The 121,896-nt window shown below is 37.6% G+C and overlaps 2 protein-coding genes across 3 annotated transcripts in view; both read right to left on the reverse strand.

Annotated features, from left to right (window-relative positions):
- alg9 (ALG9 alpha-1,2-mannosyltransferase) overlaps positions 1–48,386 on the reverse strand; it is a 204,893-nt gene extending 156,507 nt beyond the window's left edge. For both annotated transcript variants that reach the window (XM_051932271.1, XM_028810266.2), the window contains exons 1-8: positions 48,227–48,386; positions 34,829–34,967; positions 14,448–14,582; positions 13,871–13,941; positions 9,726–9,814; positions 8,850–8,985; positions 8,540–8,627; positions 6,216–6,321 (exon numbers count right to left, since the gene is read on the reverse strand). In XM_051932271.1, coding sequence (XP_051788231.1) covers positions 6,216–6,321; positions 8,540–8,627; positions 8,850–8,985; positions 9,726–9,814; positions 13,871–13,941; positions 14,448–14,582; positions 34,829–34,967; positions 48,227–48,357 — 895 coding nt within the window. In that variant the 5' untranslated portion in view covers positions 48,358–48,386. The remainder of the gene's footprint in view (positions 1–6,215; positions 6,322–8,539; positions 8,628–8,849; positions 8,986–9,725; positions 9,815–13,870; positions 13,942–14,447; positions 14,583–34,828; positions 34,968–48,226) is intronic.
- An 18,033-nt stretch (positions 48,387–66,419) lies between these two features.
- fdxacb1 (ferredoxin-fold anticodon binding domain containing 1) lies at positions 66,420–101,413 on the reverse strand. The gene is made up of 8 exons (XM_028810268.2): positions 100,813–101,413; positions 100,645–100,698; positions 87,988–88,173; positions 83,658–83,814; positions 78,678–78,881; positions 76,916–77,074; positions 67,525–72,902; positions 66,420–67,390 (listed from the first exon to the last, which is right to left on the reverse strand). The coding sequence occupies exons 1-7, from the start codon at positions 100,841–100,843 to the stop codon at positions 71,705–71,707; spliced, it is 1,989 nt and encodes a 662-aa protein (XP_028666101.1). The 5' UTR covers positions 100,844–101,413; the 3' UTR covers positions 66,420–67,390; positions 67,525–71,704.
- Between the last annotated feature and the right edge of the window lie 20,483 nt (positions 101,414–121,896).

The following is a 121,896-nucleotide window of genomic DNA, read 5'->3' on the forward strand; positions in this document are numbered from 1 at the left end:
GTTTATTTACACAAAATACAATGTGCACTGTTTGTACTTATGCAAAGCCTTTAAGTGTGTTACTGGTCTGTTTGTGTGTTTCCTTTCTGAACAATTGTTTAGAAAAGACCACATTACAATTCTTTTTACTTGAATGTTTATTTAAAGTTTGTTTTGATATTTTTATGTATGCTGTTTATAAAATATTGCAATACGTATTCAATTAACATTTAACGCAAAAGAACTAAAAGCAAAATAAGTCATAAACCTCCTGCACCCTTTTCTTGATCTGAGCCAGCACATTAGCCAGCCCACAGACAGGGGAGGCACACATTGGATTTAGTGATTACTAAAGGATTAAAAGTTGATGTAAAGCAGATTGTGGATATCAGTTTATCATACCATTTTTTCTTATTTAATGTAAAAATACTGATAGCTACAACTAATGAGAAGCATATTGTTACAAAATGCTATTACGATACATCTGCAGCTTCAAAGTTTGCCAACATTCTAAACAACCAGTCCATTTGTAGTGCTTACTACGACTGCGATAATAATGTAAATAGTAAGGTGGAAAAGTTTAATACTAAAGTTAGAGCTGATGCTGACATAGTTACAAATGAAAAGATAGTTAAAAAAATCCTCCAGCACAATTATACTATGGAAGACCCAATGAGTGTCTAATTTAAAGAAAACATGCCAGAGAGCTGAGAGTAAATGGAGAAAAACTAAATTGATAGTTTACTATAAAATACTGAAGGCTAAAATGACAGAAAACAACAACATAGTCTGTCTGGAGAGGTGGTGCTAATTATCTAAAATCTATATATATAAAATCCCTATGTGCGTCCAGGTGTCTGTGTGTGGGTGTCTTCTGGTGAAGTGCGCATGCGCGGGGCATGGTGCGGCGCGCAATATTGCTGTCAGAGAAAGTTAGAGGCGTTTTACGGAAATACAAACCAGTATTACTGCGAGAGGAAATTAAAGGTACACAATACAGTGACGCATATTACAGCCACATACAAGCCAGTATTACTGTCAGAGGAGATTAAAGGCATATTACCGACGCGCACGCCTGTATTACCGCCAGAGAAAATTAAAGGTATATTACGGACGTACGGACGTATATTACGGATGTACAAGCCAGCGGACGTACAAGACGGTATCCTTCAATAAGGGCGCGCACAGGCATCCTTCAATAAGGGCGCGCACAAAAAGGCGAGCCTCAAAAGGACGACCTCAATTGGGCACAGCGAATAAAGGCACGCGTAAATAAAGATCTGCACCTGTTGCTCTTCACATATTCCAGAGCCATTTGAACTAAATTATCTACCCGCCCTTATTGAATAGAGCCGTACAAGACAGTATTACTGTCACAGAAAATTAAAGACACACAATACACGGCGGCAGCCCACGAAGAACAGTCAGCTCAGCAAGTAAACATCAACAAAAGAAAGGCAGAAAGAAAAAAAAATACGACCAACAAAAAGAATGAGGTCAAAGTCCCTTGCCATTTAATATGGACTGTTCCAACTAATGTTTATGCACTACTGTTCTAGCGCCCGTTATTGTAACGGGCTAAATGACTAGTTATAAATAATAATGCTGGTTATCCAAGCAGTTTTATTCTCTACTATTTGCTAATTCCATGTCACACAATGGAATGCCTCCAAAAAACTTCCAGTGAAACTTTTGCTATATTTTTTAAACACAATACTAATAATATTGGAAATAATATAGTATATAAAGCTGATCCTATTAAATTCTGAGGTTCCATTTTAAGCAAATTAAATTCTTTCACCAGGATAGATTTGCCTGATCTATATATAGTATAATTTCTCAACTGAAACCCTCTACCTACGTCCTTGACCCAATACCAACAAGCTTTTTCAAAAAAGTATCCAATGTGCTAATTGATAGTGTACTTGATATAGTAAATTCATCATTAGATACTGGGGTCTTCCCAGACTGTCTCAAGACTGCTGTTGTTAAACCCCCGCTCAAGAAAAATAATCTCGACTCTTCTATTTTTGACAATTTTAGACATATTTCTATCCTGCCTTTCTTAAGTATAATTCTAGAAAAGGCAGTCATTACATAGCTAAAGGATCACTTCAACAAATATGTTATTCTTCACAAGTTTCAGTCAGGATTTAGTACAAATCACAGTACAGAAACTGCACTGGTTAAAGTAGCAAATGACTTACAGGTTAATGTGGACAGAGGCCATTTATCTGTTCTCATCCTCTTAAATCTAAGTGCAGCATTTGATACCATTGACCACAATATTCTTATAAATCGCCTTACTCTGGCAATGTCTTAAATTGGTTTGAGTCTTACTTAACAGGTAGAAAATTCTTTGTTAGGTGTGGTAATTATACTTCGGAGACACATGATATTCTATTTGGTGTTCCACAAGGATCTATCCTGGGTCCAATGCTCTTTTCAATCTACATGCTTCCATTATGTCAGATTATCTCAACGCATAACATGAGCTACCACAGCTATGCAGATGACACACAACTGTATTTATCAATAGCGCTTGATGACCCCGACTCTCTTGGTTCACTAACTCAATGTCTTACTTGTGTTTCTGACTGGATGAGTAGTAATTTTCTCAAACTACATAAGGAGAAAACAGAAATCTTAGTTGTTGGCAAAAATGGATATAGTAAGAGTATTAGAAATAAACTTTAGGCTTAAAATTCAACACAAAGGTAAAGAATTTAGGGATAATTATTGACTCTAACCTAAATTTTAAAAGGCATATTAATCAGATTATCAGGACAGTGTTTTTTCACCCTGGGAATACAGAAAAAGTTGTATCCCTTATAACTTTGCAAGATGTTGAAAAATTAGTTCACACTTTTGTTTTTTGTTGGCTAGATTACTGTAATGCACTCCTTTCAGGACTACCCAAGAAAGACATCAATTGGTTGCAACTAGTGCAAAATGCAGCTGCCAGAATCTTAATTATGAAAAGAAAATCCGAGCACATCTCTCCAATTTTCAAGTTGTTACATTGGTTATCTGTGCCATTCAGAATTGACTTTCAAATACTACTTATGGTTTACAAAGCCTTAAATAATCTTGCTCGTCATAAATTTTGGAAGGCCTGTCACCTTACACTCCAAATCGTAACCTTCAATTTTCAAATGAGGGTCTGCTTATAATTCCAAGAGCTAAACTTAAAAGAAATGGTGAGGCAGCCTTCTGCTGTTATGCACTTAAAATCAGGAGTAGTTTACCAATAGAAATTCACCAGGCTAAAACAGTGGAGCATTTTAAAAAACTGCTAAAACCCATTATTATAACATGGCTTTCTCATAGCTACATTTTAGTGTACCCCTGATAAACCATATATGCATTGAATCTTCATTTTCTTTATGGCTCTGAAATTCATACTAATCCTTAATTTTATTGGCTGTTTTTTTTTCCAGGTTTTTCTGGGGTGCCGATCTGCGCTATCTCCATCTGGAGTTTTTCCTGTCTTCAAATCCAATGGATCTTACTTTATTTCTTGTTATTGAGTATTGCCTAATCTTATTGATGTTTTTTTATAAATGTTTCTTTCTTTATCTTGTAAAGCACTTTGAGCTGTACCATTTGTATGAAAATTTTCTTTTCCACTATTCTCATTTTTCTTTTATTTCTAACTCTGTTATTGGGTCTTGTAGTATTCCTCTGTCATCTCCACTCTCATCTCAATCTCATTTAACGTTTTCTTGTTCCCTGTCCACTTTGACAAAATCTGCTTCTGTTACTTATGCTTTTCTACATAAGGATGTCTTCAAGTCCTACCCATTCAGTCAGCCTTGGAACATGATTTATCACTGTTTGTTCCTCTTGACTGGATCCTAAATTTTTAAAAACATCACTTTTGACTCTAGAAATCCCAGTCATCAGCACAAACAATTCAAATGTGTGCACTGCCTGTATATTACTTCCCATAAACAATGGGAAAGTATGTCAACTTTCAAACACACATAAAGTGGAGTTAATGGTAGCCAGCAAGCAGTGAACAGAAGTTAGAACTAAAAGCTAACTTTGTCCATGTGTCAGACCCATTCACATTCTTAATTTCTATAAACGCTATGCCTACTGCAGCTTCTATGCAGCAGACCAGTATAGTTAGTAATAGGCAGAGAGAAAAAAAAACCAACTACAATGGTATCAGAGAATCAAGAGACAGACTAGAATCTAAACAGTGTGTGCTTTTGTGTTAGTCAGAATACTGTACCAGTCATTCTCAAATTTAGTCCTCTGCTGCCCTACAGCTATAAAGATTTGTTTCAAGCACAGTACGTAATTTTTACTTTTATTCACTCTTATAGCTTAATTAGTTGCCCTTTCTCTTATTTTGTAAAGAAATTAATTACTATGAGAATTGCATTTATAAGAATTTAAGACGTATCTGCAAGTCTTTTAAGTTCACTTTTTCAATGAAGCTGGCTCTCTTAATTGTATCCAAATACTGACAATCAATCACCAGCAGAACAGACATTTGAGTTTCAGCAAAAATGCAATTCTCTGTATGTAGTTCTGCATTTTAAAGGGTTTTTGTTCATACTTAATTGAATTTATTTTATATTTTGAATTGAAATTAAACAAGTTATTATTTTTACCGTCTTGGTTTTCATTACATCTGCAACGTTTTGGTACTGGTCATGTGACTGAGTTGTTTTGCTTATTATATCACAAACACTATGTATAAATATGCCAGTGACTGTGCTTTTAGCTTATCCCTTGGTTCATACAAAAACCCTTTATTTGTGGTAGTTAATTTCAAAACACATAGGCCCTTACATCAAGTTTTTACCTTCTGGCTTTGAACTCTTTGTTCTTAGACTCAATCTTTGTCTTGCCCCTTTGGTTTTGGTTGCTCAGTTTAATTTAATTTAATTTTAATCCCCCAAACTATGCGACTCTTCAATTCCACCCCGGGGGATAAACGTTAACATTATTCAAAGTTGTTGTCTGTTTTTACCTACATTTTTATTACTCTTTAATATTGTTTTTTTGTATCAGTATGCTGCGGCTGGAGTATGTGAATTTCCCCTTGGGATTAATAAAGTATCTATCTGTCTATCTATCTAATTTTGCTTCATGGTATTTTGACCCTTACCTTCTATTTTTTGACTATAATTTTTGTCTCCCATCATCCATCTCCTCCATAACAAGAGTAGACAACACTGAATGCTCACTTTTGTGCTAACAGCTTAAGTAACCAGAACAAAATACTTGAGAAAACAAAATAATGAATTTGTATGTGTTAATTAATCTATCACTGAGTAAAAATATATTAACATAACCAGTTTATGATTTCTGGTTGGATATAAAAAAAACCTAACCAAAAAGAAACAAAGAGAAAATTAGTAACTTTGCAGGGGCATGAACTTACAGCCACAGTGTGCAATTACAACTGAAAATAAGAATAAGAACCATAGTACTATAATTAAAAGAAAAATCAGTAGAGAATGAGAATTGGGAGATTGGCAGGTTGGATGTGCAAGGATGGTTGGTGTCTGTCGATTGCGGCAGGCTAGTCGGGGGAAAAAAGTCCAGGGCCAGTTTTTGGTACTAATCCAATTCCAATACCAAGCCACATATTTTAGATCATGCTGTGCCCGGTGTTTATGTTTTTTAGCCCAATGAAAATGCACCTTCCTTTTTTGTTAACGGAGAGTTGAAGTCAGTTATGTCACTAGCTGGCACACACCATTCTTCACAGGATTCAGCTCATTTTGCTTTCTGATATATTGTTTTTAACATTACTGTTGTACTCAGCTGTTGGCTTATTGCCTCCAGCTTATCTGTTACTTTGCATACAGTATGTCATCCTCCTTAAGCCCTATTAATAAGAGTCACAGACTACACCTCTCTAGATGCCATTTGCACAATTCCACATTGCTGATATCCTGTAAAACCTCTGTGAATTAAAAGCTATTCAAATCTAGTCTTGCCTATTTTCTACTGATTTGCACAAGCACATGAACTACTAGTGTCCATTTATCTGTTTCAAAAAGCATAGTGGACACACAAGACTAGCTTGGCAAATTGAAAGGCTTAAAGGGAACACACAAATATATCTAATACTAATGTTATTAGATTTTAATGGAGGATTTATTTAAAGATGATCAATGACTAATAAAAAGAAAAACAAAAAAGAAAATTCATTACAGAAGCTAAAGGGGACTAGCACCTTTAATATATCATACCTTAAACAGGCAGCTTACCGTACAGATCAGGTCCATGAGCTGTGAAGACATTGTACAACACAATGTTGAGTGGTGCATTCACTAGTTTTCCATAGTAATAACTATCAATTGCAACAACAGGACCCTAGAGAGAAGAATAGAAAGAGGAATGGGAAAATAATAATAACACAAATAAAAATATTAAAATTTCACTAGACAACAATTTTGATCATTATCATGCCATCATTTCATTGCCTGCTAAACAGATCTAAATACTGTATGTCAGAAACACATTTAAATGAATACTCGTATCTCATTGGGCATCACGATGGCGTAGTGGTAACGCTTCCACCTTGCAGTGAGGAGACCAGGGTTCATATCCTGGACCTTCCTGTGTGGAGTTTGCTTGGTCTCCCTGTATCTGCATGGGTTTACTCCCACATTAGACATTGACTAACTGACTGGCTATCTCATTTCCAAATAATTATCAGTGCTGCGAATGTTTATAGACAACAAACACAAGAATTACAATGCACAAATGGCAATACCCACCAGGTACAGAGTTATACTTTTACAGAAAAAAAATAACACCACACAAACTCATTATCCAAAGAGACATTATCCAACTTTTTTATTCTCATATTCAAGGTACAGTTAGTGCATCAGTCAATCTATTGTCGCACATTTAGAGTCACTAGTCATCCTAACTTGTGTGTCTGGGAAGTGGAAGGAAACCGTGGAACCAGGAGAAAACTCTACACCAGGGGTTTTCAACCTCGGTCCAGGGATCCCAATGTGGCTGCAGGTTTTTGTTCCAACCAGGTTCTGTTTTTAATTGGACTCCTGGGTTAATTAAGTGAACTGTTATTTCCCAGATTCTGTGTTTTGGGAACAATATAAAAATTAGAAAAAAAAAAAAAGTTTGTTAAAAATTTTTTGTTAAAAAGTACTAAGCAATTATATGGGAATAATGTTGTTTTTTTTTTTAACAATATTTTAGCTTTATTTTAATTCTGCTTTCCAGGTGTTCTAATTGTTTAATGACTCCATTATTTACTAATTAGTGAGTCTGATGCTAATGTAGTTAAAGCCCTTCATGATTCCACGTTGCTTGCCTGGGTGTTTGCTCTGCTTGTTTTCAATTGTCATTATTAAGATACAATGAAGAGAGCAAACTGCACAGAGAAAGAGCAAAATATAATGTAATCAACAAAAGCAAGTTAAGCATTTAAATCTATAGCAAAAATAGAAATATTTCTAAATGTCTTATAAATGTAAAAAATATGCTGCTGTGCTTTTCTGAATGTAGAATAAGAGAAGAGAAAAAAAATCAGCTAATTAATTGAGAACAGTGTTACCAGTTGTTGTCATTGATTATGAATCTGGCTGGAACAAAAACCTGCAGCCACAGTGGGTCCCCAGGACCAAGTTTGAAAACTGCATAAATACAGAGCTTTGGTCTGGAGCAATGAAGAAAGAAGGCTGCACCAATAACCAATTTTTCCATCAAAAAGACAGATAGCTGATGGATTAAATGAAATTAATTGCAGAGGTGTAGAAAGAGTGATGACTTTGATACCATATTAGATCAACAAAGAACAGAAATTGATATCCTTCATAACAATTCCAAACTATATTCAGTAATCACATATCTAGCTTACATACAAAGAGGCAAAACAACAAGCCAAGCGTAGTAAATATACTCACTTCAGAAAGCATAAAGAAGGGAATGATGGAAATTCCATATTCTGCCTCACGTGGCAAGTTACAAAACCATTTTAAAATGAATAAACATGTAATCAAATGGCAAAGTGTTTATCACAATACTAAACTCTGTGGCTTCTGAACATTTTGGGAAATGCCACTGATGGAACATAGCAATAGAAACATGCTAATTAATAAAAGAGCTCAAAACTATTACACTGTCGCCGTTTAGAGGTTGTGTACAACTCTGATTATTTAATTATTTGTGAAATCACTACATTAAAAGTTGGAATGATACTTTATACTTTAAACAGAGGGTGTGAAATCTTCTACTGGAAAAAAAATAATTTTATTTAACAATTAGAACAGTTTTATACTTGCAAGAATGAGGAAACTTATTTAGATGACATATGACATTGAATGCATTCTTCAACAGAGAAATGAGGGACCTAGACAACTCTGCCAACATCTGATTTGTGTGTTTACATAAATTTGAAACACATGATTTTGACAAAGAAAAACAATAATTGCAATACCCATAGAAGTAGAGATATTATATGCTGGGGATTCACTGTACAGTATCTACTAAAACTGAGATTTCCAAAAGTGCTAAGAACAGTTAATGAAGAAAATAATTATTCACAAATAATTTTTCTTACCAAAAAAAGGACAAGTGCAACAAGGGTCCAGCAAATAAAAGTCTTCCACTGTTTTTTCATTAACAACAGATCAAAAGCAATTGGCAACCTAGGTTAGAAAAAGAAGCACTTAATTTACTATGCTATCCCAGTTAAGAGTATGTGGGTGATAAAACATCGCATATGTTTGAAAATTATTGTTTCTGGCATTAATGTCTACATAATCTAAACAACCTTATTCAGCTCAAGTAGGAAGCAAGAAACTTTGGAAACTATGTCTATTTAAGAATTAAAATGCAAAATCATTTCCAAAATTTATTCAACAACTTACCCCAAGACGGCACTGAATGGCCATCCAATAATGGCTCCTGCTGCCACACCCAACACCGCTATAGAAGTCTTCTCTGTAAACCAGCCAGTCATGGCCACAACAGTAGCATACATACAGAAACTGCTGGGTAAGTAGGCTGAAGACACAAAAAGAAATATTGTTGGCAACCCACTTTGATGGAGTAAAACTGCCAACTTAAAGCAACCAGACTAAAAAGAATTCAGTAACTGGATTCCATCAAAATGCTTGTAATTATTAAAGATACTATACCTATTAGTTTCAATGTGAAAGCAATTCAATGTAGCCATTGTAATTAAATGACCCATTTTTCAACACTAAAGCTTTAGTAATATCTGTGGATATTGACAACAATTTATCTTAGGAGAAAGCCATGGACAAATCAGTAAAATGGAGTGTAGACAACAATAATTCCAGAGACACTGCAAAGTTTGGAAATGACTACCAGAATATTCAAAATGGTAAAACTCAACATTTTATCATGCAGAAGCAATCCCAACTATACCTTAGATACTTTTTCATAGAGATCTTGTTAAGAAATGACTTGGAACTTTTAGAGTATTATTAAAACATAAGTGGGCTGGAAATTCTGAAATTATGAGCGACATAATAAGTGCATTAAAACAGACGCTTTTCGAAGTCAGTACCAATAACATGGAAAATTGTTAAGTGAAGATCACAAGAAATTTAAATAAATAAATTCAAAGTGTATGAAGTCTTAAAGCAAACAAAACATATTGCCTATGGCGCTGCTAAAGGAGTTGAACGAAGTAATAATGAACAGTAAAAATATAATTTCTCAGTCTGAAAATATGCATATTAAAAACAAAAAAACCTAACTGGAAAAAGATCACTCACCAGCAACAGAGCAGAACATGCCAGTGCTCAAGACCAAAAAGGCCAGCATGAGACGGCCCACATGCAACCCAAATTTTTTACATACAGCTCTGAAAACAAAGGAAAGTTGTGCTTTAAACACAAACTAGTGTGGAATCATTTACAACATTATTATTTGATTTATAAAGAAATGTGGATACCTCAAAATTATATATATACAGTTAGGTCCATAAATATTTGGACAGAGACAACTTTTTTCTAATTTTGGTTCTGTACATTACCACAATGAATTTTAAATGAAACAACTCAGATGCAGTTGAAGTGCACACTTTCAGCTTTAATTCAGTGGGGTGAACAAAACGATTGCATAAAAATGTGAGGCAACTAAAGAATTTTTTAAACACAATCCCTTCATTTCAGGGGCTCAAAAGTAATTGGACAATTGACTCAAAGGCTATTTCATGGGCAGGTGTGGGCAAGTCCGTCATTATGTCATTATCAATTAAGCAGATAAAAGGCCTGGAGTTGATCTGAGGTGTGGTGCTTGCATGTGGAAGATTTTGCTGTGAACAGACAACATGTGGTCAAACTCCATGCAGGTGAAAGAAGCCATCCTTAAGCTGCGAAAACGGAAAAAACCCATCCAAGAAATTGCTACAATATTACGAGTGGCAAAATCTACAGTTTGGTACATCCTAAGAAAGAAAGAAAGCACTGGTGAACTCAGCAACGCAAAAAGACCTGAACGTCCACGGAAGACAACAGTGGTGGATGATCGCAGAATCATTTCCATGGTGAAAAGAAACACCTTCACAACAGCCAACCAAGTGAACAACACTCTCCAGGGGGTAGGCGTATCGCTATCCAAGTCTACCATAAAAAGAAGACTGTATGAAAGTAAATACAGAGGGTGCACTGCAAGGTGCAAGCCACTCATAAGCCTCAAGAATAGAAAGTCTAGATTGGACTTTGCTAAAGAATATCTAAAAAAGCCAGCACAGTTCTGGAAAAACATTCTTTGGACACATGAAACCAAGATCAACCTCTACCAGAATGATGGCAAGAAAAAAGTATGGAGAAGGCATGGTCTAAAGCATACCACATCATCTGTAAAACACAGTGGAGGCAGTATGATGGCTTGGGTGTGCATGGCTGCCAGTGGCACTGGGACACTAGTGTTTAATGATGATGTGACACAGGACAGAAGCAGCCGAATGAATTCTGAGGTGTTCAGAGACATACTGTCTGCTCAAATCCAGCTAAATGCAGTCAAATTGATTGGGCTGCGTTTCATGATACAGATGGACAATGACCCAAAACATACAGCCAAAGCAACCCAGGAGTTTATTAAAGCAAAGAAGTGGAAAATTCTTGAATGGCCAAGTCAGTCACCTGATCTTAACCCAATTGAGCATGCATTTCACTTGTTGAAGACTAAACTTCAGACAGAAAGGCCCACAAACAAACAGCAAATGAAAGCCGCTGCAGTAAAGGCCTGGCAGATCATTAAAAAGGAGGAAACCCAGCATCTGGTGATGTCCATGAGTTCAAGACTTCGGGCTGTCATTGCCAGCAAAGGGTTTTCAACCAAGTATTAGAAATGAACATTTTATTTCCAGTTATTTAATTTGTCCAATTAGTTTTGAGCCCCTGAAATGAAGGGATTGTGTTAAAAAATGCTTTAGTTGCCTCACATTTTTATGCAATCGTTTTGTTCACCCCACTGAATTAAAACTAAAAGTCTGCACTTCAACTGCATCTGAGTTGTTTGATTTAAAATTCATTGTGGTAACGTACAGAACCAAAATTAGAAAAAAGTTGTCTCTGTCCAAATATTTATGGACCTAACTGTATATGCTGCAGTCCTGTTAAAAGGACATCCTCAAAAAAAAATTACAATATACAACATACAGCCCAAAAGATTCTAGATGCTCAGAAGCACTGGCCCAGAGAAATACGTGAAGAACATTGAAAGGCTTCTTTAGGAAGAGGCTGTCAAAATGCAGCAACAATAATGACAATGATACTACTTTGCAGGTGCCTGGGGTACATTTTCACACCAAGTCTGGCTTTTGAAAAGTTCCTTTTTTATTTCTGTGTTTTGAGTTGTTGGTTTTGCTTTTCAGATATGTTTTCAGTTTAGTGAAACCACCTGTATGTGTAACACTGGAACAGACTACTACGACGCAAGCCTAATAAGTATGAATACATATTCCTCACACAGCTTGTGTCAATTCAGACTATAAGTGATGTGATTTTTGGATAAGACCTAAACCTGGCTTATGCCACTAATAAAAAATAACATCACCAAAATAAGGATATTACATTGATTACCGGCACAAGTTATCTTTAAGCTATTCTCAACATTTATTCATTGGATTTGGGAAGTAGTGGCTAGTTGTCTTTTTTAATGCTAATGAAACTGCATATGTTATTACTGAATAAGAGTTTCCTCTCTTCAGTTTACTGTATTATTGATCTACATAACTTCTTTGTTTTGACTTTTCCTTTAATATTTTGTGTAACATCAATAGGTAACAGAGACAATTTCACTGCTATGACTTAAGAATGCTATTTTGATAATGTGCAACAATATTTTATTATGTAAAGTTATAGTGCAATGTTCCTTGGTGGATTTGCTTTCTTACCGTTTATTAAAATTAATTAAAAAACAACATTACCAATCCAAAGAAAAAATGAATGGGAAAAAAGGGTTTACCTATTTTTCATTCATCTAACTTGATTGTTATAGTTGAAAAAATATTATGTAACAGAACAACATGGAGTAGTGAGAAAAATGCATTTCAGAACAGAATATTAATCAGAGTTTCATAAAAGAAGGCATTATTTTAAACCTGAGGCTATATTTATGGGCCACTGGTAAAATGAATAATCTGTATGATCATATATCAAACAATTCTATGTTGGCCAAGTTTATTGGTTATCCAAGACTAAAAAGTAGTACATTTAGGAACATGTTCATTACCAGTGCTGTAAAAGTTTTGAATTGCATTAGGTGATGATTCGTCACCAATTTCCTCAAAAAGATATAATGTACTCTATAAATTTTATAATCTTATTGCCGAGACTCTAGGTATATAATCACATCACAATCACATCATTGCAATGTCTAAATTTTCTTTCATGGTTTATGTTACATTATTATTCTTTAATAATGTCAATCATACATGAGTCTGTTTACTTTAATTGTTCACAGATCTCACCTTTACAATGACAACATATTCAGCCAAATTCATTGGGGCCATTACAAAATATTGTGGCAAACTCTAGAAAAATAATGCCTATTCAATCTTCTGATTAAACATGTATTGCCATGTTCTTAGAAAAAATAAGACTACTATACAGCAGTCTATAGTACTTCATCTACTAGATGACAGGGATAAAAATGTAATTTTCAAAAGTGCTTGCTTTTTTTCCTCAATATTAAATAAATAATATGTAATTGGAGGGATAACCATATGTCTCTTCACCACTTATGCTGCAAGTCTTCCTAATTTAATCTGCTCATTTCTGATAGTTGTCCAGTGGTGAATATAATAATAACTATTAATAAGTATTAGTTAACAGTATCACTTAAATCTGCTCCCATCACTCTTTAAATTGAATAAACAACACGACATTCCAGGATTATGTAGATTGTAATCCATAATTAAACTATGACTAAATATTGTATAAAACATTTTATGTGCTCCCATTAATAAAAGCGTGACTGTTTTTTTTTTTCAAAACGTAAATTAAAAAAAAAAAGTTATTCTTTTAGATTTACTGATATGCACAAATAGAGATGTCCAAATATGACAGCAGTTTGATTCATAGTTTGAATTATGTTGCAGGAAAAGTACAACATAATACTGGAATTAATAGAAAAATAGGATACAGCATTTCCGGTCTATAGATTTACAGTAGCATTCTAACTAAGTCTTGAGTGTAGCTACAAAATATAAGTCAACCAGAAACACAATAAATTACAATGCATAAAATATAAGTGGAATATCCTTTCATTTTAACAGCATGGTGGTCACTCATAATGAGAGTATGAACTGATGCAATAATAAAAAAGTAGTAATGTGGGCTTTGAACCAAGGCTTCAATATTGACCTAAATTGATAACATAACAGTTTGCCATCTTTTGCTTTTCAACTTACTTATAAAAGTAGAGCTCACAGATGCAGCAAACAAAAGCTAAAAGGCATCGTAAAAAGTAAAACACCAGGACCTGCAAAGAATCAAAAAAGGAAACACTGTATTATACCTACATTAGTAACTCCTCTCATAAATAGAACTGAACATCTAGAGACTAAGAGTTTACAAAATGAACACAAAAAAAGTAAGTTATAGCCTTCCATTCAATTTATATCACCATTGAAAGCAGATCATAAAGTCAGGACTCAACAGACAAGCAAAACTAGTCAGTTTGTCTGACTTGTGGGGACAACACAGGGTGTTTATGATCATTATGCGATTATCAGAAGTCAATAACATAATACTGTAGTAGAAAATTTACCTCAAAAATATGTAAAGAGCTATCACTTAGAAGTGATTGCAGTTGACAGTGGAATTAAAAGACTACATTAAAATGATTTATTGAGTGAAGGATAAAAATTAATTCAAGCAAAAAAAAAAAAATTAAATTAAAAGTAAAAAATAAAAATAAACTTTCATCACAGATTCTCAACCTCAAACCAGTGAGTTAAAAGAGTTTGGGCTGCATTCATATCATACCTTGTTGGTCTGCAAAACTTTTGCATGAAACCAGGCAGGAAGTGCATGAAGCCAAAGGTAAGCATATGAGCGGATAGCATATGCTGGCGAGTACTCCCATGTCTGAAACCCTTTTCCGTACAGCAAATAATGGGTCTAGAAGAAATGGAGAAATATTCTTTTATGGTGCATATTTAACAAATCCACATAAGACTCTTCTATCTCAGGATTTAACCAGAAATATGGTTGTACTGCCAGTCACAGACATAAAATTCTAAAGTCTTCTTCTGACAGTTCTCCCATTTTGGATTTCACTATCATTAGACATTTGCAGAGAAAATTACTTTATAATGGGAAATGTTATGATGGGAATCATCTTCTCAAGCCCTTTTTGTACACTAGATTTCACTGTTAAACCAATCATGATGGAAAAGCATAGTCTTTTATAGGTGTCGTAAGTTAACTTGCTCTAAAAATCTACCAACCATTTGCTGAAGCATGTCCCCTCCCAAAAAAAAACCAAAAAAACAAAAGTGAGACACCTCATATCTTGTCATCTACTATCCATTCCACCCTCACTGCTAAAGCCATTCAATATAAAACAGACATACATTCAACAGCAACTTTATTAGGACCCCTTTCTGCCTTCAGACCTGCTGTAATTCCATGTGGCATAGATTCAACAAGGTGCTAGAAACATTCCTCAGGGATTTTGGTCCATATTGACATGATAGCATCACACAATTGCTGCATTTTTGTCGGCTGCATATTCATGATGCGAATCTCCCGTTCCACCACATCGCAAAGGTGCTCTATTAGATTTAGATCTGGTGACTGTGGAGGCCATTTCAGTACAGTGAACTCACTGTCACCTTCAAGAAATCAGTTTGAGATTATTTGAACTTTGTGACATGGTGTATTATTCTGCTGAAAGTAGCCATCAAAAGATGGGTACACTGCGGTTATAAAGGGATGGTCATGGTCAGCAACAATATTCTGGTAGGCTGTGCCATTTAAACGATGCTCAGTTGGTACTAAGGCGCCCAAAGTGTGCCAAGAAAATACCCCCCACCACACAAATCATTACACCACCATCACCACCACCACCCTGAATCTTTGATAAAAGGCAGGATGGATCCAAGCTTTCATGTTCTTGAAGCCAAATTCTGACCCTACCATCCGAATGTCATAGCACAAATTGAGATTCATCAGACTAGGCAACCTTTTTCCTATCGTCCAGTTTTAATAAGCCAGTGCGAATTTAGCCTCACCCGCCTGTTTTTAGTTGACAGGAGTGGCAACCAGTGTGGTCTCCTACTGCTGTCGCCCATCTGCTTCAAGTTTCGACATATTGTTCATTCAGAGATGCTCCTCTGTATACCTCAGTTGTAATAAGTGGTTATGTGAGTTACCATTGCCTCTCTATCAGCTCGAACTAGTCTGGCTCAATAGATATTTTCTCTTTTTAGGACCATTCTCCGGTCTAGAGAAGGTTATGCATGAAAATTCTAGTAGATCATCAGTTTCTGAAATACTCAGACCAGCCCATCTGGCACCAATAACCATGCCACGTTCCAAGTCACTTAAATCACATTTCTTCCCCATTCTAATGCTCAATATGAACTTCTGCAGGTCATCTCGACAATGTGTACATGCCCAAATGCATTGAGTTATCACCATGTGATTAGCTGATTAAATATTTGCGTTAACAAACAGTTGAACAGGTGTACCTTGTAATGTGGCCAGTGAGTATTTCCAAGTTCACTCATCAACAAAAACAATAGTACTCATTTAGCTAATAAGATGAAATTTGTCAGGATGGTACATCTAAGTATGTAGTTATGCACTAAGAAAGGAAATTTTTACATATCATCATTTAGTGGTTAAACCCCCAAACAATAGAATAAAATTAAATATCTTGACGGATTTGACTAAACTTTAGTGATGTTATAGGAAAAAAAAAAATTACCTGACATTTCCCTTTTTTTTCTCGACATTTGTCAGTAATAAAGCATTAATAAGTGGACTACTCTTAGAGAGTATGTCCTTTTCTACTTGAGCTATGATCATGCAGAGAAATGGGGTATGTAGTTCACGGAAATGAATGCTACATGCAGAACCATGCCACTGTACAAACTGACAATGCAATCAAGCAGACAAATGGGACTGGTATTGAGTGAAAAAAATGGTAGCTGCCCATCATAGGAAAAAGGGACAAAGTGTGTACCTAAGAAAGTGGCCAGTGAGTGTATGCTGGTGGTATTTATTTTCACTTGGCAAATATTGAACATCCTGCTTTCATAACTACCTACTTTCACACTGCGAGGTGGTAGAATGCCTTCTCCTGGTTGTTGCTCTTTTGCAACAATAAATTAATTCACAGCTTATTTAAGCTGATGACACTATGCATAATACATATTTGAAAACTGCACTACTATCAGACAACATATACAATCTGTAAAAGAATAACTTTAGAGGAAATCCTTTTTAAGACCCCAAAAGTTAAATAGACAATACTTAACTATATAAACTGATTTACAATATAGACAAATTTAAAAATTAGCAAAAATCCATCATTTTCTAAATTACTTTATTTTTAAGTCTCAATGTTTGTACAGTATTTTAAACAAATGATTTTAAAAAAGCTTTAAAACATTGTTTTCCATTTTACCTCATGAAATTTCACAGTCTATCTCAATCATGTTTTCAAACCTACTGGCCTTGTAAGCAAACTGTGAAAGTAAATAGATTCAGTATTTTTTCTGTGTTATGTGTTCACACAAAGGTAAATAACTTTATGTGTAGAACACATGCTGTACAGCATTCTGATATAAAATAGCTACTTATCTTGCTAGCCAGGCAACCAGGTTTTTTCTGTTTTTCTGGAATGAGTAAATATCAGATTTTTTCAAATCATTTGTAAGCAGGAGTGGCCAACTCTTTTTTGTATAATATTCATTTGTGTGGCTGCAAATATACAGCTGTGGCAAGCAGTCTAATTAACACTAGAATCTCTGTAGCCTACGAAAAATGTTGTAATCCCTGGCCAAGCTTTTTGCCCGAGTTGAGCTCCATCTGTAGGGAGGACGGTACAGCAGTCTGCTTGCTGCTTGTGCCGACTGACACATTTGGAAAACAAAAGACGCTGATGGAGAGGTGCAAAGGAATTTATGGTGGGCCGGGATTATAAGTTTTCTCGTAGGCTTCAGGGATTCTAGTGTTAAAAAATTAGCTAGAAGAAAATAAGTTACAAAGTATCACCGAGACTATTGTTAGGAACACCGGCTTTAGACTGAATATGACCAGAAGAAACTTTAATAGCTACAGAAGAAACGGTTGAATCTGACAGACAGACAATTAATAAATTAAATCTACAACAGAGAGAAGTGGTAAAGACAGAAGGGGTCAGCTGCAGTTTACCTGAGATAGTATCATACTAGCAGCAGATCCAGACCAGGCTACATAGTATGGTATAAAGATGAGGTGATCCTTCAGTCTAAATGCTGACTTAGTGAATTGCAAAACAAGATCCACACTAAATTTAACAACTCCGTAGCTAGTCTTGTTTTCGCTTAGTGTTTCTCCTCGGTTTGCTCAGCTGGCTACCTAATTGCCAATTAACAGTGGTACACTGGCAATTAACACTTTGCCATCTCTCAATTAACAAAGTGCCACTACACATTCGTGTTTATTTTAAAGGACGGAGCATGAGAAAGATGTACATCTTCATGTTACTACTCATATTAAATGATAATCACAATTGTTAAGTTACAATAGATCGGCTATCGTTATTGCAAATGATATTTACTTTGAGCTTATGAAAAAGCCTCAGTAATTTCTATATGGAAAGTAAGGACTATGAGAGGTACAAGTTAGTAGAATAAGATCTGATGCACAATTAATTGTCTCTCTGTAACTCATGGGAAGATCTACCGTAAGTGTGTCCTTGGTGGTGCTTGCCAAGGGGTCTTGACATATGCGAGAAAAAAGTAATGCCAACATTTTTCAGTTTCTATTTTTATCTTCCACTTAACACATATACAGTAATCCCTCCTCCATCGCGGGGGTTGCGTTCCAGAGCCACCCGCGAAATAAGAAAATCCGCGAAGTAGAAACCATATGTTTATATGGTTATTTTTATATTGTCATGCTTGGGTCACAGATTTGCGCAGAAACACAGGAGGTTGTAGAGAGACAGGAACGTTATTCAAACACTGCAAACAAACATTTGTCTCTTTTTCAAAAGTTTAAACTGTGCTCCATGACAAGACAGAGATGACAGTTCCGTCTCACAATTAAAAGAATACAAACATATCTTCCTCTTCAAAGGAGTGCGCGTCAGGAGCAGAGTCTGTCAGAAAGACAGAGGAAAGCAAACAAATCAATAGGGCTGTTTGCTTTTAAGTATGCGAAGCACCGCGGCACAAAGCTGTTGAAGGCGGCAGCTCACACCCCCTCCGTCAGGAGCAGAGAGAGAGAGAGAGAGCAAAGCAAGCAAAAATCAATACGTGCCCTTCGAGCTTTTAAGTATGCGAAGCACCATGCAGCATGTCGCTTCAGGAAGCAGCTGCACAAAAAGGTAGCAACGTGAAGATAATCTTTCAGCATTTTTAGACGAGCGTCAGTATCGTCTAGGTGTGCGAACAGCCCCCCTGCTCAATCCCCCTACGTCAGGATCAGTGAAAGTCAGCGCAAGAGAGAGAGGGAGAAAAGTAACTTGGGTAGCTTCTCAGCCATCTGCCAATAGTGTCCCTTGTATGAAATCAACTGGGCAAACCAACTGAGGAAGCATGTACCAGAAATTAAAAGACCCATTGTCCTCAGAAATCCGCGAACCAGCAAAAAATCCGCGATATATATTTAAATATGCTTACATATAAAATCCGCGATGGAGTGAAGCTGCGAAAGGCGAAGCGCGATATAGCGAGGGATTACTGTACATGGTTACCCATTAAGTATATCACCTCCCCACAACGTAATGTAGAAGTGTCTGCTCTCTTAAATTTAGTAAAGTCAAGGAAAAATACCCCCAGCTCATTTGATTTTTATATATGAAGTTGACAGAGTGTAAATATATGACCCCTGTTTGGGTCTTAATCTGGCCTTACTGTAACTCATTTTCCAATTACATAGATAACACAGAAGAGATGATACTTGTCATTCATTAAGCTTCCATCCTTTTCTAATGACCAAATTAATCCAAAAGTTACCAATGAATATAAAACACCCAGTTAGAGACAGAACAATATTTATAAAGAACACCTTATCACAGCTCAAACTTCCCAGTAGAGTACAAGCGCTATACAATACATATTGTAAAAGCTGTCACACCAGATCTAGAGGATATCCACAAAGATATCTCCCTGACACTTTGAAGGAATACAGTATAGAAGAAATTCCCTAAAACAGTGTAATTGCTTAGACCCTTCTCAAGAAACTGGCAGCATCTTGCAATGCACACTTTCCGAACCAATGGCCAAGCAATTCCTTAATTAGGGACACCAACTCTGCATCTTTTTACTGAAGATTAATGGTTAAATGTATGCTGATCTGTATTTTTCTATTTCTTACATTACTTAACCCTTTAACCGCCAACTCCCTAAATATTCCCCAAGCCAGGCGAAATCTGAACAATTTTTGTTTTTTTACTTTTTTACATTTTTTACATTTATTCAAGCAGTATTGACCACTAAATGTTGTGCAAGTTGCCAGTGTATACACGAAATCTATAAATATAACCTGAATTCTCAGCTAAGCAAAACATCTTGATACCAAACCGTGCCCTTTTCAATGGTAGATACTGTCGAAACTGTAAGCGGCCCTTCCACGACAATAAACTTTCATCAACTGCAACTGACGGTCCTGGCATGTAGGGCAACTGAAATGCTTCAAATAAATGATCAGTCAAAGGACGTAGCTTGAACAAGTGGTCGCGGTTTGGATCTTTCTTATCTGGCTCGTTTCTGTTGTCATTCAAATGAAAGAATTTCAGCAGCAAAGAGAATCGGTTACGTGTCATGACAGCTGCAAAAATAGGTGTTGCATACATAGGATCTGTAGACCAGTACATCTCAATATCTGGTTTTCTGATTATTCCCATCAACATCAAAATCCCAATGAATTTTTTCATTTCGTTTTCATCAGTGTCAAACCAAGCACGAACACGGGAATGTGGATGTAAATTGGGATTTTTCTCAATAAACTGTGCTGCATACAGATTTGTCTGATGAACAAAATGTCTAATCAAATCAGGTGACACAAACAGCTCATAAAACTGCTCAGCAGTGTAATTGTTTACATCAACAATAAAGCCACACGTTCCCTCAAACGAATGCAGAAAAGGTAGTTCACCACGGGCAGCAGCCCAGCTGAGATGCTGGGGATACACCCACTCAGCGCCGTCATCCGATGCGTCTTCATTCACAATATCATGCAGCGCACGTTGCTGCTCATCACTATCACTAAAATCTTCTTCAGAACTGCTACAATCATGATCAGAACTTACCAAAATCGCCTGCAAAGCCTCACTTGAAGTCAGTTTACGTTTCGCCATATTCACAGCTGTTACATGCGAATCACGTCACATGACCGGCCAAAACAACCACAGACTTGTCGAAATACAACGTAGTAATAATACCCACGCCAAACCGTCAGTTATACTACTTGCCAGGCATTCATATAACCACAGGCAAATGTGCCGGATAATTCCGGCAGTATGGCGTTAGCATTAAAACAGCGGTGCCGGATATATCCGGCAGAGGGCGGTGAAGGGGTTAATATAAATATTTCCGTGAGTTGATTGTCTTTTCCTGAATTAAATATGGTATATATTTGTATTCCAAAAAAAAAAAAATCTATAATAATAAAAGGCAAAGCCCTCACTGACTGATTCACTCACTCACTGACTGACTGACTCACTCATCACTAATTCTCCAACTTCCCGTGTAGGTGGAAGGCTGAAATTTGGCAGGCTCATTCCTTACAGCTTACTTACAAAAGATAGGCAGGTTTCATTTCGAAATTCAACGCGTAATGGTCATAACTGGAACCTCTTTTTTCACAATATACTGTAATGGACGGCAGCTCGATGGCTGTGGGAGGAGGAGTTGAGTGTCACGTCATCACGCCTCCCACGTAATCACGTGAAAAGACTGTGAACGCAGTAGGGACAAATGAAGGAGGAGCCGCAAACAGCGAAGAACAAAAAATTCATTAAACAATTGAGAAGGGAGCGAGTGAAGCATACAAGCATGTTCATAAGGAAACAAAGCACGGTGTAAAACGTAAGTTTAAATTAAGTTTATAGAAACGCTCCCGCTGCGGATTGCAATAACATATTCGCGAGATAAAAGTTTAATGAGAAGACACGAGGTATAAACGAACCACACGCCGTAGCGCAACGTTAGGGGCAACAGTTTCAACCATTCTATGATCTGCTTCTCGCAACTGAAAGACGGCACATGGCGGATGTTAGCTCACTTGCTGACCGTAACGTTAGGGGCTTCAACTCTGGCGCTGACGATATTCGATTCTCGAGAGGGGATGCAGTGAGTGTGTATGCCTGATGAGCCCAGAATTAAGGAGAAACACATGTCGCATACTCTTTGCATTATTTGAAAGTAAACTATTAAAACCATTCTATGATCAGCTTCTGGGAGCAGAAAGAGGGCACGTGGCGGATGTAAGGCGACTTCCTGACCAACCACAAGTGTAACCTGGCAGGTAACCATCCATACAGTCAGATTGTGATTCAGAAAACGAATGCCATGAATTTAATTACGACGATCTACATACTGTCAAATAAACGAAACACACGCCGTAGCAGGACAGCTGTGAAAAGTGAGGTTCACAAAAAAACAGATCCTTAACAAATTGTTATTGGTATATTTTCGATCCGTTTAAAAAGGTTTTATTTTCTTCTTAAAAAATTAAAAGCAGTACTTCGCCGCAACGAAGCGCGAGAATTTGGCTATATATATCTGCTTCTCACAATTAAAAGAGGGCACGTGGCGGATTTTAGACGACTTCATGACCAAACATAAGTGTTACCTGCCAGGTAGGGTTACCACTTTTAATACAAAAAAATAAGGGACGCATACTACAGCGGGTGCCACATCCCAGTGCCAACAGTTTGCAGACTCTACTTAAAAGACCCGCCCTCCTCACTGGACAGTTAAAAAGACCAATCAAACTAACGATGACATCAAGTATTACCCAATCAAAAGTAGGAAAGGAGGCATCTTCATAAAATGCATGTGGGATGATTTGCATGAGACGCTGCTTTAAAAAAAATGATAAAAAAAATACGGGACAAATCCCGTCCCGTATTGATTCAAAACGGGACGCGCAATTTCATTCTCAAATACGGGACGATTCCGTTTTTAAAAAAACGGGTGGCAACCCTACAGTGCCAGGTAACCACCCATACAATCAGATTGTGATTCAGACTAGGAATGCAATGAATGTAATTACCCCGATCTACATACAAGGCGAAAGTCTTGCAACATTCAAAGATGATGGGTTGGGATAAGTACACCATAGAACATAAAAGAGCTTATGAAGCCTTGAACTGAAAAAAGCAAGATCTCAGAGATCGTAAAAAAAAAAATAGGAGGTAATGTCGTTTTACTCGCTGTAGATTTTAGTCAAACATTACCAGTTATTTCACGAGGGAGACCAGCAGATGAACTCAACGCGTGTTTAAAATCCATGCTTCTCCCACGCTCGGTTATATGTCGCGTGTTCTCGGGTAGGTGCACCAAAAAATGTATACATTTAAGCATGTAATGGGCAAACAAAAAATGAGGTATACCCGAAGGCACTGCAGTAGTACTTAATGTAACTTTACTTCTTAAATGTTAATGTTTTACTGTTTAATAATTTATACGCTTCTTATATGTTGTTCAAATTCTTTTATCAAAATACCAGTGACAGCGTAAAGCACGATAACGTGGAGTGAATACACCATACGCATCCGCCCACGGCCGCCCTGGTGTGCGCAGATAGGAGTTGATTCTACAATAAAATAAAATAAAGATAAAAACCCAGGATTGTTTCCTGCCTTGTGCCCTGTGTTGGCTGGGATTGGCTCCAGCAGACCCCCGTGACCCTGTGTTCGGATTCAGCGGGTTGGAAAATGGATGGATGGATGGATAAAAAGAGTAATACAATCATCACCCATAAAGCGGATAGTAGACGTGACGTTCTATATGTGTACCAGATTTCAAGTCAATAGGTGAAACAGTTTGCGAGCTACAGGTGATTTAAAATCCTGGACAGACAAACGAATAGCCACGGTAGCAAATTACAGAAGAAGATTTTACTGTTTAATAATTTATATTTATATGAAATGTGCTTCTTATATATTACTTCATATTCTCATATGATAATGATGTTAATGTTGTTTATATTGATTTCTATGTTATTGAAACTGCATGTATGTGTGTATATGTATGTGTATACATACATATATATATATATATATATATATATATATATATATATATATATATATATATATATATATATATATATACTAGCAAAATACCCGCGCTTCGCAGCGGAGAAGTAGTGTGTTAAAGAGGTTATGAAAAAGTAAAGGAAATATTTTAAAAATAACGTAACATGATTGTCAATGTAATTGTGTCATCATTGTTATGAGTGTTGCTGTCATATATATATACATATACACATATATATATATATATATATATATATATATATAATATATGTGTATCTATAATAATAAAAGGCAAAGCCCTCACTGACTGATTCACTCACTCACTGACTGACTGACTCACTCATCACTAATTCTCCAACTTCCCGTGTAGGTGGAAGGCTGAAATTTGGCAGGCTCATTCCTTACAGCTTACTTACAAAAGTTAGGCAGGTTTCATTTCGAAATTCAAAGCGTAACAGTCATAACTGGAACCTCTTTTTTGGCCATATACAGTAATGGACTGCAACTCACTGGCCGTGGGAGGCGGGGTTGCGGGGGTTGCGTATCGCGTCATCACGCCTCCCACGTAATCATGTGAACTGACTGTGAAGGAGAAAGGACGGCCTTATATGGCGTTCGTTTATAAAACAGCGGACAGGCGACGTCAGCGCAAGAGGCGAAGCCACCGTTTAAAAAGGTTTACTTTTCTTCTTAATAAAAATTTTAAAGCAGTACTTCGCCACTGCGAAGCGCGGGTATTTTGATATATATCAAAATATATCGCGTCATCACGCCTCCCACGTAAGCACGTGAACTGACCCGCTGCCGTTTGCAATGCCATATTCGCGAGATACAAGTTTAATGAGAAGACACGAGGTATAAACGACAGTTTGGATCACATTGTAACAGAGTTAATATTGCTGTAGCGAGAAACTTTTAACTGCCGGGTCTTAGCTAACATTAAATAAACCCGTGGACATTGCAACATCACACAAGAGAGCGGCTCACGTGAAGTGACTGAACGCAGCAGGAGTGATCACTTCGATGAATCAAACCTGTTCAAAAAACACATTACACAATTGATAAGGTACGAAAACATAATGAAAAAAAGCATGGTATAAACCGTAACTTTAAATTAAGTTTATAGAAACGCTCCCGCTACCGTTTGCAATACCATATTAGCCTCTGCGAAGCGCGGGGATTTTGCTATATATATTAAACTATTTCAACCATTCTATGATCTGCTTCTCGCAACTGAAAGAGGGCACCGTGGCAGAAGTTAGCCGGCTTGCTGACCAACCACAAGCGTTACCTGGTAGGTAACCACCCATACAATCAGATTGTGAATCAGACTACGAATGCCTGCAATGTAATTACCCCGATCTATATGCTGTCAAATGAACGAACCACACGCCGTGGCACAACGTTAGGGGCTTCGCCTCTACGTCCGAGGTTCAATTCCCGTAAGGAAGTGCAGTGAGTGTGTACGCCTGATGAGCCCACAATTACGGCGAAACACGTGTCGCGTACTATGCATCTTCAAAGCACGGTGTAAAGTTTAAATTGAGTTTATAGAAACGCTCCAGCTGCCGTTTGCAATACCATATTCGCGAGATACAAGTTTAATGAGAAGACACGAGGTATAAACGAGACTTTGTAACAGAGTTCAAATTGCTGGAGCGAGAAACTTTTAACTGCCGGGTCATGTCGCGTGTTCTCGGGTAGGTACACCAAAAAATGTACACATTTATGCATGTAATGGGCAAACAAAAAATGTACTATATCCGAAAGCACTGCAGTAGTACTCAATGTATCTTTACTTCTTAAATGTTAATGTTTTACTGTTTAATAATTTATACGCTTCTTATATGTTGTTCAAATTCTTTTATCAAAATACCAGTAACAGCGCACTGCACGATAACGTGGAGTGAATACACTTCACATGACCATTCATGTTATTTATCCTCTTTCTCTGTACGTTTACCATTCGTTTGCTCAGAGGTTGATGCACTTGCTGCTTAATGAGCAGCTCTTCACCCTAGCATCCCGCTGCTTCTCTTCTTTCGTCGGCATCTTTTCCCGTTAAAACTGATTAAGTTAGTTTTTGTGTTGCGATAACTTAGTATGGTGCGCACAGCTGTGAGTTGATTCTACAATAAAATAAAATAAAGATAAAAAGAGTAATAAAATCATCACCCTGAAAGCAAATAGTACACGTGACGTAGTATATGTGTACCAAATTTCAAGTCAATAGATGAAACGGTTTGTGAGCTACAGGTGATTTAAAATCCTGGACAGACAAACGAATAGCCACGGTAGCGTATTATAGAAGAAAATTTTACTGTTTAATTTATATTTATATGCAATGTGCTTCTTATATATTACTTCATATTCTCATATGATAATGATGTTAATGTTGTTTATATTGATTTCTTTGTTATTGTAAGTTCTCTTTATCTGTGGAAAAATAAATTTGGCAATTAACAAACTTATTTTATACATACATTTTATTTTTTTCTCTTGCACTCAGTGAGCGAAGCCACTGGGTAATCAGCTATATGTGTATATATATATGTATATATATATATATATATATATATATATATATATATAGATAGATAGATAGATAGATAGATAGATAGATAGATAGATAGATAGATAGATAGATAGATAGATAGATAGATAGATAGATAGATAGATAGATAGATAGATAGATAGATAGATAGATAGATAGATAGATAGATAGATAGATAGATAGATAGATAGATAGATAGATAGATAGATAGATAGATAGATAGATAGATAGATAGATAGATAGATAGATAGATAGATAGATACTTTATTAATCCCAATGGGAAATTCACAAAGGCGAGTCTTGGCGTGTAAAACTCCATGCCCACGTTGTAAAAGTAAGTGTGTCCAGGGAACGAATCCACATAAAATAAATTAATATGATAAAGTAATAAAGTAATAGGAGTGATCAATAAATAAAAATAGAAATACAAAAATAAAAGTAAAAAATAAAAGTAGAAAAGTACACATACAGTCATACACGGAGCTATATATATATATATATATATATATATATCTCCATTTTCCAACCCGCTGAATCCGAACACAGGGTCACGGGGGTCTGCTGGAGCCAATCCCAGCCAACACAGGGCACAAGGCAGGAACCAATCCCGGCAGGGTGCCAACCCACCGCAGGACACACACAAACACACCCACACACCAAGCACACACTAGGGCCAATTTAGAATCGCCAATCCACCTAACCTGCATGTCTTTGGACTGTGGGAGGAACCCGGAGCGCCCGGAGGAGCCCCAGATCTCCCAACTGCGAGGCGGCAGCGCTACCCACTGCGCCACCGTGCCGCCCTATATGTGTATATTATATATATATATATATATATATATATATACACTGTATATACAGTATATACAGTACTCGGAATCACTGTCCGAATAGTAATTATGTGGTGGTATAAGAGCATTTCTGCTTCTCTCCGTTCACAGTCCGTCTCGTTTTCACGACGCTGTTGTTTCCTCTCACGATCTCTTCTCAACCTTTCTCCAATCTCGCAGGTTGCTTTGTGGCAATCCAAAAAGTAAGGCAATATACATGGAGAAATGGTTATAAAAGGGGGACACATAGGTATCCAGGCTCTTTAAAGCATAAATAGGGATCACTTCACTGACATGTGAGCAAGTCACGGTACAACTGTGAGACGCGCAGCACTCGCCGGCTACAACGTAACAATAATAATTTCCGGAACGTGCTGTTACATTGTCATTCATTTTACCCACTGTCTTTCTTTCATTCATATGTTACGTAGGCACGTACCTTTTATCTTCAGCAATCTCATTCTGTAACCAGGCCTCAGGAGCTAACCAGCGTAACACTGTCCACCACCCCTTTCGTTATTCCGGCACATTGTTGACATCTGTGAGTAACAACAACGTACTAAACTGGAAGGTGGTCTACGCATGCGTGGAATTCGTGGACAAACAAAGATCAAGATCCAAATGAAGATTATATATAAAGATTAGTTCATTTAAAGCACAATTTGTTTAGTTTGAATGTCTGTGTTTTGAGGTGTGACTGGAGTACTACAGTCTTCAGTAGTATAAGCCTGGAGGAGATTCTTAATGCAATGCCTATGTTTTAGCTGTCTCTCTACTGCCATCTGGTGCTTCTTCTAATTCATTCGCAGACAAACAAAGATCAAGATCCAAATGAAGATTATATATAGAGATATATATATTACAGTTGTGCTTGAAAGTTTGTGAACCCTTTAGAATTTTCTATGTTTCTGCATAAATATGACATAAAACATCATCAGATTTTCACTCAAGTCCTAAAAGTAGATAAAGAGAAACCAGTTAAACAAATGAGACAAAAATATTATACTTGGTCATTTATTTATTAACCCCTTAACCGCCCTCTGCCGGATATATCCGGCATCGTAGCTTTATTGCTGACGCCTTACTGCCGGAATTATCCGGCACATTTGCCTGTGGTTATGTGAATGCCTGGCGCGTAGTATAACTGACAGTTTGGCATGGGTATTATTACTACGTTGTATTTCGACAACTCTGCGCTTGTATTGGCCGATCACGTGATGTGATTCGAAAGTGAAAGCTGTGAATATGGCGAAACGTAAACTGACTTCAAGTGAGGTTTTGCAGGCGATTTTGGACAATAATTCTGATCATGATTGTAGCAGTTCTGAAGAAGATTTTAGCGACAATGATGATCAGCAACGTGCGCTGCATGATACTGATGGCGATGAGTGGGTGTATCCCCAGCATCTCAACTGGACTGCTGCCCGAGGTGAACTACCTTTTCTGCATCCGTTTGAGGCAACGTGTGGCTTTACTGTTGATGTAAACAATTACACTGCTGAGCAGTTTTATGAGATGTTTGTGTCACCTGATTTGATCAGACATTTTGCTCATCAGACAAATCTGTATGCAGCACAGTTTATTGAGAAAAATCCCAATTTACCTCCACATTCCCGTGTTCATGCTTGGGTAGACACTGATGAAAACAAAATGAAAAAATTCATTGGGATTTTGATGTTGATGGGAATAATCAGAAAACCAGATATTGAGATGTACTGGTCTACAGATCCTATGTATGCAACACCTATTTTTGCAGGTATCATGACACGTAACCGATTCTCTTTGCTGCTGAAATTCTTTCATTTGAATGACAACAGAAATGAGCCAGATAAGAAAGATCCAAACCGCGACCGCTTGTTCAAGCTACGTCCTTTGATTGACCATTTATTTGAAGCATTTCAGTTGCCCTACATGCCAGGACCGTCAGTTACAGATGATGAAAGTTTATTGTTGTGGAAGCCTGAGAAAAGGTACATTTTGTGTTTTATTATGTGTTTGCCCATTTCTAGAACTTGCACAACATTTAGTGGTCAATACTGCTTGAATAAATGTAAAAAATGTAAAAAAAAATGTAAAAAAGTAAAAAAAACGAAAATTGTTCAGATTTCGCCTGGCGTGGGGAATATTTAGGGAGTTGGCGGTTAAAGGGTTAAGGAAAATGATCGAATATTACATATTTGTGAGTGGCAAAAGTATGTGCACCTTTGCTTTCAGTATTTGGTGTGCTCCCCTTTGCAGCAATAACTGCAACTAAATGTTTCCGGTAACTGTTGTTCAGTCCTGCACACCGGCTTGGAGGAATTTTCACCCATTCCTCCGTACAGAACAGCTTCAACTCTGGGATTTTGGGTTTCCTCACATTAACTGCTTGCTTCAGGTCCTTCCACAACATTTCGATTGGATTAAGGTCAGGATTTTGACTTGGCCATTCCAAAACATTAACTTTATTCTTCTTTAACCATTCTTTGGTAGAACAACCTTGTGTGCTTAGGGTCGTTGTGTTGCTGCATGACCCACCTTCTCCTGAGATTCAGTTCATGGACATATGTCCTGACATTTTCCTTTAGAATTCTCCGATATAATTCAGAATTCATTGTTCCATCAATGAAGGCAAGCCGTCCTGGCCCAGATGCTGCAAAACAGGCCCAAACCATGATACTACCACCACCATGTTTCACAGATGGGATAAGGTTCTTATGCTGGAATGCAGTGTTTTCCTTTCTCCAAACATAACGCTTTTCATTTAAACCAAAATGTTCTATTTTGGTCTCATCTGTCCACAAAACATTCTTCCAATAGCCTTCTGGTTTGTCCACGTGATCTTTAGCAAACTGCAGATGAGCAGCAATGTTTTTTTTTGGAGAGCAGTGGCTTTCTCCTTGCAACCCTGCCATGCACACCATTGTTGTTCAGTGTTCTCCTGATGGTGGACTCATGAACATGAACATTAGCCAATGTGAGAGAGGCCTTCAGTTACTTAGAAGTTACCCTGCGGTCCTTTGTGACCTCGCTGACTATTACACGCCTTGCTCTTGGAGAGATCTTTGTTGGTCGATCACTCCTGGGGAGGGTAACAATGGTCTTGAATTTCCTCCATTTGTACACAATCTGTCAGACTGTTGATTGGTGGAGTCCAAACTCTTTAGAGATGGTTTTGTAACCTTTTCCAGCCTGATGAGCATCAACAACTGTTTTTGTGAGGTCCTCAGAAATCTCCTTTGTTCGTGCCATGATACACTTCCACAAACATGTGTTGTGAAGAGCAGACTTTGATAGATCCCTGTTCTTTAAGTAACACAGGGTGCCCACTCACACCTGATTGTCATCCCATTGATTGAAAACACCTGACTCGAATTTCACCTTCAAACTAACTGCTAATCCTAGAGGTTCACATACTTTTGCCACTCACAAATATGTAATATTTGATCATTTTCCTCAATAAATAAATGACCAAGTATAATATTTTTGTCTCATTTGTTTAACTGCTTTCTCTTTATCTACTTTTAGGACTTGAGTGAAAATCTGATGATGTTTTAGGTCATATTTATGCAGGTTCACAAACTTTCAAGCACAACTGTATATATATATATATATATATATATATATATATATATATATATATATATATATATATATATATATATATATACATATACAGAATTCATTTTGTAACATTACCCACCGTACTAAGTCTGTTAGTGCTGCTCAGAAAGTGGTCAAAGTTAATACACAAATTTGTTTCCCTTCTTCAACTCCTAGAAATACACAGAAACTGCACTTAGTCTTAGTCTTGGTCCACTGTTAGGTCGCAGCTCTGGGGCACACTGCAACAGCGCTAAACCTAAAAGTTAGTCTTGTTAAAGTAAATACGTACTAAGACCAGATCAGCACAGAATTATCTCCAGTGGACAGCTCATTGCAACTGTCCAATGCAGTAATTTAATCAACTACGTACTGTAAGTCAAACTGTCAAACAAGGATGCTTTCATTGTCATTATTCCATTAAGATTAATTTTCTTTTTAGCAAAGTATGAGCAACATCATTATTTAAAGAATTAAGAAAACATCTAATACTATCTTGGTCTTGATTATGAAATTTTAAATTCTGAATTTATCTAGTAGTTTAGCTCATCTCTTCCACTCTGCTATAAAAGGAAGGCACAAAACTTGACTATTTTCTACACTCATGTACTAATTGCATTTGCCAGCCATAGCAGTTAAATTTAGAACTATATTCTGTTTAAGTAGGACCAAAGCTCTAGGAACAAATTTACCTAAATAACAAGATGTTAGCAGAATGTTCACCTTGTGATGTTAGCAGAAATTTCACCATTCTGGCTACTTTAAATTTACAAATAAGGTGAATGCAGTGGTGAAGAAGAAGAAGAAAGAAATGCATAAGGTAAGTAAAAGCATGAGTCACTGAAATCCAAGCAATATGCTAAAGGTAACCATATTGTAACACTGTAAGTGTTTGAATAAGAAACAAAATTGATTATTACTTTCAAAACTTGTAATTACAATTTCAACCGCAATGACCAAAGCTTGGTGTGTGGGTGTGTTTGTGTGTGTCCTGCGGTGGGTTGGCACCCTGCCCGGAATTGTTTCCTGCCTTGTGCCCTGTGTTGGCTGGGATTGGCTCCAGCAGACCCCCATGACCCTGTGTTCGGATTCAGCGGGTTAGAAAATGGATGGATGGATGGATGGATGACCAAAGCTTTGCCCAGCAGTGACAGTCAGTAACTAAGGGTATGGTTATGAAGCGCTAGATTATCATTATGCCATTTCAGCATATTACATGCAGCTTCAAACAATATAAAACATTTCATATACACTTAATCTGCAAGAGGAGATATTGAAATAGATAGATAGATAGATAGATAGATAGATAGATAGATACTTTATTAATCCCAATGGGAAATTCACATTCTTCAGCAGCAGCATACTGATACAATAAATAATATTAAATTAAAGAATGATAATAATACAGGTGAAAAAAAAAAAAAAAAACAGACAATAACTTTGTATAATGTTAAATGTTAACGTTTACCCCCCCTGGTGGAATTAAAGAGTCGCATAGTTTGGGGGAGGAACGATCTCCTCAGTCTGTCAGTGGAGCAGGACAGTGACAGCAGTCTGTCGCTGAAGCTGCTCTTCTGTCTGGAGATGACATTATTTAGTGGATGCAGTGGATTCTCCATAATTGATAGGAGCCTGCTGAGCGCCCTTCGCTCTGCCACAGATGTTAAACTGTCCAGCTCCATGCCAACAATAGAGCCTGCCTTCCTCACCAGTTTGTCCAGGCGTGAGGCGTCTTTCCTCTTAATGCTGCCTCCCCAGCACACCACTGCGTAGAAGAGGGCGCTCGCCACAACTGTTTGATAGAACATCTGCAGCATCTTATTGCAGATGTTGAAGGAAGCCAGCCTTCTAAGGAAGTATAACCGGCTTTGTGCTTTCTTGCACAGCGCATCAGTATTGGCAGTCCAGTCTAATTTATCATCCAGCTGCACTCCCAGATATTTATAGGTCTGCACCATCTGCACACAGTCACCTTTGATGATCACTGGGTCTATGAGGGGTCTGGGCCTCCTAAAATCCACCACCAGCTCCTTGGTTTTGCTGGTGTTCAGGTGTAGGTGGTTTGAGTCGGACCATTTAACAAAGTCATTGATTAGGTCCCTATACTCCTCCTCCAGCCCATTCCTGATACAGCCCACGATAGCAGTGTCATCAGCGAACTTTTGCACATGGCAGGACTCCGAGTTGTATTGGAAGTCCGATGTATATAGGCTGAACAGGACCGGAGAAAGTACAGTCCCTTGTGGCGCTCCTGTGTTGCTGACCACAATGTCAGACGTGCAGTTCCCAAGACGCACATACTGAGGTCTGTCTTTAAGATAGTCCACGATCCATGCCACTAGGTATGAATCTAATCCCATCTCTGTCAGCTTGTCCCTAAGGAGCAGAGGTTGGATTGTGTTGAAGGCGCTAGAGAAGTCTAGAAACATAATTCTTACAGCACCACTGCCTCTGTCCAAATGGGAGAGGGATCGGTGTAGCATATAGATGATGGCATCTTCCGCTCCCACCTTCTCCTGATATGCAAACTGCAGAGGGTCAAGGGCGTGTTGAACCTGTGGCCTCAGGTGGTGAAGCAGCAGCCTCTCCATGGTCTTCATCACATGTGATGTCAGAGCAACAGGCCGAAAGTCATTCAGCTCACTAGGACGTGATACCTTTGGGACTGGGGTGATACAAGATGTTTTCCAAAGCCTCGGGACTCTCCCCTGTTCCAGGCTCAGGTTGAAGATGCGCTGTAGAGGACCCCCCAGCTCCGATGCACAGACCTTCAGCAGTCGTGGCGATACTCCATCTGGACCCGCTGCTTTGCTGGCACGAAGTCTCCTCAGCTCTCTGCTCACTTGCGCTGTTGTTATTATGGGTGGGGATGTTTTTCCTATGCTGGTATCAGCAGAAGGATGTGTGGAGGGTGCAGTACTCCGAGGTGAGAGTGAGAGTGGGTTAGGGTGGTCAAACCTGTTAAAAAAGTTGTTCATTTGGTTTGCTCTCTTCACGTCTCTCTCAATGGTGGTACCCCGCTTCGAGCTGCAGCCAGTGATGATCTTCATCCCATCCCACACTTCCTTCATGCTGTTATTCTGCAACTTCTGCTCCAGCTTTCTCCTGTACTGCTCCTTCGCCGCCCTGAGTTGGACTCGGAGTTCCTTCTGCACGCGCTTGAGCTCATGCTGATCACCGTCTTTAAAAGCCCTTTTCTTCTGATTCAAAAGGCCCTTGATGTCACTTGTAATCCATGGCTTGTTGTTAGCATAGCAGCGTACTGTTCTTACTGGAACTACAATGTCCATACAGAAGTTGATGTAGTCAGTAGTGCAGTCAACAACTTCCTCAATGTTCTCATTATGAGATCCCTGCAGGATATCCCAGTCTGTAGTTCCAAAAAGTTCTCTCAGAGTATTCTCAGCCTCCGGGGTCCACTTCCTGAATGATCGTGTGGTTGTAGGTAGGACTCTAACTTTTGGTTTATAGTGAGGCTGAAGCTGAACCAGGTTATGATCTCCTTTCCCAAGCGCAGGCAGCGGGGTGGCACTGTATGCGTCTTTAACGTTTGCATACAGTAAATCAATAGTCTTATTTCCCCGGGTGTTACAGTCCACATACTGGGAAAATGCAGGCAATGTTTTGTCCAGCGTCACATGGTTAAAGTCTCCAGCGATTAGCACAAGCGCCTCAGGGTGCTGCGTTTGTAACTTAGCAACAGCGGAATGGATGATGTCACTCGCTGACTCCACGTCTGCCCGAGGAGGAATATACACGATGACAACAATGACATGTCCAAACTCTCTGGGCAAATAGTAGGGACGTAAACTTACGGCCAACAGTTCGATATCCCTTATTCGATATTCTCAGTAGAATTTAAAAATGTGAGTATTATAATACTGAGGTAAAAACTACATAACAGACAAGCTACTTAGAAATACATAATGTAATACCAACATAATAAAACATTCTGTTACAAGCAGGAAATACTCACTGGTTCCCAGTAATTGAAAGTTTCATCACAGTCAGAAATATTGCTGAGCAGCGCTGCACAAAAGCGAGCCGACACAAGACATTTGAAGGCAGTGGATCCTTCTGGTGCCCAGACCTGTCCAGCTTTATTGGAAGAGGACCTATAAAGGAAAATTGAGTCAAATTAAGGAAATAAAATATGAATTATCACTACAGTGCAAATAACTCAATAATTAAGAAGACAGGAGTAGGGCAGAAATAGTATTCCCATTTTGTATGACTAAAGAAAAAAAACAAACAAGCAAGCTCTATCACATTTAATTAGCACTGAAATGAAGACTGCTGAATGTGAATACATTTTGCCCATTACTAGTTACCGTTAATTATTTTTACGTCGTTTTAATTTTTTAATGGTAGCATTACACAGATTGTGTATGTATTTCTGTTATACTATATTGTTAGAAATTAATTTCTAATGTTTTCTTTTCTCTTTTTGCAGACACACTTTGACATAACCCTTCACTAACTCTTATCATGTTGTGTAAAGCAAAAATAACCCCCTGACCACAATAATAATTCTGCAAAAGATTGAAGAATCTCTAATAACAGAACAGACTCCAGAAAAGAGCATACCAATATACTGGTTCAGTTTTAACAAATTTATTAATCAGATACAAGCTCATACATTAATATTTTACCTTTTCTTGTCCTTAGAACCTAGTAGCTCAAGTCATGATCACAATGGGTTTATAAAAGTAGATAGTCATTAAAACACTGGATAATTAAATAAGACACTGTGTCTTATTGAACTTGATGTTCAGCTAGACTTCTTTTTAAAGGTGCATCTCACAGGTGCTAACTACAGCTTCTCAATGAGTTTTTAATTTGGTATTTGTTTTTAATTAAGAATTTTCAAAAGGTCTGCCACTTCGTCACATGCTCAATGTCTGAAAAATATGAACTTCTAATAAACTGATATGACAGCAAGTAAGGAAACCTTGAAAACACACATGAATCTGCTCAGTGCAAACTGTCTATTATTAAAAAAGAAGGATTTGTTACAGAGTAAATGTGTGGCTACATTAATACACAGCCTTACGAAGTTTCCTGTATTTGATAGAATACAGAAAACAAGAAGTTAGATAAACAACAAAGTTCATTTAATGCCAAGAACTGACCAGTTCTTACAAAAAAAAAAAAAAAAGGATGCAGCAATTCCATCAACTGATGTCTGACCTGTTTTCATATTACAGGCACCAAAAAGTCTTATCTGGGAAGAATCATCTGATGGTACTTCTTTTAATAGGATCACATAAAAAAGATTGACTGACTGAAAAAGTGTGCTCTTTTTCTTTATTTCCCACTTCTTGAACCCATTAAGCTAAGCTAGTCCAGGCTCTTCAAACATGCATGACTGAGCCATGCAACAAACTGCACGCAGTGCTTTATGAATTAGAAGCATAAAATGAATGAATGATGCTAGGTCAGGGCAAATGTGTCCTGAGGTTTTTCAGGTAAGGAAGACTGAAATTTTGAGTTAAGTTAGCTGTTTTACATTTCAAGGCAATGTAGTTATACTCACTAATCATGGCACCACAGAGTAGAAACATGTTACATGATGATTATTACATACAAGTAGGAATTATACTGTTTTTTAAACATTTTACAATAATGACCCTATAAACCCATAATATCCTAACCCCTAGTTGGTTCCCACCTTGATTTCAGTGCTGCTAGACTACTAAACCTTAACAATGACTAAAACAGGATCAGATGATGAATGGATAAATGTATTTGGTAAGAGATATCATAGGCTTTCATATTTACTGGACCATTACTGTCACAGTACAGTGAAATTCTTATTTCCATATTCCTGCTTAACCAAAAAATGTGTTATTCTGCAAAATGATTGATTCATTTCAAAAATATGACTGTGTTCCTTTGCAGACATTTTCTTATTATACAAATGCTTGTCTTCTGGCGTCAGATAGTATGACAGCCAGCATGCACACTTTATGCTATCAAAAGAGAGAAACCAACACAATATTTACAGTATATACTGTATTTAGTTTTAATGTTAATTAGTACAGATGAATTCAAACTTTGAGCAGCATCACTGTTAGTATTTCTGCCTATATTGCTTTAAAATTTCATCTTGTTTGATAAGCATTTCTTATTTAGCTTGTTTAATTATCAAACTAAACTGGAATTGCGTTTCGGCAAATGATATACATCCGTTTTAAATAAATGGAATATTTTTAGTATTCCTCTGTAGACATTTATAATGCATACAATGTTTATTTATTGATTTTTTAAGTCCTACGTATTTTAAAACTAGGGTCATATTATGAGGTTTTGTCTGTCCCATCAGTTTTGAAAACAGGACAAGAACCAGACTTGGTCAGGCTGCCTATTCATGGCAGGCCATACACAACCACCTTCATTTAGGACCAATTTAGACTCGACAATCAACCCAGCCTGCCTATCTTTGGGAAGTATGGGGTGATATACTTTTGGAAAACTGATGAGGGGAAGAACATTCTGGTTCAACAGAATTTGTGCAAGAGTGAAAACTGAACCCAGAAGTCTAGAACTGTGTTAACCCCTGCAACCAAATTTTAATGTTCTGTCAGGTAATATCTCTATTCTGGTAGCTATATGAAAAATAACAGTGCTACCTTGAACACATGAAGCAGTGTACATAATGCTCATAAACTATATGTACAGTTTACATTTTTCCTTTAATTTGTTGATGCTGACACGGTCATCCATCCACTTTCCAAAACCAGAAAGTGAATTTTTTACAGGGATTTCTTACTTCCATTGTTTCTTTTACATACTCAGGTCACTTCTTGAAATTTGTTAACAACACAAATGGAGAATACATTATTGTAATATATAGCAAACATATATGACATGCAAGAGTTAAAACATCCCATCCAAATTACATATTTTATTGACATTTAAAGTAAAACAAATGTAAATACAATTTTAACAGCAAACAAAGTAAAACAATGGCCTATTTATGAAAATGTTAATGTACAGATACAATTTACGCAAGGAACTGAAAAAATATGTGCTGCTATAGAAAATTCTCATATCAATCATTCAAACAGCAATATGTTATTAATATTTTCACAATCTTTGGGCTCTGAGTTACCATCACCTTAGTTTTACATTTGTGTTGAAACTATTTCTACAGAAGTTTCTGGAGAGCATGAGTACTTATGAGCTTGACAGTACCGACTGCATGCGTGCAAGGAAATTTTGCTCTAATAAAATGCTGTGGGAAAGTATGTCGAGTCTATGGTGGCAGTATGAGGCAGGAATTAACCCTAGAAGAGTAGCCAGTGTATTACAGGCATAATCAAACATACTCACACACACCAATCAACCCAAGCAAACACACACAGTGGCCTGGCATATCTACTTGTCTCTGACTAAAGAGTTGACTAGAAGAAACGAACACTACAACATCCTGCAAGACCAAGTATGAGAACAAATGTTAATCTCATATCAAGACACAAAATAGCAAAAGTAAAATCTAAATTAAAGGCAAGCAGAAACTTAAGGCCAAATGAAAAATCAGCACACTGTAATGGTGGATACCATTATGATCTCAGCAGTTTAAACCCATAGCTTTGTAAAAACACTTAAAATACATTCAGTTTATGTTGTCCTTTGATAACGTATGAGATGGTAGAGGCTACATATTAAAGCAACAAGCATTTAACATTTAAAAAGTGCATATTTGGCTTCAATTCTGGGAACACTATGCAATGTTAAACCATAATGCACATACCATTACATACAACAAGATTAAAAAAATTGAGGCCACAAAAACCTTAAAAAATGTGTTTTTTTCTTGAAAATCAGCTGCTCTTCAGATAAACTTGTGCCTGGAAATATGCACTGAAGATTATGTTTCAGAACTGATATTGAACGAAATGTACCTATTTCATACATACAGTCATGGCCGAAATTATTGGCACCCCTGGAATTTTCCTTGAAAATGTACCATTTCTCCCAGAAAACTGTTGCAATTACAAATGTTTTGGTATACATGTTTATTTCCTTTATGTGCATTGGAACAACACAAAAAAACAGAGAAAAAAAGCCAAATCTGACATCATTTCACACAAAACTCAAAAACCGGGCTGGACAAAATTATTGGCACCCTCTACTTAATATTTGGTTGCACGCCCTTTGGAAAAAATAACTGAAATCAAGCACTTCCTATAACCATCAACAAGCTTGTTACACCTCTCAACTGAAATTTCCAACCACTCTTCTTTTGCAAACTGCTCAAGGTTTCTCAGATTTGAAGGACGCCTTCTCCCAACAGCAATTTTGAGATCTCTCCATAAGTGTTCAATCAGATTTAGATCCGGACTCATTGCTGGCCACTTCAGCACTCTCCAGCGCTTTGTCTTCAACCATTTCAGAGTGCTTTTAGAGGTATGTTTGGGGTCATTGTCCTGCTGGAACACCCATGACCTCTGACGCAGACCCAGCTTTCTGACACTGGGCCCTACATTGCGCCCCAATATCTTTTGGTAGTCTTCAGATTTCATGATGCCTTGCACACAGTCAAGGCATCCAGTGCCAGAGGCAGCAAAACATCCCCAAAACATCTTAGAACCTCCACCATGTTTGACTGTAGGTACTGTGTTCTTTTCTTCGTAGGCCTCATTCCATTTTCTGTAAACAGTAGAATGATGAGCTTTACCAAAAGGCTCTATCTTGGTCTCATCTGTCCACAAGACGTAAACCCAGAAGGATTTTGGCTTCCTCAAGTACATTTTGGCAAACTCCAGTCTGGCTTTTTTATGTTTCTGTGTCAGCAGTGGGGTCCTCCGGGCTCTCCTGCCATAGCGTTTCATTTCGTTCAGATGTCGACAGATAGTTCGAGCTGACACTGTTACACCCTGAGTATGCAGAACAGCTTGAATATGTTTTGAAGTTGATTGGGGTGGTTTATCTACCATTCGGACTATCCTTCGTTGCAATCTTTTATCAATTTTTTTCTTCCGTCCACGTCCAGGGAGATTAGCTACAGTGCCATGTGTTGTGAACTTCTTGATTATGTTGTGCACAGTGGACAAAGGAACATGAAGATCTCTGGAGATGGACTTGTAGCCTTGAGATTGTTGATATTTTTCCACAATTTTTGTTCTCAAGTCCTCAGACAATTCTCTGCTCTTCTTTCTATTCTCCATGCTTAGTGTGGCACACTCAGACACACAACAGAAAGGTTGAGTCAACTTTTCTCCATTTTAACTGGCTTCAGGTGTGATTGCTATATTGCCAGCACCTGTTTCTTGCCACAGGTGGGTTCAAACGAGCATCATATACTTGAAATAAAACAATTTACCCACAATTTTGAAAGGGTGCCAATAATTTTGTCCGGCCCATTTTTGGAGTTCTGTGTGACATGATGTCAGATTTGGCTTTTTTTTTGTGTTGTTCCAATGCACATAAAGGAAATAAACATGTATATACAAAAACATTTGTAACTGCAATAATTTTCTGGGAGAAATGGTGCATTTTCTGGGAAAATTCCAGGGGTGCTGATAATTTCGGCCATGACTGTACCTTACATACAATTAGTACTGCAATATAGAAATCAACCAATTAAATATACAGTAGTTACTGTTCCTAAATTTTGCGTGGATTTGCTTTCTTTTTTTGGTAAAAACAATAGAATTAGCTTATTTCTGTGCTCCATTGCATATAACAGGCAATGTTATGTCATTTTTCCAGTTGTAATAAGACAGCAACTGTGCCCAGGTGATTTTATATCACTTTCCACTTTCACCTGGAGTTTACTTTGTTTTGTATTACTTTTCTTTGTAAATGTCCATGGAACCAGCAATAAAGTATTATAGATGATTACTTCCTGTTTTGTATATGGAACCTATCAGCCCAGAAGAAATACTTTGACAAGTCTCTGGAAATGTCACGGTCACTTTCTAGTTTTGTTATACAAACAACAAAAATGTAGTCAAAGCATTACTGTTCTAAGTACCATTTTTAAAACCTCTGTGTGCAAGACAGAAAATAGCCCAGCACAGGGTACTAATCTATCACAGGGCTAACTCACAGACACACTCACATAGAGTCAATTTGCAATTGCTGGTTCATTTAACTTTCATATGTTTGAGGATATAGAAGGAAAGCTGGGGTACCTCACAGGGAGAACATGCAAACTTTACAAGGACAACATTCAGGCATGGAATTTGAACCAAGGAGGCCGAATCAATGGAGCATCAGTTCTTCACACTGAATTTTCTCAATGTGAACAGTGTTAAGAAGAAAAAAAAATCAAGTAATACCAACATTAACCCAAAAACCAATGAACATTATAGAGGCTTCCTTAATATTATTTATGAAATTCATGTAAGTAAATGAACAAGAGTGACTTATTTACTGCACAATTAACACATATGTAATGTATAATTAATTCTTCATTGTAACATACACCTGCAGCCCTGCTACTGGCCACATTTTGGTTTTTACACCCTTAGTTCTTTCATTTTATCTAAACCAGGTTTCAGCTAATGAAATGCCATCAGGCAACAATGAAGCAGCTAACTTCATATCACTTACATAAGTGTGATGCATGATGGAGAAGATATTTAGAAAAAATAGGAATAGGAAAGGTATAGGCCTGCATGGTACAAACACACATTCGCTCACAAGAAACTGTGCACTTGGAAAACTAAAATGCCTTAATTATAAAAACTAACTCAGTTCAGTGGCAAGGAGGGTTTTTTTACCCTGTCAGCCCTGGTGCCCACACATACATTAGGCAAAGTTAAGGTCATCAATTAACATATAAGAAAAAATATTCAATGCAGTTATGTGGAGTCCTGCAAGGAAAAACAACAATATATAAATAGGGGAGGAGACCAATAGGTATTAATGAATTGTATATGTTATTACTATAAATAATAGGGGTAGAGTCTATATTATTCAGGTAAGAGGTAAGCAAAATTTATCTATTAAACAGCAACCAATAGCCTTTAAGCAGTTACAGAACAATAAACATCTATCTAGTATAAAAAACTATTGCGTATGACAAACAGTCGCTCTTTCACTAAGTGTCATGTCCGATGCAGACCTTAACAATAAGGACTTCTGCTGGTCTCTTGTTTCTGCCATACTAAAAATCTCATCGGAACTCATGGTTTTCCCAAACAATATGGCAGCATTTCCACTGACAACGTTCCTCTCCCTTCCTCTTGCTCTTTTTTTATTGATTTTACCCAGCAATCCAACACTTTCAATGTCTTCAGCTGTTATGTGTCCCAAATACTTTGTCTGTTCTTCATCTCACTTAATAAATGTCATTTCAATTGTGCCCTTTTTAATACTCCTTCATTTGTTATTTATAAATAGCTAGGAAAATTTTGGTGTTCTTCTACAAAAAACACATCTCACAGCTCTCTAGTCTGCCATCTATTATTTTGCTCACAGTCCATGTTTCATAACCGTACATTAAGACAGAGCAAACATAACACCTTCAAATGTTCAACCTAGTTTACATTGTTACAGTCATATGAAAAAGTTTGGGAACCCCTCTTAAATCTTTGGATTTTTGTTTATCATTGTCTGAGCTTTCAAAGTAGCAACTTCCTTTTAATATACTGTTAGGTCCATAAATATTTGGACAGAGACAACGTTTTTCTAATTTTGGTTCTGTACATTACCACAATGAATTTTAAATGAAACGACTCAGATGCAGCTGAAGTGCAAACTTTCAGCTTTAGTTCAGTGGGGTGAACAAAACGATTGCATAAAAATGTGAGGCAACTAAAGCATTTTTTAACACAATCCCTTCATTTCAGGGGTTCAAAATTAATTGGACAATTGACTCTAAGGCTATTTCATGGGCAGGTGTGAGCAGGTCCGTCGTTATGTCATTATCAATTAAGCAAATAAAAGGCCTGGAGTTGATTTGAGGTGTGGTGCTTGCATGTGAAAGATTTTGCAGTTGCAGACAACATCCGGTCAAAAGAGCTCTAGATGCAGATGAAAGAAGCCATCCTTAAACTGCGAAAACAGAAAAAACCCATCCGAGAAATTACTACAATATTATGAGTGGCAAAATCTACAGTTTAGTACATCCTGAGAAAGAAAGCAAGCACTGGTGAACTCAGCAACGCAAAAAGACCTAGACGTCCACGGAAGACAACAGTGGTGGATGATCGCAGAATCATTTCCATGGTGAAGAGAAACCCTTTCACAACAGCCAACCAAGTGAACAACACTCTCCAGGGGTGGAACCCCTCTCCAGATGAAACCAAGATCAACCTCTACCAGAATGATGGCAAGAAAAACGTATGGAGAAGGCATGGAACAGCTCATTATCCAAAGCATACTACATCATCTGTAAAACACGGTGGATCAGTGTGATGGCTTGGGCGTACATGGCTGCCAGTGGCACTGGGACACTAGTGTTTATTGATGATGTGACACAGGACAGAAGCAGCCGAATTAATTCTGAGGTGTTCAGAGACATACTGTCTGCTCAAATCCAGCTAAATGCAGTCAAATTGATTGGGCGGTGTTTCATGATACAGATGGACAATGACCCAAAACATACAGCCAAAGCAACCCAGGAGTTTATTAAAGCAAAGAAGTGGAAAATTCTTGAATGGCCAAGTCAGTCACCTGATCTTAACCCAATTGAGCATGCATTTCACTTGTTGAAGACTAAATTTCAGACAGAAAGGCCCACAAACAAACAGCAACTGAAAGCCGCTGCAGTAAAGGCCTGGCACAGCATTAAAAAGGAGGAAACCCAGCATCTGGTGATGTCTATGAGTTCAGGACTTCAGGCTGTCATTGCCAGCAAAGGGTTTTCAACCAAGTATTACAAATTAACATTTTATTTCCAGTTATTTAATTTGTCCAATTACTTTTGAGCCCCTGAAATGAAGGGATTGTGTTAAAAAAATGCTTTAGTTGCCTCACATTTTTATGCAATCGTTTTGTTCACCCCACTGAATTAAAGATGAAAGTCTGCACTTGCAACTGCATCTGAGTTGTTTCATTTAAAATTCACTGTGGAAATGTACAGAACCAAAATTAGAAAAAAGTTGTCTCTATCCAAATATTTATGGACCTAACTGTATGACATGCGTTATGGAATCAGTAGTATTTCAGCAGTGACATTAAGTTTATTGGATTAACAGAAAATATGCAATATGCATCATAACAAAATTAGACAGGTGCATACATTTGGGTACCATAACAGAGATATTACATCAATACTTACTTGAGCCTCCTTTTGCAAATATAACAGCCTCTAGATGCCTCCTTTAGCTTTTGACGAGTGTCTGGATTCTGGATGGAGGTATTTTTGACCATTCTTCCATACAAAATCTCTCCAGTTCAGTTACATTTGATGGCTGCCGAGCATGGACAGCCTGCTTCAAATCATCCCATAGATTTTCGATGATATTCAAGTCAGAGGACCGTAATGGCCATTCCAGAACATTGTACTTCTCTCTCTGCATGAATGCCTTTGTAGATTTCAAACTGTTTTGGGTCATTGTCTTGTTGGAATATCCAACCCCTGTGTAACTTCAACTTTGTGACTGATGCTTGAACATTATCCTGAAGAATTTGTTGATATTGGGTTGAATTCATCGGACCCTTGACTTTAACAAGGGCCCCAGTCAATGAAATAGCCACATAGCCCCATAGCATGATGGAATCTCCACCAAATTTGACAAGTAGCAGGTATTTTTCTTGGAATGCGGTGTTCTTCTTCCACCATGCAAAGCGCTTTTTGTTATGACCAAATCACTCAATTTTTGTCTCATCAGTCCAAAGCACTTTGTTCCAAAATGAATCTGAACATACAGATGTTCTTTGTGTAAATTGCACTGAATTGTAGAACGATGTACAGATACACCATCTGCAGCAAGATGTTCTTGCAGGTCTTTGGAGGTTGTCTGTAACCATTCTCATAATCCTGCACATATGCCGCTCCTGTATTTTTCTTGGCCTGCCAGACCTGGGTTTAACAGCAACTGTGCTTGTGGCCTTCCAATTCCTCATTATATTCCTTACAGTTGAAACTGACAGTTTAAACCTCTGAGATAGCCTTTTGTAGCCTTCCCCTAAGCCATGATACTGAACAATCTTTGTTTTCATATCTTTTGAGAGTTGCTTAGAGGTTCCCATGCTGTCACTCTTCAGAGGAGAGTCAAAGGGAAGCACAACTTGCAACTGACCACCTTAAATACCTTTACTCATGATTGAACACACCTGTCTATGAAGTTCAAGGCTTAACGAGCTAATCCAACCAATTTGGTGTTGCAAATAATCAGTATTGAGCAGTTACATGCATTCAAATCTGCAAAATTACAAGGGTACCCAAAATTTTGCATAGCCAGATTTTCACATTTGATTTAATTTCATACAACTAAATACTGCTTCACTAAAAATCTTTGTTCGGAAAACATCCCAGTACTCAGATGTTCCTAGGAAATGAAAGACATACCATGGTTATCTTTTTTGTTGAAAGTAGAGTAAATTATTATAGAGGGCTGAGAGGGGTTCCCAAACTTTTTCATATGACTATATACTGTATGCTGGTTTATAGGTACGCGTTAACTGCATAAAAAATGATTTTTTGTGACAGCATTCCTTCCTTTGATTTCCAAATCAGTCTTTGATCCTGCGTTAACATGACACCCAGGTAATAAAAGTGATACACCTGTTTATTGTTTTCAGCTATTACTTTCAACTTGCATCTTGGCACTACTTTTTCTTTTTTAAAACACTATGCTAATTGTTTTCTTCCAATTCAATGTTAGTCCCTTCTCCTCACAGTCTTAATATTTAAAATTCACTTTAGCTCTTCTTCACTTTCAGCAATCAATACAGTATCATATGCAAATCTCACATAGGTAACATACACCTCCTACTCTGATTTTTTCAGGGCCTCTTAAGAGTCATTTTGGCGTACAATGAGAAAATATCTGAAAAAAGAATGCAGCCTTGTCATATACCTCATCCATTTCCATTCTACAAATTCCTCATTGATTGCTATGACTAATCATGCGTCTTTTCCATCATATGGTAGACTTCTTAAAATGTTTAACATTTCTCCATGCTTCACTTTACCAAATGTCTTTGAGTGGTCAATGAAGTTCATATATATTTTATCATTTCATTCACTTGTTCAATGACATTTCTTATTATAAACATTGCATTTCTTGTACCTTTTCTTCCACAAAAACACACTGCACTTCAGAAACCTCACTTCTAATCTTAACTTTCCATCAGTTGAATATGACCCTTAAAAGTATCTTTAAAACACGAGTTATCAAACTTATTGTACAGTGACTAACATTCTAGAGTCCCAGGTTTTTCGGTAAAGTAATAAACACTTATTTTATTAAGACTTGTAAAGCTGTCCCCTATTGTTATTTTACTACTATCTGCTCTAGGCCTGTTGCCTTTCCCTTCTTCATGTTCTTGACAACATGCTCCACTTTTGATTTTTAAAAAGGTTGACCTACCACTTTTCTCTGCGAGTACTGGGTTTTTGCATTTATCCTCATAAAATAGGTGGTTAAAATGTATTGATGAACTATTACGCACTTCATCTCTTTTTACTACTAATTTTCTTAATGTTTTTGTGCACTGACCCTTAATTCCTGTATGCATCAGCATTAACTTTGCAAACTTCTCATTCAAACAGTTTTCTTTTGCCTTCACACAAACTACAGTGTTTCAACTTGCGGTGCTATATAAATAAAATTTTATATTATTATTAATTTGCTTATTTAACTGGACATATTCAATATTGTCTTTACCCTTAATCAAGCTCCTTTTCTCTCATATCTAATATCTGTTTGCTCATCCATTTGTTTTGCCATCTTTGGTAATATTTGTTCTATAGAGGATACTAACACATTTTAAAGTCACTCCAGTCTGTTTTAGAATCTGTGACTAACTGAAATCATTCAAATTTGTTTTAAACTTTTACTGCATAATCAGTGATAAATACAATTTGAGAAAAAGTATACATTAAAATTACATACATATAGTTATTTCATACAAACACATTGCAATAATGAGTAAAAAAAGTGTAAGTAATACAGTGATGTTAATATGCATAAATATAATTGTTAACAGTGAAACAATGTGAATACTATAAAAAATTTAGAAATAAAAACATATATATGCAAAGCCAGCCAAAAAATGCAAATGAAGAAAATGAGATATTACAAATGGTATAAAAATGTATTTTACAATGAAGTAACCAATAATTAACAAGAATTGACCAGTAGGGAAAAGAAATGTACTGAACCAAAAGAAAAAAAAAACCGAGAAGTGGAATTCTCAATGACTCTACTGTATACCGTCTATAAGTGGATACGATGTCACAGAAAACGTCAAGTGATGTAGAAGATCCGCGATGTCTACAGAATAATTCAGATAAAGTAGTTAATGTATCAGTAAAAAGGGTACTAATTTCAAAGCGATATTATTATGCTTATTCAAAGACAGCCAATACGTTCAGGTGAGAATATCAAAAATTAACATGACCTCCACAAAATATGGAAGAAAATTACAGCACCCAGACGGAAAAACAAATACGCACACAAGTAGAACATACAAACTCCACAAAGGCAATAAGAACGGTGCTGAGAAAAGAAATAAGATCAATAAATTATTAAGAACTAAAAAGCCAATTTCACAGCATATTTTGGTTTCTACTTATGAAACTAGTTGGAAAGAAAATAAGAAATTTACGACTGCTCCCCGAGTTGTGGCTTAACTGGCATGACTTAATAAAACTATCTTGTACTTCTGAGTCACGCCAATGTGTAACTTACATATGGAAAATGACCTGTTTCGCCCTTTTTTACTACATAACTTCAAATGACGAGCGAGATCGGCACTAACTCCGCCCCACGCGACTTCACCTGGAAGTCCCGGAGTCCCTCCCCCGCCCCTTCCAAAAAGCTTCGCGTCTACATTACGCCACGTGACTTTCTACACCCCAACTAAAGAACAGTCGGGGATCCCGTTGCTTTTTGTTTCTTCACAGTAGTGTGTACTTTATGTGAAATATCTGCATTATACCACGTCCTCAGATACCTAAAGAATGTAAGCTATCAAGCAATAAATAAATCGAGCCAAGACTGAAGTGTTAGTGGTTTAAACCTTCACTTATAAGTCACAGACGCCAGTTTAAACGTTTTGCTTGAACATTTCGTTCAGTTCTCGAGGTTAAATTCAAATCCCTGGTATTAACAATTACACTTCTGCAATCCAATTTTGAATTTCATTCATTTATCCGGAAAGATGACTACTACACCCCCTATCATCTCGCGATAGACACTCATACTTAACTTCCTCTATAACAAATAAGCTTCAGCTAAATACTCACTCGCTCTTTGTCTCTGCGGCTTTAATTTCTTCACCACCTTTGCTCTCATCTTTATTAATGGTGTGATTCACGCTGCTAGCATCCTGTTTGCTCCCTCTTTTTAGCCGCTGTCGGAGCCCCCTCGTCGCCATATCTATTAATGGCTTACATCGGCTTCAGTCAAGGATACGTAAGTACAGAAGAACGGGTCTTTGACGGCCATCATTATTGAGGGCACCAGCGGAGCTTGACTCTGGTCAAGAAAATGTGAAAATATGGTAAAAAGTCCTGGATTCGAACAGTAATTTATTAAAAAGAGAAATGAAGTTTTTTTTTTTGTGGACACATATTAAAAAGACAACAATCATCATTTACAGATGGCTGATCAAGGTATCGCAAATAATGTAAGTAGCTGCATAACTTCCAAATTAACAACTGTGCGTTTACAGCACCTACTAACAGCTTGAGTGGGCGTCAGGGCAGCAGGTTGATGCATTTCTTCTTTTTAACTACAGGTACCTGCGTACCTGGTTAATGCCTGTGTGAAACTGTGCCACCCCTAGCCAGAGTGGGGCTCTAAGCAAGAATCTTCTTCTTGACCCCCAAAAACTTCCTATCCCACCGCTCCCAGAATACACTACATTAGTATTTCTTTTAGCAGCTTTAATTTAAACAATAAGTATATAATAAATAAAGAAGTACATATCACAAACTTAAATGATTTTGTAATGTGAAATAAAAATGCTTTTATTTTTAAAAATCAAAACTTGAAAATGAATGTTTAGGGTTTTCTTCAGTCGGTATCACCACAGCACATGTCCACAATTTCTGGAGGTAAAATCATCTATTAGGAAATCATACGATAGCTTATGTGCTGATAATAGCCAAATTGCTTATAAGTTCTTGCACCACTGATGACCTCAAGTATATTGTGATTAGCTTAAGTTCTGAAAACATCACTCTGCAGATGCAACTGCAACTTGGAGGGTTGCTGCAATTCAGTGAGCAATCTATAGATTTACACTTTTTCATATTTAATGGCAATAATATACCAAATGACTTGTTTCCTCTATAAATGAAGATTATAGTAATTATAAGATGATGAAAAATAATGGTTCAGGGTATCAATGTGCTTACTCTTTGTTACTTGATAGAGCCAACAGTATCATATGTGACGTGATATCCCGAGAACAGAAACAACAATTTTAGTATTACTACTACTATTTCTAATATATAATACTACTACTTTAAGGGGATAATAAACTTACTTAATACAATAAATACAGAGTAAAAATGAAGTTGAATATACTTAGATATTTAAAAAACAAACAAGTGAATATATTCCCTGTACTTATGAATTTAGACATGCAGATTAGGTGAATTGGCAACCCTATATTGGCCCTAGTGTGTGTTCACCCTGGTATGAAGTTATTCATTTTGTCCTTCCAGTGACAGCAGATAAGACATTAAATAAATGAGTAATGTTAGCTACCAATAAAATTAACCAACAGTTGAAGTTAATCTGAACTCATTGCTCTTTTTGTAAGTCAAAGTTGCTTGCATGGTGCTTTCCCAGCATTCTAATTAACTAACTTGTAAGCAAAATAGTGTTTTGGTGAAATTTACAAACATGTCTTCAATGCAACAACACCGTTGTTGAACTCAATATGTCGAGTAACATCGTCTGTTTTTATCAACATGTATGGGTCCTGAGGTCTTTATGATGGTAATTAATAAACCACAACCACGTGTCAGCTTGGTACTATAATTTCAGATAATATATTACACATAATGTTAATTAATTATTACTCCAATAATCTGCTAGCTTTAGTGTAGTGGAACTTCATGTAATGTTAGCTAGATTACTGGAAGCTAGACAATTTTAGATTTCTTAATGCACCTGCTCATTAATGGAAAGTTATCAAACAAGTGACAGTCGGCAATGTTAATTTGACAATTCATGAAACACTGGCACCACAAGTGCATAGACTCAAGCTGTGGTCCTTCGATCATAAGCCCTATCCAAAGTGCATGATGTGTGCATAGGAAGGTGTGGCTCTGGTGTGGAGTATGTTTATTCTCAACTATTTACTGATCCAAGTTCTAATCTGTTTTGAGCTAATAGTGACAGTCTACTCCATATGGTATTATGCATCATTACTTACAAAGAACATTTATTTATTTATTTATTTTGCAGCTTATTTGTATTGAAGGATCCTGTGTGATATGTGGTCTGTGGTGCTGTGCAGATTTTAAATAAATAATCAGGTCTAATTGTTGCGCAGGCTACAGTTGGGTGCAGGTGTGTGCGAGTATGTTCCCCTCAGGGAATGGTTGGGGTACTTGGATGATCGCGTGTATACACATATGAATGCAACATCAGTCGGGAGCCTCATTTGTGCCTTGGAGGGAGCGGCTTGTCACACCTGTGCCCTATTAGGTAGGCCGAATATAGGAGCAGCCTGCACATCAAAAGAGGAAAAAGAAACGAGAAAAAAAGAGAAGAGAAAGAATGACAGAGGTTAAAAAGGAAATGATGGACAAACATGGGCAGGACTGCGGAGAAGTCTGTACAAAGAAGAGGAGGCAGGCAACCAGAAGAAGAGCCCCTTGGGGAAGCACAAGGCTGACCCTCAGGGGCTGAAGAGGGCTACTCCGGCTGAGCAGCTTGGAGTTGCTGGAGTGACCCAGAGCTTGCTCCCGCATAAGTCCAAGGAGAGGTGGTGAGAAATGGACAAGAATGAGGCTCGGCTGAGATTGGGAGCCAAGGACAGCAGGCACTTCAGCCTTGAAGAGAAGGTTGGCTGTAACTGTCGGCTGGGATTTCTCCTCTGCTGCAACGTCCCGTAAGCAGAGGAGACATCAGTTTTAGAGGAATGCATCAGGGCTTGTGAGTTTTAAAGAGCAGATTCCTGCCTTAAAATTTTTAACCTCATTTTATTGGATTATTTATTGACTTGTTTTTAACCTCCGCAGTTTTCACTGTTTTTATGGATTATTTATTTATTGAAGAGTATTTTGAAGCACTGCACTATTTATTTGGAGCACAGTTTCATTTTTTCTTTTTGATGTTTTTTAATAAAAGCACATAAACACTCATAAACATCCGGCGCCGCAGTGAGTGGCAGCCTTTTCAGCAGCTCCGTGTATGACTGTATATGTATGTGTACTTTTCTACTTTTATTTTTCTATTTTTATTTATTGATCACTCCTATTACTTTATTTTATGTGGATTCGTTCCCTGGACACACTTACTTTTACAATGTGGGCATGGATTTTTACACGCAGAGACTCGCCTATTCAAGTACTCAACTTCGAGCGCTGAGAACAAATGCCAGTGCCGGTGTGGTTCCATATTTACCTGACGAGGTAAGAAGGCGGTATCGTGGCAGCAGAGCTGGCACTAAGCTAAAAATGAAGCGGCTTGCGAGAAAGTGGCGTTTCAAGCCTTCGGTGCCTTCTGTGATTCTGGGGAATGTAAACTCAATCTCAAATAAGATTGACGAACTGGCTGCGCTGGTGAAAAATGTCAGGACCTACAGAGAATGCAGTTTGTTGTGTTTTTGCGAAACCTGGCTAAATAACACCATCCCAGATGCCAACGTGGAGCTACCCGGGTTTAGCACAGTTAGAGCGGACAGAGATGCAAGTACCTGTGGGAAGCACAAAGGAGGAGGACTCGCTGTCTATGTTAATACACGGTGGTGTAACTCTGGACATGTTAACGTCAAAATCTCCACTTGCTGCAGGGATATCGAACTGTTGGCCGTAAGTTTACGTCCCTACTACTTGCCCAGAGAGTTTGGACATGTCATTGTTGTCATCGTGTACATACCTCCTCGGGCGGACGAGGAGTCAGCGAGTGACATCATCCATTCTGCTGTTGCTAAGTTACAAACGCAGCACCCTGAGGCGCTTGTGCTAATCGCTGGAGACTTTAACCATGTGACGCTGGACAAAACATTACCTGCATTCTCCCAGTATGTGGACTGTAACACCCGGGGAAATAAGACTATTGATTTACTGTATGCAAACGTTAAAGACGCATACAGCGCCACCCCGCTGCCTGCGCTTGGGAAAGCAGATCATAACCTGGTTCTGCTTCAGCCTCACTATGAACCAAAAGTGAGAGTCCTACCTGTAACCACACGATCATTCAGGAAGTGGACCCCAGAGGCTGAGAATACTCTGAGAGAATGTCTTGGAACTACAGACTGGGGTATCCTGCAGGGATCTCATAGTGAGAACATTGAGGAAGTTGTTGACTGCACTACTGACTACATCAACTTCTGTATGGACATTGTAGTTCCAGTAAGAACTGTACGCTGCTATGCTAACAACAAGCCATGGATTACAAGTGAAATCAAGGGCCTTTTGAACCAGAAGAAAAGGGCTTTTAAAGACAGTGATCAGCATGAGCTCAAGCGCGTGCAGAAGGAACTCCGAGTCCAGCTCAGGGTGGCGAAGGAGCAGTACAGGAGAAAGCTGGAGCAGAAATTGCAGAATAACAGCATGAAGGAAGTGTGGGATGGGATGAAGATCATCACTGGCTGCAGCTCGAAGCGGGGTACCACCATCGAGAGAGACGTGAAGAGAGCAAACCAAATGAACAACTTCTTTAACAGGTTTGACCACCCTAACCCACTCTCACACTCACCTCGGAGTATTGCACCCTCCACACATCCTTCTGCTGATACCAGCATAGGAAAGACATCCCCACCCATAATTACAACAGCGCAAGTGAGCAGAGAGCTGAGGAGACTTCGTGTCAGCAAAGCAGCGGGTCCAGATGGAGTATCGCCACGACTGCTGAAGGTCTGTGCATCGGAGCTGGGGGGTCCTCTACAGCGCATCTTCAACCTGAGCCTGGAACAGGGGAGAGTCCCAAGGCTTTGGAAAACATCTTGTATCACCCCAGTCCCAAAGGTATCACGTCCTAGTGAGCTGAATGACTTTCGGCCTGTTGCTCTGACATCACATGTGATGAAGACCATGGAGAGGCTGCTGCTTCACCACCTTAGGCCACAGGTTCAACACGCCCTTGAGCCTCTGCAGTTTGCATATCAGGAGAAGGTGGGAGCAGAGGATGCCATCATCTATATGCTACACTGATCCCTCTCTCACTTGGACAGAGGCAGTGGTGCTATAAGAATTATGTTTCTAGACTTCTCTAGCGCCTTCAACACAATCCAACCTCTGCTCCTTAGGGACAAGCTGACAGAGATGGGATTAGATTCATACCTAGTGGCATGGATCGTGGACTATCTTAAAGACAGACCTCAGTATGTGCGTCTTGGGAACAGCACGTCTGACATTGTGGTCAGCAACACAGGAGCGCCACAGGGGACTGTACTTTCTCCGGTCCTGTTCAGCCTATATACATCGGACTTCCAATACAACTCGGAGTCCTGCCACGTGCAAAAGTTCGCTGATGACACTGCTATCGTGGGCTGCATCAGGAATGGGCTGGAGGAGGAGTATAGGGACCTAATCAATGACTTTGTTAAATGGTGCGACTCAAACCACCTACACCTGAACACCAGCAAAACCAAAGAGCTGGTGGTGGATTTTAGGAGGCCCAGACCCCTCATAAACCCAGTGATCATCAAAGGTGACTGTGTGCAGATGGTGCAGACCTATAAATATCTGGGAGTGCAGCTGGATGATAAATTAGACTGGACTGCCAATACTGATGCGCTGTGCAAGAAAGGACAGAGCCGGTTATACTACCTTAGAAGGCTGGCGTCCTTCAACATCTGCAATAAGATGCTGCAGATGTTCTATCAGACAGTTGTGGCGAGCGCCCTCTTCTACGCAGTGGTGTGCTGGGGAGGCAGCATTAAGAGAAAAGACGCCTCACGTCTGGACAAACTGGTGAGGAAGGCAGGCTCTATTGTTGGCATGGAGCTGGACAGTTTAACATCTGTGGCAGAGCGAAGGGCACTCAGCAGGCTCCTATCAATTATGGAGAATCCACTGCATCCACTTAATAGTATCATCTCCAGACAGAAGAGCAGCTTCAGCGACAGACTGCTGTCAATGTCCTGCTCCACTGACAGATTGAGGAGATCGTTCCTCCCCCAAACTATGCGACTCTTTAATTCCATCCGGAGGGGGTAAACGTTAACATTTAACATTATACATAGTTATTGTGTGTTTTTCACCTGCATTATTATCATTGTTTAATTTAATATTATTTATTGTATCAGTATGCTGCTGCTGAAGAATGTGAATTTGCCATTGGGATTAATAAAGTATCTATCTATCTATCTATCTATCTATCTATCTATCTATCTATCTATCTATCTATCTATCTATCTATCTATCTATCTATCTATCTATCACGTTTTGCACCTACCCCTACTACATGTGTGTTCTCATTTGCCCGGCTCATGTAGTTTATGGCTTTCGATGATAGCCAGTTCCAGAGGTTCCCAAGCAAAAGTGGGATCATGGAGCTAACCTGCACCGTCACATCCTGTATTTTATGTTGTTACTTTAAAATGTATTGTTGTTTACTCGGTAAATTTCTTTCTGATGGCATGCACTGTGATTAGAACTAAAGTGAAGTTTTTACTTGATAATAACTCCTATATCAGAAAGACAGGTTTGTTAGGTTAACTGGAGACATCAATTTTTATTTGGTAAAAGTGTGCTACAATAGAATGGTATTGTGTCCAAGTCTGATTCCTTCTTTTACTTATTTACCAGAGTAGGGAATGGCTTTGTGCCACCAGGCAATGAAATATGCAGATTCAAAAAATAAATGGATGACTGGAATAAATATATATAAAAGTAACCCCCTGCCTTGCCCATTTTAACAACTTTTTTAACCAAATGAATCCGCCTGCAAGTTAAAACACTTGTTTAATTGCACTTCTTATCTTATAATCAAACAGTTTTGCAACATAGTGGGCTAATTATAGTTCCTAATTTCAGGAAGCATTCACAATTTAAGAATATTTTCTTGTAAAGTTAAGAAAAAAGTTCAAAGGTATGACACCCAACAATATTTGAAAACAGGAAAATCTGAGACCTAATTAAGCAAAGTGTTAATTAAAAAATCAGACAGAGTCTCCCTGTAAACAAAGTGGCCTAGGATCTGTGTTTGACAGCTCTTATTGATATGATAACTATGTTTTTAAAAAGGCAGCTTTAATGGTAGACACTATGGCTCCTAGATTACCCAGTAATCCATTTTAATTATGTTTAATGAGGTCACTCTGAAATTTACTAGTGTCCCTTACAGGACTGGTCATGCCTTGCATCCAGTGAATACGCTATGGATTCCCTTGACTCAGAAAGCAGAGTGTGGTTTCCAAATATGAAAAGATACATGCAACAGCTTGGACACCTGTAACCAAAGATTTAAATTGTGTCACTGTGATCTAGGAGTTTTATTCCACCATACATCATTTTACTTAAAATTTATAATTGAGGCCAAGAAAAGATATATAAACCATTTGACAGGGAGAAAGCATTTAAGCCAAGTAAATAAACTGACAGGTAGAATGCAAAACAGAGAAAAGAAGAAACAAATGGAAGCCTCTCCGGCAGGTTATTAAAAGACAGCAGGTATACTGCTTGGTTTGATGGTCAGTTTATGGTCAACATTTATTGTGTGTTACTTAAAATTGAACTGTGCCTGCCAAAGACTGTATCCCCTGTTTGGAATTTGCTTGCTTATCTTGGAACCAAAGACCGTGACAAAACTATAATGCTGTGGCAACTGCACTGAAAATTGAAGCGCACTTACAGATGGATGGAAGACATTGCTTCTGCCCATACCTACAAATGCCTCCACACTCTTGAAGTGGATGAAGCTGGTTGCCGGGACCCCCACCTGCGTTGTGCTTATCAGAGCATCCTTCAAATTTTTATGGGTGTCAGCCAATATTAAAAGAAGCTAAGTGTATCCTTTCTTCAGTGTTATTTTTTCTTTGTTCTTTACCCCATACCATTTGTGAAGAATATAAAATACTTATGGTTTAGTAAAAGTTGCAATGAATGTATTCCCACTGCTGGATTCAACACCCCTGGCCAAATTACATAATTTTGCTGACATTTGAAGTACAAAATACAACTTTGACTGCAAGCAAACTAAAATAATAGCATTTTGATGGAAATGTTAATTATATAGTTAACAATTTATTTGATGAACTAAAATATAAAATGCAAAGGTTTGGTCACCACTTTTACAAAAACCACAGCTTGCAAACATTTTTGTAGCTAGCTTTGAGTCTTTTGAACTCTTGTTTTGGAAATGTTTGTCAAATTCTTCCTTACAGAACATTTCCACCTCTGAGATATTGTTTGGCTGTCTTTAATGCACAGCACATTTAACATTTACCCACATATTTTCAATAACATTAAGTCTGAGGACTGTGAATTTCATTCCAAAACTTTCACCTTGTGTTTTCTTACTTCATAGTAGTTTTCAAAGTGTGTTTTGAATCGTTGTCTTTGTGTAGAAGCCACCCATTTTTCAGCTTCAGTTTCCTTTTCCTGACTGTCTAATAATATTCTCTTTCAGGATTGGTTGATTATTTTGTGGAATTCACTCTTCCCTGTACTCGCATGATGTTTCCAGAGCAACTAGCTTCCACACATCCCCATATTTACCAGTTGGCAAGGTGCTATTTTCATCAAATGCTGCTCCCCCCACCACCATGTAAACCTTTGTGGTTGTGGTCAAAGAGCTCAATTTTAACTTCATCTGTTCACATCACTAGGCCACAAAATGTCTCATGTCTTATGTAGATGTTGTTTTACATGCTTAAGTCATTTGTGATGAGACCACAGTTAAGTTTTCCTCCTGATGACTCTTCCACGAAGGCCATGTCTGTGTAAGTAATGCTACATGGTACCATAGAGTAACACCACTTCTTTTTCAGCTAAACCTGCCTGTACATCCCTTGCAAGTCATATGAGGACTTTTGCCTTGCCTTGCTGCATAGTATACAAGCTGTTCTGTCATTTTTCTTGGTTTTCTAGATTTTGTCTTTACTTCTATAGTTCTCCTTAACTGCCATCTCTTAATGACATTTTGGACTGTGAAAATTGCTATCTGGAAATGATGTGATATCTTTTTATAGCCTTTCCTTGGTTTGTTGGCATCAGTTAGTTTAATTCTCAGATTCTCTGTCAGTTGCTTAGAAGATCCCATGGTTTTTGAGTGTTGCACACTTTTGGAGACTCAAAGAATTTATTAGGCTTTGGCATTGTCATTCACTGACCATTCCTAATGACAATTCTTGACCAGGCTAACATCTAACAAGCTAATCAGACCAGACTATTAGAATAGTTTTGAGACCTGATAACTGAAAGGGTGTCAAAACTTTTACAAATGCCATATTATTATTTTTTTATTTTTTCAGTTAATCAAACAGCAACTATGTATTAATGTTTTCATAAAAATGCAATTTGTTCAGTTTGTTTACTGACAAAGTTTTATTTACTATTTTCACCTCAAATGTCAACAAAATATGTAATTTAACCAGGGGGTCCAAACTTTTCCATGAAACTGCACATGGATTTTCAGTCTGTTCATATTACAGAAACTCAGTAATATCAAAATGTGCCCTTATAGGATGTGGGAAATATTTACAGAGGTGACATATTAGTGGTTAGTGCTGCCTCATAATTCCAGAGGCTTAGGTAAATTCCCCATCTTACTGTCAGAGTGGGCTATGCACATTTTTCCTGCTTATACGTGGGTTTTCTCTGATTTCTTCAGTTTCCTTCAACATCCTAAAAATGTGTTTAGAGTTTTTAAAGTTTATAATTATGAGACGTTGTGTGTTTAGGTAGGACTAAAGATAGATATCTGCCTTACACTTCATTGTGGATTCAGAAATCAATAGTTGGAAATATACTGTATACAGTGCACAGTTCTTATGCTTAGTAGTTGTCCCCTTTAGTTTCTTATTCAGATTTTGGTCATATGTCTTTCTCAATGCTGTACAGTATTTTTTAAAGGAGTGATTACTGTACATCTAATAGCTATTCGCCACTTAAACATAAAATTAATATCTTTGTGAAACTTTCTCATGTCTGCTCGTTATTCACTTAAGCAATTAAGGAAGGGCTATTTACAGTCAATGAATCTATCATGTTTTTGAACCATTCTTTTCTATTACAGGGTTGCAGGGAGCTGAAGTTCATTTTAGCAACATTGATATAGAAACTAAATCTGATCTGGCTGCATCACTGAACCAACATGCCGCCTTCAATCAAACGAAAATCTTTGAAATGTTGGAGGAAACCAGGTTATCAAGAGAAAACCAACACAGACATGTGGAGCGTGTGCAAACACCATGCAGACAGTGATCCTTTCAAAATTTGTACCTAATTGGTTGAACCATGGTGTAGCAGCACCTACTGTGTAGCCAAATATTTTTCAAGTACTGCGTATAAAATGTATATGTTATGTAACATTATCAGAACTCCATAATCCAATTCAGGATTGCATGGGTCAGACCCAGTTCTACCAGTCATAAGCAAAGGCAAGGCAAGACCCAACCCTGGGCAAGGTACCAACCTTTTGTAGGGCTCACTTACACACATACAGATACACATGTGACCAATTTATAATCACCAATTAAACTGGAGGAAAAGCTACATAGACACAAAAACAGCATGCATACCCACACAGCCAACAACTGGGGGCTGGATTCAAACACATGACAATGGATTCGTGAGGCAAGTGCTTACCCCTGTGCTGCATTTTCTACCCACAAATAGATTAGTAAGTGAAAAAATAGACACTAATTTTTTTCATTATGCCAATCCAAATCACGGGGTTCATGATTAAAACAAAGATACAGCTCTTTGAAAAGTAAATCCTGTACCCCTCCACATTTTTGACTCTACAGGCTGAGAAAGCAATGATGTGCCACTGAATATGAGTGCTGACGTTTCATTAAAAAAATCCAAAAAAGAATCAGCTGATGTGGTTTATTCTAACAATAACAATACCATGGCACATCAACATTGTACTAGTGTGGTTAGGCATATTGTAAGTGAAATTAACATGCAAGACCACCTTATGACACGTGACACAAGCAAACATACCTCTCAGCCTAATGGCAAGAAGCCGATAAGCTACCAAGCACTAGGAACTTTAAAAGACACACCCTTTTATAACTCAATCACTTCTACAAGGAAGTGTATCTAAATTCAAATCCATATTTAACTTTTATACATAAGGGGAAATTAACAGAAACTATAGAACCCATTCAATATATATTTCGCCCTGCACCATTACTGCCTCTCTTTACACTAACATGGCACCCACAACCTTTGGGGTACATTTTTAACACAATAAACCTCCACATCTATAAGCACCAATTGCATGCGGAAGTTTACAGAAAGGCAATAAACAAAAGCCACCTGATACCGTATGTACTCAAGCCAGACCTACTTTATCATGTTTACTGCACAGTGGGTGCAACTCAAATGTCAGGCACAAACTGTGTGTATCTGTTGGTAACATGATCCACCAACTGATTAATCTGACTTAGAATTTTCTCTTTTCATGTGGTTGACTTAAATGTGTTTTGTGTTGTTAATTCCCTAGATTTTTTGAATAACATTATTTTACATTGTCCCAGTGGTTTGAAAAAGAAAACTACTAGCACAAAGCATGTGAACATGCTGACATTACAAATAACATGTAATCAGCAAGTTCAGAAAAACTCTAGTCATCTGTTCCGCAACAATCAGTTTCTTCGATTTGATCCTTAGATCTGTCAGAGATAATCTGTGACATGAGCTCAGTTGGAATGAAACGTAGGGTACTGAAGCCAAAGGGTTTTTATTCATAACAAGGCACTTGGCAGAATTTGTGTTACTTCTGGTTTTTACAAAAGTAACAGGCTATTATTATAAAGCATATCAACATTAAAAAATAATGTGACCTTTTTTACAAGTGGTACAAGGACTGATCAAAACATTTTGAGCATTTTTCTTTATATAATGCTTTTTTATATATTACTTAACCAATATCATGTGTAGTGAAGGCTAAAAAATATTTAAATCTCATATTTCTATGCAGAACAGCGATTATACATTTTCTGAGATATTAGATGTCTATGAAGACCAATGCTGGACAACAGCAAACCGTTTCAAAAACACCAATGAAAAAATCTCATGTTACTCATGTTGCATAATTCTCATGTCAAGTCATGCATATTAATTGTAGAGCTGCCTCCCATTGTTACATTTATGTACACAGCAGTGAGCAACAACCACATTGGCTACTGTCTGTGAAACTGCATTGGTGAACTGACCTTACGCTTGTTGAAGCATTTTGGTTATGCATAGATATGAGGCATATTCTCTTCCTGACATTTTCACTCACTTTTCTTCAACTTTTAATCTCTACTTTAATAAGTGTCTTTGTCCACACTTTTTGTTGTATCATATGAAGTGCAATGTTAGCCAATGAATACAACTGAAATGCTGGGGCACATCTGAGTATGTTCCATTTGCTTTTATGACATTTTCTGGAAGCGGTTTATTTAACAATATTTAAGTAATAATGTATTTGGATCATTGTTAGCATAAGATTAGATGATCTGACATGTGGATTGCGTGACACAAATTTGCTGTTGTTCAGTGTTGGTCACTATAGACCCCTATTATATACAGTATGTAAATCTGTTATCTCCATTATGCATGAAAACAAAAGATTAAAAAATTTTCTTGGGCATCACTACAAACAACAAGTGGTAAGAAACATATAAAAAATAGCATTTTTGGGTGGAGTACTACTTTAAGAGAAACACCAGTAAAAGCAAACAAGTTTTAATTTTCAATGTAATGCCAGAAAACATTAATACATTTGTTAGATCATTCATGATTTTTCTGTTTGTCCATTGAATAAAATATTTTTTTTGTTACGAATGGATGGATGGATGAATTAACATAATTTATCTTTGACAGAGTGTATCCAACAGAGGTTTATAGGTTAACCTTAAAGAAAGGGGAAAAAAGATGGCAGCTACACAAAGCCAACTCTGGAAGGTAGGATGCGTATAGCATTTCTTCAAATCCACCGAGCTGTAGGATAGTCTTAGATAGATAGATAGATGGATAGATAGATACTTTATTAATCCCAATGGGAAATTCACATTCTCCAGCAGCAGCACACTGATACAATAAATAATATTAAAGAATGATAATAATGCAGGTGAAAAACAGACAATAACTTTGTATAATGTTAAATGTTAACATAGTCTTTGCAACTCAGCAGTGTGAGCAGGATATTGTGGTGAAGCAGAATGGAGCGACATTTAACAGCTTTTCCATGAATGGCTAACACAAATGATAAAGAAAATCAATGTAAAATTGCCTGTTTATATGGTCATTTTGATGCAAGTAATCAATATGGACTTCTACTAAAAACTTGCATGTGATCTTCCCAGCACTGGCTTGAATCTTTAATGCATGATTTGAGAATCACCATGCTTCCATTGTTTCAGTTGTTGTTTGGATGCATAGTGATGTATCCAGATTTCTCCCAGTCTAAATTCATTAGCTTAAGATTCTCAAAGAAACAGCAAATGCAATATTTTATTTCAGGAGTCATTGTTCTGGGCACCATAACTAATTTCTATGTGTTTGCTGTCTCCGGCATTTTCACTCTTTGATTCTCAATTATGATTAATTCCACTGGAACAACATTTCCTTTTCTTGACATTGTCAAAGGTCAGCCAGATCTTGGGTCATCTTTGAGAGACATCCTGCAGCCCATCTTTTTACTGTGGCATATGAGACGGATTGGTCCTGGTACATGTTAACTAGAGAAGAATGAATCTGCAAAGGTGTATTGTTCCCCAGTGTTAAAAAATATTGTTAAGTTGGTTCTGAAATGAAATATCTTATATAGTCACAAACTCGACTCAGAGACATAGAAATTTTGGGGCAGCCACCCGTGTATCCTGGCTACAAAGTCGCAAAACTGTATACAGCACTGATGTGCACAAAATCAAGTCCAAAACAGAACTGAGAGAATAGGGAAAAGGTGGAGGCTTCTAAAGGGGAAGACAGGAAGTGAGATCAAAGGGGTCGGGCTCCTGAAGGTCTTCTTCCATAGGCTCGGTCCCGGAAGTGACGTCAAGAGGGCCAGGTGGAATCTCCAGTGAATGGTCTGCAGGAAAGGGAGAAAAAGAGTCAGTGCACTCTGCCACATCCTGGTATGACTCAGAACTGCCCTTACTCAAGCCCTTTAGCTGCATCCCATGTGTACATTTGTGACCAATATATATATTTATATATATATATATACAGTATATATATATTTAAAATCCAACGTCTGTCTGTATGTCTGTATGCTTTTCACAGGAGAACTATTTATCGGATTCAGATCAGGTTTTTTTCTGGTTGATTTTGCAACTTCTCTCATCGCACTAAGTATCATAGTTTGCTTGCAAGAGCAATTTATTCGCACTAATCCGAGACAGAGGCTGTGGGCCGAAGGGAGGGGGGAAGCGTGATGTCAGGAGTGGGGAGCCGGGCGGGCTCTCCTCACTCATGCACCAGCCTCTGTTCGAGTTGATCTACCCGTTGCCACGTTTTGGAGCATAACTTGCCTCCGCTTTGCTAGCGATACCCAATTGTTTATTGATTTTTAAAGTTTGTCGTGTTTCACTACTATGCAGACGGGCAGCTAGTACTGGATAAACCACAAATGCTGCAAACTTGTTAATTTATGTCATAAGACATAAGAAAGCCATAAGAAAGATTTGGGGCAGCCACCGGTATACTTTTTCCTGGCTGCAAATGGAAGAATTTTTAGTACAGGTGTGTAAAGGTTCGAGTCCAAACAGAACTAACTGATGAGGTCGAGATGGTGGGCTTTTAAAGTGCGGCAGAGGAAGTGAGGTAATTATGACTGGAACTGGAAGTGACGTCATCGGGCTCCTGATTGAAAGGGGTGTCTTCTGGACCGAAAGTGACATTGTGGGGCTCCTGACCAGAAAGTGGAGGCCAGGCAGAATTTCCCGTAATGGGTCTGCAGTGGAAAAAGAGAAAGGATCAGTGCATCTAACCACCCCCTGGTCTGGTATGGAATTACCTTCCTTCAGGCCCTTTAGCTGCCTCTCATCTGCACGTGTGTGACACCTCATTCAAAGTCAGCACGGTAGAAAGCCTCTTTCAGGTTCATTATCAAAGATTTCAATTAACCAAAGTCAACCTCTTGATGTTGCTGACAAAATTTGCTTGGACAGCCATTCTTAAGTGTGTGAAGACCCTTCTATAATCACTGTGGGACAGCCAATGATATTTGAGATACGTGACCAAACAGTGATTGGTAGAAATACTGTATCTGATGGTGAAGCACACACTGGCAGTGGTTTGATTTCCAGAATTTTGTTTGCTTTAAAAACTTCACTTGATGCGCTCAGGTGTACTTCCAAAAGTATCTTGTTCTCTGACAATTTTCCTTTGAATGTAATCCATTTTTTGGCTTTCTTGTTTTTAGTTTTATTGAATTTTATTTCCAAAATTAGTACTGCATTGTAATTTTGTTTGCTTTGTAAAGTATCTTGCAATGGATATATTTATGGTCAAAAAAGTTCACCAGAAGATATTGAATTGGTTTAGGATGTTTGATTTGTCACAGAAAGTAACAATTCTTTTTTAATCACTGTTTGTTATGGCAATTCCCTCTACTAAAGACAAGCAACAGCTAGTTGGGCTGGTGTGCACCATTTCTAAAATCATTGGTTGTCACATTCCCACTGTGAATTCCCTGCAACTGTGCACACTGGAACTTCAAAGTCATTATGATCTCATCCAGTTTGTTGCCCTCTGCCCATCCTTTTTTCATTCTCCTTTTATCTGTTCAATGTTGTAGGTTAATCAGGACCAAGACCACTTCATAAAACACTCCCTAAAAACTGTGAAATTCATCCATTTACAATCTTGAGTATGTTTAAGAGTGTCTGTGTTAAAATTGGTTGTGTGGGGACTGATGGTTTTAGTTAACCAAATAAAATTCAATGTAGCCAACCCTGACAATTAACGTTCCTCTACTGGAAGACGCAAGTCTTTCACTGGTCAGTCAGCACTTGTATTTGTGTGTACCCGAACCAATCCACGCCCAGCGTTTTTGTGCCTTTCAGATTGCTCCCTTTTTAATTCTCTCTCCAAATTCTCCTCTATTTTTCAAATATGCTCCTACCACCTGTAGTCCATCCCCTCACATCATATACCAGCGTGTTTATGCAAGGACCCACTAGCATGGTTTGGCCACCTTCATCCCTTAAAGTGATATCCTGAAAATACTGAATTCCTTGGACATACAGTTAGGTCCATTAATATTTGGACAGAGACAACTTTTTTCTAATTTTGGTTCTGTACATTACCACAATGGATTTTAAATGAAACAACTCAGATGCAGTTGAAGTGCAGACTTTCAGCTTTAATTCAGTGGGGTGAACAAAATGATTGCATAAAAATGTGAGGCAAATAAAGCATTTTTTTAAACACAATCCCTTCGTTTCAGGGGCTCAAAAGTAATTGGACAAATTAAATAACTGGAAATAAAATGTTCATTTCTAATACTTGGTTGAAAACCCTTTGCTGGCAATGACAGCCTGAAGTCTTGAACTCATGGACATCACCAGATGCTGGGTTTCCTCCTTTTTAATTCTCTGCCAGGCCTTTACTGCAGCGGCTTTCAGTTGTTGTTTGTTTGTGGGCCTTTCTGTTCGAAGTTTAGTCTTCAACAAGTGAAATGCATGCTCAATTGGGTTAAGATCAGATGACTGACTTGGCCATTCAAGAATTTTCCACTTCTTTGCTTTAATAAACTCCTGGGTTGCTTTGGCTGTATGTTTTGGGTCATTGTCCATCTGTGTCATGAAACGCTGCCCAATCAATTTGACTGAATTTAGCTGGATTTGAGCAGACAGTATGTCTCTGAACACCTCAGAATTAATTCGGCTGCTTCTGTCCTGTGTCACATCATCAATAAACACTAGTGTCCCAGTGCCACTGGCAGCCATGCATGCCCAAGCCATCAAACTGCCTCCACCGTGTTTTACAGATGATGTGGTATGCTTTGGATAATGAGCTGTTCCACTCCTTCTCCATATTTTTTTCTTGCCATCATTCTGGTAGAGGTTGATCTTGGTTTCATGTGTCCAAAGAATGTTTTTCCAGAACTGTGCTGGCTTTTTTAGATGTTCTTTAGCAAAGTCCAATTTAGCCTTTCTATTCTTGAGGCTTATGAGTGGCTTGCACCTTGCAGTGCACCTTCTGTATTTACTTTCATGCAGTCTTCTCTTTATGGTAGACTTGGATATCGATATGCCTACCCTCTGGAGAGTGTTGTTCACTTGGTTGGCAGTTGTGAAGGGGTTTCTCTTCACCATGGAAATGATTCTGCGATCATCCACCACTGTTGTCTTCCGTGGACGTCCAGGTCTTTTTGCGTTGCTGAGTTCACCAGTGCTTTCTTTCTCAGGATGTACCAAACTGTAGATTTTGCCACTCGTAATATTGTAGCAATTTCTCGGATGGGTTTTTTCTGTTTTCGCAGCTTAAGGATGGCTTCTTTCACCTGCATGGAGAGCTCCTTTGACCCCATGTTGTCTGTTCACAGCAAAATCTTCCACATGCAAGCACCACACCTCAAATCAACTCCAGACCTTTTATCTGCATAATTGATAATGACATAACAACGGACTTGCCCACACCTGCCCATGAAATAGCCTTTGAGTCAATTGTCCAATTACTTTTGAGCCCCTGAAATGAAGGGATTGTGTTCAAAAAATACTTTAGTTCCCTCACATTTTTATGCAATCGTTTTGTTCACCCTACTGAATTAAAGCTGAAAGTCTGCACTTCAACTGCATCTGACTTGTTTCATTTAAAATTCATTGTGGTAATGTACAGAACCAAAATTAGAAAAAAGTTGTCTCTGTCCAAATATTTATGGACCTAACTGTATATTTCAAAGGAACAAGGCAGTAGAAATAGACAAATTGAATAAAATATGTAGCAACCGTTACATTAAAGCAAATGAGCTGAAACATGTTAACGGATCTATATAGGAAATATTCACTCTGCTAATCTACACAATTAAAAAATTGTTAAAAATAAATTATGGAATGCAACTTAACTCCTTCATAGAAACTCATAGAAAAATTAAATTTCTCAGTGACTAACACCCCACATGACAAATAGTGCTGAAGCAAAAAAAAACAACAAAACCTTTTTATTATAAATAATTAACAAATAACAATGTAATTTTACAGCAAATAATTTACATTTCAGGACAATTTCCTATTTAACTCAACATCCTGTAGCTTCTTAATTTCAAGAGAAGTGCATGGTTACTTTGCCAAGCTTTCTTTGGCTGCCTTCAATAATTCCTTGAAGTTGACTTTCATCAATAATCCTCTTGCACCTTCATATTGTGTGCATAGTGGCTCAGTAGTTGAAAACAAGCAGCCCGTTCTGGCTGAATAACTTGAACTTGTTTGACTTATCTTGACCTGCTCTCTGCTCACATTACAATGTACCCACAACAAACTTTAAAATCTGTCAGTTATAATTGGCTTAGCTTACAGATGGTCCTATTCTCCCAAACTAATAATTATCCACTTTTATCGTGCACCATTTGACAGTGTTTGAAGATTACTGTACATTTTTTTGTCACATGCTAGGAATAATACCTTTCAAGATTTATTATAGCAAGGCCAAAGTTCTTTCACACACTAGTGAGAGCAAAGGGCATACAAATCTTGAATATGGGCATGGCTTTTAGTGAAATGTTTGGTGTACCATTTGAAGGTGTTTATTACTCTAACAGATACACACCATGTTCCTCTCTTGTCCTTTGATAATCATCCCAAGGTAATCACAGTTCAGGCAAGTGGTAATTAATGCCTAATGTTCGTGTTCTGGCACAGAGACAACCTGAAGAGGAAGCCATGTCTATTTAAAGGAGTAACCTTGAGGAGGTGATGAATGCCTACTTTTCACAGCAGAAAACACAGGGAAAGCTTAACACTAAACCGCAAAATTTAAAAACTAGCACACTTAATGGCTTACCCCATGACTCACAATGTAATAACCATTTTATCATTCACTCTTATATTCTATTTTGGTTTTCCTTTCACTTGTTTTCTAACCTTTATGTCAACAGAACAAGCCATAAGAGCACTTTTTCTATGTTAGCTAATGTTGTCTTATTTAAATTTTTTTTTTTGTCTTTTATTTTTCTTTTCTTCATTATGTAAAGCACTTTGAGCTACTTTTTTGTATGAAAATGTGCTGTATAAATAAATGTTGTTGTTGTTAACAAACTCTACTCTCCCCAACCTATAAATTAAATTATAGGATTAATATTTACAGTTACATAGTGGTGAAGTAGAATTGCTGCTTCACAGAGCTCAAGACCCATGCCATGTGTTTGGGTGGGATTATGAAGCAAGCACTTGGTGACATGAGGGGTGGGGCGGATTATACTGTGAAGAAGTCTCGTGTGCTCACAACTCAGTGGCTGCCACCTGCAACTCAAAAGTAGCTGGGAAATACTGGTGTATGTGTTTATATGACTAGCTCTGTGCTCAGGGCTGCCAGGAAAGGCATTGTCCACACCACGAAACTTGGCATTAGAAGAAGTTATGAAAATGTATGTATGTACTTAGTCTATTCCAGACATGAAATGCAAGAAAAAGCAACAACAACAAAATAAAAACTCACTGATACAGGAGAAGATGGGTGAATTGTAGTACAAAAATGCCAACCTATTGTACAAAATGTAAGGATTCTCTGTGCCTAGTTGTAAACTGAAATTGTTTCAAGGACTGGTATGAAAAATAATTTTGAAAGTAAAGGTTGGGATGAGTACATAAGTATATGTACATAGTTACAAATTGCTTACTTGTTGCTTTAAAGTGATAAATATATATTGTGTGTGTGTTTTTATATATATATATTTGCAGTTGGAGATCCACGAAGGGAGAAAAAACGAATCACGTATCATAAAATAGTTTAATTCCTGAGCTTTCAACCCCTATCAGGGGTCTTCATCAGAGGATAATGCTTAGACTTACAAGAATCAAAGGCAATATATAGCAACACATTCAGTGTTGGGGGGGTGTATGGAGGTGACTAAGTCAGTATGATCATGGGGGAGGGGGGGTTGTATAGTTTAATTATTGTGTACATGTCCTTCTTAAGTTGGCATATGCTGGATTTATGTCCAAGTGTCTGTTGATAGCATTTTCATCTGATAGCCAAGACTCGACCAACTCTCTGGCACTTTTAGTACTGGCCTTAAATTTTACTTTTACGTTGTCCCAGTTGATTGTGTGTACTGTCGATTTAGTATGTGCATATATCAAAGATAGTGCGTCCTTTCTTCTGACGGCGTTGCGATGTTCCTGTACACATGTTGAAATTCTTTTTGACGTTTGTCCTATGTATACCGCTGAGCAAGAATTGCATGGAATACTATAAACTGCGTTTCGTGTTTCGGCTGTCGATTTCTTGTTTTTAGCATTAAACAGGACCATGCGCAGATTGTTCGTGGGTTTATGTGCTATTCTGATGCCCCACTTGGTCAGGGTGCGTGCCGTGCCTTCTGACACATTATGGTGTCCAAGGCAGGAAACAAACCCCGGGCAGGGTGCCAGCCCACCGCAGTATATATATATATTTTTTTTTTTCCTAAAAGAATACAGGGCAAGTCAAAATTATGTTAGCATTTGAATGGTGAAAACAATTTATTCACAAAACATACTTCATATGTGCAAGATGATTTACAGAAATGTCTCAACCTGTTCGCCATCATGTTCAACACACAAAAACCAATGAGCAACAGTACCATTTAAAGCAGTCCGTATTCTGTCCTTCAGGTCATTGATATCACAAACTTTCTTGCTATACATGCGTTCCTTCACCATACCCCATAACCAGAAATTACGGGGTGTCAAATCAGGTGGGTGTGGAGGCCATGGCAATGGTCCACCATGACCTATCCATTGACCTGGGAAGGTGTGGTCAAGATAAAAATAATCCATTAGTGTTAACCCTGTATATACATGTAAATGCTACTTCAATACTGTTTCTAGAGATTGTTTAGGTGCAAGGGACTAAATGTTTCCAAAAAGAGTCGCAATGTTTCCAAACGAGGGAAACCTTGTGCCAAACAGTTAACTTTGCAATGCTATGGGTTATGACATGTAAACTGGTGTAGTAGCTGACAGACTGGGGCACAAATGAAAAATGATTCCAGGATTGTGCATCATAACATGTCTTTGTTATATGCTGTAAAATCCAGTTTTTTGGGGAGAAATCCCTAAAGCAAACGATTCTTTATTGATACTGGCCTGAACAAAGGTTTTTAATCATATAAATGCTTTCTTTTAAAAAATGAAGCCTTGTACTCGCTATTCTTCAGCTATTTGCAGCTTCTTTAGGCTCAATAATGCCAAAAACACCCTTAGTGCATAAGAGGTTATCTGATTATTGGCCCTAAACTGAACCATGCTAATGTTTTTTGGAATGTATTGCAGGCCCTTAATGGCATGAATGGATGTAAATTTACAGAAAAAATAAGGATGACCAGACTAAACATTAAACATCTTATCTTTATACTATTTATGATGGATTAAAAGTCACAATGAATTTTGAAATAACTGCTTTCTTTTTTATTTGCATTTTCCATACTAGCCCAACTTTTTCCAAGTTGGAGCTGTACTACATCAAAAACATAGGTATATTTTTATCTATTAAAAATTTTTGTGACAAGGAATCTTATTCAAAAATAACTGATAATAAAATGTAGTTACATGCTTTAGTATAAAATTACATAAAAACATGTTTTTAATAGCACTTTACTAAATTGTAGTTAAAAACTGAGTCCAGATAGGCTTGTGGTGGCGGATATAGCTTTCATTAATATCAGATTCCAACTTAAGCAATGCAGAAATTGTACTGATAAACCGGCTGTTATTAGTTATTAGTCCTGAAAGGGTTGCTGAATTGTAGTTTACATTTCTTGAACATAAAAGTTTTGAAAATACCTCCTGATGGAGAGTTAAAATATACATTGAAGTCCACCCACACACACGAGCATCTGAGGTGACGATGATGGCGAGATCCCCAAACGACTGCGTGACTCTGCTGACATTTCAATAATTTGTGCTGGAGATTTGGCTTTGCCATTAGGAGTGGCATTCAAATGTGTAAAAGAAGAAATATTCAACCTGAAATAACCTCTTTCAAGGTGAATTTGAAAGAATAAATTAATAAATTTGGAAAAAGAAAAAAAAAGTCACTAATTGAGGTTACACAGAATATTTTCATGCTTTAAGAGAAGACAATTCACCAAATTTGAAAACTGCATACATCACACTGTATTGGAGATGTCTCCATGACAACTGAACTTTCCGAACAAATGTCCTTGAAGAATAAATGTTCCAGATGAGGAGCCAGATTGTTTCATGCAGACAAACCGGCAGACTGGCAGACATGATGATAACAACAATAGATGCTGGGTTGTAGGACAGTGCAAATGTTTTGACGGTGAGTCTTTAGTTCAAACCCTGGCCTCGTAACAATCTGTGTAGAGAGGTTAACTGGCAGCACTGAACTGTGTAAATGTTCCCTGTGATGGACTGATGGCTCATATGGGGCTGCTTCCTTTATGTCCCTGATACTGCTTAAACTCTGGCTTCATTATCATGCAATAATGCATATATTTACTCATTACAAAATGTAAATAAATGCATGACAAGTAAACTTTAGAAAAGGTAACTGAAATTTTGTCTTACAAAATTATATATTCACAGATCTTCAACAGGTGTAATATTCAGAAAAGCTGTAACAAACTCAGCGTTTTTAAATCTCACTCACAAAAACAAGAAAGCATGGCAAAATTAACTTCATTACACAATACTTCTCAATCAACCAGGAAGACTTACTAAAATACCTTAATGAAACTTGATTGGCAGAGCATACATTTATTCAGTGCCAAAGCCACAAGGCTGTACAAAAATACTGTTATACGGTATAAACTAGGCATTAAGTTGGAATAAGTGCCACACAATTTTCAAAATTTACAACTCTTGACATATGGTTATGGACTATTTTATACCCCTGTAATTGGATTTAAATGTTTGGTGAGGTTTTAGATTACAAATTCTTGGTGCAATGTTTCTGAAAATACTTTAGGAACACCAAAATACAAATATCTTTCATTGACCATAAATCATAAAGAAGTGACAATTATTTTCTCTTTATACCTCGTGGGCATTACAGAAGTAGGTCTCTTTCCATATACTGCACACAAGCTTTAATCAAAATGGCCCGAATCACCTTAAAAGATTGATAGGACCGTCTATAAACAGCCCTTGACAACAATCTGCCTGATCTGCAGGTAAGTAGATAAAATGTTTCTTGTAACTACCAACAGTGGTAGCAGAAACTTTGAGTGTTTCAGAATCGCCATCAATCAAGAAGAATAAAATGATGTTATCTAAGAGTGACCAGAAGGCGTTGCTGCAGCTCTCTTCGGAGCAACAACTGAAGCTCCAGAGCTTTTCTATAGGAAAGTGCCCTGTCACTAGACTGGTAAATAAGTCGGTAGCATTGACTGGCATGTCCCATGTGGGGGTGCTGAAAACTGTCCACCAGCGTCACTTCCCTTACTGTGCCACAAGAGACCTGTCTGACCAAGGCATGGAATTCCAGCTCATCAAATGTTTCTGTTTCTACCCAAAAGCTGACATCATGACTATATGAAGGAGGATATAGTGAAAATTCTTTGAATAATGTCATATTGTTTCTGCCAAAACTGGAAATAAAACGCTGATCCCAGGTCCACAGCATTCTCCAATCATTCACATTAAAAATCAGCATAGAAAGGAGGTCAAGATTTAAAGAGATGACACAAATCTGAAATTTAGTGTGTGTTGAGTTATGTGGCATAACAACTAGGCTTCCTATCAGCTGCTGCTGTTCACCAGAACCTTTAGTCTTGTAGCCAATGTAAATATGATATCGTGGATCTTCAGAATACTTCTGAAATGACAGTAGTCCTTCTCTTGGAAAAATGATTTTGCTGTCGGGCATGAGACCCGCCATAGTGGAAATGGCACTTTCGAGGGAGACTTGTAGTTTACAAGCAGCCTCTGAATTTTTTGAAGGATCAAAGGCCTGAATCAGGAGAGCTTCATGAGAAGATGGAAGGCTGTTAGGAGAAATGGGACACCTTTTGAAAATTTGTCCACTATGAGCATAGATGGTATCTATCTCTAGGTCCTGTTGCTGCAAGATCTTTTTAATATGGACACGCAAAGAAGGCCGCAGTGCATAACCAATGCCGTTTTTAAGTTCAGGCTCTGAAGTGTCAGATTGTACTCCCTCTGCTTGTTCACACTCCTCCTCTGTGTGGTAAATGGTATGATATTCTGCACAGGCTGCAGGAGTCTTGTCACCTGAATCCATGTTTTCCAGTAAGTTATCCTTTTTGATCTCAATGGGTCTGACCCAATATATGTATGAAGGCAGTATGTCAAAGTCAGAGTAAGAGAATGCTGAAGGAATACTTTTAAACAGCAAAGGATACTTCTTCTCAATCCTCTGCACTGGCCAGGTCAATCCCACCTCCTTTAGAAGTTCTTGTTGCAAGATATTCACAGGATGTTCAGAATGTTTGTCAAGAAAATTTCTAAAAGAAAAAAAAATCTTTTGTTGATTAAAAACAAAACAATTTAAATATATTGAAGCCTCCATTTTGCATGTTTGAAATCCATTTAAAATAAAAAGTGTTAAATGCAGGTTCAGTTGAAAAATTAAAAATGACCTTTTTTAAATACAATGTTTAATGTTTTGCTAACCTCAACCTGTTACTGCTAAAAATGTTCCATAAGATTCCTCACCAAACATCAGAAAACAGGGATGATTTACATGTGATAAAGTTGGGGTTCTTTACAGTATATGATGTACCTTTATTTAATACTAACTTGGGTAGTGCTAATTTGATCAGTATTCTACACTGAGTTGCCAGTTTATTAGGCACACCTATCTACAATAGTAACATTATACCATTTTTGGTCTAAGGAACAACATAAATTTGTCAGTGCACAAATTCTACAAGATGCTGGATATGTTCGTGAATGTTGTATCATGCATAAATTACCGTGTTGCACATTTGCTGCAAATTGGATGGCTAAAAACAGCACTTTCCATCTCATCATAAGACACTTAGCCAGGATGAGATCTAAGGACTATGCAGGACACCGCAGGAATTAAAACCTGCTTTCATATTCCCCGAACTATTCAGTGACAATATGTACCTTGCGAGATTGTACATGATCTTGCTGTCCATAAGAGAGTGGATAAACTGTGGCCATGAAGAGATGAACTTCATGCCATGAAAGGTAAACTTTATCAATGATGTTCAGATTTGTTTCACTGTTCAGAAAGTGCCAGAAAAACAATCCACACACCTTCACACTGCTACCATCAGCCTGAATGGTTTCCACCAATTAGGGTGTTCCACATTCCTTGTGCTAAATTCTGATCCTTCTATTTGTATGATGCACAAGGAACTTTGATTCACCTGCCCAAGCAATCCCATAAACCACTCCTCAACAGTTTTGATGCTTCTCTGTCCAGTGAAGATGTGCTTTCTTTTTATTCTTGCTGATACCTTTAGCACCTGACATGGTCTTTGGCTGTTGTCTAATAAGCTGTGCAAATAAGAAGACATTCTGTGCACCAATGTTAAATTTGGTAGAGGCCCATTTGTTTCCTTGTGTGATTTTTACCATTCTCCTTTGAACTCTCTGTTCCACAAGCCGTTTTTGTTTACAGGATCGCCTATCACTAGTAGTTTTTTGCTTTTCATACAATTCTTAGCAAACCCTTTAAACATTTGTTTATGAAATGATTATTATGAAAAGCTACACCTGGCACACTTAGTATCATCTAACATGCCATATTCTTCAAGTCACTTCGTTTGCCCATTTTAAACTGAACACTAACTCGTAGCGGAAACGCGGGTTTGCCTAATTTATAACACACACTGTTATCACATGACACAACATGTGTTGGAATGCAGAATTTGCATGAAGGTGGTAATGTTCCTAATGAACTGGCAACTCAAAGTGTATGTAACTGCTACCAACCACACATTTGTACTTTCATTGACAGATATAAGCTCAAAACCTTCACTGCCACCACAAACGTTGGCAAAGATTGTGTGTAAGTTGCTGTTCCTGGGGGAAAAAAAAACACATCTTTTTTAAGTGCATTCATGTCAGATTTTTCAAAATGGTAGTGCTCAGTGAGATCATTCATGGTAAACTAGGATGCCTTTCACATTTTCAATAATCTATAATTAAAATTGGGATACTCCACTCAAGTTTTTTTTTTTTTAGGATCAATACTGATAACTGATTTCAAGTTACAAAAATTTTCTGGTAGATTTTTTTTCTCTATCCTTTAATTTTTTATTTTTTTTTTAAACACCAAGTGACTGCATAGCTAACATGCTTAACAAGTTTACAAGTAAAATACACAAATTTGTCTTTTAAGCTAATAAGCCTATATTGTTTATTAAGTAGTTAGGACAAATTTTTTTTAGCCATTTTTCTAAATTGAAAATGTGAGCTAAAAAGGACAAGGAGTGTCCTTTTTAATTAAAGGACAATACCAAAAAGTTCTAAACTCAATAACACAGCTTTTCTTTTAATTACTGTTAGTGGGGCCCCTTTCATTCCTCATTAAAGTTTGGCTGGGCAACTGTTGTTTCTCTCCATGCACAGGACAACTACTAAGATTCCCTTTTCTCAGATTATTACTCCAGTTTCTTTAACATAAAAGCCAATAGTTCTGTCTTCACTCTCTCCTAAATTCTTACTGCCGGTGCTCTGTTTATAGTTCCTTCAGCAAAATGAAACCCACACATCCTAGTGACCATAATACTTTATGTAAGGAAGCATGACAACTTAACTACTAACTTTAAAAAAAAAAAAAAAAATGATACTAAAAAATAAATTTTTGAAATTGGCCAATTTACTGATCACTGAATGAGTCTATTGGAGTGAAAAAATCAGTTGATTTAAATCGGTGGCTGATCAATCAGAGCACCACTAATTAAAATGTATAATCAGATGGGATAAAAATGGCAATCTGATTCATATGTTAAATTTGTATTTTATTTTTTCACACACCAAAAAAGAACAAATTTTTAATTTTTTTTTGTGTGTGGAGAAAATAGCAAATCAACAATGACCTCGCTTTTTTTTTTTCCAAAAGATGGACCAGAAATTCACATGTATGCAATGAAATAGGAAGGTGAGACATCACAAAATGTAACCGTGAACAAATTCACATTGCATTTGAATGTAGTATTCGGTTCACAGCCCCTAAACTACTTGTTAATTGAGTGATATTTATTGTACTTCTGCCTTTCTGGGGAAAAAAGGTTAAAAGAAAAAAATGATCTTAACAAATATAAAAGTCAATCTGTGGCTTAATGTAGCAAAACTGAAGAATCTCTTCAAGTGTGTTTAAGGTAATACAAGAATACAGCAAATGTTACAGATAAGAGGAGATCAGTCTACCACAAAGATCACAGAGGAAGGAACGGTGTTCAACTGCAGCAACAAAATGATGAATGTTAAAAACACTGAACTAACAGTACTAGAACAGGCAATGTAATACATATATGACTGGTGGTAATGTACATTTTCTTCAAATTTTCATAGACGTAATTTTTCAAAATGATGCTGCCTCATAAATCTAACTATAAATTCCTGATAGCCTATTTTAGCACCTTGTGTGTAAATTAAATACCCCATATTATGCTTTTTACTTTTAGTAAATGTAATATAAACATGACTTGTCTTTAAGACAATCACTTTGCAGAACTGTATATTTTTCCCTTTGATGTGGCTTTTTATTGCACCTCAATAGCTCTTGAACAGTTTTTAGGTCTGAAGAGCCGATTCAGATGCAAAAGCAACATACTCTTATCGGAAGAATCTCTTTTATGATCTTTTTCACTTTTTATTCATTATAAATTCACAGCTTTTAAAAACAGATTAATAAATTAATCAAAAATAATCCATGTTTTGAATTACTTGACTGAGTGTGGTGGTAGGAAGACAAAATAGAACTTGAGGTAAAGGCAAAAAGTACCTTATGCCCTAGAGAGTGCTTCCAGTGAAACCACATAATCAATATGCGTAGCCTTACAGGTGCAGGTCAAAGCAACACTCATTCAATTGTCATTTAAATTTACACACACTATACATAAATTGCACGTACTGGAAAATTAACTAAAAATGAATGTTTTTACTCCAGAAATCTGCATTAAATGTGATTTGATGATTTTGAAGCAGAAACACGTAATATTTTTCATTAAGTATGTTAAGTTAAATATGGTATGGTGCTTAGCAATGACCACCAAATTGTGAAGCATAATGCGTATGTCCCTGCCATCACCTGCCAAGTGTGCATCAATTGCAGACACTATTTTTAGGCATGCTGCAAGCTATAATGATCAGCAAGCACTTAACCTACCAGTTTACATTTAAGTATACTGTACTAAGTATTTTTTCATTTGAAAATGATATTAACTTATTATTAACTGAATGAGATTCATGATGTTCAATGGTGAAAGAAGCATTGCTTTCACCTGATCTAGTAAAATCCATATGTTAAATTTCTTACCTGTTCATATATTCACAAAGGTCACCAGGCACCTGAAAGCTCACAAGCTCCTTACCAACCCTCTCTTCAATCACCACTGGCTTTGCTGGTAAAAACTGGAGACTTCTAGTAAAGATATGATTCAGTGCTGCTTCAGTGTGAAATGACTTATCTTGGCTCCTGATTGAAAACAGGCAGAAGTAATTAATTTAAATGAGTATATCATACCTGTCAATTTATCCAAAAATACTCAAATATATGCATCATGTATGATCAGAAGGTACAAGTACTTGGCTTTATTTAAAAATCATTCTTTCAAGCATGTTAGTCTGATTTTTATTAACACTTTTTGGCATTTCTCTTATTGCTAATCAAATAAATGATTGCTCCATCAATCAACCTTGCTGCTGAAGGAGAGAATGATTAGTACAATGTTCTTCTACAATGGGGAGGTACAATAATTTAGCCTTTAGCTGAACAGTTTGAAAGTTTGTATTTCAGCACCACCAACAGCAGGGGATTCAAAAAATTAATATACACATATATGATGCCACCAAAAATAAATAATAGTGAACCCTGAAAATGTAATCTAACAACTTTATTTTGTAAACTTTACAGGAGTTATGATCTTATTCAGCAGCAGTTTAAAGTGAATCATTTTTAAATGTTTCAGGGAATTTTAAAATTCAAGCTGTTTAATTTAAGGGAATATATTTTATGAATGATTAGATTTATAATAAAGAAAAAAAGGAAAACTATAGGACTAAGTGTTGCCTTGGTTAAGAAAATGTGTGTTAGTTGTCAGATATCCAAATAACAGGGAAGCAATATTTTGAATATGTTTTACTTAACATTTTCAGAATGGTACATAATATCTAGCAAATCTGTTACTCCCCGCATTACTGTGGTACAGGGACGTTCCTGAGTGACATTTGTCACATCTTAGGAGCTCCTGGGCTTCTAAAATGTGCACACGTGCTTAGGCATGCTAACCAGACAACTTTATTTTAATCTTGAATGCATAAAATCTATAATATTGTTAAGAAGTCCTGTTGGTAGCAGTGCTTGAAGCAACCTGGAACCAATGATATTAATGATAGGATTTATCCAAGCATATACAGGTTCTATAAGTAAGTGCAACTGGAACAAAATGAAATGTATACAATAGCTCTGGTCCAGTTTGCATGAACACTGTCAGGCAGATCAGTAAAGTTACATAGTAAAATGTTTAGGTTTGCGTGAACATTATGCTATTGAATGCCACTAGAGGCCTGCACATTGGGTTTGCAATAAAAAGATAATAAATAGATAGGGAAAAATCATAGTGACAATGTGAGGCTTACATATCATTAAATGAAAAAGAAGGCAATAGCCAGGCAGTGTCAGACCACAGGAGGCTTTTATTGTCATCACAGCAAAAACAAGAATGCCATAAAGACAAAGATTATGCTGTGGCACAACATATAGCCAATTATATTTCCAACCACAGGGGTTTTACTAACACAAACCTTTTTGGCGACCCTGCTCTGGTTTTGGAATCATTGCATGTTCATATTCATTTTATATAAACTAAACCAATGCTTCAAGGTGCAATTAATCCTTTGATGCAATGTGTATTTAATCTTTTGAAATGAGAATTATTAGGTTTTAAAATAAACCCAGAGTAGATAAACAAGTGTATACATATTCAAATTATTGTTACCCAATTACAGTATTATGTGTTTTCTTATTTTCAGTTTTTTTTTATTTTTCAGAACTGCTAGCTGCACTTGAGACAACTTACCTATAGCCAGTACTTCTATAGCCATCACATTTAGAAGAGTCAAATGGGCATATTTTGCTGAGAATAAAACCTGCCTCAGCAGCCATAGCTACCACCTGCCAGCTGTTATGCCATTCTCTCATTGGCTGGTCTGCAGGAGTGCCGCCTTGTCCATTACATAAAGCAATGTGCACTTCTCCATCTTGAGTAAGTACATCTGCACAACTAAAGACATAAAGACAAGTGTGATGATATAAGTACAATAAGGAACCTATCTTTATTTAACAGTTTATTCCATATTTAGGCTTCTTCTTTGTCCCACACAAAGATGTCTCAGTGATATATAAATGTTGAATAACACAGATCCAGTTTCAACAAATACATTTTCCCTCTACTGCTTTGCAAGTGAAGACAAATAGAAATGTATGTACTTTAATAGGAAAATTCAGTGTTTGACATTTGAGTGTTGGGTCTGCATAAATGCTATTTTATTCCGCTAATAAGCTTAAATTTTACCCATCTCTTCATAAAACCCATTTAGAAAGAAAATTTACATTAGAAATAAACATGTCAGCACCTTCCCATTGCTACAATAGTACTGGTGCTCAAGTATATTTTCTGTCAGATATGCTCTATCTAGTGTTGCTCCCTGTCATACATCCAAAACTACCAAGATAGGCCCTGACGCCCTGTGACTCTAGAATTTGATTAATTTTAACTTTTTTTTTTTTTTACTTTTTTTTTTTTATCTAGAGATGTGCTTATTATTTCTTACAATGAAGGCCAATAGTAAAAGATGCTACTTCTACTAACTTCTTTTGAGAATGAAAGAGAACCACTAAATGAACCCATAGAGGCAAAAACAGTTTATTTATTTCCAATAATTGACAATTAAAAAATGTAGTGTTGACCATCAATACACTGTTTATAGCACAGTATATCAATGAGATTTTCAGTGCATTTTAACCCATTCTGAGCACACACAGTTGGGAGAAAAGTACTAATGATTAACAAGGAAAATAAAAGATACACAAATAATTTGGAAATAGGAATAAGTCCTACTTAAATTGTTATAACGGGCCCATAGAAAAAGTCTCACAAACTGTTACCTTTCAGTTAGTTCATAATCCAGGACACTGCAAAGGGGACAACGTACAGTATATCGCCTTGAGATTATTTACATCCAAAGAAGCTGCACAGAGTTAAAGGCACTTAAGAAGCCTTCTGTTTTCCAGACCATAATGAAAATTTTGCCCAGCATGTAGATAACAGCCGCGCACACATATGTGTGTGATATAAAAAAAAAAACTGAGGAAAGTAAGTGATCTGTAGTGTAACCAGGGTGTTACAGTCTTTAATTTTCGTGTTCAGTCTCCCCAAAGTTTTAATTGTATGCAATGGATGAGTTACTGGCCTGCAGTCATTAAAAGCTTCAGAATGCCTTTTTTAGGTGTTTGAACTATGCAGGATGTTGTCCATAGTTGAACCTCCTCTGTAGGATCAGGGAAAGGGTGATTAGGTACTAAAAGTACCCTACAAGGCTGTCTGGCAAATTCCTTGATTATGCTAATGTCATCAGGCCCAACAGCCTTGCCAGTGGAGAGCTTCTCCAGCTTTCCCCTCACCTGATCACCTAAGTGGACAGACTGAGATGAAGAGAGGGCACAGGCTTCAGAAAATGAATAATTAAAAAACGTGTCAAATTTTTATTATTTGTAGATGCTGCCATATTATAGTGCAATATTCAGAAAACAAAAATATTGATATATTAAAAATTAAAAAAAAGAAAGCCAATCATGTCCTAAAGCTACCTGTACCCATTTCACAAAATTTCATGCAAGTTTCAAAGAATACATTCTACTAGACTCATAAGCCAGACAAAAAGGGAAAAAAGAGACAAGAGTGAGGCCAGCTCATTTAAATTCTACCTAGGGCTTAACAGTACAAGCCCATTAACATATGTTAATTCAAACTCAATTGCTAATAGCCAAGATGTCCCAAAATCTCATTCAGATACTTCTTAACCTCTTAAAGGTTCTCAAGGTTTCTACTTAAAGTACATGACCAAGTAGTCTGTTTTAAATTCCCACAGCTCATTGTATATAGAAGTTCTTTGGTGTTAATTGCACTTCCAGTTAATTTCAACATACATGAATTGCCATTTAGTCGAAAGAATTTAGCTGGATCTACGTAGCTAAACAAATTTAAAGACCTGGATTAGATCCCAAAGCTGTCTCCTCTGTTCGAGACTAAACAAGTTTAATTATCTGGCCCTTTTAGGGTAGGACTTGTCCTTAGGTTCTGGGATGCACTTAATTCTTCACCTCTGCACAGCTTCAAGCGCTGCTATGTCTTTATTGTAGTGTGGTAACCAGAACTGCACGCAATACTCCAGAGGTGGTCTCACTGGTCTATTATATAGTCTGAATGTAACAACCCTCGATTGATATTCAAAAGTTTTAATGATACAATAATATTTTATTTGCCTTTTTAATCACTTCTCCCCTTAATCCTTTTCAGAGGGAACTTCCTATAGGACAGTATCTTGCGTTTATAATTGACAATTGTTCCTCTGGTCCACATGCAGCACTTTGCACTTTAACAAAGTACTTCAATCTATCATAAATTTGATTTATGGCTTATAAAATGTGGACAGCACACATTTTAAAGTCTTGTTTCAGCCGTAAAACATCATTTCGTATTTGATGCTGCCTGCCTTTTTTTCAGCTCCTTTGCCATTTTTGGGAGCTCCAAACTCTTTGTGCATTTTATAAGTGGATACTGTAGTAATCATACAGTAATCCTACAATGCAAACCCAGTCAAGAGATCAAATATCAAATAAAAGAAACGAGTGAGCAGCATTGGTGAATAATAACCCAATTAGAATTTAACATTACATCACTGTAAAACATCCCATCACCACAAAAATATAATTAGTCCCCAAAAGTTCTCATGTAATAAAAAATGTAGATTATGGGAGTGTGAAATTTAGGTAGAGCCTTATCTTTAATGACAGTATTTACAAGTGTTTAAGAACAACAAAACACTGAGAGTACCCTCAGATGTCATGTGCTGTAATTTAAAGCACACGAACAGCAGTGCCTTCAAGACTGTCAAATGAGGAGTTTCTAAAACCATGAGCAAATTTCAGATTAACAACATTTGCAAACTGGAAGAATGAAAAAGACTTTATAGCAGCATAAATAAAAATGCTTTTTATCCATCCATCCATCCATTTTCCAACCCGCTGAATCCGAACAGAGGGTCACGGGGGTCTGCCGGAGCCAATCCCAGCCAACACAGGGCACAAGGCAGGAAACAATCCTGGGCAGGGTGTCAACCCACCGCAGAAAAATGCTTTTTATATCAGTCACAAATAGGTATCTGCCACCCTTGAACTGGACAAAGTAATTAGCTAGTAAAACGGTTTGCCTAGGTTTTATTAACAAGCTTGCTACTTTAACTTTTATACCAAGTGTCCTAGGGGCAGAGTCACAGTATGAAATTCAGCCTTCTCTGTGAAAAACCTTTGAAAGGGTCAGGCTGCAAACCTTTAGCGTCAGACCCTTCTGTGGCTCCTTTAGCCACAAGACCCTGTCACGTTATTCAAAGACCTGTGGCTATAGGTGATAGTGACATAGGAAGGTCCTGTTAAAAATGGAAATGACATTGATGATCAGTGTTCTTAGATGCCTTCCATTTTTTTAATTAGGTTTCTTTGCTGGATCTTTTGTAACACGCATGTACACCACTATATTTTATTATTGTGTCAAAAACATTTTCAGTTGCCGAACTCAACAAGGTAAGTTTCAAAATATACCATCATCAGATGGAAATATTATACTGTAGTAATTGTGTTAAAGTGGGGAAGCATGATGCTGCAATGCCTAGTAACAAGGGGACTGGAGTTTAAGTCTTGGGTAAACCCTGTTGTGAAGTTTGTATGTTTATGTCTTGTCCACATGTGCATGAGTTTCCTCCGGGTGCTTGGATTTCTTTCCACAGTCCATAGACGTACAGCATAGGTGGATTTGTGATGCTAAATTGGCCACAATGTGTGTGTGTGTGTGTTTTCATGCACGTTTGTATGTGCAATCACATGATGGCAGCATGCATGACGCTTGCTGGAATAGGCACCAGCTTCACCACAACACTGGTCTGGATAAGAAGGTTGAGGAAAATCTATGTATGGTTGGATGGATGTGTTAAATTCTGGTACTGTGACATCAGAGAATATGAGAGTATTTTTAGTCTCACAAAAAGAATATAGAATATTTAACCTGAGAGTACTCTTATATTCTGGCTGAGTAAACGCACACAAACTTGGCTGGTTAAACACACATGCAGTGTGACTCAAATTGAGAAGGTTTCCTCTAAATTATTTTAAGTTGTGGCAGGCGGCCGGGGAGCATATATGTTCCGGGGGAGCAAGGATGGGAGACCCAATACCTCCCCCTGGACGCTAGATGGCAGCCTCCTTGGGTTGCAGCAGTGCCTCAGACTCCCGCAGGGCTTCATGGGGTTCGGGGTTTGGTGCAGCCCTCTTGGGTTCTGCAGGCGCTGCTAGGGGGTGCTGCAGTGGGAGCTGCTGGGCCCTTCTGGGCAGTTATTTCACCACACTCGGAAATGCAGCCGGGTGTCACCAATCAAGCACCTGGAGCACTTCCGGGTGCCTGATAAAAGGAGCCAGCGACCACCACTCAGGGGCCAGAATCTCGGCAGGAGGAGGACGAGGTTGCCTGGGAGGAGTGCTGGAGGAAGATGTGGGTGCTTTGCTTTTTGTTTTACTTTGTGTGTTTGTGCTTGGGGCTGTGTACTGCCTAAGGGACACAGGGAAGACGTGTGCCCACAGGCGAAGAAAAATAAGTTTATTTATTTTAAGTGTGCCTCCGTGTCCAGTCTGTGTCGGGTCGGGCACCTATATAATGCCTTTTTACAAAGTTTACAAAATAAAAATTGCAAAATTCAGTTTTGGCTTCATGGTTTTGCATCTTACACACCTCAGAAAGAAGCTGGCCAACAGGATTCGATTTTTCTTCACACCTGCCTTTCTTCCATAGTGAGGGAAGTTAAAAATAATGCAGCTAAACTTCTTGTCTGCCAGGCAAGGGAATTCAGCCAGCTTAGTAGAGTCCACATTGAAGAACACCTCAGCTCCTGAAGTACAAAGCAAGCAAGAGATAGAGACATCAATAACCAAAACAACTCTAGTAATGGAAGGCCAAGGCTCTCTTAATTGAGCAATCTATTTTATCTTGCATTCAGCTCATTACATGTAGCTCATAGCTTAAATATCTTTTGTACACTTAGCACTGAAACTTTAAACTAGAAAGTTGCAGATTTGATACCAGTCTCGGGCACACCGTGTGGCCCTGAGCAAATCACTTAACCCAATTCTAAAAATAAGACTGCATATAAAACACTGTAATACACCTTTGAGATTATCTGGATTGAAGAATACCACGCAGTGTGGGCATTTTATTTATGAAGAAATATCTAGAAATTAAAAATAGTTGTATTAGTTATGTCACATTTACACATACAATAAATTACAAAAGAAGAGTTAACTGCAATTTTTTATTGTTATTAAGAATATTAGGTAAAAATTCTGCCCTAAGGAAACATGGAGGCACATAGGTTAATTGCTGCTTCCACACAGCTCCAGAGAGACTGAATGTGGAGTTGATATGTTCTCTAAATGTCTGTTGTTTTCATTCAGGTGACTCAATTTCCATTTACATCTCTCACAGAAAAAGGTGTGCTTTAGGTTTGGTTCAGTAAGAGTGATTGTGAGTGCTTGTACAGTAACACTTGAAAGTTTGTGAACCCACTGCATTCGTCTGAGATTTTATTGTTTTTTTAAACCACCAAATAAATATTCAATCAGAACTTGTCTCTTTCTAATATGAACTATAATTTATTTACCAGTGAGTTATTTAAAAGAAAACCCATACAGTAAAATAATACTCACTGTATAAAGAAATTGTGTCCTGTGTTGTGTGCATTTCCAGGTATGCAAAAAATAAGTAAACCTTTGGTTCTATGGGAAATACATCAAGGCTAAAAGGGATCAGCCGGGTCAGTGACAGAAGTTAACCAATTAAGAGAGTTACCCAATAAAATTAAACCTCTGAAATGATGTGCTATGGATGAGAAAATATACGTAATTGCAAGAGAGCAATTTACTTACCGGTAATCTCCTTAAGAGCCTAACATCATTCCTCAAACTAAAGAAACATCAGCAGAACTTAAGAAAAAAGTGGTTATGAACTTCAATCTAGATAAGTCATTTCAAGCAGATTTGGACTCCAGAAATCCACCCTTAGACATATTATACCAGTATACCAGTAGATAATGTTTAAAACAAATACCAAGAAGGGAATGTCCTCCTAAAATTTCACTCAGGCCCAGAGAATAATGAAAGTGAAATAACATCCATAGATCTGCAAGCCTCCCTAGCTGCCTCTGGAGTAGCGGTGCAGAGATCAAAAATAAGAACATTAAACAAAAATGACAAGTATGGAAGGGTCACCAGGAAGAAGCCTCTTCTGTTTGGGCACAACAACAGAGACAATTTTTAGTGAACAGCCAGCAAGGTCTACTGTTTTTCTTACTCTGGCCCTCGGTAACCTTACATTTGCTAGGTTTCCATCCAAAAGATTTTATGCAAAAACTGTTTTAATGCTTTGGAATGTTTGTTGCTGCAGGCAAAAAAATGGCAATTGTCAGTAATATTTTACAAATATCAATACAACGTTTTCCGCTGTATCAATAGATATATTGTCAATACCTGAAATGTTTTGAGAAACTGTAGTGGAAAGATTTTTAATAGGAACAAAATGCATTTTAGAATGAATTTTCTTTCAGTAATAGCAGTAGTATAGCTTGTCAAAATAATATCTGCAGTTTTCCATAATGTTCAATGTCACTTTCAGAAAATAAAATAACCGCATTTCCTCTTGGGCAATTGTAAAAACAGGATATACAATTTCATTCAAAAATTAATGAAATTATATAGCTGGATTATTTGCACTTCCAGAAGTTCCAACACAAATTTCAGTACTTGTCATCAACAAAACCTGAGGAATTACGGATCATAAGGATAGCTAATGTAACTGTAGTAACCTTCCGTTGGGGGGAGCATCTGTAAATCTGCTCCATTAAGTATGCCATACACCATTCACACAAGGTGTGCCAAAGACCTACAGTACATAATTTCATTTTCTCACCGAAAGGTTGATAACTTGATGTAGCTGTACACTATTCTCTCTTGAATGGTCGTGCACACCATGGAAGCACAGAAGTGGACTGCGGTCTTTCTGACCCCAAATTGTTCTTTGGCAGCTCTATACTTGGTGAAAATAGCCAAATTGTACAAAGCTACAGCAATGTATTTTAGGGTTAGAACTGGTGGTCAGTTGCTACCAACTGATCCCACAAATGGTGCCATGCAACTACACAGCATTTTCAGTGTTGACTTTGATTAAAAAATGTTGTAGTCACAGGCGTTCATTAAAATGGTTCCCAGCTACAATGTCCCATAACTTTCTGATGTACTAAAGTCTTTGGAAATGGTTGAAACAAACTGCTGAGAGCAAAATTTAGAAAGTAATTTAACACATTTTCATTTTATTGTTGAAAAATTGGACATTCAAGTCAATGGGACCTAAAGTGTTGGTTAGCTGAAACATATAAATTATCAGAAATTAGCCAGTTTTAATCAGTTGCTTGTGTATCGAGTCTGATTAGTTGCCCTAATCCTTATCAGCAGGGTATGGGAAATGACAGGAACATAAAAGTACATAATTTACAAAATACAGTATGTGAAATGAGGGATGGAAAATGTCAAACCACCATTTTTCTGATAAAGAAAAGTTTGTGGGCCATCAGTTTTTTTTCTTTCTTCAGGAAATTACATTATGCACTGTGAATCAATTTTTAAAAAGGTTATTTAACATTTTCATTTTATCGCTTAAAACATGTACAGTAAATTTGTTGATTGAAACATAGCAATTGAAAGAAACATGCATTCTAGGAAAGATATCAAAGAATTCTTGAAGGAATTCAAAAAATCTAGTTGGACACAAAATTGATGTTGTTTCAACAAGACAATTATCCTAAATATTCAAATAAGTCACTGTAAGGAATGGCTTTGGAAGATTTGTATTATGGATTGGCCAAAACAAAGCCCTGATTGAATCGTATTGAAATGATGTAGCAGGAGCACAAGTGAGTTGTTCATGCAATATGTTCTTCAAACCTCACAGATCTTTTCTGTAAATAGGAGTGTAAAAAGTCCCACCTTCAAGAATACATTGATTATAGAAAATGGCTGAGTGAAGTTATGGCTGTTAAAGGAGGAACCATAACTTACTGACAGAAAATGGCTAATTCACTTTTGCACGCAAGAATCCATGATGATTGGTTAAATATCACAGTTTAATAATGTTATGAGTTCAAATCTGTTTTTATGTGTAGGAAGTCTTTAGTTAGTCCATTTTATGTGTCCACTGAAAATAATGAGCACTTTACAGAGGTTCACAAATTTTCAAGAGTGACTGTGTGTGTGTGTCATATGATAGATTGGTGTCTTGGTCGGGTTTGATTACGGTCTTGAGTCCAGTACTGTTGGCACAGGCATCAGTGCCCTATTACCAGGAACTGGATAAGCAGATTTTAAAATGAGTAGGAGAACCAAATGGCACTAAAAACAGATCAATAAGGACACATGGTTTGACAACTGCTTTCTAATATACAGTAATGGCCAACCTGAACCAACATGCAGACGATCAGTTTTTCATATAGCATGCAGTACAAAAAAATGGTTTTGTCTTTGTCTGGACATTTCAAATATGCCAGATCACAATTTTTGTTAAAGAGCTCACATGTAACAATATGCCCAATTTATGCTGCTCTTGCTGCAATCATGCTTATATATATTTAAAAATCACATGTACTTTATATGACGGCCACAATGTGGGGATGGTAAAAGTTTAAAAATAACTGCACTTCACAAGACTGATATTGGATTTGTGATTTTAATATTAGAAAACTTGTATTTGTTGTATTTTTTAGTACATAGCTACCTTTTGGTTTATAGCCCAGTGCTAAACAGAAGAAATCACAAAATGAAAAGTAATCATACTTCTTCATTAATACAACTGTAAAGGGCAACAAGGGCAAAAACGTATATTTGTAAGACTATAGTTTCAATCCATTTCATCCTTTGCTCTTTCACATTACTATATACTATTAAAAATCAGATTCCTTTAAAAGCATCACTTCTCAGTTCTGCACTTACTAAAGCACAGGAATAATAATTCTATATACCTTTCTCCTCCAGACACTGGATACTCTTGCAGGCTCCCTCTTGCTTTTTTGCTTCCTCTTCTGACTCATAGCAAGTGGCTGTGATCTGCGTGTCAGCTTCTGCTGTCTTACACAGGGAGGCAGAGAAGGAAAAGTTTCCCTCTCCCACCAGCAGCACATGTTGAGTAGGCTTCATGGAGTCACCACCTATAACAAAGTATTCTTTAAGGCCATAGCAGTTATTATACCCCTCCGTCTCGCTTTTGCTTATCATGTATTTATGAAATATAATTTTTCCCAGTTCTAGCAAATTTTGTTCTCTTTGTCAACATAATATTTCCACTCCCACCCCCCCGTTCATTCACACCACATCTTAGGAAGGCAGAAATGACACAAGCGGAGAATGAATGTAGGTCAAACCACCAACGGCTTCTTAGGAACTTGCTCAGAACACTTCCAGCAAATAAGGCACATGGCAGAAATGCAGTTTAAGTTCAAAGTCAAAATAACATGGAAAACATTTTGGTTGAAGCAACCATATGGGTCATTTTATAATACTCATTATGCCCTGCCTGGTACTCCTACTACAATATAAGGTCATGTGGAGCTGTTGTATATCTCAACAGCACTAGTTACAAATCAGGATTAACCCTGAGTAAGGCACCAATCTACTCCAGACAACAAGCACACACACATCCATACTCACATATAAAGGACCACTTCAGAGTTGTAAGGAAAATGGATTACCTAAATTAAAAAAAAACATAGACACTGGAGGGAAGATGTAAACTCTGCACAGATAATGACTGGGATGTGATTCAAATTCAGTTTCCAGACCAATGTGTTATTAAGGTGAACTGAGCCTTTCATCCATTCAAAAAAATAACTTCAGAAATCTTCCAGTCATAAAAGCAAGTAATGCAGTGTTAATCATGTTGCTATAACCCAAACAATTCTACTGTAGATTAGTATTGTGAGATGTGTGAAAGACTTTGGTTAAACTTGCCATTTTCTGCAGCTGAGCCACATTAAGTTGGATTGTTTGACTCGGGTATTGTTTTCAGTCCACTTTCACTTTCCATTACTATCAAAGCAAACGAAGAGGAAAAATCAAGCCTCTCACTGTTATGACATTTAGACTGTGATGGAGGCAGTGAGAAGTAGACAAAGAATACATTAAATTGAAAGTCCTCCTGTAAAGCAATAAGGCCATATAGAATTTACATTTCAGTTTTCTCAATGTTGTACACAGAAGAATGACCAGGTACTGTAAGTTAAATGTAGTACAGTTTGGTAAGCACAAGCAACATCAAGATGTATTTGAACTACAGCTCTGTGCATTATGTAATACAGGGAAAATTATCAGGAACATACAACAGACTATTCAATAGTGCTAAAAAGAAATTTTTAGCAGAAACTCCATACATTACACATCATGATTATAATGGAACATATAATTACTGTATTGTCTAATTATGTATTTTTATGTCAAATAAGGTCATATTGACAGTGACACTTTAATCAATTTCCTTAACTTCATGGTCCACAGTCACAGGTGCTGAAGTCAATTCCAACTGCAGTGAGAGCAAGGTGTAAATAAATTCTGGATGTGATGATACTCCAATGCAAAACCCACTCATATACAGACTCACACTCACTTGTCTTGGGCCAATTTAGTGTCATTTCAAAACCTACCATGCACATCTGTGGATAGTGCCTAAAGAATACAAAGGCTGGCATGGGAAGACTAAGGAAGCTTTACACAAACTGAAGCTGAGACATGATTAGAACCCGTGATTTTAGGCCTGAAGGTCTGCAGTGTGAAATACTATGCCCCTACTCTGGCAAAGTCCAAAAATGCTTTTTACATTTAAGTGATATTATAATGGCTCACATAACTAGTTCTAAAAGCCATTCAAAACTGAAGTAAAATGTGCTTTTCCACATAGTATTAATATCTGGCAACAAACTATTCTGCAGACATGAAGTCAGAAAATGGCCCTGTTATTAGGCCACAAAGTTAGAAGATGCATCATGGATACAAGATATCACACAAAGAATCACCTTACAAAATTTTGCAAAAACACAGATGAATCAATAGATGAGACCCTTTATACTTTGTGTTTAGTGAGGTGCGGATTGCACACATTCCTGGACATACAGTTATGATTTGTTCTATTTTTAGATACATCACTGAACAGTTACTTGTTCGCTTAGGAAGCTACATATTGATGTGGAAATGCAAACATCATCTATCAATGTGAACACTGACCTCCCCATTCCATTCATCTTACTTCTGTAAATGCTGAAGATAAGGTACTTTAGAGCAGTGGTCCTCAACCCCCGGTCTGCGGCCCACTACCGGTCCGCAGCCGTCTGACAGCCCGGGCCGTGAGAGAACTGCCGGCAACAGTGACTCACTCAGACTTTTCAGAACGCTTGGTGGGCGGGGCTTTGCAGCGGTGCAGAGAGAGGAGAGAGACCGAGGTGAGAGAGTATTACAACAAAGTATTTTTATGGTCCCGACAGTTTCCCTATATGACATGAGTCTATAGAAATCACGTTACTACGAAGTACATTCAACAAATGCTTTCATTACAACGAAGTGACCTTGAAATGCTTGAACGAATCATCCACAGAGCAGTTAGATCTGTGGTCGCAGCTCAGTTGTGCACGTTTGCACAACGATCCCCAAACAGAAACATTGTAAAAAAAAATCTCTTTCTTCGAACTTTCCTCGTACTGTTTTTTTTTTTTTTTTTCTGTTTTTGTTGTCTGTGGTTTTTAGTGATTCCTTTTGCTTATTGCTTGTCAACATTTGAAAAACATCCATTGGAATTTAACTCATTGTCACCCTCCTATAGAAATGGCAGACACGAAAAAAAGATTGCAGTGTTAATGTTTGTGATGTGCAATCTGTTGGATTGGCAAATGTAAAGCATGTGTCTTTGTTATATGCAAAAAAAGAAGAAAAATCTCAGATTGCAAACATATGCGAACTGCTTAATAACTTTAATAATAATAGAAATGTTATGTAAATTGTGTATAAAACTGCCCCCCCAACCAACCAAATACCCCGCCCCCCCCCGACCGGTCCGTGGAAAAATTTGCATCTAATAAAGTGGTCCTTGCTGTCAAAAAGGTTGGGGACCACTGCTTTAGAGTACCTACCACTGTCTGCAAGGTGAATGATCTTCAAATACCAGAATTCTGATGGATCGATAAAGCTGTATAACACTGGTATTGACACACAGAAATCAGACACAGACCTTAGCTAATAAGATCCAATCAAGTAAATCCTTAAACATTCCACCCTTTACAGATAAAATTCTTAATGAAAAAGATAAAATAATTAATCTTTCTGAACAGAAACAAAATGGTGTAATGGCTAGGGTTGCTGACTCCACAGTGTAAAGCTCAATTTCTGGCATTGTGCAAATGCAGTTTGCATATTCTCCCAGCATCTACAAGTATTATCAGCTATGCCCCCAGATTTCACCTATATGTACTGTAAAAACAATGTGTGACTTTAAAAAGGCATAGAATGAGTGTGTTAGGAGTTGTTCTGAACTTCACTGTCTTCACCACAACCTCTGATATGCCTTTAACCACATTCCTCTAACCTTTCTCCCTTGCTCACATTATCTTATTAACTTTCTCTCATGGTATTTTACATACAGATACTTCTAAAAACATGTAGGATGGTTACATTCATACTGTAATTTCACTGGAAACAATGTGTATGTTTGATCTGCAAAAAATTATAGATCTCCTACTACTCTCAAAGTTTTACTCTGGCTGTTGGCCTCCCTCTCTTTCTCATGGGTAGGGGCTGCATTAAAATTAGTTTTGTTAAGTTTGACTTGATTGTATGAAACATTACATGCTTTTAATAAATTAAATAAAAGATTAATTAAAAAAAATAATGCTTTCTATGCCTACTTTGATCATGACAACAAAGTTCCTCTCATGCAAATGACTGTAGCAATGCAGGATTCATCCTTTTCTGTATCTGTGGAAGACTGAAAGCTAAATTTCAAAAGAGTCAACATCCAAAAACATTTGGAACAAATGTTACCTGGGGCTTCCAGAGATATATTTAACACATCATGGCAAAAATGTATGGTCCTCACCATTTGCAAAAAGAAAACATTACCTCTGTGCCAAAAAAAAGTAAACAGTCTACAGACACAGTGTCTACAGACCACTGGCATTCACTCCCACTGCAAAAAAATGTATTGACACACTAGTGTTGTGACAGATTTAATACAGTATTCCAGATGCTGTATTTTTGGAGCACCTCCAGTTTGTATAATGTCCTAGCAATCACACAATGCTGCATCCGTTACGTTTCAAACCAGCCTGACACACCTTAACTAAAACAAGCTGCTATCCCAGAGTTCTGTTTATAAACTTTAGCTCCACATTTAACACTGTTGTACTTTCAAAGCTAGTCACCCTGTGCAATTATAGTTTGGACTTCCTAATCTGCAGACCCCTATCATGTGCAGACTGATGTTACCATTAACTCTACACAGTGGTATTTTTATGAAAATATTAATGTACATTGAAAAGGCAAGAGTTTGTCAGTCTTGGCAACAGCAGATCCAGCTCAGTGCCGGTCACACAAAGAATTTTGCAAGGTTCTGTCCTTGGCCCTCTGCTTTACTGGATCTACGTGCTTCCCCTTGGCCATATTACTAGTAGGTTTGGACTGGGTAATCATTTATATGTGAATGATACTCGGATCTAGTGCAGTGTTAAAAGTGAAAGTTTATCAGAGCTTTCTTGGCTTACAACTTGCCTCCAAGAAATTGCAACTTGGATGGAATATAACTCTTTAAAATTAAACTATAACAGACTGAGTCATTCTAATTGGCACTAAAGCTGTGCTTATGAACATGAGCTCCTTCTCAATCACCCTTGGTTATGATGTAATCAGGTTATCTTTTTTTTTTTAGGAATCTTGGTGTCATTTTTCATTCTTCCCCTTATTGTTCTATCTACATTCATCACATTAAGAAACTTTCTTACTTTCATCTCTGTAAAATATCCTGTGTTCACTCATTCCTCTCCTTTTTCAATGCTGAGAAACCTGTCCCTTGTTGTATTACATCTTGCATCAATTACTGTAACTTCCTACTGGCAGGTGACCCCTCTAATCTGTTATCTATCACAGCTCCAGTTGGTTCAGAATGCTGCTGCAAGAATCCTTGCAACAGACCCGCAACAGCGAGCACGTAACATCCATCCTGTTCTGCCTTCACTGACTCCCTGTGTCTTACAGTGTTCAGTTTTACAAAATTCTGTTACTAACCTATACAGCTTCACATTGCATTGCACCAGACTACATCAGCAACCTCCTCCAACATTATGCTCTTGTCTGCCCATCAAGGTCAACTGATTCTGGCAATCTCATTGTGTCCCAAACTAACCTGTGTTCTATAGGTGTGTCAGAGCCTTCAGCTTTATAGCACAACAGATTTTGGAACAACCTTGTTAAATTTATGAGCTCAGCCAACTTAATTTTTTCTTTCAAAAAACAACTTAAAACTCATTTTGTCTGGAAAGGCATTTAAATTATGCTGACTATCTGATCCTTTTTTCTGCTTACCCTCTTTGCCTACATGCCCAGGAAGATTTGTGTTTGTACCACAAATTATATTATTTGTTCAGCTTTTTCATACAGTATTCATATTTTTGTTTTTTATTCTGATTTATTATTTGTTATTCTATTTCAATACTTTATATATCCTTTATATTTATTTAGTGTTTTATGCAGACATTATTTGTATCCAATGTTATATATGCCCTTTAATTCTTCTGGAATTTCTGTGAAGCATGAAGGTTCTCATCGAGCGCAAATGCAAATATCGGAAGAGCGTTCAATTAAGTTGATGGAGTTGCCCTGTGGGACATCCTGAGATTTCACAGGATATGCCCCAAAGTTGCTGGAAATAATGTCTGCTCTGTACACTTGTACTGTGAGTGCTGTGCAGAGTGGAGGCAGAACCTCTGCATTTTTCCCAGTTGTTACTAGAGTTCATCAGGGGTGTGTTCTTGCTCCTACTCTTTTCAATGTTTGCATGGACTGGGTGTTGCGCAAGGTCGTGGGGTCTAGCATCGGAGGGGCATCTGTTGGTGAAGAAAGATTCACTGATCTTAACTTTGCCAATGATGCTGTGATTTTCGCTAAGTTAATGGAGGCTCTGATTGGGGCTCTTGAGAAACTAAGTGAGGAGCCAGAGTGTCTGAGCCTTTAATGACCTCTTAGGCACAGCCATCAACAGTGTGTCTGTCTGCGTGGAGAGTGTCAACCTTCTCAAGAGGTTTACTTACCACTGCAGCAACATTTATGTCTCTGGTGACACTTCCTATGAAGTAAATAGATGAATTGGGAGACCATGGGGGGTCATGAGGTCCCTAGAAAGGGGTGTGTGGTGCTCCCAAAATCTGTGCAAAAGGACGATCTGATCTGCATGTGTATCGCGCCAATGTTTTTGAACCTCTTTACGACGTTCTATTTTATCTTCTACTCTTCGTCTTTTCTTCTTCTACTGTTTGTCTTTTATTTCCGCCCCTGATTGGACCTGTTAGGTTTTCAATTCATTTCTTGGCATAAAGTCTCATCTCATGGTATGTGAAATGATCTCTCTGAAAATGTCTCATCTCATCTTGTCCCATGATTTTTTTATATAATAGAGAGACTTTACATTGTATATAAAGGGCTGTTAGGCTTCAGATAATAAGAAATCAACTAACCTATGCAGAATCAGTAGTAATGTTTTGCTGTCTTTTATTAAAAGAAATACTCCATATTCCACAAAACACACCTATGGCCAACCTGTTCTGAAAGGCAGTGATTCATATTCATACAACTTACAGTATAATGCGAAAAACAAAAACAGAAAACCAAATGTACTGGTTTTGATATTGCTCATGTGCTGCAGCACAAAACTGTGTGGTAACTGTTAGGTCTGCATGCATGTCTCTACAAGAAGTTACTGCAGGGGCAAGGTAAGGGCGGCAGAAGATTGTGTACAATTTATTGTTAAATACTGAAACATTTGGCTGATTATCTCAAATGTATATGGGTTTGTCTAGCATTATGGGATTTTTACAACTTACAGGCTCTAAAGTTTAAAACCAATTGTTTGATAAACAAAAAAGATCCAGTGAATATAGTAGTTCTGTGGGCAAAGACATTGTTAATTGGAAGAGTATGACAAGTACAGACAGACTTGTCATTCATGGTAAAAGACAAGCTATTATTAGTCAATTAACAGTGGTGTGCAGAAGGGCATCTTTAAATGCATAATGTGACATATTTGATATTGGTGGCACATAACAGCAGAAGACCATGCTGAGTTTCAGTCTTAACAGCAGAAAATAGGAACATTAGAGCACAATGGGAATGTGCACACACAAACTAGATGCTTGATAATAGCAACGTCAGAATGTGGTGTAAACAGTCTAAATGTATGGAGTCATCCAGCCTTGTATCAAAGGTACACTGCTGCTAAGCATTATATCCTGTATGGTCACAACCCACCCTTTTTGAAATTAATATTTCCTATAAAATAACACACTATGTCACAAAGCTTGCATCATCTAGTGCTGATTTCACTAACATGAAAATGACTTCAGTTTACTCCACAATGACCTGCAGAGTTCCCAGACATCAATTCAACTGAGCAACCTTGGGATAAGGTAGAATTGGATGTTGACACCATGAATATGTGGTTGAAAAACATGCAGTAACTGGGTGATGTTATTGAGACAGCATGGGGAAAAAAACCCACAAGGAATGTTACTAGCACCTTGCTGAATCCATGTATCAAAGAATTCAGACTGCTCTGGAGGAAAAATATTCCTATTAAATATTAGATAGGTGTACCCAATAAAGTGGCCATTAGCCAGTGCACTTTACAGGTTTTCTATGCTATATTTAAGTCACATAAATTTAATTGTATGTTTAAGCATATCAGCTCACAAATGAGGCAGACTGCAAAGTTTAATCTAGACAAGACAGGTACACATTCAGTGGGCACCAAGCCAAAGCCAGATGGCATGCAGCTCAAACACTGCCCATCTCACAACTTGAACAGAAAATTAAGGAAATCTTTACTAGGAACTAAAAGGCGAGGTTTTTTGAGTTCTGCACCACAGAGTCCTCTCTTGTTGTATTTATTGGTTTCCAAACCTAAAAACAGAAGGACACATGTCCAGGGTAGATGGTGACAAAATGTTTCACCCTACCCACACATCTAAAGCTGACTACGCTTACTGTTAACAGAGGTCATCCATGCATCACTAATGTGATCATAACTGACAGCAACCATTTTAGCTCTACCTTGATCCAGGAGGTGACAAATGGATTCCACTAAAATGTAAATACATTTACAATACTTGACTATTTCGTGGTCTCTTATACAGTGTAAACTGCCCATCTATAGTCTGAGGAGAGCATACTACATTCACACTCCTCTTTTATATTACAGCACGATAGAGTGTTCTATGGCGTTCATTGAACAGAAATTCATATCTCACCCTAAGCTGCAGGGATCACGATAGATAGATAGATAGATAGATAGATAGATAGATAGATAGATAGATAGATAGATAGATAGATAGATAGATAGATAGATAGATAGATAGATAGATAGATACTTTATTAATCCCAATGGGAAATTCACAAGTACACTTACCTTATGCTCACAGTTAACCCAACCCAATTCTAAATTTTCACACACACACTTTTCAAATTAACAAAACAGTTGAAGAATTTTAAAGAATACAAGATTGAAATAAGTAGTAAATGTAAGGAGAATTTAGGCATCACGATCCATGGCTAATTTACAATAGCATTTATACATATTTTCAGGTAATCCAACTGTGGCTCTATGCAGTGTTTAAGATCATCCACACTGAGCAACACTTTCGGCAGCACAATTGAGAGCTGTGTTAAAAAAAGGTAAATTAAAAACAGAAAAATGAAATACATTAGCAAGGGCTAGTGAAAACCTCTATTGAATTGATTCTTAAATTTAAGTACATTTAGGGTCACTGGAGCACACACACTTGGGAAGCCAATTCTAATAATGCAAGCCCTTTTGGAGTTACCAATGATATGCTTTCCTGACGCCAAGAATTGAGATTTTACACAAGTGTTACACTTGATAGTAATTTATTTAATACTTCAAATACACTTACAGCAGTGACAGAGGGAGAAGGGAATACAGGAAGATGTATAAGAACATAATAGAAAGAGAGATAAAAATAGTGACCATAGCACTACCTTTAATGCACACAAAAAAATGGAACACACAATTAGGCAGAACCTCAAACCACGGAGTTAATGAGGTTGTCTATTTACTCCTTAGTGATGTTAGCACTGATGTGGAAGGGAGACCCAGAAGCACAACCTGACTTTGCCCACTAGTCCATTAATAACCTCTCTATTATAATAAAAAAATCTTGGGAGATGACACTTTTTATCCTGCGACGAGACATGATATTTTAAAGAGAGACACTTTCATGTCCCGCAAGATAAGACTTTGTGCCAAGAGATTTAACCACGCCCGGAGCCGGAAATAAAAGGCAAAGAGTAGATGACAAAGTAGAACGTCGTAAAGAATTCAAAAATGTTGGCGAGATACACATGCAGAGCAGGTTAGAGATAATGAAAGTACGAAAATTCGAAAGTCTCAAAAAATGATAGTAAAGATCGCATTAGTGCAAACAAACGTAAATTATTACTCAGTGAAATAACAGAACAATGAAAAGAGATCGAATATACAGTATTGTTCGGATTTAAACTTTATGTCGGAGACTTGTAGATTGTCTAATTCGTGTTTGCCATCATGGAAAAGTAGTGTTTCTTCCCAATGAAGAGGTGTATCTACGAGAATTAAAAGACTGGTTGTTTGGTGAAAGTGAAATCCAACAAGAGAAAATTTCAAGCCCCGTGAGACAAGACTTTATGCAAAGAGATTTGGAAAAGTCCTGTCCACATCTAACACATTTATAACCACGCACACGGTTCAATCATTTCTCATTTGTGTGAATGCTATTGTCAGACACAGTTTGTGTAGAGAGAAAGAAACGATATTCACTCATGGGCAGTTATACATTGTGTTGTCATGAGGTAATTCCAAAAGCGGAATCAAAATTCAATGCGATATTGACAAAAAGGTAAAAGCGAAAAAAGATTGAATATATGGACATAGGTGACATGAGAGAAGTATGTAGATATTATTTGGCTTTATACTTTAAGTCGGAGACTTGTAGATTGTCTAATTTGTGTTGCCTTCAGGGAAAAGTAGTGTTTCTTCCCAATGAAGAGGCCTATCTGCGATAATTAAAAGTTTTGTTGTGTGCAAGCGGCAGAGGCGCAAAGTTGATGGAGCGTAGTGCAGGCAGGGGGGTTGGACAGCGACGGGAGCAGGGGGCAAAGCCCCCTAGTAATAATAATAAGAAAAGATAGCAGCCTAAAAACCTGTGAGGTAGCTGGAACAGATTTCCTGAGAAATAAGGATAAAGAGTAAATGCAAGGCAAACAACACCTCACTGTGAATGCTGATCATGCCTTAGTTGCTGGTATTTTGCTCCTATAGCACTTTCATTTTTTTCCCTTTTCTGCTACTTTCAACAAATAAACAAAGACCTCCAGTTGGTATTTCAAATCCTATTCTGTTGCAGCACTTTATAGAGTTAACAAATATAAAAGGAAAGAAAATCATTGGAAAATACACGCAAAGCATAACTATACTGCATTTTAACACCTCAGCTATGTTTTGAAATCCTAACTTGTGTGGGGAACCGCCCGGACACAGACAGGTAGACATCGTTTTAATCACCACACACGTTTATTTACAACTAATATTTACAAATATGACACACACAACCCAGTTCCGCAGCACCAATCACCCCAAAGTCCAGGCCTCTTTCCTCAATGCCTTTCTTCACCGCTTCCACTCCTCTCCTCTGATTTCCGTCCTTCCACCCGACTCCAGCCATCGAATGGAGGGAGGCGGCCCCTTTTAAGCTCACCCGGACGTGCTCCTCCTGATAACCCTCCACTGGCACTCCCAGGTGTGGCAAAAGTGCCGGCTGTGCAGCCGGAAGGACTCCGGGTGTCCCTGGTCTTCTTCCCCCCAGCACTTCCGGGTGTGGCGGAAGTGCTAAGGGCCAGGGCTAAACAGGCATTGGGGCACCCCCTGGCGGTGACCACGGGCCCCTATAGGGTTGAGCTTCTAAGCTCTGTTCCTGTGGTCCCCAAAGCCACCAGGACGATCGTCCCCTCGTGGTCTGGAGGAAACGTATGCCCTCCTCCGGTCCTTCAGGGTGTCCCGGCTGAATACCACCCCCAGCCACTCGCCACAGTTGTTAAATATTTTCACATAAGATGCAGGACATACAGCTATGCTCTGTCATTCAGTAAATAAAGGTTCAGATGGCAAAGCTGAGTTTTCTTCAAATCAAGTCTTTTTAGTGAGCCAACAGTGCCAAAACCAGCTTTAACATGCCTTTATGGCTAATGTACTTTATGTGTAAAACTAATGGGTGTCTGAAATTGACACCATGCTAAAGATTTTCTCTTCAAAGTGCCTCATTACATCTAACCATTAGTCAAGGTCTCCCATATCTAAAAAAGGCCAACTCGCTAATACTGCTATGATTAAACTTCTTATTTATAATATAAGACACACACTCTAGGACCATTGCATAATCTAATCTCTCTACAAGATACATTTACTGTACTTACATTAACAAAAGTATGGAGGTGGCAAGGACACACAAAGAATGCTTTAAAAGATAAATCTAGTCAATGCATTTTGTTCACTGCAATTATAATGAATATAACTAGTTATTATCAAGCAAATAAGCATATATCAACTAATCAATTTGAATTATACAATGCCCTTAATAGTACAAACTATCACAAACCTAATATCTACTATACTACAACAGCATTCAACAAAGCCCAAATTACAGTAAGTGCCCCATATTCACTTACAGTATCTATTTCCTCATACACTTTCTAAAGGACTGCAAAGGCAACAAAATATTGCAGGGTAGTCCTGGTTTCTTTCATCCCACTCTTTTGAATTCCCAAGGGAGCTTTGAGATATAAATCATTTGTAGTGGGTTGTGCCTGATGCACCTGGAGTTGCACAGGTTGCATTCTCACAACATATCTAAATTAATCTTTCAATTCACTCATTCACACAGTATAGTATGTATAGTGACCCTACAGCAAAATCTAATTCCTGACACTACAACCCAAAACTGGCAAAAAACGCTTTATTTTATGGTTCTCAAAATTAGCATTACCATAAAGCAAATGGAACTGCAATGGAAACTAAACACTAAAAATGAAAATGGAAGCAATTAGTGTCATCTAAATAAACACACAGGCTATATAAATCTCAGTTTTGGAACTAAAGACTCCTAAATGACCCCCGTTTTCTTAGCAAATTCTCTATACTTATACAGAAAACAGAAAATAAACAGAAAAATGCAGAACTTCACTTCTGGATGGGACTAATGCCTATTTATGTGGAGTTGATTTGTCTCCACTAATTGAAATGTAAACAGACACAAGGACCATATGTTCAATGGCCACTATTGACTTAACACTAGAAAATCTGCTATGAGGAATTAGCGATTACTTACTGCTGTCCATGCTGAACACACTACCCTCTTCACTAGATAAGCCTTTTTGTTGATCTGAAAAAAAAAAAAAACTGCCATTACACAACAACCATAATAAACAACAGGTTGGATGGCTTAAATGAACTAATTCCGATGCATGCTACGTGTGTGCAAGTCGCACAGCTGTACCTTCCACTTTGCGATGCCAGCAGTCGTTCATGTAAAGGCTTAGCAGGTCCAGTCATGGAACACCTCAACAACTTGGAATAGCCGGAGAAGCGGTAGCGATTTCGCTCTTGCATGAAAGGTCAAAATGTCAATCAGCCGTTTCCAGATCGGAATCAGAACTTGACGCACAGTCTCCTCTTGTTGCAGGCACTGATTTTCTCTCCGCGATCACAAAGTAGGAGGAAGGCTGGCCACGTGATCAACTACTCTTGTTTAATTTGTCCCGATAAGGTTGCTAGGGAACACGTTCTGTCACGCCGGTAACGGGCACGTGCTTTCTTTTAGCGGAGAATGGGCTTCAGATAACAGGTAACGGTTCTCTCTAGTTGATGCCTCGCCGGAGGGTCAAACGTAATATTTAACCCTTTTCAAAATACTTTCTTAAAACTGCATGAGTACAAGGTGTTTCAGAAAGTGTGAAATGCAAATACATTTACATACACTCTATCTTACTACCGGTATGTAAGGCGTCCCAAGTTCAATATTTTCAATTGTGAATATAATAATTAAAAACTCATATAAAGGTACCATGTGCAACATCGCAACACGTGCAGTCCAGCAGACAACTCTTACGAAACACCGCCTACTAAGTGGGGCGGATCTTAGGGTTTGACAACCAGTAGATTGACAGGAGAGCTCACCAATTTCTCAATACAAGCACCACGGTCTCGCGTAATTATAACCGATAAGTTGTTTTCGCCAACGCTAACCAACTGCCGAGTAAATAACGTGCTATTATTTTATGTATTAAATAATGACCATCAAAAATAAAAATAAAAAAAAACTATGTGAATATATTTGAAAAACAAATTATAACAATATACAAAAAAAATCGTAACAATCTGCACACTGTTAAATTTGTAAAAATTATACTGTATGGCAGACTGGGATAGCCGTTAGCACTATCTACCATCTGGGACAGCACGTCGATATTACTCCAAGCGCGGAACGAACGCACAAGTAACCTAACTGGCAAAGGTGACCTGGGTAGCTAACATGATCAGCGAAGAGAAAAAGACGGTGGTAGTATTGTAGAAGGCGCTGTACAGTTAGAAGATGACCCGAATTCATTCGTTTAACACATTAATTAAATTATACTTATTCGTCTGTCTAATTTCCGGGTTACCCACTTGTGACGTTACAGATTACAATCTCGCGCATGCGTCCAAGAAGGAACACGTGTCTCTTTACAGTAAATGCTGCGGGTATAATCGCTACGTTTTGCAGTAAACTACTTCGGATTATATAACAGTGTGGAAATCATGGCTATTATACGAAATACGTTATGTGGTAAATACGTTACACAGGGGTTCCCGAGTTCAGTCCTGGGATTAATTCCAATCAGTTTCACAAATAAATGCTTCAGTCTTTCTTCTAAGTGATCCAATAGTTTAATTAGTATTTTTCTTTTCTCATTTTGCATTCAGAAACACGTGCTTGTATATTGACATGTAAACAACATTCAGAAATTTGCAGCTTTTTTTGCCATATCTTTATATGTTAACTTTCTTTTACCATACGCTTATCTTTTAATTCAACGTTTCCTTGGAGATTTTGTATCCAAATAACTGACGATTAGTGATGAGTAGTGCAGACGCAGGTGCAGGTGACGTTGAATACTAAAATACTAGTAATGGAGTGAGCTAATTAATAGAAAAAGGTTTAAATGAGCAGAACATAAAACGAACAAAATCTTAAAAGAGCAAGAAAAAGCACAACAATTAATGTCAAACAGACAAATGCTTGCTTCTTGCCCCTAAAAATTTACTAAATTAATTTTATAATTTCCGGATTGACACAGAAAGTAGCAAAAACTAGGCAATAATAGTTTCTTTAGTAAAGGCTTAGTATTCTTTAAAAACCATAAGATGGTGGGGATGAACACCTGCAGTTAAGGTGGTCCACATTAAGCTTCATATTTCTAATTAGCCCACAAATTAATGTAACATTCAAATAGTGGCTCCGTCATTTGCACCTTTGTTTGCATTGTTCATCACTAATCACCAGTACTTGGATACAATTAAGGGAGTAAACTGTACAGGAAAAGGTGAATTAAAAAGAAAATGATTAAAGAAGATTAAATTTTAAAGATACAGCAAAAATTACAAAATTCTTAATTGTGTTTACATGTACAGTACATGCAGTAGCTCATATTTCTGAATGCAAAATAAGAGAAGAAAAAGATTAATTAAACAGATCATTGAGAGGTAAGACTGAAGCATTTATGTGAGAAACTGGTTGGAATGAAAACCTGCTGCCTCCGTGGCACCTGGGAACCCTTGCATTAGTTGATTTTTAAAAAAATCTGATATGCAGTTCCCAGTACTGTTTTGCTCTGTTTTGTGTACATTTGGGTTACATAAAATAGCACAAATAATTTAATTCAAACAATATTATTTAATACAATTGTACAATTTTGACAGTTTGAATACTTTGATAGTAACATTTCCACAATTTATCAGGACTATTAGATGAATCGCTGCTGTCTTGCAGGTCGAGGGCAAAATTTGCCATCCCTGGCATGATCACCATAGCATTGCCAGATTAATCTTGCATATGTTTTCTCCAAGCTTTGGGATGTGTAAAGAAAGCCATGCAAACACACTGGAAAGATGCAAACACCATACTGGGTTGGATTCACAGCATTATTTTTTTAGTTTCATTTTTTTTAATTTCCTTCCAATTTAAGTGAGGGTAAAAATGAATGTAAGAAAACAAAATATTCTAATTTAAATCATACTGGTGGCAGCTGGTATGAAATGAATAGCAGATATGAACAAGCTCCTGTGATATCAGTGTGTGGATGCTGGCTGACTTTCTTCAGTAGACCACTAAAAAAGCAGAACTGCTCCTTGTGTAATATCCATCTCCATCTCCCCATCTCAGCTGACTTCAGATGACTTCTTGGGAAATTTCAAATCTTTTACCATCACCCACTTTCCGCAGCTTTGGAACTGAATTTACATCTCAGTTACAGCGAGCATGAATTTCATGCACTCATGAACTATTACTGGAGTCTCATCTTTCTCTGATTTCCTAATGCAGAAATACTATTTCAGCTATGACCTCTTGTTTGGAGAAATGCAGTTCACTTTTCAAGATCTTGTTGCATGAAGCAAAAACAAATGACCACAAGTTCAATTTTGACACAAACCAACCACAATGAACCCTATTACTACTCAAGTTACTCATCTTCAGTGGCTTCCCCTATGACATTATATTTTAAAAACTCTGCTACCTTATTACAACCTTAATAATTTCAAGATCTCATAGAAACTATTGTTTATTTTTTCACACAAGCCTACAAGGTACCTGTAGTCCTTAGACTCCTGCCCATATCACAATTCCAAATACAGTACTCAATTATGTCGCTCTAAATAAGAAATCATTTTGTTTAGCTATTTGTACTGTCTGGAATCTTTGCAAAAACCTGTATTAGACTTTTGTCAGTGATCTCAAATCAAATCATGCTTAAAAGTGTTCATTTTTCTTACTTTTGTAATAATACTAATTCCCTCTAACTGTATTGTGTAATTTAATTCTAATTCTGCTATCATCATCATATATTTATGAGATGTGCATGAGGAACATGGTCAACCTAAAGTGCCGTTTAAAGATTTTGCATATTTTATAACCAGAAAATGATGGACATTCAGAGGAGAAACCAAAACCACAGTCATTTGTCAGAGAGTGTTCCAAGCTCATATAAATCAAAAATACTTAGGTTGCTAAACAAAATGAAACTTCAACACACAGTCCAAAAGAAAACAGGAGCCAAATTCATAATACTGATCTCTTGGCACATCCCTGACTAGCAATAGTCTTTTTTTGTCATAAAGTTCTTTCATCAAAAGTTCAGACAAAGTACCGAGAGCCCCTGAATCACTTTTAGTGGCAGTCTGATGACACTACAGGTCACCAATCACTTGACATGCAACAGCGTTCTTGCTACAAACAATATAACACAACTCTCTAAAAGACAGTGATAAAAATAAATACAAATTAATATAATAGCATTAACAGACTTAAAAGTGACATAAAAATAACTAAAGGTGATGCCAAACCTGTTATTGACAGTGTTGTCAATCAATTCTGATGCACAATCGTTTCAAGTTTACTTAACTGCTTTCAGTTTTTTTTATTATTTTGTCATGTATATTGTACTATCACAATTTTTTTCTGTTCTGTACATTTTCTTTATTTTGTTATTATGGATAGTTTAGAAAAGAATATTCTTAAAGTTGATGATTTGCATATATTCAAAGAGAATCATAAGCATATATGAAAATAAGTATTATATCCTAATGCATGCTAGTATAGTAAGGGTTAAACCATAAAAATCCCTTGCCTTCCTATTTTATTAATTTTCTCTTTGCAGCTGCAAACCACCAATATCTTGCTGCTAAGCTTAAAAAACTTTAGTCAAGGACACCGGGCCATTGTTTTAGGAAATGCAGTCATTAAGGCTTTGGCCATGAGAGAAAACCACAAAGGCCATTTGCTTCCACTTGCAGCGGCTGAGCCTCTGCCTCCCTGTCTGCCTGCCTGGAAAGGCGATGACAAGTCAAGGAAAATGTAGTTTATAAGAAACACTATTGTATGCTGCTGCCCCAACCTCTAGCCTAATATCTTATGTGTGGGTCCGCCTGATTCCGACTTACTGGTGGGAATCGAATGATGAATAAGTTTTGGATACCTGCACAGGGTATGAAGTAATGATGGCAGCTTTGGTCAAGTGATGGACATTAAGTAATGGTGGGTTTGAATATTAGGTAATGATGGGAAGATCCGCTAAAGTGATAAGAATTGTAATAAATGTAAGCTCGCTGAATTTGCTAATTGCTCATTTCATTTGTTTTGGGTCAGTTTATGCATCACATAATAAAACTTGATTGTGCCTTCCTGAAACTCCATGTGCCTTCTTTGAGCAGCGTGTTTCTGCCACAACGATAGATAGATAGATAGATAGATAGATAGATAGATAGATAGATAGATAGATAGATAGATAGATAGATAGATAGATAGATAGATAGATAGATAGATAGATAGATAGATAGATAGATAGATAGATAGATAACACTTTATTTGTCCCAAGGGCAAAATATGTAGCTTTTAACAGGACCTCTGCTCATTTGCATTATAATTTGTGTACTGGTTCTTAAATGGATTTAGACACTTCAGGTGGTGGGTCATTACAATTATGTCATCACTTGCTATTACAATTGTGCAGTGGAGGTAAAGATGGAAGCAGGTGTTACTTCTGAAGAACATTTAATTCCTCATATTTTTGGATAAAATGAAAGCCCTGACAGTCTGCATTTTTGCACATCAAAAGGGTGTCACACACATGCATAAGGGAGGCAGCTAAAGAGCTCGAAAGAAGGTAATTCCTGGTCTCCAAGACAAACTTTTGACGAATGCTGACTTAGAACTTTTTATGGTTCCTCTCTCAGCTCCACTCATGGACCTCACTCAGTTACTTAACATCCAAATTCAAGCTAGTCAGAAATAAAGGCAGGTCTGGATAGCAGCTGGATGTGCACCTGACACTTGTAACCTCAGTGTCACTGCAACCTTGGTTGGCTCAAATTTCTCATTGTGCATCTCTTGTGTGAAAAGGGGGAATACTTTCCCTTATTAAGCAAACTTGGTTTGCCCCTAGTTTTGCTACACAGGCCCGCCAAACTTGAACTCATTGTGTGAATTGCCAGCTATACAACACTGGTAAAATAAAACCATGCCTGGCTGTTGCTTTTCCTCCACCCTTTGGGCCTTTTGTTCATTTACAATTGGATTTTTTGCAATCACCTTAAGTAAAGGGCTTTGAATATGCAATAGATAGATAGATAGATAGATAGATAGATAGATAGATAGATAGATAGATAGATAGATAGATAGATAGATAGATAGATAGATAGATAGATAGATAGATAGATAGATAGATAGATAGATAGATAGATAGATAGATAGATAGATACTTTATTAATCCCGATGGGAAATTCACAATAGTAATAGTTGATTTGTTTTCTAAATGGGTAGAAGCGTTTCCTTGTAGGAAGGCTGATTCAACAGCTACATCTTAGCATCTATTAAAGGATTTAATACCTCACTTTGGAATAACTTGTACACTGGCCAATGACTCACTTTGCAAATAAAGTAATTCAGGACATTTGTGAAGTATTAAGGATTTGGCAATTTATGCATTGTTCTTATCATCCTGAATCAGCTGGACTAGTTGAAAAAAAATGAATGGCACTATCAAAAATAAAATTTGTAAAAAAGTGTGCAGAAACTGGCATCTTGGCACCATGCTGGAAGGGCACTCTACAACACTCAGAGTGCTAGAAAATATGAAGGACAGCCAGCATGGGTTTACGCATCCTGCTATTGACTTGCACCTGCACAAGACAAGGACTCCGCATCCTAAGCCTCCTGATCATCTGCAGCTTCCAGGTCCCCGAGAGAATTTTGCAGGCTCATTTGGACTCAGAACAAGATGACAACAGCCTAGACATCACACTCAAGTTCCTGAGTTTCACAAATATCCTTCAGTTTACAAGTTGTTATAAAGCACATTTCTCACATAGTCATAATAAAAGAGACCTCTCACATATTCTTACCCCATATGAACATTAACACACCCATGGTGTATTTGGTATCAATACTTATTTGGCCTTCTCTCACATTTGGGCCTCTTCAATGCTTAACTATTCCCATTGGGTTTGTACTTGCTTTCCACATTCAGCCAGTACAGGTATTTCATTTTTCCCAGCACCTGTTACATTTAATGATTATATTGAACATACCAAGTGAGTAAATTATAAGACTGTAACCAACATTTGGACATCTTTTGTTTTTTATAACACTTTGTCAACCCAAGAAAAATGGTATTTGGCCAGAAGTCCACGCGCCTGTCATCATCAGGTTCTTCCATGAGAACCCTGAATACTTTGAGGACTGATTGATGTCATTTATATTAGGTAGAATGCCTAGAGGGGGCGGTCTCATGGCCTGGAACCCCTGCAGATTTTATTTTTTCTCCAGCCGTCTGGAGTTTTTTTTGTTTTTTCTGTCTTCCCTGGCCATCGGACCTTACTTTTATTCTATGTTAATTAGTGTTCTCTTATTTTAATTCTTACTTTGTCTTTTTTCTCTTTCTTCATCATGTGAAGCACTTTGAGCTACATTATTTGTATTAAAATGTGCTATATAAATAAATGTTGTTGTTGTATTTTACCACATATTCTGACTATTCTGAACCTGCTCCATTTGATGCAAATCTACTTAATGTCACAACATATTGAACATGCACCTACTGACTTTTCTCATAGGTATATTCCACCTTTTAAACCTAATCATAACAATACTAAGCAATGTCATGTTGCTCCAGATGGAATCCCACATTTCCATATTGACTCTAAGCTTAAGGGGAAAATTTGTATGTTTAGAAACTGTTCAGTGGCTCACACTGGACTGTTTAGAGTAAAAAAGTGGGATGGTCACAGTGCTATGATTATGCCTCTTAAAGAAGTGTTACAGAAGAAGGTTGTGGTACTTCCTTGCCACTCTCGGACACTTGTTCTGAACTGAGTAATGCAAACGTGCTGGTTTATCCTGACATATTTTATCATGGCTGGGGCATTAATCCAAAACCTGTTCTGTAAAAGACTCTTCCTAAAGCAGTATTGGCCCACAATGGAACTTTCTTTGTGTGTGGTTATAATGTAGATTCCTGGTTGCTTGAGGGATGGTGTGGCTCTTCTTATATTGCTCATGTTGTCCCTCAAGTACTGTTCATCAAACATTTCCCAAACAGCCTTCACAGACCAGGAGAATCCACACGAAAAGAGAGACTTGTTTGTTTTTTCCTTAATTTTGGACCCATCTCTGAGAAGCGCCTGTTGCCAAATTTCTGTTGTTCTCTACGGTACTGGACACAATTTTGGCAGTGACACAAATATTGTGTTTTGCAAAATTTGCTGCTTCAGTTTTTGTGGTAGCAATTCACATTGTTTTTATATTATTGTGCAGCACAATCAGATGCATACTAATTTATGCAAAGAGCTTTATTAGCATAAAAAGTTAACTTTATCACAAAAACCCATTTTCACTTATATTGGCTCTGGCACAAAATGATCAGCTAAAAGTGTCCAGCAAGCGCCCAGACCGTCTCCTCCAGAGGAGTCAGCTACAGAATAATGTTGCCACCAGTGCAGAACTTGCTCAATATTGGCATCTGCATCTGCACACACAGTGAGATGAAGCCTTTTGGGCAATGGCCTTGCGTCAAGTAGGGCAGCAAAGAAGCCACTTCTTTCCAAGAAAAACATCAAGAACAGACTAAAATTCTGCTGGAAGTACATGGATTGGACAGCAGAAGACAGGTGCAAAGTTATTTTTTTGGATGAATCCTCCTTCCAACTATTTTGAGACTTCTGGAAAATCAGTTGTCTGGAGAAGGAAAAGATGAATGCTACCAAGAGTCCTGTGCCATTCCAACAGTCAAGCATCCTGAGATAATCCATGTGTGGAGTTGTTGCTTCTCATCCAAGTGAGTGGGCCCACTCAAAATTCTGGCCAAGAACCATGCCATGAATAAAGAATGGTATCAAAACGTCCTCTAATGGCAACTTCACCCAACAATCCAGGCTAAATTTGGTGATGATCTGTGTTTTTTCCAGCATGATGGCCCTCCATGTCACAAGGCAAAAGTGATAACAAAGTGTCTCAGAGGTCATAACATTGAAAGTTTGGACCCATGGCCAGAAAACTCCCCAGATCTAAATCCCATTGAGAACCTGTAGTCAGTTCTCAAAAAGCAGGTGGACAAGCAGAAGTGTGCAAATTGTGATCGACTCCAAGCACTGAAAAGGCAAGAATGGATCACCATCAGTCAGGATTTGGCCCAGAAGCTGTTATCTAGCTTACCAGAGTGATTTACAGAAATTATGAGGAAGAAGTGTCAACACTATTAATATTGACATAAATTTGATGTATTTGTCAATAAAAGTCTCTGAAACTTATGAAATGTTTATAATTGTTCTTCAGTATACCATAGAAACATTTTAAAAAGATAATCTGAAAATGCTGAAGCAGCAACGTTTGTAAAACACAACATTGGTGTCACTGTTATACCTTTTGGCCTCTACAGTACATTCAGCTTCTTTCACTTGCTTCCACAATTGTTTTTTCTTTTTATTCTGACTCATGCAGAAAGACCAGCAAAATGAATTTTTTTGTGGTTCTTCACTTCAGTCGCTAATACCTCAGTTTCACATTCACTTAAGTTTCATTTTCAGTGTTCTCCCATAGTTTATGGTGAAGACATCACTCAGGAACATGGCCAAGTTTATATGATGAAGACTATGAATATTCAACAAAGGCATACATGGTTAGATTATGGGGAATAGCTAAAAGCTTGTGTATACATGCAAGTTTTTCATTGTTTTGAGATTTATAAAGGAACTTGGTGGGGTATGTGCTGTACACACATACAATTTTTAAATTTGATTTTTTATTTTGTGTATGTGTATGCCAGTTTTACCTTTTGATTATTAGCAAAATTTAGTGTGGAATCTACGCAAGGTTATATACATAAGGCCCTTGTCTTCTTTGTCTTCAGAAAGGTTATTTGGGCTTTTCACTACTCATCTGTAAATAATATCAATAAACAGAAATATTTCTTGAGCCAACAGCACATGGGTTACTCCAAACATACAGCAGCATGCAGTGGAACAGAATACCAACCGAGATGCTGGGCAGGATAGATCCAAAAATAAAAAACACACTTTCTGGGAAATCATGGAAAATAGAGCACAGAAGTAATTGTACAAAGGTAGCTGCTGGTCGTGTGAGATGGAAGTCACGTGATGTGCTGTATTATCATGTCCCTCCTATAAAAGATAGAAAGCATACTTCAATTTGCACCCAAATAGTTAAATAATAGTTCCTAACATTTGTCTAATGCTTATTTTGCTACTTTGGTCTGTCTGCTTTTTTTGCATTTGTTACACTTTTGCTAATGTTTTTTAAATTGATTTCTGGTACTTGTTTTGGTTTTGGTAGCAAACTCTTTGACTTTAATTTAACTAACCTATGCCTGACTACTCATTTTGGAAGTGCCTTATATTCATTTCTTGACAAGTTCCTATATTGTTCTTTTTAGGACAATAGCCTTTTCTTTACAGGCTCTTAACTTGTTTATCTGGGGTATTTGATTCAAAACAATCACAACACCTGTAGTAAATATCACCTGTGAGAAAAACAAATCAAAATAGAACCTTCCTACTGAAAAGAGCCCACAGACGTAGTCATAACCACGCCTCCAAACAAAATAACAAGCTGTTAAAATGTTTCTCATGTTTGAGGAACAGTCCATCATTCCACAAACGTACATCTTATGTTGACAAGAGCCCCTCTACTGATTTGGCTAATGCCAGTAATTGAACCCATATGGACTTGTGTGCTATGGGCAATAACTGAATTTATGCCTAGTAACAGACTCCACTAATGCCATTTTGAGAAACCTAAATGAAGATGAAATCTAGTAATAGACAAGAAACACAATGAGCCTGACAGAGAAAGGTCCAAAGAATTGTATTGACAGGCTGAAAAAAAGGAGCAATTTCAGCTCATGTATAGAAGACAAAATACAAATGTTTACATTTCAAAGGCAGCTAATTGGGTGGATTTGACCCATTATACAGTATTAGAATGCCCTCTTCAATAAAAACACAGAGGAACAGATGAAAAATTGTTAAAGTACATACTGTATGTACCAAAACACTTTTGTTCAGACATAGAACTGTAGATACAGTATCTGGAACAAATGAGCAATTGAAAGTTGTACTAAGAAATTTTTACATTTCAGCTTGACTTTTAGTAACTGTTAGATGAACTGGAATTGATAAACTGTACTGACGTTACCTTTTCTTGTCTCCACTATGTATGATCTTAATAGCAATAGGTGTGCTGTTGCAGTAGGGTGTATTGGTTTAATACCGAAACAAGATGTTTACTAGAGACAGAGTAGTACTAGGTTGTTGTACCGTGTTAGCCATTATGAATGTAGAGAAAAGCCAAGCAAAATGACACCTTTTATTGGCTAACTAAAAAGATTACAATATGCAAGCTTTCGAGGCAACTCAGGCCCCTTTGATTACATCTTGCCTGAAGAAGGGGCCTGAGTTGCCTCGAAAGCTTGCATATTGTAATCTTTTTAGTTAGCCAATAAAAGGTGTCATTTTGCTTGGCTTTTCTCTAGAGACAGAGTCAACACAATTACTGCAAAGGGTGCTAACAACAAGGAGCTGAACTCTTAACTGTTCATCTCACTGATGACATTATTACCATGTGTTGAACTGAGACGTTTCTTCAAAGTAAATCATTTTGCTTTTTATCCTTAGCAACCTCATGGCAACTTTAAACAAAATGGCACTAAAAAGCCCAAGAACATTATAACTGATTTAAATAAATTTAACATCAAAATCCCTTTATCAAATATTTTTTCAGCATACTTCAAAAAGACACACCAATTTAGTAAAAAAGGTTCACAAATGAACTATATATATATACAATATAAGCAGTGGTGAAAAGCCTGATAATCCAATTAAAAAAACAAAGTGAATCAAATATTAAAACCACTACAATGCTGAATCTGTAAAGCTTTAGCTGAAGTATTACTGGGGCTGGAACTCCAGCTTTATAATTAGGTGACCCTGCCTGCTAAGGCTCTACAAACAAGTGGTAGGGCAAAACACAAACAACAGTACATAGAAACAAAATAACAAAGAAAATCATAAAATTACAACAAACACAGAATTAATATTATAATATACAGAAATCTTTATAAACAATAAGAAAAAGAATACACGAGCAAAAAATAAACTTATGTCAATTCATCCTGAAGCAGAACATTAGTTAAAAGAAAGAACTAAAAACAGGTATTTAAGAGTACAATTAACAATAGTAAATCTAGCCAAAAAAAAAACAGAATACAAATGCACCAACACACTAGTCTCATGGACGACAGCCAAACTAAACCATGACACCAGTCTCCACTGTTGCTTCTTGCCTTTAGTTGGCACTCACAGAGTAACCTTTACAGAGTGGAAGATAAACATTTCTGCTTTCCTTTGCAACCAGACTGGTAAACAGTTGGAGAAAGAAATCACTAAGTAAAAACCATGACTATTAGCATTGAGACATTGCGGGGCTGGAACATGTAAGCAACTGGTTACCCAAGACAGAAAACACATTATATTCTAACTGCTAAACCTTTGTCCTTGGAGGCATCACCAACAGCAGTCAATTGGTTACATTCAGAAACAAAAATATTAGTATTTGTTTCGAGAGGTCAGTCAAGAATTACATATGCTTTTCATTTCTCAAAGAACTATTTTAGATCCATTATAGTTTATATATTACTCCAGTAGATACACAGATGAGAGTTTGTCACACTGGTATCAGGACAACAGTCTTCTCCTGACTGCAGGAAGAAAACATCACAGACAATCCCACCCCATCAGTGTTAACTGCCCTCAGGTGGAGAAGGTTGACAGAACCTTGGTGTTCACATCACAGATGACCTAATATGCTCCAGGCAAATTGACACCGTAATGAAGAAGTCACAACAACGTCTTTACCATCTCCGATGCCTCAGTGATATTCAGCTGCCCTCTCAGATACTAAAGATTTTCTACATATTGACCATCGAAAAGTATGATGTTCATTGTGTCGTTGTACAAGAATACAAAGGACCACTGCCTGGTGTGCTTCACAGCATACATCTTTATGGTAATGTATACTGTGACACTTCAGATAAGAGATTCAGTTCACATTGTGGTTCTTTTATCGTTCTGTACAGTTTTTTAAGTTAATATAATTATTTTCAGAAGCTAAATTTAGCTGAGTGTGATACAGTGATTATCACTACTGCATTAGAGCTTCACAATGTTGGGTTCAAGCCAGGTCCTGGGCACTTCCCTTGTGAAGTTTATCCATATTCTCTCCACATACACAGATTTTCCTCTGATATCCTAATAACATGCCTTTTAGATTATTTGCTCATATTTAACAATTATGTGTCAACATGGGTGATAGCTTGAAGGTGACTTGAGATGCATTGGGAATCAGTCTCAGTTGGTTCCTGCCTTATAACCAAAACTGCTACAATATGCACCAGCCTCGTGATCTTGAAGTGGGTAAGTGGTTAATAAAATGGATAGATGATACAATAATATTAGTTGAAATTTTATTTTAGATCTGGAACATCAGAATTCACATTTTTCACTTGTTTACTCAGTAACAGATTAAAAGAACAAAACAGTTTTATTGAAGTGAATAGTGGCAGTCTAGTCATTTCCTGCCTTCCCATGCTGTGGTTTTACAGTAGCATGAACTATACAGCGTAGAATATAGCAAACCAATACCACATAAAACAGTTTAGAACAATGTGCTGTCTGCAGTATGAAAGCAGGACTTTTAATGGTCACAGTATTTAAAAAGAGCAGAAGGTCAGTCAGGTTGCTTTTAACTATTTATTATACACATGTACTGTACATTGGCCCACTCATTGCTGCTGCAAGGCAAGTCTCACACTGTTATGATGCCCATGATTGTCCATCTCAAAAACTAGAAATTCACCCCAAAGGCCAGTGAGCTTGGCAGGATTTAAAGCAATGTAAATTGTACATCATTGAAACTGAAAGCAGCAAGCAGCAGCAGCAAGGAGAGACATTTGGAGGTCATGAGATGCATAATAACATCCATCCATCCATCCATTTTCCAACCCGCTGAATTCGAACACAGGGTCACGGGGGTCTGCTGGATCCAATCCCAGCCAACACAGGGCACAAGGCAGGAAACAATCCCGGGCAGGGTGCCAACCCACCGCAGGACACACACAAACACACCCAGCACACACTAGGGCCAATGTAGAATCGCCAATCCACCTAACCAGCATGTCTTTGGACTGTGGGAGGAAACCGTAGCGCCCGGAGGAAACCCACACAGACACGGGGAGAACATGCAAACTCCACATACAGGGAGGACCCGGGAAGCAAACCCAGGTCCCCAGGTCTCCCAACTGCGAGGCAGCAGTACTACCCACTGCGCCACCGTGCCGCGCATAATAACATGAGCTTTTTTAATGTCTGCAAACAGGTAAGAGGTTAAAAGCAGGCAAAAAACAAAAATGTGAGGCAGACGCAACCCTCCCCCCACTCCATGCAGTGGCACCAGGGGGGTATGTGTGTGTGTGTGTGTTCAGGGGCTAAGCCAATTATCTTTTATGCACATGATCAAAAGTGCTAAGCCCCTGATCTTTTTGCCCATCCTATAAAACTTAGACCCTGATTAACCCCCCCCCCCCCCATTCTTTGATTTTTACATTTGACTATTTTAAGTGCATGGAAGACTCTACGGAAACAATAAGAGGGACAGTCCCCACCCACTCTTATTATTTTGTAAAAATGTTTAGCACAGCATGTGAGGGGGATGAGACCCCTATCCCTGCAAATTCTAGAAATGCCCCTGCCCCCATGTTCCTTTCATCCCTATTACTTGATGATCACATGTATAGTGTTTGTGGGTATGGTTTATTCTTCTTTACCATTTTTGGCATTTCAATTATTCATTCATGTACAGTACTTATTTATTTCTAATTTGATTTTCTTTTTTATGCTTGCAATTGTTTTCCTTTAACTTCTTGTAAAGCACTTTGAGATGTATACCATTTATGAAAATGTGCTATACAAATACATGTTTTTTGTTGTTATTGTTGGTTGTAAGTATGCAGTAAACTGAAGGAGGGGCCAGGATGGAGCCATGTGCTTCACCCAACAACATTCTTGGGGCAAAAAATGTTTGATTTGCTACTTTCAGTTTGAACGTGAGATTCCATTTGTTAGACTGTAAAGGTGATAAAAATTTGTCTTTGGGTTTGTTGGATTCCTGCATTATTATTATTATTATTAAAAAGTGGTGAGAGTAGATGGATCAAAAAATAAAATAGTTACAAAGGGAGAGGAAATTTTTAGTTGACTTGAAATGCATTGCATAAGTCACTAGAGCCTTCTAGTAACTGTATCACCAACAATGGCCCATCGCAGGGCCGTCTGAACAGCGTCATAGGCCCCTGGGCAAAATAACGTGCTGGGGCCCCCTGTTCTGACAGCAAAACAGAAACATACATAGGCATCATAAACATGCTTCTGGGGCCCACAACCAGTGCCCATTGTACCCATTGTGGCAGGCCGCAGGGGGTGGTACTCCACGGGACGCCCGAGAGGACCGGAGGAAGGCTTGCGCCTCCTCCAGACCACGAGGGGGCAATCGCCCTGGTTATGTTGGGGACCACGGGTGCAGGGCTTAGAAGCCCAACCCTGTAGGGGCCCGTGGTCACCACCTGGGGGCGCCCCAGTGCCTAGAGAGCCCTGGACCTCAGCACTTCCGCTACACCCGAAAGTACTGGGGGGAAGTAGAACGGGGACACCCGGAGTCCTTCTGGGTGCGCACCTGGCATTTCCACCACACAGGGGAGTGTCGGCGGATTAGTGTCGGGAAGCACCTGGAGCCCATCCGGGTGTGCATTAAAGGAGCCGCCTCCCTTTAGACAGTGGCTGGAGTCGGGTGGAAGAGGACAAGGTCTGGAAGGAGAGACAGGAGGAGGTCTGAAGGAAAAGCAGTGTGGAAAGAGGCCTGGACATTGGGGGTGATTGGTGCTGCGGCACTGGGTTTGTGCAATTTATTGACTTGTAAATAGTTGTAAATAAACATGTGTTGGGACTTAATACGATGTCCATCTGTCTGTGTCCGGGCTGCTTCCCACACCATATGTTAACATATGCTAACACTGTCACAAAATTGACAAAAACAAAACAATACAAAACATTACATTTATTCATTTGGCTGAGGCCTTTATCCAGGGTGACCTACAACATTTGAGATACAATTAGTTATGTTTCTTCTGTTTTTTCCCTACTTTGAGCACAGGTAGGAGAAATGACTAGTTTATTGCCCCACAGTAATAGGATTTGACAGTAGCAGGATTTGAACCTGTAGCCTTAGGGCATGAAGTCCTTGTTCCAAAGCCTTAACCACTACACCACACTGTAAATAAAACAAAATATTCTTCTAGAAGTCATTTACTGTACATACAAACTAATGGTATATTTGCATTCTCCATTATCGAAAATCCCCAAAAAGTAAGACTTTATCCTTGGAATTTAGCAGAGTAAGAATAAATCCTTGCAGGCTCAAAACAAAAAAAAGGCAAAAATACTCTGTCCCAAGTCTAATATCCTTTCCCTAACTCTTATTCCAAAAAAGGATATTTCTTTGATCCAATACATGGATACTTCAGCAGGTTTTATGGGCAGGACATAATGACAAAAGCCAAAATGTGACCTTTATGTTAGTCACATCACCAGCAACAGGCATAGTGATTACAAAAATATAGCTATCAAAACATTATGCAACAGTGTAAATTATCCTAAAAACAAAATTAACATGTACACAGCATCCAAAAATGAGGTTGCAAAACGATGTCAACAATTATGTCACCAACTTTACGACTGACAGTAACTACCATTTTAGTCACTTCAGATTCTGTCACTTTAGTATGAGGAAGTGTTTTAAGTAATTCATTTTTTAATAACAGGACTTCCTGTTACTTTCTAGGTGTAAGCATTTCAGAAAAGCAGTGGCGATAAAAAAACAGGGGAAAGTGCAGAATGCCAGATGAAGTTCACTGACAACTTATCCTTTGTATTTGGGGTTTTTAATAAACTGATACCTTATTCTAAAAATGTTTTATACTACGTACCTTTAATACACTTAGAATATGCAAGGTAAGACAGTGATGTCATAATTTATAGTAACATTGACATTCTCAAACACCCTAAATCCAACCTAATTTCATAAATAGTGTTTGTGTTGAAGACATAACAGCTGCACGGTTATAGACATAAATGTAAGATCAGAATCAAGAGGTGAGAACTGGTTTAGAGTCCATAAGTATATTGCTTCATGCATTATTTCACTAAACATTTCAAATATATGTAAATCAGGAAACATGTCTTTATTGTCTTAATAATGGTATTACTTTTCGGTGGTGTCTGTCCCTTTCTTCAAGTGGGCATCCCTTTTAGACTTTGCTTCACAGCTCCACAAGTATAATTGCCATTTGTAGGATGACCAGGACTTCTCAGATATCCCTAGTACCTTTCTTTAATTTCCCACCAAAGCTACTGTATTCCCTTATTTAATGCCTTTACATTTGACATAACACCTTCTTTGCGCCCCGTATTTTTTCTTGCCAGCTTTTCCTCTGATTCTGTATGAGTTGGTACCAGGGTGCACCAATGTGATGTACTGACAGGTATGCATGTGCCACTGTATTTTATACCATTGGTGATGTGATTTTCCTGTTTTATAGATGTTTGAAAGAATTCTAGCCAAAACAAAGGCTTGGTGACTTTTTTAATATTGACAAGGGCCAACTTATGATGGCTACATGACTGGGTCAGAGTATGTCCAAAACAGCAGGAATGTAGTAGTTAGTACCTACCAAAAATGGTCCAAGGATGAACAAGGCTCATTAATGCGTATGGGGAGGAAAGGCTAGCCCATCTTGCCAGAACCCACAGAAAAGCTACTATAGCATAAATTGCTGAAAACCGAGACAGATAGGAGTCAGAACACACCGTACATAATAGTTTCTTGTGTATGGAGCTGCGGAAACGCAGACTGGTCAGAAAGCCCATGCTGACCCTTGTCCACTGCTGAAAGTGCCTACAATGGGAACTTGAGAATGAAAATGGAGCAACAGCAGAAGGTGGACTGGTCACCTTCTGGTCACATCTAAAAGAATCACGTTTTCTTTTAGATCATGTGGACAGCTGGGTGTATGTGCGTTATTTACCTGGGGAAGAGATGGTAACAGATTGCCCTAAGGGAAGACTTCAAGCCAAAAGTGGTGGTGTGATGCTCTGATAATGTTCTGCTGGGGAACCTTGGGTCCTGGCATTCATAATGGTTGGAACTTTGAAATGTACCACCAACCTAGAAACTATTGCAGACCTCATATACCCTTTCCTGGCAACGATATTCTCTGATGGCAGTTGCTTCTTTCAGCAGGATAAAGCACCCTGCCATACTGCAAAAATTGTTTAGGAATGGCTTGAGGAACATGACAAAGACTTGAAGATGTTGTCTTGGCCTCCAAATGCCACAGATTTCAGTCCAATTGGGCATCTGTGATATGTGCTGGTAAAATAGGTCTGATACATGGAGACCCCACCTCTTAATGTAAAGGACTTAAAGGATCTGTGGTAACTTTTTAGTGCCTGATACAACAGGGCACCTTCAGTGGTCTTGTGGAGTCCATACCTCAATGGGCAAGAGGTGTTTTGGCGTCATGTGGGGTTTCTAAACAATATTAGGCATATGGTTTTAATGTTGTGGTTTATTGGTGTATATATATGTATATGAATGTATATACATATATCTTTAAATCCATTTATCCTGATTAAAATTAGGAGAGATTGCTAGCTCCCCTTTTATTAGCAACATTCACAGAAGCTAGAGACAATAAAATTCTACCTCAAACTTTTCGCCAAGCACTAATCACAGTCTTTCCTAAACAAAATAATGTGCATCATACAGACCAATTTCACTTCTGAATAATGATGTTAAGATACTCTCCAAAGTCCTAGCTAGAAGGATGGAGCAAGTGCTGCCTTAGGTAATATCACAAGATCAAATTGGATTTATTAAAGGCCGACACTTAGCGTCCAATCTTCGACGCCTGTTTAATGTAATATATTCACCTGCAAAGTCAAACATCTCAGAGATATTATTATCCTTGGATGCAGAAAAAGCATTTGATATGATTGAATGGAACTACCTTTTCACTACATTCGAGAAATTTGGGTTTGGCCCAAACATTTGTGCATGGATCAAACTACTGTATACCAATCCAGAAGCTTCAGTTTGTATTAACAACATTAATTTAGACTACTTTAAACTAGAGTGTGTTACCAGACAAGGATACCCCTTGTCACTACTACGTTTTGCAATCACTTTTGAGCCACTGGCAGTTCACTGTCGAAATGCTTATAAAATAAAGTGGATTATCAGAGAAGGACTTTAACAGAAAATTTCTTTATATGCAGATGATATGGTACTGTATATATCAGACCCACAAAATACTGTGCCTGCAGTCCTAACAACACTAACAGAATTTCAAAAGATTTCTGTTCTCAGAATTAATTTGAATAAAAGTGTGCTCTTTCCAGTGAATTCTCTGTTATCATCGCAGATCAGTTTAAATATCTAGGAGTAAACTGGTTACCTGTATCATTCAGAATTGACTTTAAAATTCTGCTTATGGTTTATAAAGCCTTAAATAATCTCGCCCCGTCTTATATATCGGAATGTCTGACACCTTATATTCCAAATCGTAACCTCAGATCCTCAACTGAGTGTCTCCTTAGAATTCCAAGAGCAAAACTTAAAAGAAGTGGTGAGGCGGCCTTCTGCTGTTATGCACCTAAAATCTGTAATAGCCTGCCAGTAGGAATTCGCCAGGCTAATACAGTGGAGCACTTTAAAAAACTACTGAAAACACATTATTTTAACATGGCCTTCTCATAACTTCACTGTAATTTAATCCTGATACTCTGTATATCCAATTCATTATAATAACTATTCATTCAAAATCTGTACTAACTCCTACTCTCTCTTGCGCCACCACCATCTACCCAAAGCACCATGATGTTCCAACAATGACGGATGGATTAAAAGCCAGAAGTCTTTATGACCATCAGCATCAAGTGACTCCGTGAGAACCCTAACTACAAAAAGGACTATTTCATTTATGTTAGGTAGAATGCCCAGAGGGGACTGGGCGGTCTCGTGGCCTGGAACCCCCTACAGATTTTATTAAACTCCAGCCTTCTGGAGTTTTTTTTTGTTTTTTCTGTCCACCCTGGCCATCGGACCTTACTCCTTTTCTATGTTAACTAATGTTGTCTTATTTTAATTTTGTATTTTGTCTGTTATTTTTCTTTTCTTCATTATGTAAAGCACTTTGAGCTACTTTTTGTATGAAAATGTGCTATATAAATAAATGTTGTTGTTGTTGTTAAACATCACAAGTAAACATAAAGCTCTTTATCAACAAAATTTCACCGTCTGTATGGAAAAAATTAAGCAAGACTTACATAGATGGTCAACCCTTCATCTCATTTTAGCTGGAAGAATTAACATTGTTAAGATGAATATCTTCCCTAAGCTTCTCGTCTTTTTTGAAAACATTCCAATATACATCAATAAATCATTTTTTAAGAAATTAGATTGAACCATAACCACATTTATTTGGAATTCAAAACATCCACGTATCCAAAGAGCGACCCTACAAAGGCCAAAGGCAGAAGGTGGTATGGCTCTACCTAACTTTCAGTTTTATTACTGGGCAGCAAGCATACAAACTATAAAAACCTGGACATGGACACAAATAGATGAACATACACAGGCTTGGTCTGCAATAGAAATAAAATCCTGCAGTACTTCTTTACATTCCTTGCTTTATGCCCCAATAAATGCAAATTATCACCAATATACTAATAACCCAATTGTGCTTCACTCACTCAGAATATGGAACCAATGTAGGAAGCATTTTAAGATAGAGAATCATTTATCAGTGGCATCTCTGCACGAGAACCACCTTTTTCAACCCTTGCAAACATATGCAGTTTTTAATGTCTAGAAAATATTTGGGATTAAATCACTTAGAGATCTGTACATAGACAACATCTTTGCATCCTGCGAACAATTACATTCCAAATGTAACTTTCCAGCAACACATTTCTTTCACTATCTTCAAATTAGAAACTTTGTTAAACAGAACCTGCCCAATTTTCCTCACCTCCCACCTCCATCTATGCTGGAAAAAATATTGCTCAGTTTCAAGGACATAGACAGCATTTCTGCAATATATAAAACCATTTTACAGTCCCTCCCTTTCAAAGATCCAAGAGAACA

The sequence above is a fragment of the Erpetoichthys calabaricus genome, chromosome 9 (genome assembly GCF_900747795.2).
Source record: "Erpetoichthys calabaricus chromosome 9, fErpCal1.3, whole genome shotgun sequence".
Lineage (NCBI taxonomy): Eukaryota > Metazoa > Chordata > Cladistia > Polypteriformes > Polypteridae > Erpetoichthys > Erpetoichthys calabaricus.

Coding starts and splice junctions, on each gene's coding strand:
- fdxacb1 (XM_028810268.2), bottom strand. CDS start 100,843: ATGAACGACTGCTGGCATCGCAAAGTGGAAG. Junction 77,075..78,677: donor TATAGAAGTACTGGCTATAG/GTAAGTTGTCTC, acceptor GTTTTCAATCAG/GAGCCAAGATAAGTCATTTC. Junction 72,903..76,915: donor CTTTGTGAATATATGAACAG/GTAAGAAATTTA, acceptor TTTTTCTTTTAG/AAATTTTCTTGACAAACATT.